The sequence below is a fragment of the Chelonoidis abingdonii genome, chromosome 2 (assembly GCF_003597395.2).
Source record: "Chelonoidis abingdonii isolate Lonesome George chromosome 2, CheloAbing_2.0, whole genome shotgun sequence".
NCBI lineage: Eukaryota > Metazoa > Chordata > Testudines > Testudinidae > Chelonoidis > Chelonoidis abingdonii.
The window spans coordinates 210,134,280-210,278,458 of record NC_133770.1 but is presented as its reverse complement, the minus strand read 5'-3'; the positions used below and the strand labels follow the sequence as shown (position 1 = coordinate 210,278,458).

The 144,179-nt window shown below is 41.2% G+C and overlaps 2 protein-coding genes across 5 annotated transcripts in view; both read left to right on the top strand.

Annotated features, from left to right (window-relative positions):
• Positions 1–53,569: 53,569 nt before the first annotated feature.
• RAB12 (RAB12, member RAS oncogene family) lies at positions 53,570–91,526 on the top strand. The gene is made up of 6 exons (XM_032777090.1): positions 53,570–53,798; positions 70,865–70,925; positions 84,330–84,468; positions 85,010–85,099; positions 87,839–87,943; positions 89,426–91,526. Exons 1-6 carry the CDS (start codon positions 53,570–53,572, stop codon positions 89,537–89,539), a joined length of 738 nt encoding a protein of 245 aa, XP_032632981.1. The 3' UTR covers positions 89,540–91,526.
• Positions 91,527–138,895: 47,369 nt separating this feature from the next.
• The window catches only part of MTCL1 (microtubule crosslinking factor 1), a 189,639-nt gene continuing 184,355 nt past the window's right edge, over positions 138,896–144,179 (top strand). For all 4 annotated transcript variants that reach the window (XM_032777094.2, XM_032777091.2, XM_032777095.2 and 1 more), the window contains exon 1: positions 138,896–138,943. The gene's annotated coding sequence lies outside the window, so the exon portion shown is untranslated. The remainder of the gene's footprint in view (positions 138,944–144,179) is intronic.

The following is a 144,179-nucleotide window of genomic DNA, read 5'->3' as shown; positions in this document are numbered from 1 at the left end:
GTCCCTGAGCAATCCTGATTTATAGTGTGTGGCAATCAATATAAAATTTACAGCCCACTGGGGCTGAGAAGTTTTGGGAGTGAATTATAGATACTGCCTTGTCTTGCCACATGAGAATGGAAATGAAATTTGATGTAGGTCCTTGAAGGCTTCATTATCTGCTACTCTTTCTTAGTATTCTTTATACTTTGCAATTCTGTGTGGACTCCTGTGAAATTCCTGAAAGCAAGACTTTAGGAGAATGACCTTTGCTGGTTATATACAGTAACTTTTCTAGTAGCACAAGCAACATAAGACTAAATGTATCCCTGTTGTAGCTCTGTTAACTTCAACAGAGTTACAAAAGGGATAGATTTGAATGCAGCCACTTCCATAGGTGTTTTGAGGTTTATTAGATTAAGTAAAACCATTAGAACTAAGAATATATAAGATAAATGGACTCTTTCATAGATAATTACATAGATCATTAACCATCATGTGTTCCTCTTATAAACTACTGAGTTAAAATGACTCATTCACCCTGTGTTAATAGTGAAATGTTTGCCTTGATGTCTGATGAGACCCAAGTCTTCAATCCTGTTCTAATCTATAATTGGTATTATAGTTATAAGATATTAAATAATCACAGGAATTCTGAGGTTGATGTCTTTATTTTGCAAGTTCAAAGTAATCACATAACAGTAAACAGTTCTGTCATACGTTAAACAGTCTGTTACCTATGAGCTTCAGGGCTGAATTTTCTCTTCTTTCCACTAAAATGGAGATTTCCCTCTTTTTGGATTCAAACTTGTCAGTAAATTTAAAGCCCTTCTCTGTTTCCCTATAAAATGCAAAAGAACAGCCTTCATTTTCTTTTCCAAGTCAGTGATACTCCTGTGCTGAAAACAATTAGCTCCCTAAATAACGCCAAATGTTAGCATTGCTAAAAACATTTGCTCTTTGCTTGTATCTCTTTTTATGCATTGTTATATATTTTTTTCATACAGTCTTGTCTCCACTGAATGGAAACTAACAAAAGCTATTCCATTCCACAAAATTGGAGATTCTTCAGACCCCAGCAATTATCATCCCCAGCTCTATCCCTCCAGCTGTGTCTGAAATCACTAAGATGATAGTACCTAGACAAATCTATAATCCTTTCAATAAAAATAAACAAATGAATCCATAAAAATCTGGCTTCTGACACCTTTATGCAACCAGTGTTGATCTCTGCTTTATTTCTACAGATAATACCCACTCAGTTCTTGAAAAAGGTCATTATGTAGAAGCAATCTTTATTGATTTGAAAAACAAAATTTTGATACACTAAACAGTACAGTCTTACTGTCAGCACTCAAAGCCTATTGTCCAGCTCATATTTCACTTTCATTTGTACCTTTTCTTCCTTACCATTACCAAGATGTTTTTTTGCAAAGTTGTTACTCTGAGTCTCTTTCTATATCACAATGATCACTTCTGGACCATCTTTTGTTTGTTCTTTAATAACAGTCTTGCCAAATGTTTGCACTCGGGCTAAGATTTTAATGTATGATGATTGCTTTGTTCTTATTCCTAAACTTCTTTCCTTTTGTCAGCAGTATCCTGGCCCAGATCTTCATCTGGGATAAGTGAGCATGGCATCAAAGGCATTTATCCTCTGCATTGTTATATCTAGCATACACCTTGAAATCTTTCTTGCCAATGCTATCTTTCAACATTCATATTGATTACGTGGGATTTCTGCTTAGCTGAATCTCTTGTGAAAAATTACACACTGGCTCATAACTGGTACTGCTAGTAGAATTGTAAATTAATTTGTTACACTTCATCTGGACTAGTGGGATATAATTTGGTCAAACCTTTCACATAAAACCATTAAGTGCTTTCTATAACCAAGCAGTCAAAACAATAGCACAATGCAATTTTCATGCTCAGCATTGTAAAATGCATTAAGGCGATGCTGGTTACCGCTGAGAGGCAGACAGGCAAGAGCAGCATCTTCCCATTACACTTTATAAATGTTGACACAATGTGGCACCAAATTATTCAACAGACAAATTAACTTGAAATATTCATACATACAACAGTAGGCCAAATAAACGGCATATTCTAATGCTCCCTGGTAAACACTGAAGGTTTGCTTTTGCTTTTAGGATACCTAGTCTTTAAACACCTTTCAGTATTTCCAAAAATCTGATAAACACGGTGCTGGCAGCATTTAAACAGGACCTTCATTCTTTGCACACAAAAAAAGGCATTGCCCCACCTCTAACATGGACCAGTGCCTACCAAGCACAATTGAGAGTTTTATTTTCAAATGAAACACATGCACTTATAGCAATGAGTAAATTGTAAGTATATTCATCATGATAAGGATAACTTTAACAACTAGGGACATTGATTTTTTTAAAATATTAAATTAAAAGTGCTCTTATCGATTAATGGGAATTAATTGATAATAGTTCTGCCTGGATAACTTTAACTTTTACCAGGTTTCCTAACCTTTGTCCAGTAAGTTTTTGAACAGGAATAATCTCTGAGAGCAGCTTTTTAAAGGGTGTTAGTAACTTAGCAAGTTTCATTCTTCCTGCAAAATGAATAGAGTTGGAATCAAATCTACAACTGCAGTGTTGCATGGGAGCCAGTAGGCTAAAAAAATGACATGAAATTATATTGCTTGGATAAGCTAATTTTAAGGCCCTTTGTTCTCACTCAGTTGTCTAGTAGTTATGGTTTAGATTTGAAAATCAGTCCTAGAAAGGAAATGTAACAAGGAAGAAAGCCTTTGGTGGTGCGAATGCAATCCCCAGCACCTCAGGACGATGGGAGTGGGGGCTTTGTCTTACTGGTGGGAAAAAGGGGTGGTGGCTCCTTTAAGGCAGTGGTTCTCAACCAGGGGGACACGTACCTTGGGGGTACACAGAGGTCTTCCAGGGAGGTGCATCCACACATCTAGATATTTGCCTAGTTTTACAACAGGCTACACAAAAAGCGCTAGCGAAGTCAGTACAACTAATCTAAACTAAAATTTCATATTGGCAATTACTTGTTTATACTGGTGTATATACTTAACATTGAAATGTAAGTATAATATTTATATTCCAATGGTTTTATTTTATAATTATATGGTAAAAATGAGAAAGTCAGCAATTCTTCAGTAATAGTGAGCTGTGACACTTGTATTTTTATGTCTGATTTTGTAAGCAAGTATTTTTTAATGGAGGTGAAACTTGGGGATATGCAAGACGAATCAGACTCCTGAAAGGGATACAGTAGTCTGGAAAGGTTGAGAGCCACTGCTTTAAGGGTCCAACCCCCCTTTCAGAACTTGGGAGAGAGGTGGTGAGCTGATGGGCTGGGTGCTGGTACTCAGGTAAGCCACTGGCCCTAGTGCATTTGGGGGAAGGTATATAAACTCTGTTCCCGCAGCCTAAGCCCCCTCTCACAGCTGATTATGAGCTCCCACCTCTCCAACCCTGGAATTAGCATAATAGTTGTTTTTTGCTCTTCTGTAGAAATTGCACTAGTTGTCTTTTGGGGGCTAGGAAGAAATTTTTCCTTCATCATTAGATTGATGAGGGTGGGGTGGAGTTTTTTGCCTTCAAAGTTCAAGTTATCACAATTTAGGAGGTGGCAAGCGTCCAGGGCAAGTATTTGTTCTGGGGAGGGCCCGGTTCCCTGAGAAACTGGAATTGAACATGACCTTAGGGGGAAGGCATCTCCTACAGAAGCTGGGGAATTGGGCTGGGGGCTCTTAATGTCTGTTACAGCAGAGATAATGCCCTTTCCCTGGTTCATTAACCCTTGTATGAGGGGAGAGTTGGTAGGGTCCTAGCAATGGGCTGTGGTCCAGTTGTGGAGGGATAGGGGGCTAACAACAACCCTCCCCCAGATGGAAATAATTAAGAAAGGAACCATGACCTGCACCATATGAGTTATTGCATATAACTTGAGGTACATTAATAAAGTTGCAGCCAAATTAAACCATGTCCCTTGCATCTTGTCTTTCTGTGTGTCCAGGACATGAGAAGCCAAGATGACTGAGTAACAACAACTGAGGTAAGATTGCTTCTATAAATTCTGTGTTCAACAGGTGGAAAGTGTGCTTGTAATTTCATCACTGTATTTGAGTCTTCCCTTCACTTGATAACCCAGCTGTATATAAATGCAACATAGGTACTAAATATAGCCAGGCAGGAAGTGCCATTTGTGCTCAGAGCATTGAAGTCATTTCATAATTATTATGCAATACATTTTGCCAGCAAATGTACATATATGAAGGGCACTTGCATCACAACTCACATCATACTACTATATATGTTATCATATGTTTATTTCACAGGTTTGGGCATATGAACAGATTTTTCTTGATAAGGGTGTATGTCTATTAAAATTCAATTCTGTTTGATTTAACTGCCAAAAAAGCAGTTAAGCCTTTCTCCACTGACATGCATTCCCAGTGATATCTTGGTTTTGGATTTCCTTGGACTGCAGTGACCTGATGCAGTGACCCGGATGTGACTTTCTGCACAGAGGTTACAAGGAAGTCATGGCCTTGATTAGGAGAAGTGAAATATCCTTCTATCCCTGACTCTTTACTTACGCATAACTTTTTGTAATTTACAGTACAAGAAAGAACACCAAGTAATCTGGCATAGTTGTTGCATGTGACCTGAGCTGCTCTGTATGCGTGATCTTTTAAGTGTGTTTACCAAATGCTGGCCTTGGGAGAAAGAGATAGAGACAGACCTGTAAAGGGTAAGTGACCCTGATGGAATTTCAATGGGCAGCCAGTGCAGAATTTGGCCCCAGGACACAGAGTGAATTTCCAAGCAATAAGGACACTTGTAAATCCTGATTTGCCTTTTGCCATCCAGTTTTGTGTCATATAAATACAGTTTGTAAAGGATGAAAATAAGTTTGTGGTGCAGACGACTTTGTAACTGTTATGATTTTGATTTCTATACTGCATCTTTTCATTTCTGTCTGCAAAGGCGGCTGCCATTTTGTGGGACAGGACTGATTCAGCATGATCCAGAGGAGACACTCTTTGTCCTCTCTCATTAACACTTCAGATTCTAGCTGCACCACTGACCCCTTCAGCAGTCTTCATCTGAGTGAACCGCTCCAGGTCTTAGGCCTCGAGCCCTTACCTCCTTGGGATGGAGACTAGTTCCACAATTCTTCTTCTCTATGCCCAACTGCTGGGCTACTGTACCCCAGGCATCAACTGTGACTACTCAGCAGGTCTGACTGATTTTGGCTACCTTCAGGAGCACTGTCCAGTGGTGAATACAGTGACCCTTCTTAAAACAAAGCATTGTTTAATTCCAGCAGTAGGAATAGCATAACAAGAGACAAGGTTTTTTTAAAACAACTAAAGGCCTACAGGAAGGTTTATCTTACCTAGAGGCTTCTGTTCTCTTGGCAGAGACGCTAGACAGGCTAAGCTTTCTTGACACCCGCCAAACTTCTGAGGTCTGGGGGACAGTTTCTCCCCCCATAACCCTCTGAATTCTTGAGAGAATGTGTCTGTGTCTTTAAACCCAAGTGAGTCCTTTAATCTCCCTCTCCTTCATGGCTCTTGGACATTCCAGGAGAAATGTGTTTAGCAAGCCCAGAGTGGACCTAGCTAGCATATCACAGCAAGTGACTCCAGCATTGTTCCGATGTTTTCCTGCATATGTGCATATCAGGAACCAAACTCTTTCCTGGGTACATTTCCTGACAAACCTGATAGCAAATTAACCAATATACACATACAGTAACCAACACAATAACCTGATCAAGACACCACATTCATAAATTATTACAGGCAACTCCAAATCCATCACACCCAAACTTTGCAGCTTCAATGGAGCCATGGGGTTCAATGTGCTCTCCTCTTAGGCTGTATGAGGTGGTGTTGGTGTTGGTGTGTGGAGTGGGCAGGCGCTGGCACCAATACAAAGTATAAACAGCAGCTGCAGGTAACCCTACCAGCCTTTGGTAGCTTTATGGCAGGACTGTAGCAGCCCCGTGCAGCCAAGGAAGCACATCAGAACCGGTAGCTTTGCCATTGCTTCACTGTCCCCACTGTGTTCTGTGACTCTTCACAAAGCATGGACTGGAGAGAGAATGCTGCCTTAGGCAGCACTAACTCAGCAAATTTTCTTTCACTTTGTGTGAGTTCATGCCACTTAATGCAGCTCTTCCTGATTCCTCCTCACCTTCGGTCCCACCTGCTTCTCTCACACAGCCCAGGAACCATGCAAATATTATGTGGAGAGCCAGGACATATTCCACTTAACCATTGCAAGGGACCATATAATTTCCTCCTAAAATTCCGCATAGCCGCACCATGCAAAATTATTCCTTATCTGCAGCTTCCATATAAGTGTACAGAGTCTATGCTGGCAATGTGAGATATGAATAGCTTAATTCTCTTCCATTGTTTGTTGTCAATAAAGGTACTGGTAGACCTGCTGAAAAAAATTCCCTCCAAATGTTTTTGTTTTTTTCCCAAGAAAAACCGATTTTCAACAAAGATAGACACTTTTGCCAAAAAGTCCATTTTTGTTGTAATATTTTTATTTTTCATTGAAAAACCAAAATCGTGAAAACTACAAAATGTTCAGCGTGCCGTTTTTCAATGAAAACTTGAAAAGTGTGAAAGAAAATTAATTTTCACTGAAATTTTGCACAGGAACTTTTTTTTTTGTGTGACCAGCTCTAACGACGCGGCCCCAGTACCAGGACTGAGAATCACATTTAGGTTTCTGATATAGTTTCCTATGAGCTGGTGCAGAATTCTTTGATACTGAAACAGAACCCGCAGCATCGGTCCCAAACGTGTTCACTGTATTAAAGAGATGTAGAGATCTGTCAAGCTTAAAAGTTCAGTCTTTATAGCTGAAAAGCATTTAAAGTGGTATCCTCATCTCACGCATTCCTGTTTGCGCAACTGAAGACGTTTTGGGTGCCCAAGGATGAGAAAGAGGCCAAACCGCTTCAGCCTTTTTCATAACATGACTTCTCCCAGATATTGTAAATGAAGCCACGCACCCCATTCCTCTGCTGAAACAGTGAATGTTATTAATTGAATGTTGTCTCTCATTTGTAAGCGCTTTTCAGTCTGCCAACAAAGCATCCCTGTCCATAGCCCCTCCAGAGTGCTTCCATAAAATGCTTTCACTTTTTGTGGCATGAATGCAAGCTGAGGAGCTCATTTTGTTTTATGACACTCCAAAGAGTAGGACTCACTCTTCCAAACTAAATCTATTGCAGCAGTTTTGTGACTCTATAAAAAAAAAAAAAAGTCACCAAAAAAGTGTCCTGGATTTTGATCACCTTAATAATAACTTCATTCAAGAGCTATTTCAAATTGCCTAAGGTCTATTCTTGTACTATATTTTCTGTGGCACCTGTGCTGATGATGTGTGTGCATCACCTTTACGATGTATCCATCCTATATTGGAGAGCAAAAGGCAGGGACTAGAAATTGAACCCATGTCTCTCACATATTAGTGTAGTACAGTACAAATGCTGTGTTGCCGGATGGTAGCACCAAATGCTGAACCCTTCTGAGCCAGAAAACAGTTGAGTTTAAAAGTTTAATATATGCTACTGCATAATTCTATCATCTCTGCTATGCAGGTGTGACATTACTTATTTATTTGAAAACCAAAGTGGTAATTAGAGGAAGTAGATTTTAATCAGAGAGGAGCCACTGGAATCTTAAGAGACCTCACGTTAGCATCATACTGACTATGCAATTGACACAGAACTCTCAGTCCCCTGAGCAAGATGGCTGCCCACAAAAAGCTGCATGTATTCTTGACTTTGACGCCAGCTCACAAGTTTTTAACAGCCCAACTTTCCCTTGGCAGGTCTTAAATCACACCCAGCCATCATTCCCTCTCAACGTACGAGCTGATCACTGATTCTCATCAGACACCGGCACAGCCTTGGCTTATTCAGCACCCTACAGATAGTTGCTGAGTAAAGCACTTGTAGTGAGAGAAAGTGAACAACAGTCTGGAGCATTTTCCTCCCAGTGTCATAGTAAATTCATCAGCCAAGGGAGTTCTTTTGTATCCAAAACGGAATCCCATTAATCTCTGTAACAGAAGAAAATTAGTCTCTTTGTATGGCAAGGTTCTACTTATCACTCATAGTTTGCCACTGTACTTGCACAGAGATCAGTAAACACCTGAAAAATGGGTAACAAAAGGTCCAAGGTCTGTGGAACACAAATTGCTATGACAGTTACACAAGAATAAAAGGCACTCTCCACATCTACAAATGGCTGTAATCTATAAAATTGCAGGTTAAATGCTAGCAAAGATCAGATTCTGTGTGAGAAAACTGTGTTTTTAAATAGACACGAAAAAACTTGGGTAGCTTCATAGTCCAGTGGCTGGAGACCAATAGGAAGAATCAGAAGACCTACCTCTTGTCCCCACCTCTGCAACTGCCTTACTGTGTGGCCTTGGGCAAATTGCCTAACCTCTCTGCACCCATTCTTCCACTTCCTGATTGGGGATAACAACACTTCCTCAGTTTGGTAAAGCACTTTCAGATCGCCTGTGAAAAGGCACTATATATGCTAGGAAGCATTATTTATTATTGAAACCAAAGGGAGAGTGTCAGAAGCTGTATTTGAAGTGAAGTCTCATCAGAGCTCAACAGAAAGAAGTTCTTACCTTCTGGTTCTATAATGTGGGTCCTCTATATGTGCAACCTAAAGTCACATTAATTTTTTGTACCACATGCATTGCATATTTCATTTGCTTTCCATAATTCCCACCTCTTCAAGTCTCTTCTGGCATCACAGCTTTCAAGTTGTTATTATTAGTGACTCCCTCTCATTAAATGCTGTTGACTTATTCTGAATTTTCTTTTCAACTGTATTCACTTGCATTTGTTGAGGTTGATTTTACTGATAACTCCTGCACATATTTCTAACCCCAATAAGTCTCTTTCTAGTATTTCTTTATTCCTATAAATGCTTATACCACCTCCTACTTCGATATTACCTTCACATTTCATTAACAGATCATTAAGATCAAAACAAACACCAATCTTTGCAGAACCCCACACTAATTTATTGCCAATTATCATTAGCCCTTGTTTATGGTCCTTTGTCCTGTCTTCATTCAACATGGCAGTCATCTCCAAACTAAACTGGTGGTATTTTTCAAATAAGACTTTGTGACTCATCATGTCAAATGCTTTGCTGAAAGCAAGATCTGTGTAATCTACTAAGTATCAGAGGGGTAGCTGTGTTAGTCTGGATCTGTAAAAGCAGCAAAGAGTCCTGTGGCACCTTATAGACTAACAGACATTTTGGAGCATTAATCAACTTTAATCAACTAAGTTCTTTTCATCCACTAATTTAGTAATTATATAAAAACAACCAATTTAGTGTGTGTCACATAATTTGTTCTTTATAACTCTGTGCTTTTTTTCTCATAGTTCTATTAACTTCCAGACATTTATAGATGCTTTTTTTCCTGTTAGTATTCCATTGTTTTACTAAGAATTTAAATTAGTCTTACCAGAGGGTATAATCCTACAGCCTCAAAAATCCACTGTTCCAGTGGGAAGATAGCATCTTTCTTACTGGAATGTAATGTTATTCGATGGAATTCAATCTTCAAGGCAGGCAATGTCCTGTGGGATTAGGACTGTAACTACCAGGATCATTCTTCCTACTTTTTAAAAAAATACTGGTATCACGTATACTTTTCTCCAATCTTCTTGTACTTCCCTAGTTCTTCCTAACTTTGCTAGTGCCTTCAAGAATCCCAGAGTGCAGTCCATTGTTGCCCACTGAGCTTTTTTTTGTCTTTTTAATTCTGAGGGTTAATATGTAATATTTCCAGAATGGTAATGTCTTCCAATAACATATTGTAAATGGACACTCATTGCAGAGCAGGTGTGTTTCCAGTGGGGTCCTAAGTTAACTTGGCCCTAAGTTATTTAAAATTGTTATCAATGATCTGGAAGAAAACATAAAATCATCACTGATAAAGTTTGTATATAAGAAAAAAATTGGGGGTGAGTGATAAATACTGAAGAGGATGGGTCACTGATATAGAATGATCTAGATTGCACGATCAGCTGGGCGTGAGCAAACAATATGTTTTAATATGGCTAAATGTACATGTATACATCTAGGAACAAAGAATATAGATCATGCTTACAGGATCCTGGGCAGCACCGGCTCTGAAAAAGATTTGCAGATTCAGTTGAACATAAGCTCCCAATGCGAGGCTGTGGCCAAAAGAGCTCATGTGATCCTGGGATGCATAAATAGGCAAATCTCCAGAAGGAGTAGAGAGGTTATTTTATCTCTATATTTGGCACAGGTGTGACCACTGCTGGAATACTGCGTCCACTTCTGGTGCCCACAATTCAAGAAGGATGTTGATAAATTGGAGAAAGTTCAGAGAAGAGCCACAAGAATGATTAGAAAACCTGCCTTATAGTGATAGACTCAAGGAGCTCAATCTATTTAGCTTAACACAGAGAAGGCTAAATGGTGACTTGATTACAGTCTGTAGGTATCATCATGGGGAACAAATATTTAATAATGGGCTCTTCGGTCTGGCAGGTATAATACAATTCACGGGTATTCCTTTCATGCCTTTTCTTTAATTAAAAGTCTTTTAAAACCTGATTGATTTTTCCTTGTTTTAAGATCCAAGGGTTTTTTGGATCTGAGCTCACCAGGAATTGGTGGGAGGTGAATCAGTTTCAGTCCTGCCAGGAAAAGGGGGATAAAGACTGGGGAAATATTTGGGGGGAAGACAGAGTTTCCAAATTACTCTCCCATAAATGGTTGTTTAAACTATTTGGTGGTGGCAGCTACTAGATCTAAGCTGGTAAATAACCTTAGGGGTTATCTCATGAAGGTCCCCACATCTGTACCCTAAAGTTCAAAGTGGGGGGGACACCTTGACAGTCTTTATCCCAATTTCAGCTAGGCACAGCCCCCTCCTCTCTCAGGATCCGTCTGTCAGATTCTCCCCTACTTCTTGGGCAGGGTCCCTCCCTACCCGGAGAGCTTTCTCCTGCTTGTTGTCCGGCTTAGCTAGTCTCTCAACCAGCCACCTCCAGCAGCTTTCTGCTGCCTTTTGTATTATGCCAGATGATGATTCAACCCTGGTTCTCCAGCTCTTGGGACAAGCCACCCTGTTACAAACTTTATTTGTGATATCACCTATAATTTTTTCCCCATATGGTGACTTGATTGCTTTAGTACAAGGTGGAGGAAAGATACAGGATTTAGCTCTTTAATAAGTGTTCTCAACCTGGAGATTGAGGCAGATTTCAGGGTTTTGTGATGACCCTCTCTTTCTATATGACTAGCTGGGAGTGGGGAGAGGGACAAAATGTTTGTTTGTTGTTACATAGGGTCACAATGTGGAAAAGGTAGAGAGAACCACCACTCTGTAACACTTTTGCCCCTTTTACTTCTTTGCCTCTCTTCCTACATGAGCTGGCTCACCATTCTCATTTAATCTCCTGAAATAGGTGACAGGCCCCGACCTGAATTACTTTTACCCCAGAGAACTACTTCCCTGAAATCTAGTCAGATCTAAGAGGTAGTCATGGCTACTGACTAGAGACTGATACAATTGGATGAACAAATGTAATAGCAAGAGGAAAGAGAAAGGACTTGGAATACAGAGATTTCTGTAGTCTTGTAGCTATAATAATTGGAATAAGATGAAAAGGGGATAGAAAGTTCCCTTGAAAAGATCTCTCAACAATTGTTTCTAGGTTAATTTTTCTCTAAATTTTATTGTGACAAGACCTGGGATATTTCATGTGAATTGCAGGATCTGCGATTAAAATTAGGATAATGTTCACGCGCAATACTGTTTTATTTCAACATACATCTTCTTATCTTCACACAGAGAGACTATCAACACCTGTGTACAGACCATAGGCCGTAGCACAGCTGGAATTCCAGAGATTTTAACAAATTTTTAACCTCCAATCCTTTGCCAGGAAATTGTGAGATTCAACGTGAATACCATAATGGCTTATGTACTCTGATGACAGTGATGCCATGTACCTGGTTGATGGCTGGATGTGATGTTCCCTGTGAGCTTCTATAGAAGTTCCTTGTTGGGTAAGACACAGAGAGCCTCTTCCCTGATCTCTTGACTGTTAACTAGGCTCTCGGTTCTTTGCTTTGCAAAGTTTTTGAATGGCATAAGTATGTTTCTGCATACTTATGTAGCATCACTGCAGCCATTTTGGGAAGCTAAATTTATTGTCTGCAATCCTGCTTCTCCTTGTATCTTTCCCAGTTAAAACATGCTCTTTGGGCTGTCAAGGTTTCTTTCCCCACTCTGAACTTTAGGGTACAGATGTGGGGACCTGCATGGACACTTCTAAGCCTAATTACTAGCTTAGCTCTGGTATACTGCCACCACCCAGAATTCCAGTGTCTGGGGCACTCTCTGTTCCCCCAAAACTTCGTCCCCTCCCTGGGTTGCCTTGAGGGACTTCACCAATTCCCTGGTGAACACAGATCCAAACCCCTTGGATCTTAAAACAAGGAGAAATTTACCATCCCCCTCCTTTCCCCCCACCAATCCCTGGTGAGTCCAGATCCAATCCCCTTGGATCTTAAAACAAGGAAAAATCAATCAGGTTCTTAAAAAGAAAGCTTTTAATTAAAGAAAGAAAAGGTAAAAATTATCTCTGTAAAATCAGGATGGAAAATGCTTTATAGGGTAATCAGATTCCTATAGACCAGAGGGGCGCCCCCTAGCCTTAGGTTCAAAGTTACAGCAAACAGAGGTAAAATCCTTCCAGCAAAAATAAACATTTACAAGTTGAGGAAACAAAAATAAGATTAACATGCCTTGCCTGGCTAATTACTTACAAGTTTGAAACATGAAAGACTGATTCAGAAAGATTTGGAGTCCCAAGAGCGAACAACAACACAAAGAGCACAAACAAAAGACTTTCCTCCACCAAGATTTGGAAGTATCTTGTCCCCCATTGGTCCTCTGGTCAGGTGTCAGCTGGATTTACTGAGCTTCTTAACACTTTACAGGTAAAAGAGACATTAACCCTTAACTATCTGTTTATGACAAGGGCAACAAAAGCCATCCTAGACTTGAGAGAGTCCTGGGAGTAACAAAGAGCATGCACTTTTCTTTCTCCACTGCTTGAATTCTGTTTCCCCTGAAGGCCCTGTGCCTCAATACATGGCTTTCATTAGTGCTGCCCACTGTGCTAAGAATTTTGCCCAGAATATACAAAAAGATGGAAGGTGCTCATTGCTCTTAGAGTTAAAGGCAACAAACCATCAATGTGTGGATTTTCCTTTCTTGTGCTGGAATGGCTAGAGTTGGTACTTGAAATGTTTAAAGATGATTAGTGTGTCCACTAAAGCATTTACTACAGGTTTTCCAACTGGATCCCATCTGATTTTTATTTAAGAAAAAATAAAATAAAATAAAAAATTCATAATTTGGATGGCTTAGAATGAGGTGCTGATTTATATTTATTTTAGTAGCAAAATCCAAGCCTTTATGAAGGGGATAAAATTCCACTGAGAATGAGTGACAGAGCCTCCTGTAAGAAGCTTTCACATTTTATTCATTTATAAGTATGTATTTGTATTCACTGTAATGCCAAACAATTCCAAATAACCATGGTGATTTAAAATATGCCATTAGTAAAATAGAGGGAATATGTTAAAAGAAGTCTGTGTAGAAATACAGTATTTGGAACATTATTTATGCAAATAACTGTCTTCCAGGGTTATTGTATAACTTGTCATTCTCTCAAAGGGCATGTTATAATGATTGTTGACTGGCTACCCACAGATAAAATACCTAATCTGAAACAAACTGGAAAGTTGAGGGTATTTGGGTACAATTCAGATATGAAAGCCAAGTTCAGATATAGCCTGGGTGTAACTGGGTGCAACTCCATTGACCTCCATGGACGTGCAACCAGTTACATTTTATTAGGTTAGAATTTGGCTCATAGTGCCATGAAAGTTTCCCCATGCAGCTCTACTAATGTTTCTGTATCCCAGCTTTCAATAGCTCTGCTATTACAATCCTGGGCTGCTTTTGTTCAGCAATTGCCATTTGTGCCGTTTGTTTTGTGATTAAATAAATATTAAGGACTAGGATAAGAAACCATAATCCTAATTGTAGGTCTGTAGGGATGAGAGACTAATGCACTAACCTGCTCTGCCTCCTAGTGTGGTGAGTAGGGTACATATGAAAAAATGAATGGGATAAAAGAGGATCAAACCAGCATTTTGACAAATCAACCATGTCTTCAAAAGTTCATGCACCGAACTTCTACATGCACAACTGATATGTGCTTGCAAGTCAATTGTCTATGCATATCCACATGCATGCATAGACACTGAGTTGTGTAAATGCATTGCCTGATCCAGTTCCTGGTGGCCAAAGGATGAGGCTTCAACCAACTCTAATGCTGCAGGACATGGGTAGATGGCAGGAGATTGGTCTATGGGTCCAACAAAAAGAAGAGTCTATGGAGCCAGGAAAGCTAGCTATTTACAGTGAATTGCTAGTGACAAGCAGAGAGAGGATGTGGATACTTAATAGCACCTTCTTTCCCAGTGACAGGATTTTTAAAAAGTGATCAGCACTGTCCTAACTCTGCTCCCATTGAAAATCCCCCCCCCCCAATTTATTTCTCTTCATATTTACATTCTTAACTATAATTTACATGTGGCTCTGGTACCTGATGACAACATGAGCTGGATACATCAAAGATAACAAGTAATTTTAAATAGTGAGTAAATGGAATTCTTATATACCTACTTTATAAAATGCAATCAGTAGAGTGGCAATTTGCTACTATTTTTCTATTTAGAAAACTAGCACTTTTGACCATTGAATTGTGGACTCATTAGCCACTGTACAGTTGTGTGCTTTTTATAAATGTGAAAAATTTAGTAATTATCGCTAAAACTGTTTGTTAAAGTTTGAAAGAAAATAAATGATTAATAGGAATGTCATTTATTCATTACAGTTAAAATATATATAACTGCTTGTCACCTTGATGAATTCAGTTCCTTGTCTTAGCTTATTGACATCACAGATGAAAAGAGCTTGCTTGCTACGTTCCTATTTGAGTTTTAAAACCTTTACGATGGTTTATTGATGAACTAAATATTTTAAAAATCAAGCATTTTGATGCTTAATACTATAGTGACAAAGGCATTTTGTTTTGTTGTTAAGCTAACAATTTGTATGGCATTGTTGATATCTCAACATTAAGCAAATCAAATATATTTTTACTATTATAATTCTATTCCATGAATGTACTAGCAGTGCTGTAGACTCCATTCTGTTCAAGGCAAAAAATATCCACTGAGGTCTCAGAAACCTGGCCTTTGCCACTGTGGTACAAATATAGGCCTCCCAGGGCTGAAAACACTAAGGCACGTGAGTTAATTAATCTATGTGAGTAATCCCACTGAGGACTGCGTACCTTCCTGAAGTTACTCATGTGCCTAAATGTCTGGGGGACTGGTGTTGTTGGACATGCTATACCTATATTTGGTAACATACACTATAAAATACTACTACAGTTGCTTGAAGAGATTTTTTTTCAGATGTTAAGACTGCTGCCTAAAATGCATCTTCACTGGAAAACAAATGCAAAGCTGATGAATATACTATATATATTGTGGTATCCCATTGCTTTCAGTGGAACATCTGAAAAATGTAGCAGAACAGCAGTGACCTAGCTAAACCACTCCTCCTGGAACACCGATATCAGTAGTTTAATAACATTGCATTGAAAGTAGGTCTAAAAAAATATGTAAACATGAAAGTCAGTCTATGGATTTGAAACCAGAGGAGCAATTATATTTGATGCACAAAACCTATTGTGTGTCCATGAGGTGCAATGGCTAAGAATTTTGTCCCTCTCCCAAAAAGTCAGTGAATTCAAAATTATAATGTCCCCAGCAAATATTACTTTGGGCTGCTGTAAAAATTTCAATCCCACTAAATGAATGTTGTATATGCAATTGGCAAGATGCACCAATATAGTTTTCTGCCCTGCATTTCCTTGGTTTTTAACAATATATATCACTCCTAAAGTGCCTCATACATATTTCGAGCTAATTTCAGCCTTTTCCTATGTGGGTATGTTAGGGAGAAAGATGGTGCAGTGATCCTTTCCACAGCCCATCCCAGTGAACTCGCTCAGGACCATTATTTCCTGAGCACTCAGGAAAGAGAGGCAGTTGAGGACATCTGATGATGAATCAAAATGGCATTTTGACCATGGTATTTTACACCCTGATCTGCACACCATCAAGATGGAGCTTGCCAAATCTCTTCTGGAAAGGAGTTACCGCAGTCCCAACGTCCAGTATGATTGGTTCCTTGTGCCTGATAGTCAGAACCTGGACCTGTCCTGCTGCTTCGTCTCTGTGAAGCTGAATTGTCCCTGTGGACTATCCCTGTGCCACTGAAATCATCACCAAGATAAATTGTGTGTTACATTCTTCAGTTACAATTTGACATGTCTTGGTGAAACTTCTCAGCTGTAAAAATATAAACCCTCATGGATAAAGCTGGGTCTTCAGTGCTACATCAGCTGCCTAGAAACATAACCTCACCATGTGGAAAAAAAAAACCACCTCTCCTAGCATTGATCAGTGGTGCAACATCATGCTAGAAACTGCTAGAAATATTTGCTTTGACAATCCAGGCATACATACATAATCAAGTATGCAGCCTTTTGTGAGGTGTATGTGGATTAATAACATTGCTCCACCGACATGAAATACATTGGCTATGGCTTTGATGCAACATTATTCACTACTCATATGTTGAATAGGGATTCAACTTTATGGGGACAGCTAGGAAAATTAATCTGAATTAACTAAAGCTGTAAATTTGAAGTGCATTTTTCAAACCACACTAAATCTCAGTGTGGGTGCTGTAATTCAGAATTAAAGTGGCCTTAATTTGGTTTAGCTTAATTCACTTTAGAGGTGAATTAAGCTAAACCAAATTAAGGCCACTTTACTTCTGAATGAGGATATTCCTGCAGGGTTTTAATGCAGTTTTACTAATCCCCTTCAAATTCACACCTTTAGATATTTAGGATTAAATTTCCTGGATGCCACCGTGAAGACAAGCCCTCAGTCATTAGAAAAGACCAAAAAAGTACATTTTTAATCAAACATATCATCTCTGTAAGCAATGGAATGTATATAGGGTGACCAGATAGCAAGTGTGAAAAATCGGAACAGGGAGTGGAGGGTGAGATTTGGCACCTGTGTAAGACAAAGCCCCAAATATCAGGACTGTCCCTATAAAATCAGGACATCTGGTCACCCTAAATGCATATATTGTTTTATTTCCTGCTCTCTCATCTTGTGATATTAAATGTTATATCTTTTTTGTGTCATTTCCATATAGGATAATGGCCACTCATTAGTGCTTTATAATCAAATGGAGTTAAGAATATCAATGATGAATCCATGCAAATTACAAATCTCATGATATGTTGATATGTCTGAATCCCTAAAAGGGCACTCCTATTGCTTTATTTTAATTCATGTGATATTATTATTATTATTTTAATTCACATTTTAATTCACTAAAATTACTAATTTTTGAGCACATCCAAATTGTACTATAATTGCTGTTCTTGGTGTATTATTATTTTCTGATTAATTCAATCACAAATCAATCTGTAAAAGATACCAGCCCTCTAATTTGACCTGAAAAGATTTGGGCAGCGTAACCTAGCATGGGATCATTACACCTGTACTATGCCCTAACCTCTTCCAACAGCCTCATTGACATACCGGATGTAATGAAAACTTGACAGTCCAGAAACATCTCTCCCTTAAGGGGCAATCAGTGGATTAATATGCTGACTGGACAATTCAGGCTAGAAGGATTTAAGTGTAAATATATGTTGTCCGATATTGTAGCAAATGTTATTTTATTTAGATAATGAAAGCTTTGTTACTCTGCTTGAAAATTAAATGCAGTCTTTACAGTCCAGTAGCAAGAACCTGTGCACCCTGAGATGTACAGTTTGTAGTTTGCTGAGCAGGGAGATGGGGTGGTATTTCTATAGAAATGTGTGTCTATTAGCTTTTGCCCTAGGGAAATTTTCCAACAACCTCCCACTCTTACTAACGCATTGGTTCAGCTCCATTGGCAGTTGCATTGTTGGGATCTTTAGTGTTGACAGGCCACCAGTGTTTAAGCACTATGTCAATCAGACCTGCTCTGAGCAGAATTCAATGACACACTAGCAGCAGTCCTTATACACTAGAGCTCCCCATTGGAGCTGACCAAGTATTAGCAGTAAAGCGAAAATCTTCTTTGAGATGTGTTGCTCATATCCATTCCAGTTAGGTGCGTGCGCGCTGCGTGCACGTTCGTCGGAGAAACTTTTACCCTAGCAACACTTGGCGGGTCGGCTGGGCGCCCCCTGGAGTGGCGCTGCTATACCCCAGCCGACCCGGCCACCCTTCAGTTCCTTCTTACCGCCTGTGTCGGTCGTTGGAACAGTGGAGTGTGGCTTAGCTGACCTCCACCTTCCCTAGCTACTCATAGTTCTTCTTGTTATCTTATACATAGTTGTTGTTCTTGTTCTTATATATAGTTAGATTTAGTTGTAGTTCATAATTTAATAGTCTGTTAGTTAATACTTGTTAGTGGGGTTCGGGGAGTAGCCCCTTCCCTGCACCCGGTGCTGAAGCTCATGCCTGGCTCACCGGGTTTCAAGCAGTGCTCGGCCTGTCACAGGCAGATGCCAACAGGAGACCCCCATGACTCCTGTTTGAAGTGCCTCGGGGAAACGCACTTATCTGCTAAATGCTCGATTTGCAAGGCTTTCAAGCCGCAAACTAAGAAGGAGCGGGACATCAGATTAAAACAGCTCCTCATGGAAGTGGCCTTAACACCTTCACCTTCGGCACCGAGCACGAGTCAGTCGGTGAGCAGAGGCACCCCCACGGCACCGGACCTAACCGGTATGCCTAAAGACTTCCGGCACTGGCCACCGCCGGCACCGAAATCGACTCCACGCCGCTCCCTCTCCCAGAGGTCGAAGAAGGCTAAGACTCATGCTGCTCCGGTAACACCCGCGTCACAGCCAGCCTAAATTGGACCGACCGGCACTGATACCTGCCGTGGCACCGCCTAAACCGGCACCGTCGACTCTGGCCTCGCGAGAGCCATCGAGTCCGGCGCCTGACAGCACCCGCCGTGGTAGAGCTCATTATGCCATCTACACCGGAGACGTTTTTGGCGGTGAGAGACTTGATCACCATCACTGATGTGGCACTGCCCCTACCCCTGGCACCACCAGTGCGGGTACTGTACTTCAATCTATGGGCAAGCCGAACCTGACCAGACCGCCGTCTGTCAGCTTAGCGGACTGGCACCGCTCAAGGTCACAATCCCGCAGGCACTCCCGGTCGAGGCAACGCTCCCGCTCTCGACGCCGCCTGCAGTCCTGGCACCGTTCCTCTCCACGGCACTGGTCAGACTCACAGCACTGGTCAGACTCGCAGCACTGGTCAGACTCTCGCTCTCCGACTCGCTACTCGTGGCACTGCTCTAGTTCCTGGCACCGACCCAGGCACCATACATCCCGGAGCTGATCACGCCACAGGGAATCGAGATCCCGGTCGACCTCCCGGCACCGTTCTGGTTGCAGGTCCTGGTCTCGATCTCAGTACCGCTCTGAGTACCGGCACTGGTCCCCGCTGAAGAGGGGAGCAAGGTCCATTGGGACTTCTGCTCCAGGTTTCTCTGCTCCCCCATGGCCGTCCAGGCAGGCGTCGGTATCCTCCCATGCTGACAGTTATTACGACCAGGACCGTGATACGGAGGTACCTACGGGGGTTTTCCAGGACGTCCGGTCTCAGGACATGGGACCTCAGCAGTGGTCCTTTTGGACACCCTGGGCATACCATCAAGCCCAAGTTGCTCCTCTAGTCCAGACCCGCTCTGCTGCCTCAGAACATCGGGCACCAGAGGCCACCTTTACCCGTCCCCCCCCAGCTGAGACGGAGGAGCAGATGACTCACCCTTTGGACTCTCCGGTACCGCTGGAGCAGGAACTGTCCCAGGAGCAAGAGGCCATCCAGGACCCTCTCTTCCCCAGAGTATCATCCTCCTCTTCCCCGGATGAGGCTGTGGAGGGACCTCGTCATCAGGGCCCCCGCCGATTGACCTCAGGGCCCATCAGGACCTCCTTCGCAGGGTGGTACTCAACATCAACCTCCCAGTGGAAGAAGTCCCGGAGGTCGAAGACCCCGTAGTGAGCATCCTGTCCGCGGATGCCCCCACCAGGGTGGCCCTGCCGTTTATTAAGACTATCCAGGCCACTGCCAACACCTTATGGCAGTCCCCAGCCTCCATTCCCCCGACAGCAAAGGGAGTCGAGAGAAAGTACATGGTACCTTCTCGGGGGTATGAGTACTTATATGTTCATCCTCCTCCCTCCTCATTAGTTGTCCAGTCGGTCAACGAAAGGGAACGCCATGGCCAGCAGGCGCCAGCCCCAAAATCCAAGGAGGCTAGGCGGATGGACCTCCTGGGTTGTAAGGTGTATTCAGCGAGGGCCCTGCAGCTCCGAGTGGCCAACCATCAGGCTCTCTTGAGCCTGTATAGCTATAACACCTGGGCGGAGGTGGGTAGGTTCACGGAAATACTGCCCCCAGACTCACGCCAGGAATTTGCCGCGTTCCTGGAGGAAGGGAAGAAAGTGGCCAGAACCTCCCTCCAAGCCTCCCTAGATGTGGCCGACTCGGCAGCCAGAACTTTGGCCTCTGTTATTACCATGAGCCGTATCTCCTGGCTCCAGGTCTCCAACCTGCCACCTGAGCTTCAATATGCCATCCAGAACTTACCCTTTGATGGCAAGGGTTTGTTTTCAGAAAAGACTGACCCCAGGTTGCAGAGTTTGAAGGACAATAGGGTCATCATGTGCTCATTGGGCATGCATACCCCTGTGACCCAACGTAGACCCTTCAGACCTCAACCTCATCGTCCGTACTTTACGCCTTGGCACAGGCAGGACTTCAGTAGGAGGCACGGGCGGGGTGGCCGTAGACACCAATCCGGACCCCAAGGTGGCCAAAACCATGGGCCCTCAAAGGCACCACCAGGGCCTAAGTCCAACTTTTGAAGGTGCGCCCGGGGACGGCGTACCAGTCTCAAGGCAGGATCCTTCCCCTCCTTTCTCCAACCGTCTCTCCTACTTCCTCCCTGCGTGGTCCCAACTGACTTCAGATCTCTGGGTTCTACACACGGTGAAGCAAGGATACCAACTCCAATTTGCTTCATCCCCGCCTTCCCACCCCCCAACCCAGTCCCTCTTCAAGGACCCCTCTCACGAGCAAGTCCTCTTACAAGAGGTGCAGTCTCTCCTCGCCGCGGGAGCCATAGAGGAGGTACCATTAGACGAGAGGGGGAAGGGGTTTTATTCCCGCTATTTTCTGATTCCCAAGTCCAAGGGAGGCCTCAGGCCTATCCTAGACCTGCGAGGCCTCAACAAATGGATGCTCAAGTTGAAGTTCCGTATGGTCTCCCTGGGAACTATTATCCCGTCCTTGGATCCTGGAGACTGGTATGCCGCCCTCGACATGAAGGATGCATACTTCCACATTGCCATCTTTCCTCCACACAGGAATATCTTTGCTTTATGGTCAACCACCAGCACTTCCAATTTACGGTCCTCCCCTTCGGCCTCTCTACGGCCCCAAGGTTATTCAGGAAGCGCATGGCTGTCATCGCCACCCACCTCCGCTGGCAACATATACATGTATTCCCGTATCTGGACGACTGGCTCATCAAGGGAACCTCCCAGACTCAGGTCCGACAGCATGTCGGCATAATCACGGACCTATTCTCCTGGTTGGGGCTGCTCCTCAATGCCGAGAAATCTACTCTGGTCCCCACACAAAGGCTGGACTTCATAGGGGCAATGCTGGACTTCACTCAAGCCAGGGCCTACCTCCCTCAGCCCCGCTTCCAGACGATCGTATCGAACATTCGAGGTCTGCAGACCTCCCCAAACACCTCGGCTCACACCTGCCTCGGCCTACTGGGACTTATGGCCGCATATACTTATGTGACCAAATATGCCAGGCTCCGCATGCGGCCCTTTCAAATGTGGCTCAATTCAGTCTTCTGCCCGGGCAGGGACCCTATAGACGTCCTGGTGACAGTTCCCCCGAACCCCCTACGCTCTCTCGATTGGTGGCTAACTCCATCCCTGGTATGCACAGGGATGCCGTTCCATCCACCGCCGCCTTTGCTGTCCTTAACGACGGATGCATCATCCCTCGGTTGGGGGGGCTTACCTAGGTCACCTTCGTACCCAGGGCCTTTGGTCATCGCAGGAGCTGACGCTCCACATAAATGTCCGGGAGTTGAGAGCAGTCCGCCTCGCGTGTCAGGCGTTCCAGCAACATCTTCACGGCCATTGTGTCTCTGTGTTTACAGACAACACAACGGCCATGTACTATATCAACAAATGGGGGGGACCCGCTCTTCTTCTCTGTGTCAAGAGGCCATTCGACTCTGGGACTTCTGTATGGCCCACTCGATAGACCTGGTGGAGTCCTTTCTCCCGGGGGTTCGGTACGCTCTGGCGGATCGGCTGAGCCGATCCTTCCTCTGTCACGAATGGTCAATAAGACCAGACATCATCCATTCGATCTTCCAGAGGTGGGGATTTCCCCTCACAGATCTTCGCCTCTGCTCGATAAGGAAGTTGCCAGGATCTCTTCCTTTCAGGGTCTCTCTTCTCGGGATCAATGCACGGACGTTCCTCCTGTCGTGGACACCACCTGCTAATACACCTTCCCACCGTTCATCTGTGACAAGTCCTGATAAAAACTTCCCGCAAGGGACAAAAGCGCATCTGACCCTGATTGCGCCTGCATGCCCAGCATCCAGGTCAATGACATGCAGCGTGCTGCACTAGGTGGGACCACCCTGCTCTGGCCACCTGGTACCCACTGGTTGCATCCATCCCTCTCCTTGTTAACACTAAAAACTGCCAGGATCTTATTATAAGGGGACCAAGACATTTGTCACATTTATTGTAAATACCATAATAAAATAAAAGATAACAGCAAACAACATTGTTTGGCTACTTATTCCTGTGATTACATATATATATATATATCTCCATTCACACAATCATTCAGACAAGTTCCTGTATAGATATCATAGTTAACCAGCCTAAAGTTGCTTGTGACAGAATACTGGCCAGGTACCCGTACACAAGAGTGGAGCCGAGTCTGGGTCAGTGCACCTGATGCCCTGGAGGCTGGCAACAGAACCATAGACTCAAAGTCCTCAGTCTTCAGAGTCCAATTTTATAGGGATTTTTCCCTATGTTCAGTCCATGGGAGTTGTGTTCACTCTGCTGTTGCAGATCAATCAGCAGGTGGCTGACTTTATTCTGTCAGATGTTTGTTAGGTGCTTGGGGTGGATCCATTCGCCCTCTGGGGCTCATCTGGTGATTCCACTTGAGCACATTCTCAGCCAACACTGAATAATTCATGGTTCACTCCCTAACCATTCATTCATTATTTAAACAGGCACTCATTCACATACATTCTCTATCTTAATCCCATCTATTTCCTGTCTCTTTACCTTTCGGGTGTTACCAATTTATGTGAGTCTCTTTGTCTTTTATTCATTTAAAAATAAAGTGAGATGAAAACTTGCAGAGGGTGGTGGGTCTCTATCTATGTACTATAAAAGCTACTGTTTTGGCTCACAGCGGCTGTTACAAAGTAAAGTAGCGACTACAAAGTGTCACTTAGAGAAGGGCACTTAGAGTTAATTACCTTTAACAAGTTTTATACAAAGTATTCTGTGAGCAGGCTTCACACCAGATACAGCTGTGGCTTTGCAGGTTAGAGGCTAAATCTGGAGAATCACATTTATTTCTAATATAAACCTTTAGTTATAAAGTATTAATAACATTAAATCATTTCTAACAATAAATCATTTTTAACAATAAATAATTTTCATATAAACCATGTCTAATATAAACCTTCTTTAGTATCCCTACATCCTTCCAGACCTTATCACTCAGGACCAAAGCAGGCTTCGCCACCCAGACCTCCAAGCCTTTCACCTCAGGCGTGGCTCCTGCATGGCTAAACATAGCGGAGTTAACGCTGTTCCGCTCCGGTAACAGCATATTCCCTCAGTAGCAGAAAGCCTTCCACTCGATCTACGTATCTGGCAAAGTGGAAATGCTTCTCTTGCTGGTATGAACGCAGGACGCCACTCCTCGGAGGCTCGATTCCCACGGTCCTAGACTACCTCTAGTACTTTAAGCAGCAGGCCTGGCGACATCCTCTCTGAGGGTGCACGCGGGCTATCTCCACTTTCCATCCAGGAGAAGGGTGGCACTCTGTGATCTCCACCCCCTGGTCACTAGATTCATTAGGGCCTAGACGCCTCTATCCCCCTGTACTTGGCCCGGCCCTACTGGGATCTCAATTTAGTCCTGAACAGACTAACGCACCCCCTTTTGAGCCTAGCAACTGCTTCGCTCCTGTACCTGTCGTGGAAAACAGTCTTCCTGGTGGCCATTACATCAGCCAGAAGGGTCTCCGAACTTCGAGTGCTCATGGCGGACCCGCCGTACACTGTCTTTCACAAGGACAAGGACAGTTGCGACTCAATCTGCGTTCCTCTCCTAAGGTAGTGTCAGCCTTCCATACAACACCAGGACATCTTCCTCCGGTCTTCTTTCCGAAGCCCCACTCTTCCGACGGGGCAGCAGTGCACTCCTTAGATGTGCGCAGGGCGCTCGCTTTCTATATTGAGCGGACGAAGTCCTTCTGGAAGTCTCCCCAGCTGTTCGTGGCAGTCGCGGAACGGATGAAAGTCTACCAGTCTCCTCCCAGAGGATCTCCTCTTGGGTAACAGCATGCATACGCACATGCTATGACCTAGCTCATGTCCCTTCGGGCCATCTCACGGCGCATTCAACCACAGCTCAAGCTTCATCAGCCGCTCTCCTGGGCCACGTGCCTATCCAGGAGATATGCCGCGCAGTGACCTGGTCATCGGTCCACACCTTTGCCTCGCACTATGCTCTGGTCCAACAGTCTAGAGATGATTCAGCCTTTGGCGCAGCGGTTCTGCATGCTGCCACATCTCACTCCGACCCCTCTGCCTAAGTAAGGCTTGGGAATCACCTAACTGGAATGGATATGAGCAATCACTCGAAGAAGAAAAGACGGTTACTCACCTTTGTAACTGTTGTTCTTCTATATGTGTTGCTCATATCCATTCCAAACCCACCCTCCTTCCCCACTGTCGGAGTAGCTGGCAAGAAGGAACTGAAGGGTGGCTGGGTTGGCTGGGGTATATATCCGGCGCCATAGCGGCGCCACTCCAAGAGGGCGCCCAGCCGACCCGCCGGCTGTTGCTAGGGTAAAAGTTTCTCCGACGAACGTGCACGCAGCGCGCACACACCTAACTGGAATGGATATGAGCAACACATCTCGAAGAACAACAGTTACAAAGGTGAGTAACCGTCTTTTTTTGTAAAATTAGACAAAGCTTTTGCACACATTGCTACTTAGGTTAGGAAGGAGCATTGTATTGAGCCCAATGCCGCAGTGCTTCCTTCTAGCATGCAGGTATTGTTGTTTCCTCTGCTAAGATTGCTGCTGCCAAGGAATGACCATAAGGAGGAGCTGGTGCCAGCGACATGAGGTGTGGGTGAAAGGAGAAACGGTCCCATCTCCTTATCTTCACAGTCAAAATGGGGTCTGATGGAAAGGAACTTTCACAGGCTAAAGAATCCCACTCATCTTCTGAATGTGTGATGAAACTATTTCAGCAGGCACAAGGTTCAATGTGCAGGGGTCACCCCAGTAAGAGATTGCACTGACAGCCATGGGACCTGTTGAGAAGGAAGTAGAGAGAGCCTATCACCTGATTCTTTACAGGCTACCAAACATGCAACAGGTAGTTACAAATATCAGGCATTACCTACCTGATGGCAAATGTCTATAACCTCAGTTTCATGATTCTATATCTTTAACATAAATAGTTTACAGTAATCAGAGATATGTCCAAACCAAAGCACCTGATCCAAACACTTTAAATTTTGGAGAAATCTAAGTCCAAACCTTTTGCAGCTGGGATCCATCACACAATAGAAGTGAGAAGACCAGTTATAAATCTGAGTCTAAGGCAATGATCCTCTTGTGTAGTCCATTACTAGTAATAAGAGCCATTAAGAGTGGTGTACATTAGATCAATGGCTCCCAAGAAATGACTGCACTGTTCTAATGATGAGGAACTAAAATCTGAAAACTGAAGTATGCTTTTAAACTTTGATACAGGTATTTCCATGGAAGTGCTGAGTCCTGTTGTCATGCTACTTGCTAATAAGGACAAAAGATGTTTTGGCAAGTTAAAAAGTTTGTGATTAATCACCAGCATGTCTCGTGAATAAATATGGAGATATACCTATTTCATAGAACTGGAAGGAACCTTGAAAGGTTGAGTCCAGTCTCCTGCCTTCACTAGGCAGGACCAAGTACTGTCCTTGACAGTTTTTTTGGTTTGTTCCCCCCATCCCTAAATGGGCCCCTCAACGATTGAGCTCACAACCCTGGGTTTAAGCAGGCCAATGCTCAAACCACTGAGCTATCCCTTCTGTTGTGAGAGACTACCTTTATTTATTTGGGGAAGCAGAAGCAGGGCCTATTGAACATATACCATGGACCATATTTTTATTGGGCTTATTTTGTGCACATGCAAATTCTATCCCTGCACTTATGCATGCATGCAAAACCTGCATTTGTGCATGTGAATCTGGAAGTTAAGCACAAATTAATAGATTTCTATGCATAAGTGTGGGTTTGGAACGTGCCTATATTTCTTCCAATCTGAAAATATAGAACAAGAAATATATAAACAAAATCTGGAAGTTAAGGACATAATTAACAGATTTCTGTGCACAAACATGGGTTTGGAACATGCCAAAGTTCCTTTCAAACTTGTAGTGGAGAGCAAGAAATGTATAAACAAGGAGCAATTACTCAATAGCTTCTTGCCATCTACTGGATACGGATTACTCCAGAATGCTAGTTTGGCTACAGATTTCAGAAGGAGTCACTTATAATATCACTCTGCAATTTAAACCAAATTAATATAACATATCCTGTAAAGTATAGGTAGCTGTGACTATTTAATGTTGCACCTTTATAAGGAACTCTTTTACATTCTAGTTTCTCCCTTAACTTGGGTGACCAGACAGCAAGTGTAAAAAATTGGGATGGGAGTGGTGGGGGGTAATAGGTGCCTATATAAGAAAAAGCCCCCCAAATCAGGACTGTCCCTCTAAAATCAGGACATCTGGTCACCCTACCCTTAACATAGTAACATTATCCAGTGATATATCTGGTACTATGAAGATATCTGAGATAAATCAAATTCTCTTCAGTTCCAACAGCACCACGTGCTGGTCTCTGTCTGAACTATATCCAACAACATTTTTCAGTGACTTATTTTATCAACTATAGAACTAACTGTACCAGTATATTTGTTGTCAGAGGGCCATCTTGTGGTACAGTATGTTCATACACATCATTAAAGTACAAAGCTGCTGCTCAATAATGCAGGTTTATGAATGGGGGCTCTGGTCTCTATATCCTATATATAGCTGTTCTTCACAAAGCCCCTTTTGAAATGGAAATGACCTGATCTCAAACTGCCTTTCTGAATGGCAGTAGTATTTGTTTAGGAGTGGGGAAGAGGACACATTTTTCTTTATCTTTATTATTATTATTGAATTGAAAGGGCTTGGAGTTCTAATAAATATCTATAGTGTACATTCAGCAGATTCACTTGTTCCTTGACAGTTAAGCTGTTGGTCAAGAGGGGGGCGCAGCTGGTTAGCTTTGTCTGCGGGATAAGTGTAATTTTTCCAGCAGCAATAAGACCCTTTAAAATTTTAGTAATCACTTAAATTCAACTAACATCTGCTGTCACTGGAGTTATATGAAAAATTGAGTTTTAAACATAACACCAAAACATATCTCGGAATTCAAGCTGATTATGGAGATCACTGGAGTTTCATGATAGCTGGAATTTTTAAAATGTGTTTAAAATAAGTCCATGAGTAACATGAGTTTTTTTGTCAGCAGAACAATTCAGGAAGTGGTATTATTTATCTGGGATAGGTTTCCCTTCCCAAAAAGCATGAATCCATATTGCAGTAAAAATACATAAATAACACACAGTGTAAAATCTTCACAGCCTTTGGAGGTCTGGTTTCTAGAGGAAAAACAAATCTTTTTCATAAACCAAGATGAATCTTCATCTTTAAAGAATTTTTTCCCTAAAGGTTAAAATAATCTTCTAATATTTTTTTCTTCACCATGCATAGTACCATTTTCCTGTCCTTCTCTAAGTTATAATTATCTATTGTCCTTTTATTGAAAAGAAAAAGAACAGCATGTAGCCAAAGGCTCATAATTGATCCATCCTCTGCCATCAGTTGAGTCAGAGAATATGAAAATGTAATTATAGGGGGCCCTAAGAGAAGCATATAATAATTAACATCTTTTCGTAAAAGTTCAATTTTATATTTAAAATCATTTTATTTTTCAGCACAGTATTATCCAAGTAAGTTCTGCTGGACTTGTGAGGTAAATCGCAGCTTAGCTTTCTTACCTGAGGTTTGCTCTATAGAATCATAGAATATCAGGGTTGGAAGGGACCTCGAGAGGTCATCTAGTCCAACCCCCTGCTCAAAGCAGGACTAATTCCCAACTAAATCATCCCAGCCAGGGCTTTGTCAAGCCTGACCTTAAAAACCTCTAAGGAAGGAGATTCCACCACCTCCCTAGGTAACCCATTCCAGTGCTTCACCACCCTCCTAGTGAAAAGTTTTCCTAAATCAACCCTATCTCCCATCTGCAGCTTGATGGCCATTACTCCTTTTCTGTCATCTGCTACCACTGAGGAGAGTCTAGATCCATGCTCTTTGGATCCCTTTTCAGGTAGTTGAAAGCAGCTATCAAATCCCTCCTCTTCTTCTCTTGCAGACTAAACAATCCAGTTCCTCAGCCTCTCATAAGTAATGTGCTCCAGCCCGCAAATCATTTTTGTTGCCCTCTGCTGGATGCTTTCCCATTTTCCACATCCTTCTTAGTGTGGGGCCCAAAACTGGACACAGTACTCCAGATGAGCCTCACCAATGTGAAAGAGGGAATGGTCACGTCCCTAGCGTGGCAATGCCCCTATTTACACGCCCAAATGCTGTTAGCCTTCTTGGCAACAAGGAACACTGTCGACTCATATCCAGCTTCCCGTTCCACTGTAACCTAGGTCCTTTCGACCATCGCTGCTTAGCATTTGGTCCCTGTCTGTAGCAGTGCATGGGTTTTCCGTCCTAAGTGCAAGAGTTGCACTTGTCCTTGTTGGCCTCATCAGATTCTTTTGGCCAATCCTCTAATTGTCTAGGTCCCTCTGATCCTATCCCTACCCCCAGCGTATCTACACTCTCCCAGTTTAGTGTCATCTTTAAACTTGCTGAGGGTCAGTCAACTCTATCCTAGATGGACAATAGGTTTTCATAACAGGAAAAGGAGGAGGATGAGCAGGTGGCAATATTGGGACCAGGTTTTAACCAGCTGGGCAATGTTAAGTGGAAAAAGACAAAGGAGGGGAAAGAGGGAACTGTTAGGAAGAGGAGAAAAACTGTAGCAAGTTAGAAAAACTAGGACACAATGTGGGAGAAATCAAATGATTTTGCCAAAAATCACAAACTCTGCACATATTTGGCTTAATAAACTACTGCTGAATATCTTTGCCTAGATTTGTCCTAACAGGTAATAATTGTCCATCTGAGGGGAGCCGGATCAGTAGTCAGTGCTCCTATTTTTGTGCTTCCTGGCTGAGCCATAACTAGTCAGGCATTAGTTCTCTTCCTCCATTCTCCAGGGAAACAATAAACCCAGGCTATGTCTTGTGGCCCTCCTCACCACCAGGGCTTTAAGGTGGTAATAGCACCCAAAACCCACATAGAGCTAGGGGAAAAAGCAGCTGGCTTTGGCCTGGGAAGGCTCTGAGCCTCTTATAATGGGAGACCCTGGAGGAAAAAGGGAGCTGGCTAGCTGTGGCAGTATCAAAACACTAGTGGATTTATCCTTTCCTCCTCTCTCTCAAGGGCACAACTAAAAAGGAGGAGGATAATCAAGGATCTGCTGAGGAAAGAGAGTCTTGTGGAGATGGGGTAGTCCTTCAGATGGATGATATTGTATTTGTGGTTTTATATAGCCAAATACAGTGATCCCCTATCATGGTATAAAACCCCACTTGACCTTAGAGTCCAAAGATGGGTACCAGCATGAATCCCCCTAAGCTTAATTACCAGTGCTTAGATATTGTAGTGCTGCCACCAACCAGGTGTCTGAGTGCCTGGTACACTCTGGTCCCCCAAAACCTTCCTGGACCCTCAAGACCCAAACCCTTGAGTCTCACAACAAAGGGAAATAAACCATTCCCCTCCCTTCTTTCTTCCTCCTCGATCCTCCCTCCTCTGGGTACACTAGAGATCACTGTGATATCAACTCCTTGAATCTTTAAACAGAGAGGAATGTTTCTTCCCCGCCTTCTCTTTTCCCTTCACCAGAGGCAATACAGATTCAAGCTCCGTGAATCTAAAACAAAGGGGAAATTCACCTTCCCCCCCAACCCTTCTCCCACCAATTTCCTGGTGAGTACAGACTCAGTTCCTTTGAGCCTTAAAAAGGGGAAAAAAATCAATCAAGTCTTTAAAAAAGAAAAGCTTTTAATAAAAGAAATAAAAAGTAGAAATTATCTCTGTAAATCAAGATGGCATATTACAGGGTCTTTCAGATTATAGACACTAGAGAGAATCCTCCTCCCAGCATATATACAAATTAAAAATCTTTCCAGCAAACTACACATTAAAAACCTTCCAGCCAAATACACATTTAAATTCTACCAGCCAGATACACATTTGCAAATAAAGAAAACAATCAAAAGACTAAACTTGCCTTTCTCCTGGTACTTACTAAAATTAGAACAGAAGAGATTTTTTCAGAAAGATTGGAGGAATCTGCTTACATGTCTGGTCCCTCTCAGAACCCAGAGAGAATAACAGACAAAGGAAACACACAAAACAAAGACTTCCCTCCACTGAGATCTGAAAGTATCTTGTCTCTTGATTCATCCTCTGGTCAGGTGTTCCAGGTTCACTGTTTATTAACCCCTTACAGGTAAAAGTGACATTAACCCTTAACTATCTGTTTATGACATCCCCAAATACAGACATTACCCCAATCTGAATGCTGAGATATTTGTCTAGCATTACAAAGGAACTATTTGGGCCAAGAAAGAAGCTGTGAGGAAGTGGAGAATGTATGAAAAAATCTATGTATGAGCTACCTTTCTGGACAGCTTAGCAATGGCACAGGGCTAAGACCCTTCAGTAAGGAGCCTTTCTTCAGAAACAGAAATGGTGAGACTCCTGAGACAACTACCTTTCATTTTAGCTCAGGCACCACCCAGGACCTGCCATCAGCACAAGGAATATCAGAGGAAACCAAATTCAAGCAGCTCCCTGCCTCAGACTTCTACCATTCATATAAGATCAGCTTAATGGTCAGTGGGTGGGGGTCTACTACATGAGCCATAAACAGGTATTTTGGTTTGGAAAAAATATCTGTTTCTTTGATTTGTTCAACTGTTCACACAGCCCCCTCTTTTTTTTTTTTTTTGTCTTAAGTGAAGCTCAGTGTATTAAAAACACCTTCACATGAAGGTACTCATAAACTCAGCACCACAGATGGTACTTTGATGCGGTAATATAATAGCACATACAGATTTTTCTCCACAAGGTGGTAGAAAAGAGCTTAACTCTTTCTCTTTGGCTAAGGGAACCATTACAGTTGCCTGCTCTCAGGGAAGGGATTAGTAGCATTGCATTGCTGGACAAAAGGAATCAATTCATTTTCAATAGCAAAGGAATAATGTTGAGAGGGATTTGGGGGTTGACTCTGGCAGACTGGAACCGGGGAAGAAGTCTGGAGCTGAGAGATGAATCAGGATGTTTTCTTCTTCCTCTGGAAATAGATTGAGTGAGTTTCAATTTAGAACACTGCTTGGTACTTGGCAGGAGCATGCCTCCTTTTAAGAGCCTCAGCTCTTCTCTGGACTCCATACAGTGGCAGGGAGGCTGGTCAGAGGTGGAATTAGAGCACATAGTACTGATCCTCAGCCAGTGGAAAGGCCTCTCCCGGGCTGCTGCAGCTGGCATAATTTAGAGCAGAAGTTACAGTAGCAGCCATTTTGGATCCTGACAGCCCAAGCATCAGGACGTAGAGTTCCTTCCTTTATCCTCATTCAGCTGTCCCAGCTATATGAAGTGTGACCAGCTAAATTCTATGAGCCTGCCAACTGTGGCTATCTGCTGCCCTCATTTTTATATCAAGGCAAAATACTTGAAGACTACAGCCCCACATACAATGTTCTATCTTCACTTCAGTAGAAGTGAGTCAGCTCAAGACAGAGCATTGCACATTAACATTTTGTCATCTCCTCAAACTGTGCCTTCAGTAAGAGATGGATGCTTACATTTTGCTCCATTTTAATGCAAATTATATGTAGCCAGTAGATTCCTGGGATGTTGTCAGTACAGTCCTCAGTTAGACAAAATCTGAGCACCCTTGACATTGTGAAGCCTGTGTCTGAAGCTTAAGAAAAGAATGAATCAATCACGGTATGAGTGGTTATTTGCAGTGTGTGTGTGACACATGGCTTGACAGCGTTAAACATCTTGCAAAACAAATAACCTTCATAAGATATGTGGGGAGATAATATTTGTGTATTTTGTGTATGAATAGGGTGGACAATGTAATCAACGGTCCCCGTCTATACTGTATTCTGTTAATTCAGAGGTCAAAAGAACATCCTAGCATTAAATGAATTGTAAACACAGAATATCCTTCAGAATAGGTAGAACCTTTTCTTTTATCTGATGAAACAAGATTTACAGACATTTTCATCAGATCTGATGTGGGTACCTGGATGGAGCCCTGAGGCTAGATCACTTTAAGGGAACTGTGTTGTTTGGACTTCTCAGTAACCAATAAGGTAATAAAGAAGCTGTTTTATGCTGGCTTGGTGAATTGAAGTATTGGAATAGCCACCAGCTTTATGGGGATTGTCTACCCCATGCTTTGCAGTTCACCCTAATTGAGTGACCATAGCTGGCTCCCCACTGGGACTCCAGTCACAGTGGCATAGTCATGCTTAGATACACGTTACCACAGATTAATCGGGCTTTTGGATCAGAACCACATGCTTGTTAAAAATTTAATTTTGATATTGGAGAGTTACGGTGAGTGATGCATGATCAAGATCCTGACAGAAAAAGCCTGGAAGAATTGTGTTCACAGAAGGGGTTGTCTTTTAAGAAAAAGGCCCCAGAACAGGAAGGGAAAAATCTGTTAATTGCCAGTGATAAGGAAGCAAAATGCTTGCAGTAAGAAATGTGCAGATGTCTGAACATGAACAGAAAATAGCTGACATGGAAAGAGAAGCTGCTGAAATAGAATGCCTATGTTTTGAACATGAACAAACAATGGCATATATTTGATTGCAGGAACTAGAAGCTAAGGCAAAAGTGGCTAGACTTATGCACCAACTCAAAAGAATAAAAGAACAGGAACTGTATCATCCTGAAAAGCCAGCTTCTCTGAACAACAAGGATGGGGATAAAATCTATCCAGTTTGTAACAATGTTGGTATGTTGTTTGACTATAAGCAGTTGTCTGTGTGTAACCAAATTTACCCCAACACTGCCACCTTTTATGTAAATGCTTTTACTATAAACTCATGTATGTGAAGGTAACCCCATAACTTGTGCAGAGAATGTAAAAGTCAATAGTGAAAGCTGTTTAGTGCAAATTACAGCTTCTAACATCACTCTTGTTAAAGCAGATCTTGTCAAAGAGGAAGATTATTTACCAGATAAGAATGTGAATATTGTAATCCTCTATGAGTTTACCATCACAGGGGTAGCTGTGTTAGTCTGGATCTGTAAAAGCAGCAAAGAGTCCTGTGGCACCTTATAGACTAACAGACATATTGGAGCATGAGCTTTCGTGGGTGAATACCCACTTCGTTGGATGACATGCATGTATTCACCCACGGAAGCTCATGCTCCAATATGTCTGTTAATCTATAAGGTGCCACAGGACTCTTTGCTGCTTTTATGAGTTTACTGTAGCTGTGCCTTTAGCCAGACTCCATCTTGAATGGAATGGTGTTAAACATGAAGTTATTGCTGGTGCAAGGAAGCTATTGCCTAAGTATCTTTTGACTGGGGATGATATTAAAGCTTTGTTCAATCAGATTGACATAAATCAGCCACAGGAAAGAAAATAATCCTGAACCTGTGTCTACTAGGGGCAAGGATTTGCCTGTGGAAGATTTCTCCAATTATTTGTCTGAGGAAGATAGCTGTTTATCTGTGCACAGAAGCAGTGCATATGTGTAAGAAATTTCTGAGTGTCTGTCTGGTATCTCAGAAGTGAATCTGGTATTAGATAGGGCTCAGAGAAATGTTTCTCTAGAAGAAATTAAAGTTGGTGATCAGGTTGAAGCCTTAATTGAGGAAGAAAAGGGTAGATTTTTTATGGGTGATTAATTGTTGGCAAGTAAAGTCTGTGAACGTAAGCCTGAAAAAGGTAGAAATGATTTTTTTAAAGCAGCTCAGTGTAGTGAGACACTATTTGTGGAAAGTAACAGTTTATCTGTTGAAGGAAAAACTGTTCCAATTGTTTGTCTGCTGCAAATAGCAGTGTGCCTAATGAAGGAGAATGTACCTCCAGTCTTTTGTCTGCGGAGCAGACAAAGTGTTTCTCAGTTTACGCTACTTAAAAATTTGTCAGTTGGCCCAGAGTTGGTTCTGGATAAACTAAGGCCCAGGAAAAGAATGTTCTTAAGTTTGTATCTGCTAGGAATTAAGACATTGTAACTAGGTTGCATCCAGTTGATGTCATAAATAACTACCAGAGACCAAGCAATTCTGGTGTTTCTATTTTGCCTGTTGCTATTGTGTTGCTGATTAAAGAAATGACAACCTTGTCTGATCAGGTTGACAAAGCCAGGGCACAAGGAAAGCATGAAGGTGATTTGCCTATGTTACCTGCTGACAGTGTGGAAACTAGAAGCATTTTCTTCCTTGTTACAAATCTTTTGACTATGCAGTCTAGCAGTTTACCTGTAAAAATTTTCCTGTTGGGCCAGAGATGATTCTGGACTGTAAGTGAAACCCAGAAGAAGTTTGGTGATTTGTCTGTTGTGTCAAAGTCAGTTCTGGACATAAATAAAGCTCAGAAAGAATCTGTTGCAGTGCAGGATTTTGCAAAGGGAAGGAATTTCTTGGTGAAGTCTTGAAAGTCTATGAGAAGGAACTGTTTCTATTGACTCTTAATGGGCCATCGTTGACAGTAAACAGTCTTTCTTCTGAGGAAAGCGTGTTGGTGCCTAATGGCCAAAGTCTTTCAAATGTGTATGAACCCACTGGCCTTGGTTTAGAAAGACCCAGTGTGAATAGGTTGGAAAAGATTTCATATGAAATAAAAATTGTTAGCGAGTTTAAACAGACCTATAAGCTTAACCAGCGTGTTGGGGAGACAAAGTTGTTGGAACATGAATGTCTCCATGTTGATTCTTTAAGTAAGCAATCTGTGACTCAGGTACTGCAGAAAGATCGGGTTACTGGTTTTTCAGAGCAGAACAACCTTATCACTGAACCCACAAGAATGCAGAGGAGAGCAGGCAAACTCTCATCTCTAGATGTTTTGGATATAACTTGCAGGCTTTTAGTGGACTTGGCATCTGATTCCATATGGAAGCAGAGGTTGGTAACAGAACGACTAAAGAACCTTGAGTCTAACATGTGAGTGAAAATGGATGGTATTTCTTTAAGACAGAGTCCAGCTTTGGAATTGGTAAAGCTTGAGGATCTGAAAACTGGCAAACAAGCTAGTGTCTGTGTTGATGCAAATTACCTGATTGGGGGGAAACAGACTTGCCTGTCGCTATTAGCAGAAAGGACACACCCAGCCAGTCAATGGATTCTGTTAAGCAAAAGAGCTTGGATTTTGACTCTCCAGAACAGAAAGGGAATAAATAAGTTTATTATGCTAATGGAAGCTACGGGTTAACCCTAAAATGCCAAAACACTAAGGAAGTGGTTAAACTAAAATCCTATGTTAAGGAAGACCCTAAGGTCAAGAAAATGCTACAAAGGTTCAAAAGGGATATTCAATGAATGTTTTATCTAAACCAAATACTTGGCATGACAAAAATGACATAAACATACACTTGTGATAAAACTGATGCTTTTGCTAATGATTGTAACTAACTTGTTGCTGATACCAAAAACTGTAAAAATGTACAATGTGGATGGTCTTTTGGAAAAGCCCTTGAACATATTAAGAGTGGTACATAATAGAAACCCTTCTGATTATGCTGTTTGGTTCAACAAGAACACACTTTGTGTTAATACGCATAATAATATTAGGTTTCACAGCTAATGCATAGACACATTTCTAAAACTTTCCATAGCAGAAAAACCACTACAAGCTTGAACTGCTGTGCAAAAGGGGAAACTGAGGAACAACACCTCACAGCCTTCATGTCTGAATGCCAGAATAAGTGCTCTTTGAAGAACATTAATGGCTACGTTAAGTCAACACATAGACCAAACCCTGGAATCATTAAAGTGTTTCACAAAGTATGGACTAAGCTTCTGGCTGGGACCAAAGCATGCATCAATAATTTGGCCTTACAAAGAATTCAATGTAAACATAGCTCAGATCAATGTTGGAAGGTCTTTAAGGTGTATCCAGGAGCTCTAATTTTGCCCTTCGATGCCAGTCTCACATTGGGGGTGGGATGCATGGCTTAAAAGGGTTAAACATCCTGCAAAATAAATAACTCTCATAAGACAAGTGGGGAGATAATGTTTATGTTGTTGTGTATTTACATACATATGAGTAGAGTGGACAATGTAATCAACAGTCCCTATCTATGCTATATTCTGATAATTCAGAGGTCCAAAGAATTTAAATCTAGCATTTAAATTAATTGTAAACATGGGATATCTCGGTATTCATCTCTCTTTGAAATGTACTGTGAATGGTGGAGGAACAAGCAAATTGCCTTCCATAGCTAAGCACCAGTGATGGACCTCCTTCAAAGTCATGCTAATTACCTTTTGAACTCCCAACTTGTCAAAAGACATGAAATTGTATAAAAAATCCTTGGGTCCTGATTCTGTCATCTCAGATCTGCTTAGGGTTCATCAGAGGAAGTTTGAGTCGCAAGACTGAGGTCCCAGTTATGCTGGTATGCCCTGAATATGAGATTTGGACATTGAACTATAACCCATGAACTATTTCTGAAGGAACTCTTTGCAACTACCAAGCTCACCAATCTGTACCTCAGTGAATTGAACTCTATCTCTGTCTGTCTGTATATTGATATTTTAACCATACTATCTCTCTTGTTTTTTAATAAATTTTAGTTTAGTTAATAAAAATTAACTCTACCATGTATTTGGGTGAGATCTGATATATGCATTAACCTGGGAGGTAATGTATCTGATCCTTTGGGATTGGTAGAACCTTTTCTTTTCTTTTCTTTTCTTTTCCAGAAATTTTCATCATATTTGATGTGGGTACCTGGAGGGAGGCCTGAGGCTGGATCACTTTAAGGGAACTGGACTTTTGAGTGACCAGTAAGTTAATAAGAAAGCTGTTTTATGCTGGCTTGGTGAATCTAAGTATTGGAATATCCACCAGCTTTATGAGCATTGTCTGCCCCATTCTTTGCTGTTCACCCTAACTGAGTGATCATAACTGGCTCCCCACTAGGACCCCAGTGAAATAAGGAATTGCAGAACTTCTGTTTTGCTCCAGTGACCTATCAGAGGCACAGATCGTAAGCTAGTGAGGCAGGCATAATTCAATGAAAAACTGGAAATGTGAAAGCAAGTAGAAAGTATAAACAATGTTTTTCAGCAAAAGTAAATTAAATAATTCACAGAGTTATCTAAATTATTAGATGGGTTGCTTGTCCTTTTGCATGCTAAATTGGACATTTTCTCCAGATCTGTAACCATTCTCACTTTCCTTCATCATGATAAATAGGTTTCATGCACCATTCGTTATCAGGCTTATTTTTCAGAGAATGAATATAGAATTAACATGGGCACAGTGATACCACACTGATATTTTAAATAATTAATTTTCTAAAATGCAACCAAACTGGAGAAGAAAATTTCATTTAGAAATGAGATAGTTTAAAAAAAACTGTAAGCATTTTCCTCAGCATACTAATCTCATGTGTGAGCTAACTGCACTGGAACAGGCCCCAACCCTTCTCCACTGAAAAGAATGGGAGCGGAGCCAAGCACAACATTTGAAAATAAATTGGTCATTTCTGAGCCTGCTGCCAATGCAGGCCACCTGGCACTTGGACACGCCCACCAAGCCCGCTGTCAAACAAACTCCAATGAGTAACTGAAAAAAATCATTCTACAGGTATAACCAAGATGATTTCAAGCATTTGGAATTCCAGGTTTCCCGTCTGGCAGAAGATTTTCACTGTTAGCCAAAACCAGATAATATCATTATTCAATGCATCCTCTGGGCAGCCTCTGTCACCAGAGCTCCTAGGTATGGTTTAAAGTTGTCTTTCCTGGTGTAACAGCTGGAGAGGGCAGTGGTACAGATAATTCTTGTGCTCCCGAAGCATGAATTCCTGTTAACAATAAGCTGTTCCCACTGGTGCTAGAGGGTGCAATTTGCACATCTCTATGTATTTGGGGCTGGGGTGAACAGACCATTGCCGCCTTGGTTACTACACATCCAACATATGCCATTATCTGTTAGTCCACATTTGTATAAATGTTGGAGGATCCAGTAGACCTGAGTGTTGGGATCCACTGCTCAAGTCTTGTCCTGCACAGGGTGGGTACATCTGCAATGAGACCACGATAGGTGTGTGGTCCCTAGCCTGCCCCTAAGTGTAGTTACCAAACCTAAGAAACCAAAAGTTTCAGAAACGCTAATATGAATGCTATGCTTGTTCCACACAACAGATACCTACCATTGTTAACAATTCAGCAATGAAACTGAAGGGACAGCTCACAGAGGCTGTGGTTAAATCCTGGCCCCATGGAAATCAATGTCAAAGCTCTCAATGGCTTTAATGGAGTCAAGAGTTCACACTGTAAGTGCCAACATGGCATGCTTTATTTTGAGTCAAGTGTCTTTCTCAGTTTGGATCATAGCCTCTTTTTTGGTATGTGTAAGCTCCATGGTTTCCATCTTCTTGCTAAAGATGAGGGAAGCTGAAAACTATATTGTATACTTCAGTGGGCTGCATATAGACTTTGGTAACTCTTGCTTAAGGGTTATACAAGAGCAGGTACTTACAATCAGTTTGAATCTTGAGAACACATCTCTTAAAGAGTTCCACCTTCCACACAGCCTTACTAGACTGATTTTTCCATGTTTGATTATCTCTATATGAAGACTACTGACCAACGAATTTTATCATTTGCCTCAACAGTTTTTAACATTTTAAGACAATATAGGGCCAGATTCTCCCCATATGCAACTCTCCATGACATAGAATTACCCTGGGGATGAATTTGGTCCATTTGTTTTATAAAGATGTTTGACTGTGGATCCAGTGGGCTTAATTCTTGGTCAAAGTAAAGGGGCTAAATTCTGTTGAAGGCAATGGAGTTGTGCCCATTTACACTAGCAGATAGTTTGATCCAGACTCCAGGAAGAGAGATCAGAATTATAAATGTCTAAACTTTACTGTACATCTTTTGACAAGGTCAGCCTCTCCTTCTGCATTGCAGTCTAATTTCTGTTTTTCCTGCAAATAGACGCAAAACATTCTTTCAGCGCCTCCTTTAGCAAAACATTCTGTTGGTATAATCATGAGCTATACCATTAAAACCAGATTTACAAATGTATATACGTGCCTAAAGATTCAAATAGGTGACTATTGGGATTTACAAAAGCTCCCGAGCAAGTTAGGCCGCCAACTCCCTTTAATTTTCGATGGAAGATAGATGCCTAAATCTGAAGTGCCTAGTAGGATTTTAATAAATGCCCAGCTGTATCTTCAGGTGTCTAAATATCTTTGTAAATGTGACCATTTGGTTCTCCATGTATAGAAGAGAGAGCTCAGCTGTTTGTCTAGCTAATACACATCGCATTGGGTATTTAACTAACCTGCAGATTGTTTTCAGAAAACGTTTTTGTCAGAATAACAAGTCAGTTCTTCCTTACAAATAGGGCAAAAAAGTGGCATCAGAACAATCTTCAAATGCACCTAACAGTGGGAACGTTGCTCTGCTCATGCCACATTTTATTTTAAAACAGTTTTATTTATATCATACTATTACTACCACGTTAGCTATATTCTGTGCTTCTAATATTGCCTGCCTGATTTCCATGCTTATCCTGCTCCATCTTTTAGGAAACAATACTGATTTGTCAATGGCATCACAATTACAAAAAATTTCAGCCCATTAAGAATAAGTTCTGCATTTCTGATGGTCTGTGGATAGCTTATTTGCATGCAACATTTACTATTGGCATCTCTCTGCTGGGCACATCTTACAACTGCTAAAGACAGTCTTGTTTAAATCCGCATTTTTAATTGCTTCTTTCTAGTGTAATCATGCAGAAGAATTTCTTCTTCCATTCCTGCCAGTCTTAATCTTTAGCTGCATGCACAGAATTAGCAGGTGATGAAATGTATTAAGAAGGGCTGAGTATTTAAGATCCCAACTTCACTTGTTATTCAAAAAGCAATGGATGGCACATTTAAGATACTGATGAATGGGAAATCTAAGATAGATTAAAAACTATCTTTTAAGTGACCCTTAACTTGATTTTTCAATTTTTGGTAATCACCAAACAATAATATCCCTTATATGACACTCAGACCAGGATATTATAAGTTATCTATGTTTTTCTCTCTTTAAAATTGGAAGGGCTATTTGCAGAAGTTTGATTGATACCGTTTTTATTCTTTGTGTGAGTTGTTAAGGGTTCAGCCAAGCTGATAGGGTGACTAGATAGCAAGTGTGAAAAATCGGGACAGGGGTAGGAGGTAATAGGACCCTTTGAAAGAAAAAGCCCCAAATATTGGACTGTCCCTATAAAATCAGGACATCTAGTCACCCTACAAGCTGATATAGGAAACATTTCACCCAGTCACACAACTAAGTCCTCTATAATACTTCTAACTTTACTCCAAGCTCCTCACATGTTACATAAGGAGGCAAAGACTCCAAAAGTTAGCCTAGGGGCTATGAATATTTTCAGTCAATCTACTGCACAAATTCTACATGAGGTAGCACCTATGTTTACCCTAGTGGCCATCCATTACCATTTTTTGGATCTTCACATAAAACAAAAAACTAAAAACACATACCAGATTTTATACTGCAATAGATATTAAGTTCTTCATTTCTTGTTTTCTTCATCTCTACATATTAATGGAGCATTTAGAGAACATGTCATTTAATATTTCTCACTTATCTGTACAAAGTGGTGGGAAAAAGCGTATGTTTTTAAAGGCTATTGATTACAATGGAGCAGAAAAATATAGCCATTCCAGATTTTATTAAAGGTCCATCACTTTTTGTTGGTGGAAAATAGTATGAATGCCAGCATCTAATTATGGTCCTAGATTTTTAAATTCAAGTTTTCAAAATCAATAATAATTGGTAATATGGCCTGTCAAAGCCTAGACCAGCTCTGGATATATTTGTTAAAACAAACTATTTGAATGGCTCTGACTGCTCGGTCTAGCCACGCATGACCCAGCCATGACAATGCATCTAGGAAAGTAGTGGTTCTGAAAAAGATTTGGAGGTTGTCATGGATAATCAGCTGAACATGAACTCCCAGTGCTATGCTGTAGCCAAAATGTCTAATGCAATGGTTCTCAAACTTTTTATCGGTGATCCCTTTCACATAGCAAGCCTCTGAGTACAACCCCCCTTATAAATTAAAACCACATTTTTTTATATTAAACACTATTATAAATGCTGAAGGCAAAGCAGGGTTTGGGGGTGGATGCTAAGAGCTCACCACCCCCACGTAATAACCTCACGACCCCCTAAGGAGTCACGACCCCCAGTTTGAGAACTCCTGGTCTAATGAGATCCTTGGATGCATGCACAAGGGAATCTCAAGTAGGAGTTGAGAGGTTATTTTACCTCTGTATACAGCACAGGCACAACTGCTGCTGGAATACATTGTTCAGTTCTGGTGTCAACAATTAAAGAAGGATGTTGTTAAATTGGAGAGAGTTCGGAAAAGAGCCACAAGACCAATTAAAAGATTAGAAAACACCTGAAAGTGATAGACTCAAGGAGTTCAATCTGTTTAGCTTAACAAAGAGAAGGCTAAGGGGTGACTTGATTGCAATATATAAATACGTACATGGGGAACTAATATTTGATAATGGGCTCTTCAGTCTAGAAAGGAAAGATATAACATAATCCAATAGCTGGAAAATGAGTCTAGACAAACTGAGACTGGAAATAAGGCATACATTTTTAACACTGAGGGTAATTAAACTTTAAACAATTTTCCAAGGGCTGTGGTGGATTCTCCACCACTGACAATTTTAAAATGAAGATTGGATGTTTTTCTAAAAGATAAACTCTAGGAATTATTTTGGGGAAGTTCTATGGCCTGTGCTGTACAGGAAGTCAGACTAGATAATTACAATGGTCCTTTCTGTTCTATCCTCACATAGGCTAGCATGAAAGGCCGTGATATGGATGGGCCAGGGAAAGAGCCAAAAGATTAACATTTAAAGCTTGTACTAGAGCTGTGGCAACTATTTCAGACATTCCTTGTCCCAGGTTGGAGGAAGGATTTCACCTCTCCAACTCTGCCTCAATCCAACTGCACAGAGCAAGATTAATCAAGCTTTAAGGACAGGGAAAAGGTGGGTGGTGAAGAAATTTCATTCAGTATCTCATATGCATGTGTTAAAAACCTTTAAACCCATCATTTTCTTAATGTATGACTGTCATATTACATTTAAACTAAATACAAAATTGGAAAGTTCAATTTAAAGCATGACTACAGAGTTAAGGCACCAGATCTAGCCCAATTCTGATCTCATTTACACCAGTGTAAATGTGAAACAATTCCCTTACATTAATGCAGTGTTTCCCAAACTTGGGACATCCCTTGTTTAGGGAAAGCCCCTGGTGGGCCTGGCCAGTTTGTTTACCTGCCATGTCTGCAGGTCTGGCTGATTGCAGCTTCCACTGGCTGTGGTTCGCTGCTCCAGGCCAATAGGAGCTGCTGGAAGTGGCGTGGGCCGAGGGATGTACTGGCCACCGCTTCCAGCAGCTCCCATTGGCCTGGAGCAGTGAACCCTGGCCAGTGGGAGCTGAGATCGGCCAGACTTGAGGACACAGCAGGTAAACAAACCGGCCCGGCCCGCCAGGGGCTTTCCTTAAACAAGCGATGTCATAAACAAATAGTAGGAGTTAATAGAACAGAAGTACTTTATATCTCTTTTGACTGTAAAGGGTTAACAAGTTCAGTAAGCCTGGCTGTCACCTGACCAGAGGACCAATCAGGGACAAGATACTTTCCAATCTGGGAGCGAATGTTGTATGTTGCTGTTATTTTGGTTTGTTCTCTCTGGTCTGAGAGTGGACCAGACATGCAACCAGGTTTCTCTCCAATCAGGGCTCTTATCAGTCAGAATAGTGTATACTAGGTAGATAAGGCGAGTTGGCTATGTTTGTTTCTTAATTTGCAAATATGCATTTGGCTGGAAGGAGTTCAAATTTGTATTTTGCTGAAAGGATTTTAATTTGTACTTGTATACCTAGGCTGGGAGGGTATTTCCAGCATCTATAGCTGAAAGACCCTGTACCTAATCCATCTTAAATTTACAAAGATAATTTTTACTGTTTTTCTCTCTTTAATTAAAAGATTTTCTTGTTTAAGACCCTATTGTTTTTTTTTTTATTCTGGTGAGACCCCAGGGGACTGGGTCTGGATCCACCAGGAAATTGGTGGGGAGAAAGGAGGGAAGGGGGAGAGAAAGGTGAATTTCTCTCTGTGTTAGAATTACTTTCTCTCTCAGGGAGAGTCTGGAAGGGGGAAAGAGGAGGGAGGAAGATGAATTTTCCTCTCTGTTTTATGATTCAAGGAGTTTGAATCACAGTAATCTTCCAGGGTAATCCAGGGAGGGGAAGCCTGGGAGAGGCAACGGTGGGGGAAAGGGTTTACTTTCCTTGTGTTAAGATCCAGAGGATCTGGCTCTTGGGGTTCCCGGGGCAAGGTTTTGGGGGGACCAGAGTGTACCAGGCATTTAAATTCCTGGTTGGTGGCAGCGCTACAAGTATTAAGCTGGTAATTGAGCTTTGAGGAATTCATGCTGGTACCCCATCTTTTGGACGGTTCAGAGTGGGGAATTATACCATGACAAGCGGCATCCCAAGTTTGGGAAACACTGGATTAATCGAAGGGTAAAGTGTGCTCCTACATACTAACATCTGCACAGAGGATACAGCAAAATCCCCTTCACAGAGTTTCCTCTTGGTCCATTCATTAAGAGGCACAGTTAGTGCCCCCACCAGAGCAAGTAGAGCTCCAGCACACAGCTCCTTTGAGCTCCAGGGATCTGTTGGGAGTATGGAGTTATCTGCATCTTTGGACCTCTTGTGGCTCTTCCCAGCCTCCCTGGAACAGTATCTCCAATGGAGCCAGCCTGCCACGGCTTGCTTGTAGGAAGAGAGCTAAGGCATTCTCCAGCATGCAGGCAGCTATTATGTTTGTGCTTGGATTGCAGGGGAAGGAGGTTTCCCTTCTTGCTGCAGCTTGGCCTACTCGGTCCCCTTCCCTAGCCCACCTCCTCTTTACTTGTGATCCCTGGATCCATGGAAATCCCTCCATGATCACAGGGAAGGTGTGGAATGCTGCCATGTTGGCTGCTGATCTCCCCCACCTTCTGCATAAGGAAAGTGTTTTATACACAAGGTCTGTTTTGCATACGGATCTGCAAGACATGATGTTGCCAGAGGTACAGATGTGACTGAGATCAGAATATGGCGAACTCCCTCACACACCAACAGCATTGATAAAGGGTCCCTACTCATTTCATTGTATTTGCACACTTTTTTAAAAAGTGCATTGAAGGAAGCACCTCTTGGAATCAATTTTTTAAGCAGAACACCCCACTGAAATCAATGAGGAGTTGTGCTTAAAAATCAATAGCCTATTTTAAAAAGTCTGTTTATAGTAGGACATTTTCTATTTTTTTGTTTTTTTTATTTAATCCTACTTGATCTGACATGTTACAATTGGATGATGAATGTTCCATATGTGTACAGAAATGTGAACATAATGTTAGTATTGGATCTGAAAAAGAAAAAAGATATTAAAAACAAATATGATGACTTGATATAATCCAAGATTATTATTCCTTCAGGTCTGGATATGGGAGCTGCTGATGCTGCTGGCTCAGGAAACTAGTTCTTTCTGATACAATAAGCAAAATATTCATGTCTGAAAACAAACCAATTAAAGTTATGGTTTTATTTCTCAGAATAAACACCAGTCAGGAAAAACAGTCTCAAATTTACAAGGGAACAGTATTTAATAACTGCAAAAGAAGAAAAAATATAGTGTTAATGACATTTCTCAGCAGATGAAACAGACATTTGTTTGTCCAGTGTATGTAGCCAGGTACAATTGTGAAGACGTCTAGTATTTCATTAAAAAAACAAGGAGTACTGGTGGCACCTTAGAGACTAACAAATTTATTTGGGCATAAGCTTTCATGGGCTAAAGCCCACTTCATCAGATGCATGCTACAATACAATACAATACAATACAATACAATATTTCATATTAAATGGGAGAAATCCAGTAAATGATACCCAAAGACTGTATTGCAGAAAATAAACAGTGAACTTCATTTACTTTTGGGGAGCAATTTTCAGCTATTCAGACTGTAGAGGTTTCAACTCATGCTGGAAACGGGTTACATGGTAGTCATGGCCATCCTCAAGTGTGAAAATATCTTAATCAAATCCAAACTCAAACTGCCACGTTGAGATGAAGCATATTTGAAAAATCTTATCAGTCAAACTGGACAATATACACTAAGCCAGCTCTGTAAGAAAGCACTAATTGCCTTATAAAAATAGTCCGCAAGGAAGATCCTTCTGCAGCTAGGGATTACCTGTACAGCATGTAGAAATGGGAAATTGAAATATCGTAACTGAAGAATATTGGCTTCAGAAGACATATCTGAAATACCATTTAAGTGATGGAAATATGTATCTAGTGGAAGAGATACCAAAAAGAAGGAAATACATATTAAAGATCATTTCCAATCCATTTACACAGTAATTATACTGATTTTAGACTTCAATGGCTAAATATTAATATTCTTAAAAGAATTTTTCCATGATGCACAGTATTTATAATACCAACCCTCTTATGAAAGAAACCTCCATCATCTCACACAGAAAAAGTAGAAATAATAATTTGAAACTTTTTAAATCATTGTAACATTATGCATTATCAAATATTTCTGGGCCAGCTCCTCCCATATGTAAAGCACTGATTGTGAAAGGTTAAACATGGCATGCAAGTGTTATATGCCAAACTGAGGGGAAATGTGTGGGTAATTTCCCTTCCCACTAAAGCTCATAAGAGCCCCATTTGTGGTTTTACAGTTCTGGAGAGGCATAATGGAGGTTGAAACCAATGGCTCGCCACCCTCCACAAAATCATCTCTCTCTGATAGTCTGGCTTACATCACAGAATGTCCTATGATGCCAACTTTTTGCTTAGTGGAGATCTAGAAAGGGGGCAGAGGGGTTCATTTAAGCAATAGTGAGTAATCAACCCAACTGGTATTTACCAGCAAGCAATTTATGTAGTAAACTCTGGGATGCACACTACTTTAGCTGTTCTACATCTTATTTTTCTGTTGTTATAGGTCTCAGACTGCAGGTGGAATTGGTATCATTGTGGTTAAAGCACTAAACTTGAGCTCAAGAGATTTATGTTTCATTCTCAGTTCCACCCCTGACTTCCTGCGTGACCTTGGGCAAGTTACTGTGCTGGAGTTTCCCATCTGTAAAATGGGGATAATAATGCTACTTTACTGTTTCACAGGGGTATTGAAAGAGAAATCCATTAATGTTTGTGAAGGGCTCAAATACCAGGGTGAGGAGAGTCACAGTAAAGTCTTAGCATATAAACCAAGTGCTATAATTGCCCTGATAAGGCGTGCGACTGAAAGGATGGTTGGGGAATTGAACCCTGACAGGATTTCTGCCTTAAGGAATGGTCTATAATAGGAAAATGTATGAAAGCTGTCGTATGTCTGTTCCTTTTCAAAAATTCTGTTGGCATTTTAAAAGTTCAGTAGTCCTTGTTCTGGTCTTGCAAGCTGCTGTGCAAATGCTGTCAACTCTGCCCCCAAGCTCTTATCTGCTGTCCAGTACTGATTTGATTTCTAATGACAATAGTGCTACTCACAGCGTAAGACACACTAATTTATTGATTTTTTCCCCCAGCAAATAATTACAAAGAAATCAAAATTCCATCCCTTCCTCTGCATTTATTTGGTTTTGGTCTCATATTTTTTCAGGGCCTGGTATTTTAATATATATTGTATATATGAAATGTTTTAGGATTTTAAAGTGTAAATTACTGTCCTTGTCTACACAAAAGTTCAATCACTTTAGCTATACTAGCATACTTAAAGTGGGACAATCTACCCTAGTATGGCTGCAGTTCTAGTAGTATAAAAGTGCCTATACCAGGTGCAGCTTGTTCCTCTACGGAAAGGAGGGAAAGCTATACTGGTATAAGTCACCTTTATACCAATTATCAGAGGGGTAGCTGTGTTAGTCTGGATCTGTAAAAGCAGCAAAGAGTCCTGTGGCACCTTATAGAGTAACAGACATATTGGAGCATGAGCTTTCGTGGGTGAATACCCACTTCGTTGGATGCATGCAACTAGGGGTTAAACTAGTATAACTATTTTGATTAAACAAATTACACCCGTAACTGAAATAGTTACAATAGTACAAAAACTGCATGCAGATCAGACCTCAGTCCTTCATTCTTCCCATCAAGATAAATTTTTAAATTCTTAAAAGACAGAGAAACTTGCCTGAGCTAAAATGAACTGATTTAAACTCTAACCAGAAATGAGTTCTAATCCAGATTAATCTATCTAGCTTCTGGAGACTAGTTTTATAGTTCCTTGACTCCATCTAAATTTGGATTGGACAACCTTTCCATGTCTTTTTGTAATCATTGTAACTCCCCTGCTACATTCCTAGTGACAGATGGTGCTCTGTGAGGATAAAAAAGTAGTAGCATGCAAAGCCCTCTGCTTCAAAACAGTACTGATAGCTTCTTCTAGTTTTTAAAAAAACCCAAACAAACAAAAAAACCTCACAACAGGGACATAAAGACAATTCCATTTCTGAGGTAAGAGTGTGTGTTCTGTTTTGTAGTATAAGGAAGGATGAAACCACATCTGCAGTGCACCTTCTCCAGATGCTTTCTCCTTCTGGCTTTACCTGGGCATTTGATGCTACTGATTTTAACATGAGTGGGATACCTTACTATGTTACTCCTTTAACTGCTTTGCCTATGGAGCTGGCTCACCTGCAGTGTTGAATTGTTCCATCACACATTAAACCACACATGTGGTCTTGACAGCTGTTTGCTGTTATCTTGCCATTGGGCAGCTCCATCCCTGACAATATTCAGCAGTGGAGATAATCAAAATTCAGAATTTTTTCATAATTATTTGTTAAACACTTTCACTAAAATATCATATAGTTGAAAGATTTCATCCACTGTATAACCTGGATGCAAAACAGCAATTTTTTTTTCTTTTTCGAGTTCCATTAATTTCCTTTGTTCACCTCAGCCTAGCCTGTCTAGCAGGACTATCACCATACTCTCCAAGAATGCTGGTTCTTGACTGTTCCCTTCTCTGTCAGCTATCTCATTATTGTATTCAGTGTTGTTGTACCTGTGTCAGGCACAGGACATTAGAGACATAAGGCAGGTGAGGTAATATCTTTTATTGGACCAACTTCTGCTGGTGAGAGAGACAAGCTTGCCAGCTACACAGAGCTCTTCTTAATGTTTTGGAAGCAGGGGCGGCTCTAGGTATTTTGCCGCCCCAAGCACGGCAGGCACCGGACCAGCGGACCCTCCGCAGGCAAGCTGCCGAAGGCAGCCTGCCTGCTGCTCTCACCGCGCCGACAGAGCGCCCCCCACGTCTTGCCGCCCCAAGCACACGCTTGGCGTGCTGGGGCCTGGAGCTCCCTCTGTTTGGAAGTTCTCGGAGCATCACAGTTAAATACAAGGTTGAACAGATAGTTTAGCATGTGTGCTAACTTCTTATGCTAAACTATCTGTTTGGCCTTGTATTTCGCTGTGACACTCTTGGGTACATTTCCCAGACATGAAGAAGAGCTCTGTGTATCTCGAAAGCTTGTCTTTCTCACCAACAAAAGTTGGTCCAATGAAATTACCTCACCCTCTCTTGTCTCTCTAATTATCTCATGATTCATTTTCATCTTCTCTTCTGAATATTATATGGTTTAAATGTGGGATTAGGAATCTGGAAACCTGGGACAAAATTCTTATATCTCTTCTCACTAATTTTGGGTGCCTTTTAGATTAATTTTCAGAGGTGCTGAAGTTATCTTCACATCCTCATGTTAACTCCATATGAAAAATGAGACTTCCATTGTGCTGGCTTCCAGTGCTCAGTCTACATATAAATCTAAGCAGACAAGTGAATCTACATCCCTTTGTCTGGCAAAACTTGTTTATCCACTCTACCTGGGACACAGATTTTAACACATCTTTTCAGTACATATACACAACTCCTTAAATATCATCCATATGCATATCTCACAAGGATTATGAGGATCAGGGTGACACAAGTTATTAGATACATCTCATTTGCCTCTCACTGGATAAATACTATGAAAGCAATATGCTGGCTGTAGTGAGTTTGTCACGCCCGTCAGAGAACAGGGAACACTTTACCAGTTGGCATTGAGGGTTTTTTAGGGCCACAGAAGGGCGGGGGGCAAAGGATGTGATCTAGGGACTAGGAGTGCTTTCTAAGGAGCAGAGACTTTCTCCAAAGGTCCTATTTTGTTCTGGGTTCCACACCTAAAGTTTCTGCACCTTGTGCTGCATCAACTGGTGGGATGATGCCAGAATGGACCAATGGTGGTGGCAGTGCAGAGACGGACTTTGCAGTGAGACCTGACCTGACCCAACTAGCAGCAATTCATAGCTAAATTGTGCACTGCCCTAAAAGAGAGCAGCAGCACTGAGCTAACTTTGCAGCATCAGACCAGTGTAAGCTGAGTTTGTATCACATCACTGAACCATGTAGCCCCTACATCAGCCTGGTACCTGGCACAGCAGTTCTCTCTGTACTGGAGTAGGCGAGTGGAGTAGAGCCAACCTTGATGCTTCTCTACCACTGAGTTTAATACGACTTATAAGTTGGGTTTTAGGTGGGTGGCATTTGTGGCGAACTGAGTCTGGATGCTATTAAGCCAGACAATTTGGAACCATGTGTTGACCAAACTCCTGATGCTTGGCTTTGGGTTGCTCATTTTTTTATATGTAACTATATAGACAAGTTTCTCACGTTTCTCTTGATTGTCTTTTCCTTTCCCGTAAATACTTGTGATTCCATGTTCCCAAAGTACTGAGTGCTTATAAGTGGGGAAGAACCATCTAAAAAACGTGACTGAGGAGGTTCATTTTAATTTCCCAGAGCATGACAGAGAAGTGTGGCACGGGGTGGGGGTGTGAGCGGTTGTTTTACTGATTTTTAGAAAAGAACCACTAGACAGATTGAACCCAACCCTTGCTGTTGCCATTGGTACCTGACAGAAGGGTTATACTTCTATTCCTGATTAGATCACAGGCAAACAGAATGAAGGAAAGCTTTGGAAGCTGCATTAGAGCTAGCTGACTGTGCTCTGATATCTTCAGAAGGCGGAACACCTTTTAAATCCTAATAATTGTAGATACATACTCTGTCCACTTGGCAAGCCTTTGAGCTGGGACAGACTGACCCCTAGTTTTGCCCCCATAGACTTTTTGTGGTGAATATACAAATTATGAGATGAATCAGCTAAGCTGCAATAGGTTCTCAGAGGGCAGGTGAATCCTCTATTGCTCTTGTCTTTCTCAGGAAGGATGCAGGTTACCATGATAAGAGATGGTCCATTGCACTTGGCTAGAAGTTGTCAGGGACTGGATCACAGAGGCAGAGCATTTGGGGCAGGGGGTGGGGTGCCCTAGGAAGAATGGGCTGGTTGCAGACTACTGGCAAAGTGCTCTTTGGGACCTAACAGCTGCTAGAAGGGGAAGTTTATGTAGTATTTGCCTGGCACATGATGAGACATCTGGCAAGCAACTAGGGACTGTTTCAAGATAAACTGTGGCAATCACAACGCTACAGAGACCCCATAAGGGCACTACAATTATCATGGCTTAAAACTGCAGACTGACATCTCTGGATGTGAATGAGGCTTGAGGACAGAAGAATTGCCTGATCAAGTTGGAATTTGGAATGAGGCTACAGGACCACCTTATCTTTATAAAACACAATGTAGGGAAGACTGGCCATCAGGAATGCTGTCTTCACAAGGAGAGGTATGAAGATCAATATGACAGAAACCCCCAGTAGCTTTGGGAAAACCAGTTTAAAATCGTGGAGATGCTTCATGCACCAGAGACAATACATAAACAAATTCTTTCATAAACTTGATCGCAGTGGGGTAAGTTCCAACTGCATCAGCCTGACAGAACTTTGAAACAGTTTTGAGTGCTCCAAGATAAAAGTGATGGAGGATCATCTCAGGTCTGTTTTCTTTCCAATTGCCTAGCTGGAGAATCTCTACCACTTTGCTGAGCAGGTTTTAGTGTCAATGACTGTGCACTGCAAGCTTAATGCCATCCCATTAGGAATGACATCCTTCCATTATCACCTTTAAAAAACTACGTTCTCCACCACAACAATATTCTGCAGCAAACAGCCACAACTGCTAGTATTGGAAGGGAAGGAGCTTGGTAAGTGTCGATGGACTGGACCAGAGTTAAGGTTGCAGTGTGCATGGGAAGTGGTGTACAATTGTTGTGAGAAGGTTAAGAAATGGAGGTATTTTAAAGTGGCTTTTCACTTGGTTGTTTTTGTGGGTTTGTGCCTCATATGTTGTGTGTAGCAATCCTAATTGATTCACAACCATAGGTTTAGTGTATTAATTGAATTAAGAACTATGATGGCACAATTAAGTACTTCTTCAGGGGGCTGGGAACACTGACCAGAGAAGATGAAGACAGGAAATGAGAGCTCAGAAGCCACACTGAGCACCCTGGTTAAAAAAAAAAAAAAATCTTTACAAAACAAAAACAAAAAAAAATACCCACCTCACCCTGGCCTTTTGAAATACAATTCTCCTGCTAGAAGAGAGTGTGGTGGATGTAGGAGGGGCAGATCCCAGGGGCTATATGCTGCAGCCTGTCTTACATATCAGGTCACACCTAATAATCATTGTGGTGTTAAAATCTGTGAATCAGCCAGGAACTCAGTGATATGATTTCCAAAGTTAGCCATGTGCAACCAGTTATGTGCCCTTAAAGAGACAAGGTCGGTGAGGTAATATCTTTTACTGGATCAGCTTCTGTTGGTGAAAGAGGCAAGCTGTCCAGCCACTCACAGCTCGTCTTCAGGTCTGAGGAAGGTGGAACAGACTGTTTACCACAAGTAAGGGCCCATTCGTGGTAGACTGACACCGCAATACTGCTGCAGTCACAGGACAAAAAGGGGGTTAGTGGTTATAGGCTGTTGTAATAAGCCATAAATCCAGTGGGTGGATTTAAGAGCTGTGTGGCTCCAAAGTTTGTATCTCTCCCCACCAGAACTTGTTGCCACAAAACCTCACCTACTTCCTTTCTCTAATATCCTGGGACCCACATAGCTAAAACTACATTGTAGGTGCACTTAGCCTACATGGGAAATGCTGATCCCCATCTCTGGCTGCTTCACTGCCAGGCAGGGACAAGGGCAAGCCCAGGACCCCTGGGGCTAGCTGCGCTCAGCACAGCCAGTACCAGAGGCTACATGCACGCCGGGCCCCAGGCGTGCCCCACACTGTTAGCTGCTACACACCTACACTGGCGTGTTTATTCCTTTCAGCCCCCGGGGGGTGTGTGTGTGAAGGCGGTTTCCCAGCTTGGCCCTCCCGCGCTCTAGGGGGCGCTGCTCCTCCGGCGGCGAGTCCCGCTTGCTGCGGCGCGGACCGCTCGTTGTCCGGGCGGCCGCGGAGTTGCCATTCCCCTCAGGCCCGGGGCAGCGGGGAGCCGGCGGGGCGGCGGTCGCGCAGCGAGCGCCCGCGGTCATGGACCGGGCTCGCGGCCTGCAGTCGCAGGGGCGGGCGGGGCGGGATTCGCCGGCGGGGGGCTCCCCGGCGCTCTCGGGGCCGCCGTCCCGCCGCAGGAAGCAGCCGCCGCGCCCGGCCGACTTCAAGCTGCAAGTCATCATCATCGGCTCGCGGGGCGTGGGCAAGACCAGCCTGATGGAGCGCTTCACCGACGACACCTTCTGCGAGGCCTGCAAGTCAACCGTGGGTAAGAGCCCCGGGCGGGCGGGCGCCGGGATCCCCCAGCCCCGCTTCCCGGGAGAGCGGCCTGGCCGGGCCGGAGCGAGCGCCGCGCCTCCCGCATTGCCCCCGTGCCCGCTGGGGCCGGGCTGGGACCCGCCCGCCCCTCGGCCCGGTGCCCGGAGCTGCAGCCCGACCCCGTAACTAAACAGCCGCCGCCAGCAACCTGTCGTGTCCCCTCGCTGCTCCTCTGTGAACAGCTCCGCCCGGGCCCTCTCCGCGCCCCTGCAGCGGCCGCTGCCCTCCTGAGCCCCTGCTGACCTGACATCGCGGGGGGGTGGATACTAGTTCCCCCCTCCTCCTGCTCCAAGCCTCACTCCTCTGACTCAAGCGCGTCACCCTCGGCCCCAACAGCCCCTGGAACCGTAACATGAGCCCTGAGCATAGGGGAAAGGCGAGTAACGCGTTAGAAAATTCCCAGAGAGCCTCTTCCCGGGCGGGCGTCACTGGTGTGGAGAGGAGTTTAGAGCCCTTGCTTCTCAGGATAAGTCTGGCACATATTGCGACCAATTCCAGCCCCTTCCATTGTGTTCTTAAAAAAGACACTCAAACCCTGAATGATGCTCTTGTAATAGGAGATGGATGTCAAGTCCTCCCATGCTGCATGTTAAAAATGCAGGTATTTTAAATGTCAAAAATAAAAAGGTGTCTGAGTACTTAGCAAACTGAATGTGCATTCAAGTATTGGTTCAGGGTTTTAAAGTATTTCCCTTGGAAAATGTAATAGGCGCTCAGCATAAGGTTCTAGATCTGTGGAAAGCTTTAGTTTGAGATTGACAATTAGTAACATCTCTTACATTGTGTATGTAGTTCACTGTCTTGGACAGCAACTAGCAGAGCAAACAATTTGTTTTATATCAAATCTTGCTATAGAGTTTAGAGTTTATTTTTTGGCACAGGAGGATGAAGGATTAAGGGGAAGAAGAAAGAATCAATCCTAGAGCCACCTGAAAAACAAATTTTAGTTTGCCTTGTTATTACAGGCCTAATTTTGGAGCTGAACTTTCAGTGTTGTGACAGGGTGGTTGTTATGCTAAGGCTATCTTTCTGTAAAATGTATGCTTAATTGCAGCTTGGAGCCTGAAGAGTTCTAAACATCTGATGGAAAGTAATAATGCTGCTTTTTAGAAATAGAGGTATCTTCCTCTGACAAATTAATTCTAAAATGGTTTTTATAATTTTAGTGTTTGTTTTGACAGCTTTAATGTTTATTTTGACAGTTTTTATTCCTTACTGCTTTCTTTGAAAAGCTAAACTTCGTAGTGCTCATGATTTTCTGTTAACAACTGTACATTGTTCTGAAGTTAGGAGCACAGGTTCTGCTTTTTGTTACAAAACCTTAAATGTGCAATATAAAAGTGCCAGAGCGGTGGGATCATCTAAAGAGATGTTACTATAGATTTGATTCTGGTGGTGTTGTGAAAAAACACTGATAGCTTCCATAACCCATGGCAAGATCATTTAAGGTTAAGGAAATGGAACTAGGATTAGAATTTATCCTCTGTAAGGGTGTGTCTACACTCCCACTTTCAATGCTAAAACTTTAGTCATTCAGGGGTATGAAAAAACACCCCCCTGAGCGATAAAAGTTTTAGAACTGAAAAGCGCCAGTATAGATGGCGCTTTATAAAGCGCTCACTGTTGTTTGGAGTGGGCTTTTTTTATCGCCGGGAGAGCTCTCCCATGGCGATAAAGCATGTCTACCCACTCATAATTTCCTCCGGTGATGAACAAAGTGTATGCAGGAAAACTTCTTGTTGACCTACATTAAGCACTCTTTCTGGGTGGGATTAGCAATAAAACCCGGTTGATTTTCCGTGGAAAAAGTACTGGAGGGAGGTGTGCTTTGGAAACTGGTCAGTTTTTATCTGAGTAGTGAACAAATCTGATTTTCTAGATAAACCAGTGATTCAAGCGCGAAAGGTTCCTATTTTTAGCAAAACAGGAAATAAATAATGATGTGGTTACAAAAGATTACCAAATATTTGATCTAAAAAGTATAGCAACGTCAAAGGAGCATAGGAATCTACTTGCACCAAATTACATGTAGAAATACTTGAAAATAAAAGCATTATTTTGAGCCTTCACGACTAAAGTTTTAAAGTTGAGAGCTCTAAAGTTAATAGAACACGAGCTTTTCATAGCCCCAAATTAACGTACTAAAGTTGCCTCTTAATTCTTCGTACCATATAGCACCGAGTCTTCAAGTTGGGAAGAAAATACAAGATAGAATAAACTCTGCTTTTATACTAATGGTGTAAATCCAAAATAACCCCATACTGAAGTTAAACTGAGATCAGAATTTGGTCTTCAATTGTAATCATCAAGCACCTCCCTATTTTTTCATGTTATCACCTTTCCAGGGAGAACGATTTTCTGGAATTACAAACAAAGAATGTGGTTGAAGCCGAAGTGGAAATCTTGTGACTGATCCAAGGACATGCTTCCCTGGTTTTTGGGGAGGTTGGGGGAGAAGTTCTGTAAATTGAATGTGCTTTGAGCTCAAATTTGGGAGGAGAAAGCTAGATGTAACTGAAGAAACAGATACACATGGGGAAGGGATTTAGTGATTATATTGTAAATCTGTATTTAAAATAGTTTGAACTCTAGAATAAAACTTCCTTCCTTAATATTGACAGTCCCAGCTCAGCTATACACTAATTTTTATATTTAGCTGTACCAGTGTAAGCCGAACAGACCAAAGTTCAAAATGTTTTCTTTATCTGCTTAATAATTTCTTAAGTGAAACTTGTAGGCTGTTCAAGGCACCAGGCTGACACACAGGATTTCAAATGTGATTGATAAAATGGTTGGGTGTCTCAGGTCTGTAGGAGCCAATGGCTGCTTTCTGCCCCTACTGATGTTATGGGCACACCAGGCTGGTGCATTTAGAGGGGAGGAAGTGATTCAATAGAAAAGATGAGGAATTTTAATACTTGTTTACGTATTCCACAACGCAAAATTAGTTGACTAAATTATAAATTTCTGTTGTATAAATTATACAACAAATCTCACCTCAAAAGCACACTACTTCTGTGAAGACTTTCAAAAATGACCTGTCAAATTTCAACAGCACATCCTTATAGCAGCACATGGTGTACTATATATCTATAGTGCTTCGCTGTTTTAAATAATAAACTCCTTGGTTAGAGCATTGTTTTCTTAATTTTATATTTACATAGCAGGAGCCTGCTGGATCTCAAATACTTACTGATTTTGGATACTGTTGCCAAATGAGTAACAAAATGTTGCTGTGTAGAGTTTTGTATGCCAGACCTTAAGATAGTGACTCTTAGTTGGTCTGTAGTCTTACTATTAGACCACAGCTTGTATTTGTACTTTTAGATATTTTGACAAAGATGCTATTTTGTTTAAAAAAGTCATTCTCTTTATATATGCACAAACGGATGATGTACTTCTTGTTATCCTTTTAGGGATAGCATCGCCACTTTCCACTGACACCAGAGATTACTATAACTGAAAGAAAATAGAGAATAAAAGTATTGATCTTTCATAATATTAGCACATTTGACAGCATTGTGTAATTCAGTTTTCATTGTTTCCCTGTGTAGTCAGTGACTTCTTTAGGAGTTCCTCACACAGCAACAAGAGAGTTTGGGGTTTTTTTAATAGGAAAATGTGGTTGGAAAACAACAAATTGTCAGGATTCAGGGGTCTTTTAGGTCTTCTCCATGAAACTACATTTAAGTTCGGTGTAGGTGGTTTTTAACTTAAAATCTAGTCAATTTTTTTTTTTTAACATTTGTTCCTTTTACTTATTAGAAATACTTGGTATTATCTTGAGCCGAAATCTTCAGGATCTGGATAATTATGATAAAATATATTGATACCAAAAATGTTTTAAATATTAGCATATACAAGATGTCTCTCTTCCCCTCCCGCCCCCAGCAATTTGAGGCAGCAGATGATGAAAGATTTGTTTTTAAATCTCACTCCTGCCATTTGTCACCTCTCTAAAACTCCATGCTTTCAGAGGCTTTCTGTCTGTCTAGCTCATGGATTGGGGTTTTTTGTATGTGTCTTAGGGGGGATGCAGAGATCTAGAACACTTGCTCTGAAATGGAAATTGGTTAGTGGATTAGGTACAGTCTTGTGTGACTTGTTGCCATCTGACAGGCAGAAATGCAAAGGACTCTTCAATAACTGATGTGATTGTAGTTGTGAGCTAAGAAAGAAGAGCTAAGAAAGAAGACAGTAATTCTGTGAGTTCAGAGAAGACTTGCTGTAGATGAGGAGTGCCTTTTTAATGAAAAATCAGCTCAGTTTACATTAATAAATTTATTCAGTTAAGCTTGATTATAGAAATGCTCTATATTTCTATAATGTGTTTAATATGTTAAGTAGTAAAATCAATCTGGGTGTGTACTAAACAAGTGGTGGACCTGATAGTATTTTCAGGTAATAGTTAAAGAAGCCACTTATATTTACAGGAGGTCAGTTTAATGCCAGAAGAAACAGTGTTCTCAACTTTTCTTTTGGTAAAATCCAATTGTTCACACACAGAGCTGTTGGCATGCTTGCTGCAGAAAGTTTAATCAATACTAGCTGTTGTAACACTTTGTGATGCAAGTAATCTACAGACGTTGTCATGGTATTTAGGAATGTATAGTGTGTGGGTTAAGTGTGCCCCCCCTCAAGTAAACACACAATAATTTGTTCTCTTTAAAAACCTTTCTTGTGTTGGTTATGTTGGCACGATGGGACAGTCTGAACAGCTAGTAGCCCATAATTGGTACTAGTTTAGTGCTCACTCTAATGACAGTAAATATAGGGGCTCTAAGTTAGCAAGGAGTGTGGAGTGCAGCTGTCAAACTCAGTCCAGGCTGTGAACAGCTGAGATAGTGTCAGAAGCAACAAAACATGCAGATGATACTCAATTATGGATTTGTATTTTTATCTCTGGAAACTGAGAATTATATACAGTGAAATTTTTTTACCCGTGACAGAAGTATAATAATCTCTGAGGTGGAACCTAGCTGCTGCTTTACATGGCAACAGTTGACATTTTAGGACAAGGAGTGAATAAGTATATGATAACCAGTTGAAAGGAAAAATAAGGTACCTCCATCTGAATTTGGCCAGTGTTGGGGCAAGTCCCCTCCCCCGTATTCTTGCACAAAGTACCATGAGATCATTTATGACAAGTTTTACTACCCAGTTAAAAGAAAAGGTGTATTTTAAATGTTAGATTTCAGATTCAAAGGACTGAGTTCATGCCATGAATAGTTTCCAGTTTTTTAAAAGCTGGGCAATGCAGGTGGCTTAAAAGTGTCTTAACAAGTTTTCTGTTTGGTCTGTGTATTGGGAACCCAGTAATTTATCACAGATGCAGCTTCCTCCATCACAAGTCTTAAAAATACAAATATTTGTTCAAGTTAACCCATAAATCTAGTTAATACAGGAAGTCTGCAACTCATCTTTTCCTATTCCCATTGCCAAAATGTTGGTACACTTCTTAACCTAAAGTACTGTAAATCTACTTCTGCCCACTCTTCTGCCATTTTAAGTTAAAAATGTATTTGAAGATTTACTTTATAAAAAGCTGTTCAATGATTAAAACATTTTGGAAATCAATTACAACTTTCTGTTTAGTGTGTAATATCCTAGTGAATATATTTACAAGGATGTTGTCCTAAATTTTCAAAAGTGACTAATGATTTTGGGCATCTCAATTTTTGGGTGCTCTAACATCTTCTATTACTTTAAAGAATAAAGGCCCTGACCTGGATTGAATCCTCATTGTGCTAGGCACTGCTCAAACTTTTAAGGGCAGTTGATTATACCTGCCTCTAAACTGGTACAGGTATAGTTAATACATTCGTTTTCATCCATGAATCATTCTTGATCTTTAACCTGTTCTGTGCTCTTTGAAATGGGTGGTTTCACTTAAATTTATTTTAAAAATAACTTATTAAAAGAACCTTGATAGAGCATGATGGGCATACCATTTTACATTTCTTTTAAAAAGGTTTCCATATAAGTTTTCTTCTCCTTTGTTGATTACATGAGTCATTTCAGTCAGGAAAAAGGTAAGGGCCTGTTTCAATGCTCATTTAAATCAATGGGAGTCTTTCTATTGACCTCACTGCACATTAGATCAAAGCTTTAGTGTGGTTAGTTTATAGGCTTTAAATTTAACATGTTAAAATAATTTTGAATTCATCTGCTCTGTTTGTCTGTATTTGTTGCTGCTTTCCTCTCCTTCTCAAAGTCACTTGTGTGCTGAAATGACTCCAACTGCCTCTTTCCTTCACTACACTTGTTACCTGCCCTTTTTAAAATTGTAAACCTTAATAAATGTTTAACCAGAGGAGCTTCCCTTAATCCTTTTAAAAAACTAAACAAATTGTTGTACGTTAACTAGGAGAACTATCCCAACTATATTTTTTCAACTGTATTTTTCAGTTTGTGCCTTGCTTGAGAACCCTCTTGCCCCAAAGCCAGAATAATGCATTTTAATCTGCCCTGGGCCAGGCTTTGCCTCTAATCAATCTGTGATATACGCAATAGTATCAAATGATTTTTCAATAACAAGATGCATCATACTTACCATACTCACCAATTTACCCTTATTTTGACTGTCACTAATGCACACAATGTTTTTCAGCAAATTTCACATGCATGCTATTACTTTTTTTGACCTATTCCGTCACTTTTTAAAAGGATACTATCAGTTTTAGTTCCACATATAACATGCCCATTAGAAGTTGTATATTGAGGTATCCTAAAGCCTGATTAGTAGTTCTTAGAAATGTGATCATTCCAAAAGGTTGTATGACTCTTGTAACAAAAGTATGCTTTTAAAAATGCACATGTTGATCATTTATAGGAATCACTTTAATACAGAGTTCACATGTTTATTCTATCAATATTAACCAGTACATTCTTTGTTAGGTTTTGAAGGTTTTACAGCATGGCTTAATGCATAATCTTGTATTTGTTATATATTTTAATAAGGGTTTGCTCAAGCTTTTAATCATATTTTGACAAACACATTCAATTTGCAGGAAAAATCACTTGATTAATAGAATTATTCAGGACAGCACGTTAGGCAAGTTTTGAGAAAGAAATACATTGAATCAGTACAACGTGAGAACACTTAAATGTAAATTAGAGGCTCAAATCTGCACTCCTTACTCATGCAAATCTCCCTTTTGAAGATCCTGGGAGTCTTGAATGTGTAGGCAATACAGATTTGGACCCCAATTGGAGGCTTTCAGATGACAAACATGGTGTTGGTGTTTGTAAAATAAGAGCATCCAAAACACACAGCCCTCAATTCCAACATGCACACAAGGAAAAGACATTTTGGGATTCTTCATTTTAATTTTCACATTGAGTAGCATGATTTTATATTAAACATATTTATTGCTTGTGGTACACTGAAGACTTGGTGTGGGAGGAGGGATTTTTTTAAAAAAGGGAGGGGAATTATAAAAGCCTATTGGCTCTTCCCAAAACATCACATGCTGGCACAAAGTTCATGCCTCATTTCAAAGTAAGCGTAAGCAGGTGCACGTGCCATCTCCTAACATAGCTTGCTTACATTTGACCACTGGTTTATGGAGATGAGCATGTTAGGCTTTTAAAATACGGATTGGGTAGAGTTAGGATCCTGACTCCATATCGGGGCACCTTCTTAGCATATGCACAAAGTGCCTCAGGTGTTATGTGACCAGGATTCCTCATTGAATTTGGTCTGCTGGTTGGATCATTAGCTTTGCAGAGCCAGATACTGACAGGGAGTGCAACGTGAACACTGATCCATGCTCCTCTTTGGGGACCTACATAAGTATAAGTGGCCTCATTTTCAGTATTGTGCCAAACAGCTCCCTCAATGAAATTTAGATGAGTTTGATTAGTGGCATAGAGAACTTACATGAACTTTTTTTTTAAAAAAGATTTTGTTTAGATTTAATACGCTTTTTACTACTAACAGTTATCAAGTGTTCTGTTTTGTTAGATTATATCCTGTGCAGTTCAGTTTTTGCAGTGTGTTTGCATAATTAAGCACCCAAATGCCAAGGTGGCAGACTAAAGTTTTTGTTAATGTCTTTTGATGCGGGTCATGTTCTGATCCGTTGCTGCTATTTCCTCAGGTTTGGCTGCTTTTGTCTCCTGTCTCTACTCCTCCTTCTTTAGTAATATTTTGATACTTTGGCTATAATTAAAAAAAATGTTGGGTATATCATGCACCTTTTCACATGTCTATTATTTTATTTAAGGTTTGAAGAATTTTCTACCAAACTCAAAATCTATGGTTAATTCTGCTCTCCTAAAAGTCAGTGATGGGGACATTAGAAGGAGCCTGTAGAAATCAGAAGTGTATATTTAAATTTTAATCACTGCAATATTAAATCAATTAGCAAAGATAATTTGACTGATCTTTGAGGAGACTAGGAATGATTTATGTTGTATGCTATCCTTGTTCTCTTACTGTCAAAATGAGGTACACATACACTGACAAAAGATATTTTTAAACATTCTTGTAACAGTATTATTAATGTGGAAAGCAACCAAGAAATTACAAATCTGAATAGTTTTTCCCTTTTTTTTTTAAGTTTGCTTATTCAGAAATTTTGTCTTTGTTAATTAAATTAAAAGTTGCTGTAGTCAGTGATTTAAGTTATGCAAAATTTGGTCAACAAAAGGGATTCCTGAGGTTTTAATACAATTACATGTAGTTTTAAGATAGTGTTCAAATTAAGTGACAAGCACTGGAGTTGGTTAGAAATGCCAGAAGTTCTGTGTGGGACAGCTAGATGTGTTGTTAGTAATACTGATGTTGCATTTCTGTGCTGTATAAAAAAAATCAAGCTGACCAAAACAAGATATTTCACTGAACATGCTTCTCCCTTTAGGGAAAGAGAGTGAGACAGTAGACACATGATAAATTTGTAGTCACTTTGCTTATTGCACTGCAGGATTGTGCTCATATACAACAGTAATGAGCGCAATATAAAAACCTGTTCAGAATAGAGCAGAAATTGTGAATTAAGCTGATTCCAAATAGTTTCCTAAGGCCAAAATTATCTCACCCTAATTTACATTGGCATACAGCCACCACAGTTATTAAAACATTTGTGTGTGTGCGCACACATACTTGAGTCCTTGTGTCGGGGTTGTACATCCTCACCAAGAGCGCTTCTATCAATTGTATTCTCAGTGTGGGGCATTGTGGGATGGCTTCTGAAATCCGGTAACAGTTGACATAAGCAATGCAGTGTCTGCTCTGACACTCAACCTAATTACATCGACCTTGAATCCATACTGCCTGGGCAGGTGATGTTACTAAATCGATGTAGAGAGGCACTTATGTTAGGGGGAGCCAAATTTAAGTGAAGGAACTTCTACTGCTAGGTTGATGCAAGGCAGCTTATGTTGACCTAACCACGTAGTGTAGACCAGGCTTAAGGATAGCCACACAGGCTAAAATAAATGGCACATTTCAAGGGCTAAAATATTATGTATAGAAGGGATAATAAGAAAATGATGGAAGGTTTAATGTTGTTCAGCAGTTTTGATTGACTTCTTTAAAAATTAAACTGTCATGAAACCAAGCAGTGAAATAAATTTGATACTGAAATTAGTGTTTTACTCTTCTTTGGAATGTTTATAAACAGTTTTAATCTTAAGTATATAATGTATGCTTTTAAGGTTTTTAAGACCCATTGGTATGTTTGAATATACTTCATATTATAAAGTGTTCTCTTATATTAGACTCTTTGATCTTTACGTCACTGTTATTGTAATGATCACTTCATCAATCCAGGGAGCCAAATACTGAATATTTGAGAACTAGCTAAAACAATGTCCTCTGATTTAAAGGTAACCTGCACAGGAAAATAAAATTGTGCCTCCCTTTGCAGCAGTGTTATAAATGGAAGGGGTGGAAGTTTTACCTCAGATACCAGAACTATCAAGTCTTTTCTTTCCATATTTGCTGGAGGACGCCTTGGAGGATTAGAGAAATGTTGGGAGCTTTCTCAGCATTCAGTTAAAAGGGTGAGGATTGTTTGTTTAAACTGAACAGAGCGTTAACTTAAAATTTCTTTTCCTCTCAGTTGGTTTTCACTGGGGATCTCATCTTACTAAAGTTTCCAATTTGAAGAGCCTTTGAGCAAAAACTGCTAGACAGTATCTAATATTTCTAATGTAAAAAACAACTCTTGCGTGGGTATGGACAGGACGTGTTAGGTTGTCTTTATACATCATGAAGAATTAAAGCACTTTTTCTCTTTTGCAACGCACCTTTTAAATTAATATTAAGAGAAGTATTTTGAATAGTTCATGTTCCATGTGAGAGGAATTGTTTTACTCCTGCTTCAGTCAAATTTTTACCATTAAGGAATTTTAATTAAATGTTCCTTGCTCTTTTTTATTAAAAACAGTTAACCATATTTATAATGAACTCAGTCGACATACTGTTGTCTTATCAACTTCATTTTTCACAAACTGTATTTTCTTAATATATCAGTGGCAAAACATTAAGGGTATAGAACCCCGCCAAGTGTTAAGGTATGTCTACATAGCAAACGAAGGTGATGGTGTAGTGTGGGTAGGCATAGCTGCACTAGCATTAATTTAGCTAGCACCGGTAATAGTAGTAGTGAAGATCTGATGGCATAGACTTCAGTGCATGTTAGCAACCCAAGTTCTTAAAGTGAGTCCTTGGTGGACTTAGTATTCAGATGGCTACAATGACATGTTCATTTGCTGTGTAGCTTTACCCTTTGATGAATAAACTGAGCAAACTCAGGCTTTGTCTACACTGGAACTTCGATGGCAAAACTTCGGTCATTTTGGGGTGTTAAACGCACACACCATAGAGAATGACAAAAGTTTTACCAATGAAAAGCACTGGTGTGAAGGGCGTTTTGGTGGCAGGAGCACTCTCCTGCCAGGCTGCTCATTGGGGGTGGAAGTTTTTTGTTGTCAAGAGAGCTGTCTCCTGCTGACAAATGGCAGCTACACTGCACCCCTTTTAGCAGCACAGCGGTAGTGGCACAGACGTGTCGCTAAAAGCTGCGCAGTGTAGACAAAGCCTCAGAATTAAAAGGCAGAAGAGATGCAATATTCCTACTCTGCAAAAAAGCTAATTTTAAATCCTCACCAATGACTTTTGGAAGGTACACAATTTTGGAGCAAAGCTCTGTTAGGTTTATTGCATTTTTCTCATGGGAAATAACCATAGAGGGACACTTTTTTTTTTTAAATTTTTGCGTGAAATGCATTTCTTAAACTCTACCTAAAATGAGTAGTCATGTTTTTATAGCACTGATCCATTTTAGGACCAACCACTGCATGAATGACTAAGAATTAGTCTAACTGTACCACCAGCCAGTGTTCAAATAGGCTAATCTAGGTTGTTTTGTAATGACCAGAGGCAAACTGACAATTTGTAAATTGGCACAATGTCAAGAATACTAAACCAATTGACACTTGGAAGTTTCAATTACTGCTTTTTAGATTTCAGAAGTGTAATGTGTTTTGCAAGTCATATTTTCGAGAGCTGATTACGCAAAGTAAATGTTATTTGTATATGGCTTAGTTAGTACTTGAAACAGATGGTTAGATTTTTTTTTCCTTTTACTTTGAAGGTCCTGTTTGATAGAAAATCATTTCTAGTGTCTGCTATAACATGCTGTACAGTTGGTTCAGATTTTTATGGTACCATATTTTGAGCAAATTTTTTATAAATAGCTAGGTCGTCAAGTGCAGTTAATTCACACAATTAGCTTAAAGTAATCACAATTAATAGGAGTTTTAGTCACACTCTTAAACAATAAAATCTGAATTGAATTTTATTAAATATTTTGGATGTCTTGCTACATTTTCATATATATAGTATTCTGTGTTGTAATTTAACTCTGTGTATATTATTTTTATTACAAATATTTACACTGTAAAAATGATAAAAGAAATAGTATTTTTCCGTTCAGCTCATACAAGTACTGTAGTGCAATCTCTTGGTCGTGAAAGTGCAACTTACAAATGTAGAATTTTAATTTTTTTTTATTACATAACTGCACTCAAAAACAAAATAATGTAAAACTTCAGCGCCTACAAGTCCACTCACTCCTACTTCTTGTTCAGCCAACTGCTAAGACAAACAAGTTTGTTTCCATTTACGGGAGATAATGCTGCCTGCTTCTTATTTACAATATCACCAAAAAGTGAAAACAGGCGTTTGCATTGCACTTTTGTAACTGGATTGCAAGGTATTTACGTTCCAGGTATACTAAACATTCGTGTGCCCTTTCACACTTAGGCCCCCATTCCATTGGACGTGCTTCCATGCTGATGGCACTCGTTAAAAAAAAAAAAAAAAAAAAGTGTTAATTAAACTTGTGACTGAACTCCTTGAGGGAGAGTTATGTGTCCCCTGCTCTGTTTTACCCACATTCTGTATATGTTTCATGTTATAGCAGTCTCGGATGATGACCCAGCACGTGTTGGGCATTTTAAGAACACTTTCACTGCAGATTTCACAAAACGCAAAGAAGTTACTAATGCGAGATTTCTAAAGGTGGCTACAGCACTTGAAACAAGGTTTAAGAATCTGAAGTGCCTTCCAAGATCTGAGCAACATTTTGATGCGGAAACTATAGAATCTGAACCACCAAAAAAGAAAATCAACCTTCTGCTGGTGGCCTCTGACTCAGATAATGAAAATGAACATGCATTGGTCTACATGGCTTTGGATTGTTATCGAGCAGAGCCTGTCATCAGCATGTATGCATGTCTCCTGGAATGGTGGTTGAAGCATGAAGAGACTTATGAATCTTTAGCGCATCTGGCACGTAAATATCTTGTGAAGCCAGCTACAGCAGTGCCATGAGAACGCCTGTTCTCACTTTCAGGTGACGTTGTAAACAAGAAGGGGGCAGCATTATCTCCTGCAAATGTGAACAGACTTGTTTGTCTGAGCAATTGGCTGAACAAGTTGTATGACTGAGTGGACTTACAGGCTCTAAAATTTTTTACATGGTTTTGTTTTTTGTATATAATTCTACATTTGTAAGTTCAACTTTTATGATAAAGAGATGGCACTACAGTACTTATATTAGGTGTACTGAAAAAAACTACTTTTGTTTTTTACAGTGCAAATACTTGTAATCAAAAATAAAGTGAGTATTGTACACTTTGTATTCTGTGTTGTAATTGAAATCAGTATATTTGAAAGTGTAGAAAAAATCCAAAAAATATTTAAATATTCTTTTAACAGTGCAATTAATCTCGATTAATTTTTAATCACTTGACAGCCCTATAAATAACACTTTCTTACTGTAAAAACACTTGTAATAAGTATCAAATTAACTTTTGAATTTGAGAAACAGATGAGATTGCAAAAATTAAAACTGGAATCAGATGATTCAGAATCTTCCATTGGCTTTCAGAATGTTCATTTTTATTTAGAAGTAAATTCCACTTTGTAGAGAAGCAGCAGCATAATCTGGTGGTGATAGGGTTTTGCATGTTTATGGCCTTGCATGTACCTTTAGAGTTTGTCTACATAGCATTTTGTAGACTGCAGGAGTGAGCTTGCTAGCCCAAGTTGTGTGAACAAACCTGGGGGCTAGCAGAGCTCCCTTTGGCTCTCTAAAAACAGCTGCAGAGATAATGCGTGGAAGTTGCAACTCAGGCTGGAGCTTTAGCTCTGAAGCCTATTGAGGGGGCCCAACTAACTTTTTTTTAAATGTTAAATCACTGGAATAATTCTGTAGAAGAATGCACTCTTCCACTCTGCACTTCTGCATCCTATCAGTTGTTTCCTTCAAGACATCAACTTACAAAGCTTCAGTTTGGAACATATGATGCATTTCAGCAGACCAGCAGCATGGTATTCTTTCTGCTGCCTTTGTGATTTAATCTAGCATTTGGCCCCTCACTCTGAGCTTTCTGCTCTCCTTCTCTGCTCAAGCAAATGGGTAGATTCTTGTAGTGTTAGGCAAAAAAGTTGATGTACTGTTCCATTTCTCAGGGTTGGGAAATACTGAATGTTGAAATTAAGAACTCAATTTAAAGAAAATTCACTAGATGGTAAGTCATGAATGGAATGTTACATACTAGACATAATAGTTTGATTGGGAGTTGTTCTAGATACATTTAAGCCAAATTTCCTTGTTTCTTGAGTTATATCTTTGTATGTTGATGTAATATTTTAAAATGGTGATGATTTCTGTAGCACCTTAAAATTATCATCTACAGACAAAATAATGATACTTTGGATGCTTACATTTTGCAGATTAAAGAGGACTGTCAAGAAATTATATTTTAAAAAACAACTTCTAGCTGTGTTACTAACTCTTTTTAAAAAAAAAAAAATTTTTATGTTGTCCTTTTGTACTTCACATACTTTGGACAGCATATTCTGACTGATCAGTTTCATTTTCTTTTACTTAACTCTAGCATAATGTTATAATTAGGCTTTCAAGAATGCAGAAAAAAATTGATTAGTTTTTAATCAGTTTCATTAAAATATTCTGAATTTTATAGACTCTTTAAAAAACACAAACACACACATCCTAAAGTAAGGGAGTTATAAAGTATTTGACAATGTCTGCTGAAATTTCAGGCTGCATATTATAATTCGTTTTATTCCTTACTGCTTCTATTGCAGTAGGGTCCTGAACCCCCAAAGAAGATTTGGGGTCCATTTTGTTAGATGTAAACATAAGTCACATTCTTTGCTTTGAAGAACTTTACAATATATCTTAAGATGCAGTGAGTGTGCTAAATATTTGGAAGGAGATGGGAGGAAATACAAGGGTAATACTTGGAAAACTTTGTTCTGTAGTTTAGCTGTGTGTACAGTTTGATATGAATATTTTTTTTAAATGTACGTGTTCTTTGTTTAAGCAAATAGATATTGTCTATCCCCCTGGTTCTCAGCCTAGCCAAACTAAAGTAGGGTAGACTAAAATAGAGTTGAGGGGATCCTTCTTGTTTCTTAAAATTTAACCTTGTGTATTAAAATTTGGTCAAATATTTATATTTGGCATCCCTATTCTGCAGCAATATAGCTAAATCAGCTAAGGTTGACAGAACAGTCTTTAAACAAAGCTCCTTACTTTTAGACTATACCTCTACCCTGATATAACGCTGTCCTTGGGAGCCAAAAAATCTTACTGCATTAGATTGAACTTGCTTTGATCCACCGGAGTGCGCCGCACCCCCTCCCCCCACCCGGAGTGCTGCTTTACCACGTTATACCCAAATTCATGTTATATCCAGTCACGTTATATCGGGGTAGAGGTGTATTCCAGATTTGCCATATAACAGGTTTTAGACCATTAGTCATGAAAAACAATGTTAAAATATTTTGGTGTGTGTAGAAGTCAAGTGTTGTAAAACCAAAGGGCCAAATTCAGCTTTTTTTAATAAAAGTTTTATAGTCCACTCCTCTACTGAGCACTATTAGCTGGACACTAGGCAATTGGCCAATGCAATCTTTAGAAAAACAACTTTCCGAAATATTTTATCTCCTCTGTTTCTGTTGTTTTACCATACTGGTTTACATTGTTATGTGAAATAATTGGAGTGGCTGGGAGAGTTTCCAACACAGTATACTTCTGCGTTTCTGTGTAAGTTTAATGGTATTAGTCTGAACCAGCCCCTCCTGCTTTTCTTTCTCTTAAATATAGTAGTATTTTATGGGGGTGTGGGTTTCAAGAATAAGATTTAAAGAAAAAGATCTTCATACAAAATCACACTAAGAGAATGGGACTGAAACTGACAAACAAGAAAATGTATGTAAAATATCCTGGAACACTAAGCATATTGGCACTTCACGTAGTTGAGGAGCTATTCTTGTGTGCTTGGGTTTTATGGATTTATGCAGCATTTTTATGTTGTCAATTGTCTGTGATTTTTCTATCAACTTAAATTTTATTTTGAAATGTTACTTTTCATATGAATCTTGTATGAATTTATCATTAATATTTAGTGTGCACTCTATAACTTCGCAAATCTTTTGGATAATACTTGACCACAAGGCCATATAACAGGGGTTCTCAAACTGGGGGTCAGGACCCTTCATGGAGTCATGAGGTTATTACATGGGGAGTCATGAGCTGTCAGCCCCCACCCCAAACCCCATTTTGCATCCACCATTTATAAAGGTGTTGAATATATTTAAGTGTTTTTAATTTATAAGGGAGGGTCGCACTCAGAGGCTTGCTATGTGAAAGGGGTCACCAGTACAAAAGTTTGAGAATCACTGCCATGTAACCACTATAATATCGAAGTACTGTTCTTTCTAGTTAATTTGTGAGAGATCACCCATAGAAATTGCTAATTAACCCTTCACAGTATAACAAAAAAATTGAAACTGGAGTATTTTCACTCATAAGAAACAATATTTTTTATATTTCACCCTCAGATATGTTCCTGCACAAAGTATGGGAAGCCATATTTCAGAGTTTAGCAACGTATACAGAATACACAGCTGTCAAATTTATAACAGAAACACTGATGTAAAAGCCATTGATAATATTTTAAACCAGGTACAACTCCAGGATAAAAACATAGAGCACTGTCATCTTCAGAGTGCTTTACAAAAACTAAACATCAACACCTAGAAATATTATTCCCATTTTACAGATAGCAAAATTGAGGCAGAGAGGTTGACTCTGTTCATGACATGGAAGGAGTCTGTGACAATCATAATTAGAGCTTGGTTGTTCCTGGCAATCACTATAAAACATGAATAGAGGGAAGGAAGTGATCATACCCTATTTCTTCCTATTGTGTCATTAGAGCTGCTAGTGACAATACTGCATAGCTTGAAAAACATTTTCAACAGTGGTTGGGCTGAATAGCTCAGATTATATGAAATAACTCTCTTCCCTCCCCCTGCTGGCCCACAGTGGTGTAAATCCCTGTTTGTTCAAAGTGTTGTGAGTGTATTAGTATAACACATGCACAGGTACAAAAAAATTCATTTTAAATTACGCCCTCATTGCTTTTGCTTCTTATTCCTCCTTTTTGTTTACTGTATTTTATTTATAGGTGTTGATTTTAAAATCAAAACAGTAGAGCTAAGAGGAAAGAAAATTAGATTACAAATCTGGTAAGTAAAACAAGAATGCAACTAGCAGTATGTTTTAATTTTTGTGTTTCTGGCATGGATCAATATGCTTGTTTAATATGATTAATTGTTATAAGCTGGTTTAGCTCTTATCCTTCTGCTCCTTCCCTTACAAATCTGTTAGCCATTTATTTTTTTTCAAGAGCAAGAGGGGGAATGATGGATGATGTAATAAATGTGATATTACTGTGCTGACACAAATATGCTTGTGTTACAGAGGTGTCAAAGCCTTTCTTTAGACAAACAATATCAGCTATGTAAGAAAACAGCATAGGAGTAAACAAGCACAAACCAACCAACCCCCAAATCCAAAATTTATTAAGATGATCATCCTCTTTCTTCATAGTAAACATGAGGAAGCTACTACAAGGGAAGGAGGGGAAAATACCTCTAGTTTCAATTTCATTCACTCATATGGAAATCACCTCAGTTATAACTGCCATCCTAGAGTAAATGAATCTCTTTAGCCTTTTCTGAACTTTTTATCAGAAATTTCATATTGTAGATGCTCTTTCTGTGACATTACATGTAACAATGTAATTACAAGTAAAACACTCATTTACAAACAAAAAAAAGTATGTGTTAACAGCTATGGTATTAATGTTCTCCTGTGCAGTTCTGTTCAGGGGAAGGTTACATACTTCTTGGTAAGAATTGCTCAAGTGATATTATTTATCAATAATGATAGTACAGTGCATTCAGTTAGAAATTGTTAGTCCTGAGAGGTCCCTTACGATGCACAATAGCATGATACAAATCACAGTTAGGAGAGAGTAAACCAGCTATGTTAATGTAGATTCTAATCCTATAAATTATCTAATAGCTTTGGTGTATTAACAGTGCTTGATGCATAATTGGCATTAGAGATCAATTGTTATAGATGCTAACAACTGATAGAAAAAGCAAATCAAAGCACATGGGTTGTTGAAATGACACCAATGGGATGTTCTGGTAGTATTTCATTTTTAATTACATAGATGTAGTGAGTTTAGCTTACTAACGCCTCTTGGCAGGTCACCATCAACTCTGTTTGTTGCACCACGTGTTTGTCTTGCTTCCCTTTGAGTTAACTGCTGCTGCATCTTTGGTATCATCAGTCATCTAACACTTGAATATTACTGGCATGTCTTCATCCCTCATCTGCGTCCCTGTTTGGAAACCTATGACTACAGAGCTGGTGGTTGAGCCACCATTGTTAGCCAGGGTCTACTGAAGCTGGCAGAGGTAATGCTCATTTTTTATGTCAAGATGTTATTGTAGCACTGAATGTGAAATGTATATAGCTTGTCAGACGTTCTTAATGTTGAATAAATGTTTTATAGCATCAATTTTTTTTGTCAGAAAAGATACCCTTAAACTCCTTATCTTTCCCACTTATTAAGAATATCTTTGTAGACCTTTGTTTGAAAATATAATTTAAAAAACAAATGTAGAGGGATATTAAAGTGTGGCCCTTACTCAGTTGCTGAGGCATGCCTAAAATAGTCATGTAGCATGTAAATTAATGCAAAAATGAAATACATAAAAATTGTCTAAGTATCTGAATTTATACCAATATACGTCAGTTATTACAAGGAAGCATCAATACACGTAGTCCCAAAGTGCCTTTCTCCTTGATTCTCACTATTAAAATGTCTTTGCTGTAATTAACCCTTACTTAAAAAAATAAATAAATCTCTGGACATACATATAAAATCATGTTGGAAAACACTTGTTATATTAGCAAAAAGAGAAGATAAATCAACAGTTGTTTCCTACAACACATTCTCGAGTGCTTTGCCTGTCTGTTCATAAATTACATTTTAAAAAAAGTACATTGCGAGAACATTAAGGTTATGAAATCAAGCCCCCTTGACTGTATCATAATGCATACACACTCTTACTGTGTGATCACGTACTATTTTTTTTCCTATAGGACCCCAGCCTTATTCAATGAATTGGTAGCAGAGGCAACACATAACTATTGATTGGAGAGGTGGCACAATTTAATGGTTGGGAGGGGCACTGGATATAGAACCTTGTCTTTTCATCTAGAACAGAGGTTTTCAAACTGGGGGCGCGCTCACAAGGGGACCGTGGAGGAATATTCGAGGGAGCGAGCAATACTTCCAGGTGGCTCAGGCCAGCCCCGTGTGGTGGGGCTCAGGAAGGGATTGCCACCTGCCACCTCCGCCCCCTCACTCATCTTAGAAACTGTAGCTGTAGAAGACATGGCAACTCCCACTGTAGTGCGAGGGGGGCAATTTTCCCTGTGTAGAGCCCCTGCACTGCTATATGAGTGGGAGAGTGGCTCCTGCCCTGGGAACAGCTATGGGGCATTTGCCTCAGGGTAGTCTGCAAAGTAGGCAGTGGGAGGCACTGGGACTCCAGCAGCAGGGAGGGAGAAGCAGTCCCATGTAGCAGGGGGTGGGAAGGGTCAGCCCACAGCCAGCTGTATGGATACATGGTGAGGGGGAGCTGCTGCCTTCTCACTGCTGGGCCTCCTGGCAAGAGGTAACCCAAGGCCTTGCCCATTCCCCACCCCACTCTGTGGGGCAGAGCGTGAAGTGGCCTCGCTAGATGGGTCCCCCTTGTAACATTTAGTTGTTGCTAAATGGAAGGCAGAAATCTGGGGGAGAGCATGGGACCTTGCGTGCCCCCACGTGTATTGTCTCTGGTAGTTTGTTGTGTTTTTTTTATCCTCCTTGTATTGTGTGTCCATCAGCTTTGTTAATGCACAGTTTCCAAACCCTGCACTGACTAAAGAATTATTAATTTTGTGCTGGCTGTTTCTGTGGTACTCTTAAGTGTCTTAAATGCTTCACAAATATTAATACATTTTTCTTCACAATACCAGCAACCTAATTCTACTAGTTCCCAGCTTTTGAATGATTGACTTTGTAACCTTAATGTTCTTTCAGCATAGGATTTTTTAATACCATTTCCTATATTTAAAAAAAAACTGAAAAAACAAAAGTTGTATCATGTGGAATCATATTGACCTCCAACTAGGGTTATCAGTGGATTCAGACCTTCGGATCTACAGCATAGACCTCTGCACTCGGCCTTATGGAGTAAGGTTGAGTATATGGATCAGGAATTAGAGGCAAATGACATACACCCTTTGCCAGTGGGTTTCACAGCTATTTGCTGACAGCAGAGGACTGTGGAGACTGAGAACTTCTTTATTTCTCCCTTCCTCTCATTTCTCACCCCCTGCATCCCACTCTGACTGCATCCTCCTTCTCTTCCTTCCTGCCTGGGCATGAACAGAGTGCAGGAAAGGTCTCAATTCTGGTGCCTGAAACTATAGTTGTCCCCTCAGCTACAGAGAAGAACAGTTGCAGGGAAAATACTGCTCTATCCATACAATCCTGAACTAGGACATGCTCAGTCTATAGAAATGGTGTTATATGTAGTCCACTCAGTGCACAGACGCAAATGGAATCTTCTGGGAATTTAGCTATGAGTATCTACTGAGCATGTGCAAACTGTGATTTTTCAGATTTGGGCAGATTTTCACCCAGTCAGCAAAAGGCACATCTCTGACATCAGTGCAACCCCTCAGTCAAATTTCAAGTTTCTGCTCCAGTGGATTCTAGACTTGCTCAGTAAAATAGCTGTATGATTTTTTTTTAACATGGGCAAACATTTTCCCCTAACCTTTTTCTTCTAAATGACTGAACCATATTAGCTGAAATGTCCTGCTAAAAAGTTCAGTGTTGGGTTCAGCAGGTGAATGTGTGGAATAAACAGTAAAAGAAGTACAGCTGGCTGGAAGATGAAAATAAGAAATTCCTTCCCATGAAAATTTTTTTTCATTCCAAATCAGAACAAAAACCTCAAATGTGTTTTGGGTCTTTTTTTGGTGGGGTGGGGGAGGAGGGAGAGGGAATTTCAGAAAAACTCCTTTCAGGAGAACTGAAATGTAATTTTTCAGCTTTCTGATGCCCAAATGGAGGGTGAGTTGTGGGCTGCCTGGGAACCAGCCAAGCAGGTTACCAGGCAGCCCAAGAAGCAGGAAAGCCTGAGAGCTGGCCAGGGGTGGAGCAGGGTACTTAGGCAGCTGGCAATCCAGGTAGGTGAGCGAGCAAGCTGTCAGGAAACCAAGCAGTTTTCTGACAGATCAGATTCCATAAGTTTTTGATTGAATTGACATGGTCAGTGTTGTTTCTGTTGAATCAGCTTTTTTTATTAGAAAACTGTTTCATCAGAAAACTTATGGCGAGCCCTAAAGAGAAATCATGGGCTGAAAATATTTCAAGATGCTCGTAGGTAGGTAGGTATGAAAATAAACAAGCTATGATTTAACATAATTAAAGCTTATCAGCCTGTTCTGGGTTTTGGGGAGGAGGAGGAGATGCTCATTGGAAAAAATTTTTTTCTTTGTTTTCATATGAACCCAATACATCACTTCAAAAATCTTCTCTAGCTAAAGATTTTTATTTTTCACTATCAAAAAATCATGATGGAGCCCATTTTTACTTTGGTTTAAATTACTTCCTCTTTCCACTGCCATCCCATGCCACCCTCCAAAAAAAGTTTAGTTGGCTTCTGTATGTGTGTGCGCGTGCGCGTACTTATAGATGGAGTGCATTTGTATTAAAACAAAAATAGTTGTCTGACCTAAGCCATTAAATCCAAATTAAGACTTTCAGGGGTTTTCTAACAATATCTGATTTACACTTCTAAATCACTGTGTATGTTATAGTAATGAATATAGAGGGGAAAAAAGTCAGAATCTTAACAGCATTTGGACATTGCTTTTATGTTTTTTAAATTTTCCCTTGTATGACATCTTTTACATGATGTCCTTCATTTTTATGTCATTAAGCAGAAAGACAATGGTGAGTGGATTCTTTATTTGCAAAATCATAGTTAAGGAATAATATCACAATACTTGTTTGTGGTTGCACATTGGAAAAGAAAGAAAAACATTTTTCCCATTCTCACAACTTTAGTTTGGGATGAGGAGTTCGAAGTGGAGAAATAGCATTATATAGACAAAACACAACATTTTAAAGTGAATTCCTTTGGGGGAGAAAAAAAGACACCAAAAATTTTACTTAGCTACCTACGGTAGCAATACGTGCTAGGTATAAAAGTACCATAGATGTAAAAGCAATATTTGACATCCCAGAATGTCTCAGCATGTTCAACATATTAGACTTAATTCAAGACAAAGTTCACCTCTATCCCGATATAACGTGGTCTTCGGAAGACAAAAAATCTCACCACATTATAGGTGAGACCGTGTTATATCGAACTTGCTTTGCCCCCCCTCTCGTTTCTTGTTCCCTGACCGTCCCTTCCAGAGACCCCCGTCCCTAATCACCTCCAGGACCCCACCTCCTACCCAACTCCCCTGCTCCCCGCCTCCTGACAGGCACTCACCGGCAGCGGCGGGAAGCGGAACAGCCCAGCCTCAGTCCGCTCCACTCCGCCACCTCCCAGCCGCAGCACTCAGCTTCCTTCACCGGTGAGTGCGGGGAAGTTGGGGAAAGAACGCCCCCCGCGCTCACTGGCAGCGGGAAGCAGAGCGCTGCGGCTGGGAGGTGGTGGAGTGGAGTGGGCTGGGGCCTGGCTGCTCTGCTTCCGCCGCTGCTGGTGAGTGCAAAGGGATCCCTTCCCCTCAATCCCCCTCCCCAAAGCGACACAGTTGAGGCCAGGGCAAGGGAAGCAGAGGGGGCTGCTCCCAGTCCCCCCCCCCCGCCCCGCCCTGCTAAACCCCTTGGCCTCTCTGGGACTGAGGGGCCCCCCAAAATGCCCCCTCACAGCTCCTCCCTCTTGGACCCTGGGGTGGAAACCCCTGACCGTCCCCAAGACCCTCTGCCTCTTATCCAACCCCTTGGCCCCGGCCTGTCACCCTTAACATGCTGCTCAGAGCAGCGTATCACAGCTTTACCGCATTGTGTGCGAACCCATGTTATATGGGGGTAGAGGTGTTCTTCGTAGTGTAAAAACTTTTGAATGCTGCCTCCAACATTCAAACTTATTACTTTAGATTATACATATGTGGCTGTTTGGACTTTTATTTAACTTTAATGCCTGAACCTTGGACCTATGTTCAGAATTTTAAGAGGAAACTGTAATCGAGGACTGGCAGTTCTTATTATTGTTTATTACATTGCATAATACACCTCTACCCTGATATAACGTGACCCGATAAACATGAATTCAGATATATAATGTGGTAAAGCAGTGCTCCAGGGAGGCGGGGCTGCGCACTCCAGTGGATCAAAGCAAGTTTGATATAACACAGTTTCACTTATAATGCAGTAAGATTTTTTGGCTCCCGAGGACAGCGTTATATTGAGGTAGAGGTGTATTACTAGATCAGTAATCTCATGAAGTGGAGATTGATCATGCTGTTGCCTTATTGCCACTGCCTATGGATGGTTTGATAGGTCTTCAGACTAAAATAATAAATGTCTTACTAATTATACCATGTGTTAATACTTCTTATGATTGGAGTATAATATGGATGAGAGCAGCAAAACAAAACTGAATTGCTCCAACACAACATAACTGACTTATCATAAAAGGTTTCTTGATGGTAGAGACTGTGGGTTTTTTAATCACACTTGCAGAATTTGTACACCCCGAACTTTTGGGTATACCGCGTATCCCTGATAGGTAGGGCCCTACCAAATTCACGGTCAATTTTGGTCAATTTCACGGTCATAGGATTTTAAAAATAGCTGAAATCATGACATTTACTATTTAAATCTGAAATTTCATGGTGTTGTAATTGTAGGGGTCTGACCCAAAAAGGAGTTGTGGGGGGGTTGGTGGGGGGGTGGGTTGCAGTACTGCAGTACTTACTTCTGCGCTGCTAATGGCGGTGGCGTTGCCTTCAGAGCTGGGCAGTTGGAGAGTGGTGGCTGCTGGTCAGGGGCCCATCTCTGAAGGCAGAGCAGCAGCAGCACAGAAGTAAGGATGGCATCGTATGGTATTGCCACCTTACTTCTGCATTGCTGCTGTCAGGGCACTGCGTTCAGAGTTGGACACCTGGCCAGCAGCCGCCACTCAGCTCTGAAAGTAGTGCAAAAGTAAGAGTGGCAATACTGCAACCCCCCTAAAATAACCTTGCCACCCTCCTGCAGCTCCTCTTTGGGTCAGGACCCTTAACTTGAGAAATGCTGGTTTCCCTGTGAAGTCCTGTATAGTTGTAGCATGGCAGTTACTCATCACTGCGGCGCCTCCTGCTTGTCATTCGGAAATTAGCTTTTTCCAGTCTCAGAGCAGCTCCTGCTGGCCTATTTCTCCCTACCAGTACCTGCTTCCTCATCTCCACCACCTCTGGCCCCATGTCCCTCCCAGACCCCGGTGCCCCTTACCTGGGGTTGCTGCCCCACAGTAGTGCCACCATACTCTGGGTCTCCTCTCCCAGGAAAACCCCCTCCCCCTATGCCCACCTTGCCTCAGTGGGTGTCAGTCGTCATCTAGCCCCCTTTCTCTGGGCAAACTGCAGTCTGTAATGGCCACTCATATTGACAAGGGGGTTGGACCTGTTGCCTTTCTAGCCCAGCTGTCTCCTTGCAGCCCCAGTACCCCCTTAGGCCTTCCTGCCAGGCCTCAGTCTGGGAGGTAGCTAGGCCTGAGCTCCCCAGCTCAGCCTGCCCCTTCCTCAGCACTGCCGAAGATACCCTGTCTCTCCCAGGAAGCTGGGCCCTTCTCACTCAGCTCTTTGCTCACAGCCCTCTTATCAGGGCCAGCCAGCCTCGCTCAGCTGCTCTCACTCCTTTTATCACAGAAGCGGGGTAACAGCCCTGCTACGATAGTGTAGAGCAAAAGCACAGAAAAGACCAGATTTCACGGTCTGTGATGCGTTTTTCGTGGCTGTGAATTTGGTAGAGCCCTACTGATAGAACATTACAACATACAGAAAATAATCTCCTCACCTGGCATTTGGGATCCCTCAGCATTTTGAAATAAATTCTTCTGAATTTGAGAGGCAGGGGACGATATTCTAAACTTATTGCTTCTTGAGGTTACGTGAATTCTATTTTTATACAATCTCACTGTAGTAAGGGGAGAGCCCTGTTAATGGAAACTTAAGTTGATTTTTTTCATTAAGGGAACTGCAGAAATCCAGCACACTTTTGAAATCTGAATATCACTTAGATAGCTCCATCATTTGCATGTAAACTTATTCAAAATGTAATTGTGTAACTGTCTTTCTCTTCCACTGTACATGTTTTTCCTGCATGTGAATGGGTTCCCACCAATACTTCAGAAGCATGCCTGACTTACTGATTTGGTGAAACTTCTCTTTCTTTGTGCTCAAATTATTAAACCTCTTTAGTGCTGTACATTATTAGACAGTCAAGTGAGTACATTAGTTCACTACTTTCTGTGCAGGGATGAGGGACACTGAAGGAAAAGGAGGAAAGAATTCTTTTGCAGCATGCTTTAGAGACCTATGGATATGTTACAAATGAACATTCCACTTAAGCATAGTTTTGCTATACAGAGAAATAATGATAGTTTCAAGTGTAATTCCCTGCAAAATTAATAGACATAGACATGGTTAGTTTCCTTTTCCTTTGTTTAATATTGGCATCAAATTTTGGCACTTGCATTCTTGCTAATTCATGCTACAGTAACTGAAAATAGGACCAAAATTCGACAAATAATTAAATCACAGAACTTTTTAGTTTTATTTTTTTAAGCTTTATTCAGCAAGGGACTTACTTACATGGCTAACTTTAAACATAGGGAACTATTTATGTGTTTAAAGTTGGATGTGTGTAAATACCTTGTTGATTCTGGGCGTTGGCACAGAATTGTGTTTGTGTTCCATCAGAGTGCTAATTTTTAGAATAACTGTTTCTCAGGGCTTTAGGGTTTTAATATTTCCACACTATATAACCTCCTTCCTTCCTTTTCCCATCGTTGTAGCTCTTTGGAGCTGCTTTTTTTTTTTTTTCCTTTAGGAGGAGGAGCTTATATTTATACGGTTGATCTGGATCACCTTTTATTTAACTCTTGAATTTATAGAATTGAAGGATTGATAGAGCAGGAACTCAGTGTTCAATTAAGTGAACAAATGCCTTTTGAGATAGCTAGAAGAGAAGATGCAACTACTTGGGTTAAGTGATTCAGTGTAGTTGTTCTACAGGGTATGATTTTAAAGAAATCCAGAATGTGTATTTTTAAAACCACTCAAGTCCAGCAGGATAGTGTTCTGCCACAAATAACATATCTTAAAAGATAAGATTTTCTGATCAGTTGACAGTTACTATCGGCCACCGGCTCTAACCATATAGTAACAATAATATTTCTCTATAGCATTCCTGCCCTCCCACCTCTATCATGTCTGGCATTCAATGTGATGGAACTAAAGTGATTCCTGTGACAGGCTGGATCACAGAAACCCCCTCGGGGCTGCCAGCTGATGTGCCAAGACTACTTCTGCCCCTGCTTTCCCTGCCAGCTTGGGACTTCAGCACGCTGTCTTGTTGAGCCAGACATGCCAGTCTGCTCCAACACAGACCCAGGGTCTGAACCACGTGCCCCAAAGCTGCAGACTTAACTGAAAGCAACTTAAGAAGTGTTCCTGTCTTTAATTCAGATGCCCATCTCCCAATGGGGTCCAAACCCCAAATATATCCGTTTTACCTTGTATAAAGCTTATATAGGGTAAACTCATAAATTGCTCACCCTCTATAACACTGATAGAGAGATATGCACAGCTGTTTGCCACACCCACCCCACATTTATTAATACATACTCTGGTTCAATTAATAAGTAAAAAGTGATTTTATTAAATACAGAAAGTAGGATTTAAGTGGTTCCAAGTAGTAACAGACAGAACAAAGTGAATTACCAAGCAAAATAAAATAAAACACGCAAGGCTATGTCTAATACAGTAATAAAACTGAATACAGATAAAAATCTCACCCTCAGAGATATTTCAATAAGTTTCTTTCACAGATTGGACACCTTCCTAGTCTGGGCACAATTCTTTCCCGTGGAATAGCCCTTGTTCCAGCTCAGGTGGTAGCTAGGGGATTTCTCATGACTGCAGCCCCCTTTGTTCTGTTCCACCCACTTATATAGCTTTGACACAAGGCAGGAATTGCGTCTCTCTGGGTCCCCCACCCTCCTTCTAAATGGAAAAGCACCAGGTTAAAGATGGATTCCAGTTCAGGTGACATGATCACACATCTCTCTGTAAGACTTTATTATCCCCTTGCCAGCACACACCTATACAGGAAAACTTACAAGTAAAACAGAGCCATCTATAGACAATTGTCCTGGTTAATGGGAGCCATCAAGATTCCAAACCACCATTAATGACACACACTTTGCATAATTACAGTAGGCCCTCAGAGTTGTATTTCATATTTCTAGTGTCAGATACAAGAGTGATACACTTATACAAATAAGATGACCACACTCAGTAGATCATAATCTTTGTAATGATACCTTACAAGAGACCTTTTGCATGAAACATATTTTAGTTACATTATATTCACACTCATCAGCGTACTTTCATAAAATCATACAGAGTGCAATGTCACCATTCCCTTGTTTATTGACATGAAATGACAGATGCAATTCTACAAGAGAGTTATTTGGAGAAGTCTCTTCATAAGCATTGAGACAATGTTTTCCATATGTGGAGATTCAGCAGTCTTGACTGGTATTTGAAAGTGTTTCCCATATTGAAATGTCACAGGGGCTTTGCAAAAAATAAATTTGACCCTGGTATGAAGATAGGTGAACTTAAAATAGGAGAAAATAAACTGTTGTAATGGTGAGTAATAGCAGTATGTAATTTCAGCTGTAAAATATAGAGCACTTGCATTGCTGTAATTAAAATTAGTGTCATTAGTAAAAAGAAAGCAACCAATTAAATACATAGAGGTAGTCTCATGTATCATTGGAACCAAACAGGTATCAAAGTTTAGTGTGGGTAAATTTAGGTGTGGATTTTTATTTTAAATCAGAAGATAGAAATAGTAGAAGACAGAACTGATTTTTTTCCCTTCACCGCTGTATGATTGTGCCATCCTCCAGCTGCAAAATACTGGTCATAATGATCTAGCAGTTTTATTTTTTCACAATTCTTGGTGTAGCCTATCTGAAGCTGAGGCTTCAGTGAACAGTCATCTGCATCATGAAACTATCTGTACAAAGTAGATGCTAACTGATGGTATTGTGGCAGTTACAGAAGAAAGGCCAAGGATTGATTTGACTGAGCATTAATGCTGAATTACCTGTCAGCCATAGGTGTGATCCATGGAGGTTTTGGTTGAGACTGGGCAGGGGAAAGGCAGTTTTCTCTACAAATGTATGTCCTGTGAATATGCTGTGGATAAATAAAAATTACTTTCTCCGAGACAGTGAGTTTGATCTTGTGAACCTGACACTTTTTGAAATACTCCAAAAAAAAAAATCCATCCATGTTATTAAAAATGTTTTGCTCCCTAAGGCTTCTCATAATGAAGTCATACAATGCCTGAGTACTAAATAGAGTTGGTTAAAGATTTTCATGCTGGAAGTCGCCCTCTCCCTCCTTGAAAAATACAATTTCATCAAAATTTAAATTTTTTACAGGGGAAAACATACGTTGCTTTCCCATGGGAAATTTCTAAATAAAGTGACATTTTATAAATTAATTTCTATATTTCAAATTGGTTAGAAACTTCTCATGGGAAAACTAAAATCTTTCTACAAAATAATTCAAATAAATGTTTTTAATTGTGAAACTTCTCACAAGAAGAGTTTCTGGTTTTGACCAGCTCTCATACTAAACTTTAAAAAATATCCACTAATTTTGGAGACCCCTGTTGAAACTCCTAAACCTTGAATCCATTAGAGCATTTTGTAACCTACTTTCTAGCAACAGCACTAACAACAATGAAAGTTCTAGGGTAAACAAGCTTCAGGCATTTTTATCAACTTGTCATGAAAAATCTGCTCTAAGCAGGCTTTTTGGTGATATGGTTGAAAATGGCTCAGAGCAGGTTTTCATGTTACGGTGAAAACACCTTGGGTCTTGACTACGCAAGGACATAAACTTGCTAAAAGAAGTACAGCTGCTGGTAAATGCACCCTAACTGAAGCCCCCATCACTTTTGAGAGCCAGGCCATAGGTGTGTCCACTTGGGCATCCTGTGGTGAGGTATTTAAATGCCACACTGGAGAACAGGGGGTTAAGGACCAGCTTTGGGCCCAGGCAGCCCCGCCCAGACACATGTGCGCAATCTGGAGGCAGGGCTTTAAAAAGAGGAGTGGAGCAGCTCGGAGGCAGGCAGTGGAAGGGAGCAGGCAGCTGCTCTGAAGGGAAAGTACTGCCCAGGAGCCCCCTGCCCTGACCTGACAACACAGACCTGTGCATATCTACAAAGAAGAGTCAGGTGACTGAGTGTGCAAGTCAGAGACTAGATTGAAATGATTTATTCTGTGAAGCTAAAGATGACTGGGGGTAGGAAGTGGTCCCAAAGGGGTGGGGCAGGGCTGTTTAGTACCCCAAGGTGGCGAGTGGAGCTGCCCACCATTTGGCCCTGGACTGAAGCCTAATGAGAAGGGTGGACCCAAGAGGACATTAAAACAAGAGCTTTCATGTACAGTGAGAGGCCAGCTGGAAAAGATGTTGACTGTTCAAGAGCCGAGTCCCCAAGTTCCCCGTGCTAAAGGAGAGGACTGGAAACCCTTGGGGTGGAAGTGCTGAAAGATGTGACTGTGTTTCAATGGGGAGATGACCTGCCAACCTCGTCCTGACCACTCGGCAGCGCTGTTTGTGAATGTGCACCATCTCCACACTCAAAATAAGTGGACACTTCAGAATTTAGAACTTGGTCTTCAGGCTCACACTGTACTCAGCCGTATGTGTGCCTCAGAAAGTCCTACCATACATCCTCATGTTATTGGCTTACTTTTATCAATAATATCTGCAGTTATTTTCTGCACTGGTTTTAAAAACATGGCTTAATTTTTTGTTGTTGATATGAAAACTCTTAAATCTTGTTAATCTGTGAATTGCTGCTTCTATAGTACAAAGTCCAACAGTGTTAGCTTGATGAGCATGCATCCTTTTCTTTTTTCACTCTTCCAGGAAATATTATTTTTAATTTTTTTTCCATCTGTTGATCTGTTTTCATTGGACAACTCCATTCTCAAGGACATGTAAAACTGATTTGTGGCCTTGCGTTTTCAGTGAAGTTAGTGTGGGACAAAAAGGTCTGATATAGAATTGCTTACTACTTCTGATCCAGTTGTTAAAAACCCGGCTTACCTGGTGATGTCTGAAATTAGTATTTATAGAAGGAAACTTAAAATATGGAATATGTCTGTAGAATGCATGATGTGTTTTTTATTAAAATCCAGATTAGCTTAGTCTATGCTTTGTGAACTGGTAAAATACTTCCACCAATGTTTGCTGCTACTCTTTAGGGACACAGCAGGTCAGGAGAGATTCAACAGCATTACCTCAGCTTATTACAGAAGTGCCAAGGGAATCATATTGGTATATGATATCACCAAGAAGGAGACATTTGAGGATTTACCAAAATGGATGAAAATGATTGATAAGGTAGGCTCCAACTTTTCCGAAAATAGACAATACAATATATGTACTGCTTTATGTAAGAGACACTATTAAATTACATTTTTGCAATGCGGTTTTGTAATAAACCCTTAGAAGATAAAAAACGTAAATTCTTTTGCTATAGATTTCCACTTCATTCTTTTAGCAAGCATTTAATTTTTGTGTGCTTATTCTTATTCTTCTGCTGACTTCGATGAACTAAAATTGCTGTCATCAGTGTTGTCAGAAATGTGCATAGATTTGGGCACCCAGTGGTGCACTGGAAAACCATGCATTCTGTTTACCTTCTTTGCACTAAGGTCGCAAAAGTCCCTCTATGGGAAACTCAGTTGTATTTCTCATGCAGTATTATGGAATGTGTTTGGAAGCAGAAAGAAATAAGGATATATATCCTTGAGATAATGTTTGTGTAGAGCTTTGATACAGAACTCATGCAGGTACGTAAGTATTAGTTTTTACCAACAGTGTAAAAACCTTACATTTGTGGATGTAGTTAACTAGAAGTATGGTATTTTTCTATATTCAGTATGCCTCAGAAGATGCAGAGCTTCTACTGGTTGGAAATAAGTTGGACTGTGAAGTTGACAGAGAGATTACTCGACAACAGGGAGAAAAGGTAAGAGCAGATGGAATCAAATCATTAACATCCATTAGTGGTGGTGAAAGAAGGTGGTTGTGGGCTCATATTGGAATTATGAAGAATGTACAGCTGTAGGTTTGGGCTGTGCTGAATGTCTTGCACGTTTGAGATAAATCTAATGATAGTTGGAATTCCAAGCCAGGCAAGCATTGAGTGGAATCACATTGCCCCTTGAAAGATACCTCTCTCTTTGAGGGGAGAGAAGGAGAAATTACTTAGGTAAAGAGGAGAAATCTTTTTTTCTAACCTAGTGTTTGATTAAAAACAGTTGTACTGCCTTTGCTATAAACAAGTACCTACAGCAGGCACGATGCTTTGATGTTGCATCTATGATACTACTCTCCTTCATACCCTTAGAGTTATAGAAGACATAGTGTTTTAAGCATACATTATTCTACCAAAATCTGTTTTAAGCTTATGCCAAGTATTACAGAACATGCCCAGATATGTTTCTTTAATGTAAGGAATATCATCTTGCCCTAAAGAAGCAGAAGAAATTAGAAGGTACTAACTTGGACTGGATTCTCAGACCCCCAAAGTAGCATGAAGTGTTGGAGAAATCAGCTGAAGATTCCCCTCATATCCTCAGCTGGTGTAGAACTGACTATGGGCTGCCCTTTCCATTCCCTCACAGAAGGGGAGGGAGGGAGACTGTGGCACCTTGTGCTCAGGGCCAGCAAATGACCTCTGAGGGCTTGTTACAGTTGGTGTAGGTTAAAGCATCCATTAAACTTCTCTAACATATGAGGGACCAGAGTAGCTCCTGACTGTCCCGAGATTAGTGAAGCACAAAATTGGCTTTAAGTGACTTCTGTACTGAGCACAGCTTGGCTAGACTCGAGAATTGGCTCCTTGTCTGGATCATTACATACCTATTATTGAGTCAAAGTGATCATGATCCATTTCTTCCTCACTGGCATGACTTTTTCAGGAATCTTAAACTCCAGAAAGGAAGAGCATTTTCTGTAAAAAGTATAATACGTGAATTCACCTCATTTCCACTGTAATAATTTTCCAAGGGGGACTTATCCATTGCTGGACTTCTGCTTAGGTTCAATCTGCTATTTCATCCTCTTCCAAATTGCTTCTGATCACTTCAAGCTGTGAGAAAACCAGACTATGAAATCAACCCTTGGCATCTCTTCCAGTAGGTTACTATCCAGGAGACTAATCATATGTACCCACAATGCTCGGGGTGTGTAAGGTTGGTTTTCTGTGGAAGAGAATCATTTGAATGTCTCCTGAAATTCTAGAGACATCAGACCAGCCTGGGAAGATTTTGGAATATGAAGACAGCTTTTCAAAATCGAGGCTTTGACAGTGCATAAAATAAAGATTATGTAACCTGTCATGCTATCCATGTGTTGGAAATGAGCACAGAGGTGCTGCTGAAAGCTAATGCACTGTTGACATTGGTTCTCCATATTTGTTAATGGGGTGCGGGGGGGCGGGAAGAGTTCTTGTTATAGTATGTAAAGTATTGTCATGGCATGACTTCTGGAGGATACTGTGGACAGAGCACTGGAGGGGGAGAGATTTCTAAAACAGACTGCAGTAACCTTAGGGAAACCCAGATACATACTAGCTGATAGCTGTTTGATTTAAAAAACAAACAAACAAAAAAATAGTTTCGACTTGTGTTTTACTTGAAAAACTCCTCTTCTGGTATTCTGGAATTGTTTAGCGGCTAAGTATGTAAGTGCATGATGTGAAGGCATAAAGGGACATGTGAGTAATTTGTCCTTTGGAAGAAGCTAAATATGTACTCAAACGTTGTCTGAAAATTTGGTGTGTTAATGCAGCAGCTCATAAGCGCTGCTTGGCTCAAGGCACTAAGATTGAAAACCTCTTTGTAGTTCATTACCAACTTATATAAAAACAAAGTAAAAAGGATACTCTTAACTGAGCATCTTCTAACTGCAATTTTGAAAATGCTTTTTCTCATGTGTTTGTGTGTGTATTTTTCTACATGGATGTGTCATAGAATAAGAATTGGTGAGATATTAAAGTTCTGGTGCATGGAGTCCCTGAGAGCTTTCCATTTTTCCTTTTGAGTTACTTAGAGTTGAGTGGAGGTATTCCACTTCAAGGATAATTTTGCTATTTCAAAATCTGATTTAATTCCAGTTCAGAACAAATTCTCACAATTTTGAAATCCTCCATGGAATGAGATGGAACCATAGCCCAGGGTTAAGTCTGGCTGGCAAGCTGTTCTAAAGCCATGGAGCATATATGCTTGCATTAATCCTGGCATTTTCTAGTGCTGCTAGTTACTCATTTTCAAGAGCATCAACTCCATCTAAAAGCAAATGAAAAGAAATAAAACAAAACAAACAAATATATGAATTGAAATGTTCTCTGTGACCTGTGTATTCAGCACACTGTCACATTTTTGTATGTCTGGTTTCATGGTTGAGCTAACATTTATCTTTTTCATTAATGACATTTCATTATTTGGTTTTCCATTATTTCCTGATTTCATCTTGACATGGTAAACTAACGGAATGTATTAAAGACAACTTAAATTTTTACACACTGATCCCATTCTGTGTTGAAGAGTGTAAGGAGAAAAAAATATCTTGCAGAACTGAAGTTGACTCAAAAGGATCTAATGTGACACTAGATTCAGTTTTGCTCATATTTTGTAGAGTAGTTTTTCTTTTAATCTCTTAAAAAAATCCAGCTTCATGTAGTTACTTTATTTATTTCCATCAGTTTGCACAGCAGATAACTGGGATGCGGTTCTGTGAAGCAAGTGCCAAGGATAATTTTAATGTGGATGAAATATTTCTGAAACTTGTAGATGACATCCTGAAAAAGGTAATATATATGTACTGTGGAGATGGGGACTATATTTAACTACTGGTGGTACCAGTATTTGTTCATAGCACATAATGGCAAGTAAAATTTTGACTTAGTTTGGAGGTGCCAGCATGTAGCTTGAGGACCATTTGCTATCCTTCAGCTCTTCAATAGCAGCTAAACACTGCACGGCGGTTGAAATTTTTGTGTGTGCTTTTCATAGTAACGTCATTTTAGACCAAAGTTCAGTAGCTGACTGCATTTGCCTGCTTCCATTTGTTGCTATATGTTAATTGAGACTGATTTGGGGAATTGACTTAGGACAAAGCAGAAATAAATGTTCATCCTTTAATTGAAATGAGAGATAAGAACTACAAAGGGCTGGGAAAACAAGTAGTCGGCAACTTACATGTCAGCTAGCAAGAGAGAATCGTCCCTGGTATGTTTGCAGACCAGAGCTTCTATCTGCAGCATAGTCCAGAGGCTCGAGCATCAGAGCGGACAATAGAGACCCCTGTCTTCTGTTTCCTGCTGGCTTCAATATAGGAGAGTCTTTTCCTATCTATACAATGGCTATAACTGTTATCCAGCTTCGGAAAGGGCTGTGCAATCCTAGTTGAGCAGTGTTATGTAAGTGAGTATTATTAGTATAAGTGTAAATCATGGTGAGCTATATTTCAAAAAATTATGGTCTCCTGATAGAAATGTTACCTTTTGTATTTTCAGACACTGTAAAACAATGCAAGTGTTTAGTCTTTCTTTGTGAAAATAGCCTCATTTGTGTTAAACTATTCTTAAAGTCTAAACCACTACATTAACACTAGAAGGCAACAACTTCATTTTATGTATATTACTTATTAGTGTACGTCTTTAAACCACAGGATTATTTGTGATCTTGAATCTTATCCATGCAATCTGCCATACACAATTCCTTATAGGTGGTCAACAATACTACTTAGCACTTCTGAATGAGCTATAGAAAAATTAATCCATACCCCAAGAGAGAGGCAAGTATTATCCCCATTTTACAGATATGGAAGCCGGGACACAGAGAAGACTGAATGATTTGTCCAAGATCACCTAAATTTGAGGCAAAGTTAGGAATTCTGCACATTTCATTTGATCTCCCAGCATTGTTTAATTCATTAAATAGCACATGCTTTACATAGATAAAGCTTCTGGAATATTAAAAACTTTAAAATACATTCTCTATTATTGACAAACTGGCTACATGGAAACTTCTCAAATTAAGTATATTTCCTTCATAACATACAATTTGTTCCATGCTTCTGTTTGTCAACAGAGCAATACTGTATTTTTAACACTGATTTGTAACTTTTTCCTTTCTCTTTGAAAGTGATTATTGAAATATTTTGATGTTGATGTCCTTATGTTAATATTTTAGCTGAGCATTAGTTCTGCAGCTTTTCTTTTCAAGTGAAATAAACTAAAAAGTTCAGTGCAGGTAATCCATTTATAGACTTTTATTTTTTTTTAAAGATGCCTCTGGATATTATGAGGAACGAGTTGTCTAACAGTATACTGTCCCTGCAACCAGAGCCAGAAATCCCCCCTGAGCTGCCTCCGCCGAGACCACATGTCCGTTGCTGTTGACTTGTTGCTTCATACAGAGTGGGAGAGAGAAGAAAGTATCTGCACTACAATCATTTGGCAGTTCCGTGTTACACTTTGTTTTTCAAGTCAGAACTACACACTTATTTGTAAATATGCAATCCTGTGTAAGATTCAGTTACAGCCGTTAAATATTGCCCCTCTTCCCCAAAATAGTATATTTTCATTCATCATGTAGTGTTATAAATATTGTACAGTTTATGGGGAACTGCCACACTCCCAGTCTAGGAGGAGGAGAAATTAAATCTATACTTATTCTTGACATAAATATTGTAGTAGTCCTTGTTATTATAAACAGGCAAGCAGAAGCTCTTCTTGTATGAAGATAAGTATATGGTGCTTTGCTAACTATTTTAAAGATGAATTTTTTTAAAACTGAAAACTTTATGTACAAAGCTTCCATAACCTTCATTGTTTCCTTTAATATATTCAGATGATTTTTTTTTTTTTTTTTTTTTTTAGGGAGTGGGCTGTAGCTGTAGCATCTTCAGCTGACTAGATCTACAGCAAAGCTACATGTAATTTCCAGCAATCTGTCTTATTTATTATGTTTAATAGTAGACCATTACTTTGTGTATTAAGACATCACATTTGGTGCAATTCTAAGGGTGCAGTGTCAACTTACACAGTTAATTTTCTGCTTAAACAAGCTAAGTTGCAAGAAAAGTGGAGATGTATTTTGAATTCTAAAAGATGGTATGAAAAGCAATGCTGCTGTCCTAGACAAATTCTTTTTAAAAGGAATTTAATACATTTTCCTGTGTTGAGGGAATATATATATGTATTTATCTGAACATCTAGGTGGGTGGGAGGGGTTTATGGAAAACCATTTTTTTCCCCTAATGGTGGAAATTATTCCCATCAATCATATACTGTGTTAGGTTTTTGTCTGATAATGACTTTGTGAACTATATCTTTGGTATATCTTTTATTACAATGCACTGTTTAGTTTAGTCGTGGTAAATCAGTAGTTACATATTCGAATAACTTGGTGTGTCCTGAATGTTGTGGTACTGAAAAGCATTGTGGTCTTTCTAAACTAATGAAATGCAAATAAAATTTTGTATTTATGAATGACAGTGGAGCTGCACCTGTTATTAGAATGGCAAATATACCTGATGGTGAATAAAAGGTAAAATCAGTGATATAGAACAATTTTTTAAAAAAAATTCCTTGTAAAGAGCTGATTCTTAGCCTTTACATTTATTTTTCAAGATAGGAAAAACAAGGCACATTAATAGCTTGCTTGCTTTGAATACTGCACTGTTGGGATGATCTAGCCAAATTGGTATCCTGTCATGGCATGTGATTGCTTTTCGTGACATCTTGGGAGGCAGTAGCAAACCTATTTATGACCCATGGGGACACAAATGAAAACCAGTCTTTTGCAAAATATAGTTCATCACTACTTTTTTCTCGGTGAAATATCTTACCAGTTTTGCCATTGTTCCACCGTAAACATTTACACAGACATAATAATGTATACTCCGGACTTCTCCAGTTTCTCATGAGTTTTCTGGAAGGAACAAAGCATTCAAAATAATTGGTGGTAATTTATTCTTTGCCCAAAGGATCTTAGAGCTGTAGGGCTGCTGAACAAGTTATTACATTCTGTACACAGTACTATGCAGGGAACACATCTTTGGCACATACAGTTTCAACTAACAACAAAAGGAAGCCTAGTTGAAAATTGTACTCATGTCTTCTGCCACCTTGTGCCTAAATGGTTAGCTATTTTTACATAGTGAACTTGTGGTTTACTCTAATGCTAACAGATGAAATCCACCATTTTCTATAGCATTTGTAGAATTTCTGAAGGTACTGTGGGCAATAGTAAGGAAGGGAAAGTTATGGAAAAATAAGATTTAACTTGACGATTATTTCAGCTGACTTGTTTTTACCTGTATTTAGAAATTTGTTGTGAATTTTTTCTGCAATTTTTGAATTTAATAAAAATTAAGAAAACGGACTTAGATAAACTATTTTTTTTTCTTGTAATTATGTGCTATTGTTTCTTTATGTAATGGAGGCATTTTAATACAGGGCAGTCCCAACTGTGACCTTTGAAGGTAACTGTAATAACTCATTTATTAATTGAAAATGTTTCCTGAGCCTTTGACTGTGATTTTTAAACAATCTGCATTAACCTGATTGTTACAGGGAGGACAGAAAGGACACTGCCTCCTACCACTTCCTCTGCAGCTTTAGGAACAGCTCTGTGAGTCAGGAGCCCTCTAAGCCAGTATTTTTCGAAGATTGGGTTGCGACCCAGTGCTGGGTTGCGGCATGTCAGGCACTGGGTCGCTCTGGTCAGCACCGCCAGCCAGGACATTAAAAGTCCCATTGGCGGTGCTGCCAAGTTAAGGCAGGCTAGTGCCTACCTGTTCTGACACCGTGCTGTGCCCAGGAAGCAGCCAGCAGGGGGGCCATGGGGCTCCATGTGCTGACCCTGCTCTCAGCACCGGCTCTGCACTGGGAGGGGAGAGAGAATGTAGTGCCTACAGGTGAGAGTCGCGCGAAGCTGTTTGTGTGCCTCCACCTCAGAGACAAGAGCTGCTGCTGGCCACTATCCTCAGTGCCAAGACAGGTGGAAAGCCTGCCACTGTACCGCTGACTTGGAGCTGCTGTAGGTAAGTCCGTGGGCCCAGTCCTGAGCCCACCCCAAACTTGGTGCCCCTCCCACATCCCAAACCCCTCATCCCCAGCTCCATTGGGTTGTGGGCATCAACAGTTTTCTTCAGCTGGGTCCCCAGAAAAAAAGGTTGAAAACCCCACTACTCTAAGCAGCTGCTGTCCCTTCCCTGCTCTAGCTTTTCAGTAGATTCTCTGCTGGCTGGCTGTTGCACTGGACAGAAGGGAGAACAGAATTGATGGGAGCTTAACTGGTTCTGCCTAAGCCTAGCTGAGGTCCTAAGAAAGGACTGCTCCTCTCTGCTACACAACTACCTGGGTATCCTGAGTGGAGGAGGGGGAAGAGAAGCTGGGAATCTGTTACATGTCCCTGATTCTCTCAGATCCCTCACTGGTTAGAGCAGCTTTAATTTGCATCAGCTGATTCATTTCTCAAGGAACACATAGCCATTTCTGCTCCCCACAGGCATCTCTCCGCCCCAGTATGTTTTCTGCACTATGTGCTGCAGGGAGGGAGGCAAGACAGCCAATTATGCTAGCTCTTGTGGCCACTGGGGATCCCTCCATGCTGGAGGAATCAACTAGTGCAAAGGCAGCAGAACCCCACCCACGAGTGCCACAAAAGAGTGGAACAGGGCAGAGAATCTGCCCCAAAATAATTATGGCCCCTTGACCTCTTTGCAATAATGGGTTAAATCTTGGGTCCATTGAAATAAATGGGTATTTTGCTACCAACTTCAGTAGAGCTAGGATTTTGCCCAACGTGTTCTATCTTCAGACTGAATCAAATGCTGCTGTTCTAATAGCATTGTAAATCTCACATCTATGATAACTGAAAAGCATGTTCTGAGATAGATGCAACATTTCATTGCATTTACTATAATGGACTTAGAAATTAGTTGCCTAGTAGGTGGTACTCAGCCTCTGCTTTATGAATACATAATTTCTTTATATATAGATGGGAGGAGAGTCCTGAAGCTGGAAAGGCGGTCCTGAAATTTCTTTGTTGCAACAAGGGTCATGGTATGGAAAAGGTTCTGAATCACTGGTCTATCAGATCTCTAGTGACAATCACAGCTATGCTGTCTAGGCACAGACTCTGTTCTATTAAGAACATAAGAGCCTCCATACTGGGTCGGACCAAAGGTCCATCTAGCCCAGTATCCTGTCTTCTGACTGGCCAATGCCAGGTGCCCCAGAGGGAATGAACAGAACAGGTAATCATCAAGTGATCCATCTCCTGTCACCCATTCCCAGCTTCTGGCACAGAGACTAGGGACACCATCCCTGCCCATTCTGGCTAATAGCATGTGATGGACCTATCCTCCATGAATGTATCTAGTTCTATTTTGCATCCTGTTATAGTCTTGGCCTTCACAACATTGGTTAATCTATTGGAGATCTGCTGGAGGACCAGAGATAACAATTGCTCCAGTAAGACTTCACTAACAGTTAACATGGCAATATGCACTGTAGATATAGTTGTGTCAGTTCCAGGATATTAGAGACAGAAGGTGGTTGAGGTAATACCTTTTATTGGACCAACTTCTGTTGGTGAGAGAGACAAACTTTTGAGCCACACAGAGCTCTTTTTCAGGTCTGGGAAAGGAACTGTCTAGCATCACAGTAAAATGCAAGTTGGAATAGATTGTTTATCAAAGTGGTTTTCAACCTTTTTTCATTTTTGGACCCCTAAAATTTTTTGAAAGAAGGTGCAGACCCCTTTGGAAATCTTGGACACAGCCTGTGGACCCCCAAAGGTCCATGGACTACAGGTTGAAAACCACTGTTCTATGGTAATAGCCTTTCATGGACCCCTTAGACCAGTGATATCCAAATTACAAATATCAGGAGCCAAATTAGCGATCAACATTACCCAAAAGAGCCACAGTAGGTGAATTCACTGTTTAATATATTCTCCCAGCAGAATGACTGACCAAATATTAATATTTTATCAACTACAATTGGTTAATCTAGTAAAAGCATCCTGATGGTTTAATAACTTAGATTGGTTAATAATTAAATTGCACAGTGTTTTAATGGCATGTGCTGCAAAGAGGCACAGAAGACATGTTAAAGAGCCACTTGCCGCTCACAAGCCTCAGTCTGAGTATCACTGCCTTAAGCCATGCCTACACTACCACTTATGTCGCTCATGGGTGTGAAAAACCCCCCCCATAATGGGTAGTGTGCTCAGTGCTATATTGGTGGCAGAGTTTCTCCTGCCAACAGTTACTGTCGCTCATTGGGGGTTGTTTAATTGTTGATGGGAGAGCCCTCTCCTGTCAGCATAGAGCAGCTATATAGGAGATCTTTCAGCGGCACATCTGCATCAGTACAGGTGTGCCACTGTAAGCTCTCTAGACCTAGACTTTGAGTCTGCGGACCACCGGTTTAGTGTAAGTAGTTAGCACATATTGTAAGGCAGTGGTCTCCAAAGTGGGGGTGCGCGCTTTCTTTCTTTTTTTTGCTTTGTCAGTTTGGACAGGAGCAGGCACAGCAGGGGGTGCATGCTCAAAAATTTTTTACTGATGGGGGTGTACAATCAAAAAAGTTTGGAGATCACTGTTGTAAGGGACCAGTCCAGGTAGACCTGTTAACACCTCTGCAGTCACAGGACAAAAAGAATGGGTTGTTAGTGGGTTACAAATTGTTGTAAAAAACCATAAAACCAGTGTGTCTGTTCAGTCCATGGATTTTTGGTGTATAGCAGAGTAATGAATTTAAGCTCCTCTTCAGTCACAGGGCAAAATGAGGTGTTAACAGGCTACTCTACCTTGAATGGTCCCTTACAATGTGTGCTAACTACTTACGCTAAACAGTCTGTTCCACCTTGCATTTTGCTGTGACACTGGGAATTCCTTCCCCAGACCTGAAGAAGAGCTGTGTGTGTCTGGAAAGCTTCTCTCTCGCCAACAGACGTTGGTCCAGTAGAAGAGATAATGTGTCACCCACTTTGTCTCCCTAACATGGCAATAAGCAGTTCCCCAGTGGTAGGCAAAGAGTTTGATCTTTACCTTCAGTAAATCAATTCCCAGGCTCACCTAATCAAACATGAAAGGGGGATGAGTTATCTTAAGGGGTGGTATTTCCTCCCTCAAATACACAGATGTGAGGGTAGGGAAGTGGGAAGTTAATGTGGAGTGTATCTGCACTTCCTCTCTCTTTCCCTGACCTGCCTGCCCTCCTTCCCTGCCCAAATGTACCAACCAGAGTTCAGGAAGGAAATCAACTCATTTGGAGGAGTGCAGAGAATACTGAGGGCAAGTCTACACTACAAAACTAAAGCAACCTAAGTTACAGTGACATGCTACCACTGCAGTAATTTAATCGGTTTTACACATACACGCTACGTTCCTTGTGTCGGCAGTTTATGTTCTGACCAGGAGTGCTTGCACTCATTTAACTGCCAGTGTAGCACATTGTGGGACTGTTTCTGAAAAGCACCAACAGTCAATGTAAGCAATGGAGTGTTTACCGTGACACTACATCAACTTAACTACTTATGGAGGTGGCATTATTAAGTCGGTGTAGTGGGCAAGTTGTATCGGTGGGAGCTACATTTTAGTGTAGACACTTAGAGTTAGGTCAACATAAGCTGCCATACATCAATCTAACTGTAATGTAGATAAGGTCTGAGTTTAGACTGGGAACAGGAATCTGTTTAGATGTTCCCTGCACTCCAGCCTCCTCCCTCTGGAAAAAGACCATTGGAGATCCTCCTGCTCTAGCAGATCTTGTGGCATATGGAAAGGCAGAGGTACTAGCTGAAAAGACTGTGATTCTGGCATCAAGTGCTAGCAGCACTGTCCCACCAGACAACAGATACAGCTTTTGTTAGCTGGGTTAATCTCCGGTTTCCAGAACATTTGGTCGGTCTGACTAAAACTCCTTGCCCAAATCAAGGTTGCAAATTGGAGGATGGGCCTAAGTATAGGAATCATTCAAAAAGGAATAAAGAATAAGACAGAATATCTTATTACCCTTACATAAATCCATGGCATACCCACATCTTGAATACTGCATACAGATGTGGTCTCACCTCAAAAACGATATATTGACATTAGAAAAGTTCAGAGAAGGTCAACTAAAATGATTAGGGGTTGGGAACGAGTCCCATATGAGGAAAGATTAAAGAGGCTAGCACTTTTCAGCTTGGAAAAGAGGAGACTAAGGGTATCAGGTTTAAAACAAGAGGAAGTTCTTCACACACCGCACAGTCAACCTTTGGAACTCCTTGCCTGAGGAGGTTGTGAAGGCTGGGAGAACCAGATAAATTCATGGAGGTTAAGTCCATTAATGGCTATTAGTCAGGATGAATAAGGAATGGTGTCCCTAGACTCTGTTTGTCAGATAGTGGAGATGTATGGCAGGAGAGAGATCACTTGGTCATTATCTGTTAGGTTCACTCCCTCTGAGACACCTGACATTGGTCACTGTCGGTAAACAGGATACTGGGCTAGGTGGACTTTTGGTCTGACCCAATATGGCCGTTCCTATGGGCTTCACTGTCTCTTTCAAACTAATATTTTCCATTTAGTAGTACATGTATGTCTAAAATCAAAATATTGCATATACAGCATGGACCCTAACAGACCAAGTTTCTCATTGTTACTATGGCATAGACATGGCCATATACTATATACTATTGCATAAACATAGGCCTTGTTCAAGAACACGTTTATTCTTTCCTTGTGTCTATATTTCCTAAAATATATGTATGCTCAAATGACAAGTGTGTCGTCGGTCTTTGGAAGGTTGCTATCTTTAATCAATTGTACTTATGTCTTGAATATGAGCTGCTTTTCAGTGGCACTCACACTACCCTGATCCTGGCCACTGGTCCGGGGCCTCTGCATTTTAATTTAATTTTAAATGAAGCTGCTTAAACATTTTTAAAAACCTTATTTACTTTACATACAACAATAGTTTAGTTCTATATTATAGACATAGAAAGAGACCTTCTAAAAACATTAAAATGTATTACCGACACACAAAACTTTAAATCAGAGTGAATAAATGAAGACTCGGCACACCACTTCTGAAAGGTTGCTGACCCCTGGTGTACAGCTTTAAATAAATTTAATAGGACCATGTAACATAATAGGATAAAACATAAAGCTTTTAACCATACCCGGATAACAAGTTAACATTTTGATTCCAGAAGGGAAATAAGCTTTGAATGTCATGTGCACTAATGCAGGATGTCCATTAGGGGTCACTGGAGTTCTACATATAAAAGAAGCATGTACAATGCACCCTGTTAAACCAGGAGCTGGTTTGTACTTTTTTACTACATTGAAAGCAGAAGCTCAGATGCTTTGAAAGAAGAAGAATATTTCACAGTGGTTTTTGTTTTTCAAATGTCAAAGTAGTGAACATCTGTAAACTCTGAAGATACTGTGGTGACAACAATGCAAGTATTGTAATGATACAAGGAAACTTTTTTTTTTTTTTTTGAGGAACTGAAAGTGAAAAGATCCTTTCTATAAACAATGAATTGTGTATGCTCCTTAATATATCTCCTGCTGAATAGATGTTACCTAGTTTCCAGTGAGCTGTTTCCTATTATTTTAATACTAAATTCATGAGTATAATTGCTGAAGAGTAATTTTTGAACTTTTCTAAAATCTACATTCATCGATCCTTTGCGTTTTCTAGTGCATGAATCTACCAAAAGTGAACAATCCTGCAAGTGACTTAAGACTCGTGATAACAAAATAATAGGGCACAACTTGTAATTGGTGATGTTTGTTGCTTGCTAAAGTCTCACCACTACATTTTTAAGATTGAAGTATCAGAGGGGTAGCCATGTTAGTCTGGATCTGTAAAAGCGGCAATGACATGCATCCGACAAAGTGGGTATTCACCCACGAAAGCTCATGCTCCAATACGTTTGTTAGTCTATAAGGTGCCACAGAACTTGTTGCCATTTTTTAGGGTTGCTACTCAATGTGAGTTATTGGTGGCTTTTTGAAACAATGTTTTTTCTTTTGGCTATCAACAAAACATGAATAATGTGCTGAGGGTGAAGGATGCCATTCCATAAGAACACAGAATTTAAATTTGAGCTTTGCATGAATTATAGGTACAGAAAAAACCCTGCTTATCCAGTCTAATTGGGACTAGGGCCGGATCAGAAGATCAAAAATTCAGATTATTGTGAGAATGAGCAAAGTTTTCTATCCGTTATTTTAAGATGTGGAGTTGCTTTTAAACTAGCTGACCCCTCCCGGAAAAACATTAAAACATACCCCCCCCCATCTACTTAACACAATATATAAATGATTAATTGTTGTAAACAATGTTTTGGTCACTTATTACCAGGAAAACTAATCTGAGTTTTTAAAAAGTTGTGTTGATCAATTTTACACTATCTAACCCTGAATGTGATAGGGACCATCTACAAAGTCTGTTTAATGTTGCACAAGTCACCATCTCTATTTAGCTTGTTTACACATAACATCAAACAGTACAATTTTTTAAAAATGTAAACATGATAATCCTTACAAAGTATTAAAACATAGCCTCCTTTATTCACAGTGTACATGAACCATCACTTCCAGTAATGTTTTTAAAAATGCACTAATGATCTTTTTAAATTGGAACAACAGCAATACTAATGGTAGCAACTACCAACACTAATACTATGTAATCTGCATAAAGTATCCAATTAAAATATAGTACAGTGTACAGCATAGTGGTAGGTACATCAGCACTCATCTTTATAACGGCTGGAAAAAATCTGACAGTTTGCGTTGTTTTATTTGAGCACTTCTTTTCTTCATTGCTCGATCATGGATTGGTATCGGGCTGTTGTTCCAAGTACCGAAGGAAGAGGTTTCCTGCTATTGCAGCATCACAGTGAGAATTTTTTCCCATCAATTCTTCCTCTGCAGAATCTTCAGCTTCAGCATCACTGTCAGCATGTAGTACAGTCTGCATGATTTAAACACCATTCAGTAACTGAGGGCCAGGGTCATTAGCATAACTTTCAAACCAATTTGCAACATCATCTTCATCAACTTCCGTGTAGCCAGTAGTCTGGAGGAGGTCAACAAATGCACTGGTCTCTTCTTCAGCTGCTAATGCTGCTGTTGCAGCTGCAAGTTCACTGTCCTGAGCATCAGCAATAACTTCAGGCCACAGATTTTTCCAAGATTGGCCTGGGGATGTCTTCCCATGCTTCTGCAACCCTGTATATAGCATCCTTTGATACTGATATTTTTCTTGTGCTGCAACATGTTGCCTTCATTCTCAGATGCTTCATTAGACATCAATAGTCAAGTAAGCAGATGCTGTTTATAGCACTGTTTTAGACTCTCCAGCACGTCTTGGTCCACAGACTGTGCAAGAAATGTTGTGTTTGGAGGGAGAAAAGAAATTCAGAAGATCAGGTCATCTTGGGAGGTAAGCCCTCTGTCACAAGAGTGAGCGGGTGTGGTGTTCAGTACTTAAGTTTTCGGTGAGGTGTCGTTCAGATGAGCCTGTACGTTTTGGTACAAAAATTTTAAATACCAATCACAAAACAAAGCACTGTCCACCCATGCTTTTCCCTGTGATTGGTAGATGATGGGCAAAGCATTCATGTTTGCATTTTTAAGCACATGAGGATTCATTGCTTTACCAATGACAGTTAACAGGAGCTTGTGTGTACCACTAGCTTTAGCACAGGCCAGGATTGTTAAACCTTCTTGGCTCAGTTTTAGCCAGATGCAGATCTTTTTTTGATGGCAATATCTTCCAATACAAACCAGTCTCATCATCATTTCAGTTGCAAACTTGTTTCAGTGACAAGTTGTGTTCGACTAAGATATCTTGCAACTTTTTTTTTTTTTTTTAGAAATAACTCCCGAATTGGCAGACAGCTTTTCCCTGGTGACTGTTAGTTGTCAGATGTTGTAACACTTTTTAAACCAACTAAGCCATCCCTGACTAGCAGTGAAACATCCATCCCCTCCTAAAGTTTGATTAAAGCTCTTAACCTTCTTGCATAGTAAAGGACCGTGAATAGGAATGCCGTCCTCTCTCACCTGTATAACCATCAGTAAAGGGCTTCACCTAGATCAGTGTCCTTCAGTTGCTTTGTGGTCTTACAGGATGCAGAGTTATTAGGGCTATGTTTAAGAATTTGCTTGGCATTGTGTTTGATGTCCAATACTGTGCTTTCTCCAATGTTGTAATCTAGGGCTATTTTTGCCAGTAACTCTCCCTTTTTTATTTTATTAATCATTTCTATTTTAGCATCCAATGACAGTACTACCAGTTTTCATGTAGTAGTTGTGGTCATTTTACAAGGCTGAAAAGATGCGATAATGGAGGCTCAGCTAAACAGGGTTCCGCTGTATTTGGAGATGTCCCTTTCTGTACCTTCTTTTGTTGTTCAGCATTGTACTAAGAGACAGAGTATTATATTATTAGAAGTTAGAAATGAACATTTTGTCACCAGGGCTGGTTTGGATAGAAAAATATAAATATGTTATGCCAACCCCTTTAAGATGATCAGTTCCGGCTGAGGAATCCAGTGCCCTCTAGTCCCCATCAGGTAGAATAACTATGAAATATTTAACTAATTCTTTCTGAATGCTAATTTTATATTTTCTCATTTAAGATTTTAGTTTCTTTCAGAAGAGTTGGCTTGTTCACTGTATCTCCATTGTCTGTGTCACTAGGGAGAGGCGAATCTATTTCTTTCTGGCATGAAAGTTGCTATCTATTCTGCTCATGAGGAGTTTCTCCTGCCAACATTGAAAGCAGTATTTAATCAGGACATTGTCTCTCACTCTAAAGCTCTCTCACTTGGTTCCTACAGTAAGGGTAACATCAGCCATGGGTCCCTCTTGACATGTCGCTATGGACAATACTTACTACACGTCACAGCCCTCTTCAAGCTCCTCATCTGGGTATTCACCAGGCTGGTGCGTTTAGGTCCCCCTACATTGGAACCGTGTGCTCTTAAGATCTGTTCTTAAGCTTAGTGCCTCAGTACTGTTTCGTTCTTTGTTGTCTCTCGCACACAATTACCCATCCACAGAAGTGGGAACTTGCAATCCAACTACGTTAGGCCCTCAGGACCAGTGTAGTCCCACCACCAAAAGATACCCTGGTTGCTTCTGAACAGCCTTTCCCAGAGCTACAACCTTGTGGGCACTATGATCTACAAGGATAAGTGATAGTTAAAACACCTAAATAACACACAGATGTTGCAAGGGGTTCCAAAAACAATCACACTTTACTTTAGACAGCATAAGAAATACATGAACCTAGACAAGACAATAAAACCCCTATATGCCATTCCAGGTATCCATTTCTTCACCACTCTTTGGGATTTGGGACAGTGTCCTTTTAGTATTCCAGGTCCCCTCTATTGGACCTCTCTCCTCATGTCTTCTCAACTGGAACATAGACTCTTCCCTCTCAGTTTTCAGCCAGCTTCATCTGATCTTGGCTGGTCCCACAATAAAAGTTCTCCACCTCCCAAAGTCTGTGCCTTTGTCATTTTAAACCTGTGCTCTGACCTCTGTCCCTTTCTTCTCTTCCTTTGGGGATTTCCCACATTCCACTCCCTGAAGATAAACATGGAAAAACTGTTTTTTCTCCCCGCTCAGGCAGCATCCTTAGTTTTAATCCCAGAGCCCTGGCAGGGTGATGGGTACAACTTCTTTTTTTGGTTTCATGGCTTCTTTGAGGCAGGGTGTGTGATATGTGTCAGGGACCTTTTCAGCCCATGGATGACTCAATACACATTGGACATTCAATGATGAAGTCATTTCATAAAATTAACCAGAATTCATAAATTATGCATAGATTCCACAAATTGTCACACTACACATGCCATCGTCCGTTGGTAGGAAGTCCCAAAGGTGGCATAGGATCATGGATCCTAATAAACTGCCTGGAACCCAAAATCTGTCAGGTTCTACTGCATTGGGTCCCCGCTTCAGAGAAAGTGGTATGCAATATTGCAAACACAAGGAAATCAGTAATTCAGCAGGACAATCATAGTGCTGGGGGCTGCCAGAGTAGAAAGAAACCTGGTCTTTGACAACATTGAGATAACCAGGAATCTAAAATACAAAACAGACATCTGCTCCAGGCGGTCTGGGAACTGCTCCCATAGGTGTTTCTAGTTATACACCAGAAGCAGGACATATTCCAAGTGGAACCGTTAGCCATCTAGGGAAACTAAAATGTCCAAAGCTGCAGATCCATAGACTTGCTGGCCCTCAGAGAACAGTGGCTTTGTTGCTTCTATAACATTTTGGATGACATCCTGTCCTTAGTTATCCTGTTGGTCTTAAACTGATCAGGAGACCCTGCTATCTAGAACTGCTAGACTTGTATAATTCAGGTGCTTTTAAAATTCCAGCTATCCTGCAGAAAGCTGTTTTCCCTTGCCTCCAGGAGCTCTGAGTTCAGTGCAATTTATGCTAGAGGACAGGAAATCTTTAGTGGTAGGCAGAACTTTATAGCTCCTGCACTATACGTAGTCTAGGCTTATAGGAAAAAACAGAAGTTGCACTGGCTTAATTTAAATCAACTTAAAACACTATTAGTTTAGTTAGTTAGGTGCAAATCTCTGTATGGCCATGCTTATTGGTTTGAAACTGGTTATATCTGTTTAGTTTGTATCAGTAAGATTAGGTCTCGTCTACGCAAATGTGTACCAAAATAACGACAGTGGTTGTAATTCATGCTTTCGGCAAGTCTGTGTGTGGACACTTATTTTGGTTTGAGTGTTATTGATTTTATCCTGTCCATTTTACTGACTTTTAAGCTAAATCAACATAGTACACTTTTACTCTGAAATAAGTGTCCGCATACAGAAGTGCACTGAAATTACAAATGGTGTGAATTACTACCAATTTAGTTATTTCTCTGAAAGTTTATGTGCAGACCAGCAAGCTTAACAAGATTAAAATGGCCAAAAATGGGGGGAGAAGGGCTTCCACCACTTTAACAGAATTGCTTTATAATCAAACCTTTATTTAAATTAGTGCAACTTTGTGTAAACCAGATCTAAGGGTGAGGAAAAAGCAATGTGAGTCAATGCTAACCAAAAAGGTTAAAAGGAACAAGGACTCTATACGCTATAGAGAAAATGAGTTCATTAATAAATGAGAAAATTAATCAAAAAGGGCAGTGATGGTTTCTTTTTTCTCTCTTTTTTTACAATGTCTTCACCTAGGAAAAATGAACCATGAAAGTGAGATAGAAGTAAATTTTTATTTATAAGAGATACTTGGAAAAATGGAACACACATGAATTGTCCTATGTGGATGGCAGCAGTAAGGAAGTTAGCAAGCAAACTTACTCTAGCTCTGAAAAATATTTTAGAAAAGTCATAAAGAATTGTACAGGTCAAAAAGAGAAGACAAGTGCACAATTACCCTCTAGTAAGTCAAGCTTCAAACAAATAATCTGAGAAAACAAAACACTAGCAAAAGCAACATTGTTTTATAAAGAATAATACTTTTTATAATTACAAAATGGCACAGTAGACATACCTGGATTTTAAAGGATAGAAAGATCTTGTCAAAAGATGGTTTAATGGAATGAAATACTCTATAAAGGACAATAAACAAAAGGTTCCCAAGTATTTACCCAGGTATAGCCCATGTCTGTTGTGCAGGCATATGCGGTGAGATCCAAAGTAAGTAATTATGCTTTATGATAAATGATGAATATCAAGGAGGGAGATGATCCTGAGATGCCATAGACCCTTATCCTGCAAAGACTTAAGTGCGTGTCTAACTTCATTGAAATCAGTGGAACTACTCACAGAGCATAAAGTTACGTGCATGCTTTAAGTCTTTGCAGCATCTGGATCATTTTGATCAGCTGTAGGTTCAGTCTAATGGAATATAAGAGTCAAAAGCACACCAACAAACTGGTAGGTGTTACTGTGAGGATTGATGAGATGCGACAGCGCTACCTTGAAAGGTGAGAAATCCAGGCAGTCCACAACAAACTGAGATACAAACTTGAGCAAATGCAAAGAAACTTTGCCAAATAAGATTTTCCAAAACACTATAAAAATACATGCCATTGATTCAGTGGGAGGGATAAACTTGGAAAGCTGCAATGCTGAGAGAGACACTGGGATGAATTTCAAATTGAATCTCACTTTGTTAGTTCCGGTCCTTATTTGTAACCTCCCTTGATCCCTTCCTAACATTTCAATCGTCACATCTCCCATGTTGGAATGATGTGCTAATATGTGTAAAATGAACATCATCATTGATGATCCAAAAATCAGGGGAAAAGAAAATGACCTAAGTCTGTGGCACCCTGCTCAAAATGTCCTATCCACACAATGTATTTTAATGCAACGATGATAATTCACAATTAACTACAACTGTGGACTTTAATTTCTAAATTATAAAATATTGTGCTCATATTCTATGAGCTAGTCTACGTAACTTCTTGTTCCTATCACTCTGATTTTGTCCTCCCTTTCCTCTACCTCTTATACATACACTCTTTCTCTATTGGTTTGGTCAACCCGCTTTTTGCATCTTGTCTCCATTCTGGTTGTAAGCTTTGGGGGAATGAATTGTCTCTTGTGTTTTCATAATGTCTAGCACAATGGGGGCCCTTCTCCTCGTGACTGGGGCTGTTGAGTGCTACTCTGATACAAATAATTTTATCCAGGTGATTGGCAACAGGGCAGTAATTGCCATTTAAGAGGCTGAGATTAATGAGTGAATTTAACTGTATTCTCTTTTCGGCCATGGGAGGCTGAAGGGCAGCACATGTTTGGAAAGGGAAGAATTCAGTTACTCCACAGTTGTGCTAGTCCCTGTTGATGCATAACATAGCTGCCAGATAACGTTCATGCTGGCACAGGTAATAAAAACCCAAAAGTGGGAAAGAGGTAGGAGAGCTTCTGTGACTAATTACATTTCCCACTTCCTGGGAAGTGGGAACCCCACAACGCTAGGCTAATAAACCAAAGAAAAGACCCACACTTCTTTGCAAAAACTTTCAATGTCTTATATAAAACTAATTTTGAGACTTATAATTTCGTCTTTACCACTATTCGGGAAAGAAAGGGCTGATCAAGTGTCTCCTTGAGTTGTCCAATCATTTGGAAGGAATAAACAATTTTTTTAACTCTTGTACTGTATTTAATTTTTACCATAAGCCTTGCAGACATGGGAGTATGCATAAGTTACTGAGGTCTCTTGACCGAAACATTTTTCTCCTAGGAGGGGTGTAGGAACTTCTTGTGAATCCCAGTAATGGTTAGTGGGACGATGATGACAGTCCCCTGTACTAGCTGCCAGCTGCTTGGAGTGCTGCTGCTCCTAGTATGCTCAGATGAACTATCAATGTAGCATCCAACCACCCAAGAGTGAGGCAACTGGGCAGAGCAAGAGTTGCAACAAGGGGCTCACTATGAGGTCCAGCAAAGTGAGCTGGGCCAAGGGTTTCTTTGTAGCTGTGGCCCTTGAAAGCACACATCCTCGCGTGGAGAAGCAAAAGGCAGGAGTAGCAATCTAAAAGTCCTGCACAGTGGTAACAGCAGCTTCCAGAGACCCCAGCAGAGCACCAGAGGAGGTGGAGTGAAGGGCAGCAGGCCTGTGGGAGCAAAGGTTTCCTGGCGTGGAGACAGAGATTTGTGGGGAGATCTGGGGAATAGTGGCCGAGATGTGTGTGAGAGTAGGGTTTCTGTAGGATATGGGGAGAGAAAGGTGGTGTGAGGGGCTTCCTGAGGAGTATGCGGGGAGGGGCAATCCTGAGGAATGAAAGGATAGGCATATATACTTGAATGGGGAGAAAATTATTGAAGTGGGGGCAAAGAAACTGGAGAGAGGGAAGGGGCAGAGGCAATGAAGGTGGGAAAATAAGAGAGTGTTGCGGGGCAGGCATATTGAGGAAGAAAGGTGAGAACACAGAGAAAATGAAGAGTGAATGATCTTAAGTTTGTTAGCAGATGTAGTGGACAGATTCTTCCAGGCATTTGCTATTTCAGTCGAGCCATTCTTGTTCTGTTGTTGCTAAACTATAAATGCAAAATAAATTTTGGGAAGAGGAGCAAGAATCTTTACTTTTAATAAACTTTGTCTGCCCAGGACAGCTGCAGGGTTTTCCATCCCTACATTAAAATATATAACTTAGCAACCTGTCATGAAGTGCCAGACAACAGATTCAGAAGAAAGAACTAGCTTAATGTAGATCGTATTTTCCGCATGAGAGAAACCTGGTAATGCCATTACATCTCACCATCTTATTCCTCCCCCATGGATACACAACTATCTGAAGATATGCCAGATACTTGAGAAATGTGACCTGCAGTCAGAAGGAAACGGTCCTGGTGCAATCACCTCTGGTATGTAGTTATTATTAAGGAATTCCTCTGGATCATAATAGCCAGAATGGGATCATAAAGGTTTATGCTTTTCCCAACTTATTTATACACTATGGAGACACCACAACACAATTATGAACTATCCTGGAGAGGCTTCTTTTGTTATTTCTTGTTTTACTTAATTACTATCCACATTAGCCACCTCTGGTCTCAGTGTGTGATCAGTGTTCTAACCTGATGTCCAATAGTCATTTCCCTATTATACCGACATTTCTAAAGTCTAGATAGGCTCTTTCTGTGACCCTGACTAAACTAGTGCTTGTAATAGTATCTGAAACAGTTCTTTCTAACAAAGTGACAGCCAAGCAGTTTGTACACACACAGAATGCAGTTTCAAACAGTGTTGCCACTATGTTTAGAAACTGTGCCATAGTCTTGCTAGCTTGCAGGCTGTGGTATGATTGTCTTTAAAATTTACCTGTCCACAGTAGACACTGAAACTTAAGCCATATAAAACTGAAGTCTTACTGATAATAATTTTCATTCTTCAAGTATTTAGAGACTCTAAATGAACTGTCACTTGAGATACTAAGCTAGGGGATTATTCCAATTTTACATAAACTGGTTTTGTAAAACAGATTGTATAAAGTCGACTGCACGCGGCCACACAAAGCACAATAATTCAGTGGTGTGCGTCCATGGTCAGAGGCTAGTATCAATTTCTGGAGCATTGCACTGTGGGTAGCTATCCCATAGTTCCTGCAGTCTCCCCCGCCCATTGGAATTCTGGGTTGAAACCCCAATGCATGATGGTGCAAAAACAGTGTCGCGGGTGATTCTGGGTAAATGTCGTCACTCAATCCTTCCTCCGTAAAAGCAACGGCAGACAATCATTTTGTGCCCTTTTTCCCTGGATTGCCCTGGCAGACGCCATAGCACGGCAACCATGGAGCCCATTCAGCGTTTTTTTACTATCACCGTATGTCTACTGGATGTTGCTAACAGAGGCGGTACTGCAGCGCTACACAGCAGCATTCCTTTGCCTTTGCAAGATAGCAGAGATGGTTATCAGTTGTTCTGTACTGGCTGCCATGCCATTGTAAATTGGTGATGAGATGACGGTTATCAGTCATTCTGTACCATCTGCTGCTGTCATGGGTGCCCCTGGCTGAGGTCAGCCGGGGGTGCAAAGACAAAAATGGGAATGACTCCCCGAGTCAATCCCTCCTTTACGGTATCTAAAAATAGTCAGTCCTGGGCTACTGTTGCAGTGTCCCCCCATTTGTGTGATAAAGTAATAAAGAATGCAGGAATAAGAAACACTGACTATTTAGTGAGAGAAAATGAGGGGAAGGAAGCCTCCAGCTGCTATGATAGTCCAGGCAGTACAGAATCTTCTTACACCCTGAAAGGCAACGGCTGATAGAGCCAGCCCCAGTTGCTATAAGAACGTTGACCAGCCATTCTGTAACCATCTACATGGGAATGACCAGAATCAATCCTATTTTCCAATGCGCCCGCGACCTCACTGACCAGCCATGAGTACTCACGGCCGATAGATCCATCTATAGATCAGTCAACTGTACAATCTGCCACAGGGAAGGAAAGGATCGCTGTTCACGCGCAGCATCGCGCTACCAACAGCATCATAGACATGGTGGACAATTATAAAAAGTCAAGAACAATTTTTTCCCTTTCTTTCTTCACGGGAGAGGGGAAAATTACGAGCGTACCCGAACACCCGGACGAATGTTTGACCCACAGCATTGGGCTCAGCCAAGAATGCAAATACGTCGAGACTGCGGCACTGTGGATAGCGAGTCCTCTACCCCTTCCTCCTCTCCACAGAGCGTCCATTTATTCTTTGCTTGTTCAACACTGTCATCAGTACGTCGCTGTGGACGCTGTATCATAGCCTAGGAGTTTTTAAATGCTTTGTCATTTTCATCTTCTGTAACGGAGCTCTGATAGAACAGATTTCTCTCCTCATACAGCGATCAGATCCAGTATCTCCTGTACGGTCCATGCTGGAGCTCTTTTTGGATTTGGGACTGCATGGCCACCCGTGCTGATCAGAGCTCCACGCTGGGCAAACAGGAAATGAAATTCAAAAGTTTGCTGGGCTTTTCCTGTTTACCTGGCCACTGCATCCGAGTTCAGATTTCTGTCCAGAGCGGTCACAATGGTGCACTGTGGGATACCACCCGGAGGCCAATACTGTCGATTTGCGGCCACACTAACCCTAATCCGATATGGTAATACCGATTTCAGCACTACTCCTCTCTTTGGGGAGGAGTACAGAAACCGGTTTAAAGAGCCCTTTACACAACGAGGCCCTTTATATTAATATAGACGGGTGCAGTGTTAAATTGGTTTAACGCTGCTAAAATTGGTTTAAATGCGTAGTGTAGACCAGGCCCTAGACTAATCACTCACCCATAAGAACTGGCAATAAGCCATTGCTACTATATAAAAAGTGTAGTTTGTTAGAGACCAAGACAAACATTTTCTTACACAGGGGTTCTCAAATTGGGGGTCAGGACCTGTCAGGGGGTTGTGAGATTATTACATCAGGGGTCACAAGCTGTCTGCTTCCACCCCAAGCTCCGCTTTGCCTCCAGCATTTATAATAGTATTACATATATAAAAATGTGTTTTTAATTTATAAGGGAGGTCACACTCAGAGGTTTGATATGTGAAAGAGGTCACCAATACAAAAGTTTGAGAACCACTGTTCTTACATAAAGCAACAATATTCTCCATATGATATACTCCAAATGACTGGTGCCAGACATCACTTCAACAAGCCCCGAATGGATTGGTTGTTGTTTTTTCACATTCTAGGAGCGTGGATTCTTTATCATGGTGTTTGATCAGTGAATTTTTGATCAGAAATTGAGGCTGAGATAATTGAGGTGGTGGATCACAGAGGTGGAAGTCAAACTCAAACAACTTAGTCTTAATGGGATTAATATTCTTGGATAATCTCCATCCAAGAATATTAAAGGATCTGGCACATGAAATTGCAAGCCCACTAACAAGGATTTTTAATGAATCTGTACACTTGGTGGTTATATCGTCTGACTGTAGAATTGCTAATATAGTACCTATTTTGAAGAAAGGGGAAAAACGTGATCCAGGAAACTAGAGGCCTGTTACTTTGATCTCAGTTGTGTGCAAAGTCTTGGAACAAATTTTGAAAGAGAAAGTAGTTAAGGACGTAGAGGTAAATGGTAATTGGGATAAAATACAACATGGTTTTACAAAAGGTAGCTCATGCCAGACCAGCTCCTTCTTTGAGCTGATAACTGAGTTTTTAGACAAAGGAAATGCAGTAGGTCTAATCTACCTGGATGTCAGTAAGGCATTAGATACAGTTCCACATGGAACATTATTAGTTAAATTGGAGAACATGGGGACTAATATGTGATTGATAGGTGGATAAGGAACTGGTCAAAGGGGAGACTACAATGGTTCCTATTGAAAGGTCCTATTGAACTGTCAGAATGAAGGGAGGTTACTAGTGGAGTTCCTCAGGGATCGGTTTGGGGACCAATCTTATTGAACATATTTATTACTGACCTTAGCACAAAAATTGGTAGTGTGCTAATAAAATTTGTGGATGACACAAAGTTGGGCGGTATTGCCAATACAGAGAAGGACTGAATATCATAAAAGAAGATCTGCATGATCATGAAAACTGGAGTAATAGAAATGGGATTAAATTTAATACTGGAAAGTGCAAGGTCATGCACTTAAGGACTAATAACAAGAATTTTTGCTATAAACTGAAGAATTATCAGTTGGAATTTACAGAGGAGGAGAAAAACCTGGGTATATTGGTTGATCATAGGATGACCAGGAGCCACCAATCTGATGTGGCCTTGTCGTAGCTTCCTACTCAGATTTGAACTTTAGCATTCATAAACTGAGAAGCTAGCATGAACCCTCTAAGCTTAATTACCAGCTTAGATCTGATATCGCTGCCACCAGCCAGGAATTTCCAGGGCCTGACTCCCTCGGGTCTCCCAAAACGTTCCTGGGGAACCCAAGACTCAGAAGCCTGGTCTTACCACAAAGGGAAATAACCTCCCCTTGTCGCCTCTTTACCCCCCTCCCAGGCTTCCTGAAATACAGCAAGTCCTTGAAATCAAGCACCGAGAATTTAAGTATCTCTCCCCCCTCCTCTTCCCCGGAGGCTGTTCAGATCCACCTTCGTAGATCTAAACAAAGAGCATTCCCTTTCCTTTGTTCTTAGCCTAACCAGAGAAACTCAAAAGTCTTAAAGAAAGCTTATATAAAAAAGAAGAAACCACATAACATGTCTCTGTATCAGTTGACAAACAGAGTCAATTGCTAAAGAAAAATGAATAAACAACCTTATTCAAAAAAAACAATTAAACATTCCAGCAACTACACCATGTAAATACAAAAAAACAATAACAGCCTATTGTTTTTCTACCTTTGTACTCACAACTTTGAAACTGAAGATTAGAAGCTTGAAGATAGAAAGACCCCTCTCATAGCTGAGAGCCAGACAAAAGACACAGACCCAAACATTCCCTCCCTGCGCTTTGAAAAATCCGGTTTCCTGATTGGTCCTCTGGTCAGGTGTTTGGTTCCCTTTGTTAACCCTTTACAGATAAAAGAAACATTAACCCTTAGCTATCTGTTTATGACAGGCCATGAAAAAGACTAATTTGGTTTAGTCTTGAAATCAGATGAAGGTTTCTAACCATCAGAGGAGTGCCTTCCAAGGGGAGTAGTGGGAGGAAAAAAATCTAACTGGCTTCAAGACAGAGTTTGAAAAATTTGTGGAGGGAATGGTATGAGGAGACTGTCTACAATGGCATGTAGCCAGTCTGTGACTGCTATCAGCAAATAGCTGATGGGACACTAGATGGGGACAGCTCCAGATTATTGCAGAGAGTTCTTTCCGAGGTGTCTGGCTGGTGGGTCTTGCCCACATGTTCAGTGTCTAACTGATCACCATATTTGGGGTTGGGAAGGAATTTTCCCCCAGTCAGATTGGGTATGGGTTTTTTTTGCCTTCCTCTGCAGCATGGTGCAGGGTCACTTGCTGGCTTAAACTAATGTAAATGGTGGATTCTTCTAACCTGAAGTCTTTAAATCATGATTTGAGGACTTCGGTAACTCAGACAGCGGTTCTGAGTCTATTACAGGAGTGTGTGGGTGAGGATTCATGGCCTGTAATGTGCAGGAAGCCAGATTAGATTGATGATGGTCCCTTCTGGCCTTAATGTCTGTGAGCAAGATCTTGGACACCCCCATGAAAATAAAAATGCTCATTTTTTGCTGTTGGTGAAACTAGTTGATGCCAAAACTTAGCTAGAGGATCAAACCCTGGATATAGCTCAATGATATAGAACAATGATTCTGAACCCTTCTCCAACCCCTAAGCAAACTTTCAGAGCATGAGTCCATTCAGATATATGCAGTTGGGCTTTCCCAATTAAAAAAGTATGAAGTTCATATCCTGCTGTGTGCCCATCTCTTCTCCAGACTATTTGAACATACCAGCTTTTTGTGCTAATCCTATATAGAAGCTAATTTCACCACCTTCTCCTCAGAAGGTTAATAGACTCTCATAAAAATTGAGGGAGTCACATGGTCTGGCTGATAGAACAGCAATGTGCATCTCAAGCTCCCACTGACCTGGGTTTAGGAAACTATAATTAAGGATAATTTAGCCTTTTCAAAAGGGCACCATAATGTCTCAGCCTGATCTGTGGCACACTGCTGAAGAACAAAAAAAACCTAAAGAATGCAGAAAAGAAAACGCCTCAGGAAACATCTGATACCAAAAGGGAGGAACTGCAGATGAAACCAGCAACCAAGACAGTAATGGCTGAAATCACAATCAACATGTCGCTGTGGCAGGATGCACACATTGAAGAACTAGAAAGCAAAACTCAGAACATGGGTTACAGAATAAATAAAATAGACAAAGCAGTTAAAGAGAAGGACCTACCAATTTCAAATTTGGAAGACCTAACAGCAGACAATGGGATGCAGAAGACTAAACTAGAGGATCCTGGGAACCAAGGTCAATATGAGATTATAAGAATTATAGATCTCCCTATTGGGACAGAGGAGAAAAACCTCATTGTTGTATTTTTTTTCCAAACATGGTAAGCAGTTATATTGGGAATAAAAACCAAAAATGATTCTGTTAGAAATGAATGGACCCCACCACCACAAGCAAACAGCAGCAGGTCAAGGGCTACCATGATCCATTTTCATAATAGATTGGTCAGCAATGGATACAAGTATCTTTAAGGAAGGAAATATATCAGGAATGCAGGATTTGGTCACCACTTCTTTGTCTTGCAAGTGAGTATCTCCAAAAAACAAAATTAAGTTTCTAGCTACAAAATATGATTCCAGTTTGGTCACGGAGATTTAAAATTAGCAAAATTCTTTTGTAATTTATTACAGTTCCTCTCAGCTGCGCTCATGTACAAATATGGCCTTACAAATTCTCAGTTTCTTTTTAAAGGGATTGCCTCCTGCTTCTTCCCCAGGCACCCAGGAGACACTGCTTTCCTAAGTTCCCCTCCCAGGGATCGGCATGCTGCCCCTCACAAACCCAAGGGGGGCTAGGGATGAGGGCATAGCCTCTAATAAAAATACAGGGTGATTAACGCAATCTACCACTTTTCAGTCAATGTCGGGAGTCCTGGTTCAATTCCAACCATGTTCCTGATCCTTTGACCCTCTCTCAGTGGGCCTGATTTTGATTTTACATTCCCCATGTTTTTTAAACCAGTACAAAATTCTTGACATCAGTGGAGTTATCCCTGATTTTATCCCAGTATAAGTGAAGTCAAAATCAGGCCTAGTGGGATTACTCACAGCAGTATTGACTACCTACATACATAAGAGTTGTTGTCTTGGGTCCTGCAGCTCACCCTTAAGAGTTCATACTTGCTTTAAAGAAAGGAAATATATAAACAGAACCCATCTTTCTCCTTCTATAGACATTGTCCAAAACCAATGCAGGTTCGAGTAAGGATTTGATTGAGAGAGGAAAATCAAAATGAAAACAGATTGTAATTCAAAACCAAGTGGTTGTTTATTAATGGGGAATGAGTTGCAACTTGGGCTAGGGAGGAGCACTTTTACCAACTAACAACACTATCAGAACAAGAATATACACACAATTTGAAACAATCTATTTACATTCAACAACAAGAAACTAAACAATCTATGATCAACTGCTTACTAAAATCCAGAACAGATACACAAAACTAAGTAAACTGTGCGCACATTAACCGAATATTGTAAAATACAACAATTAACCAAAATAGCAATTAATGCAACAATTTAACTTTCATATACTATATACACAGCTTAGTATCAAGTAAGGGAGGGAAAAAAGGAAAGAGGCTAAACAAACAGAGTATTTACAGCACACTCCAGGTGCAGCTGACCAGCAATACAGACACCAAGGGCATGACGAATTGGAGGGAAAATAATCCAAAAAAGAAAGCAAATCGACGAAAACCCGAGCCGGCTAAATCTGGAGGAGACCCTGGCTGAAAGGGTGATCAGGCCTTTGAGCTAGCCCGCGGACAGGAGCGGTGCCAGGGTTTCTGACGCCCTAGGCGGACGGCCATTTTGCCGCCCCCCGTGGGTTCGGTGGACCTACCGCAGTCATGCCAGCAGACAGTCCGCTGCTGGAAAGGCTCCAGTGGAGCTGCTGCCGTCATGCCGGCAGGCGGATCGCTGTTCTAAAGGCTCCGGTGGACCTGCCACTGGCATGACTGCGGTAGGTCCACCGGACCCGAGTGCTGCGCCCCCCCCAAAAATTCTGGCGCCCTAGGCCATTCCCTAGGTCTCCTAAATGGTAGCACTGGCCCTGCTTGTGGATACCCCTGCAGATTTTGGCATGAGACATAGTTTTATTCGAAGGCTCTTACTCGTGTCAGCGTCTGATGGGTCCCTAGCTCCTTCGCCTTCCAGGTTCCGAGCTGGTGCCCTTCATGAAAACAGGATCTGCACACGGCACACTAGCCCTATGCACACGGCATGCTGGTATTTTGCACACGGCACTAGCCTGACCCTTAGGTGACCAGGGAAAGAGCAAGAAAATGCACACGTCACTATAATGTAGCACACCGCACTATGGTTTTGCACACGGTACCAATGCGACCTTTTGATCGACAATTGGCCAAACAGATGCCATGTTTGAGCATAGGCTTTAGGGCTGCGACAGACGTCTTCTCTTTAGTAACAATGCCACACATCTCCTATGTCATGGGACAAATTATTAGCAAAACTGCAGGAAATGTTACCAACTGTTTTATCCATGAGCTCTTTTATATACACACTTTGAATTCTAGTACAATTTCAGTACATACAGAGATCTGAGAAGTGGCTCAGTCAGCAGTTGTGTGAAAACATAAATTCCAGTCAACCTCTTTCAACTCCAGCGCTAGCATGAATAACAAATAGAGGGTAATCTGCTTATCTGGTGGAGTGGATTACAAGAGACACTCCCCCCGCCTGCTGCCTCATTATACAGGGAAATAAAAAAAAAGATTAAAATTATAGAAGATAGATTAGAGATTGAGGAAAATACTATATGAAGAAGGGGAGAAACATTTTCCCTTTCACTTGAAAGTAATGCCTAGTAGAGGGTGTAGAAGTATAGCTTTGTATTTATCTAGCTGTTACAATTTAATATCCTTTATCACAGCCTGAGTCTCTTTGCCCCCATCACCCTTCCACTGGCATCAACTAGAAGAGACAGGGATTCAAATAAGGGTAATTTCCCCACGGTCTTTGCTTGGCAGTGTTTTTGCCTTAGTCAACAGCAAGTTGAAGTTTGAAGGATGCACTGTCACTCCAACTAATTACCCCATACACCTTTTCTTACCAGGGTTAACCACTCAGTCAGTCAGCTAAGAAACTAGCATCCCCCTCTCCCTTGCTTGTGCCACCAGGCAGGCTCAGACTGAGAACATCACCGTAATCTCATTAGGACTTTGAATTTGCAGCTGGGGCTTGAATTCCCGTCACAGAAGGGTGGTGGGCTAATGCAATCAACCAGAAATTAGCATTATGAGCCATTGCATGCTGTCTGCCTAATAGTCTGAAAACAAACTAGACAGCTTCCCTTCCTCCTGATCTTCATTATTTAAACACTTACAAAATGTGCACAGATGGGGAAGTGATTCAGATAGAACAATACTACAGTTCTTCCTCAACTATGAAGATGTTTTTTTTCAAATGGGGAAATAATTGTTTATCTGGCTGAAACTTGATATTTCGGGGGTTTTCTCTCAATTTGCCAACCTTGCCCATTTTTTTTCAATATTCTCATCACAGATTGTTTTTGATATATGATTATTTTATTTGTATAGCAGCAAGAGTATTCTAAGGGTTTGACAGACAAGTGTGAAGCAAAGAGCTTCAAAGAGTTTATAATCTATAAACTCTACAAATAAAATAGATCTGCTATTTTTCATTCACTCTGTTGTACACATGCAGATCTTACCTATGCCATATGTTATCATGCATTTATGATTAGAAGAAGGCACACAGAAGGACTCAGAATGTGTCCTCTGTTTTAAGTTCAGAGATTTGGAGCATAGAGAGCCAACTGTGTGACTAAACATGTTGCACCAGGCAGGCAAGTTCAAAGATGCAGCTGTGTAGAATTTTCTGAGTAGTACACTGAATCAGCGCTTGTGTCTGTTCAGTAACTGTGGTGATGGCCTTCCGCGTCTTGCTTACAGGTTGTGTTGCAGACTCTCTGTGGAAGCTGGAAGACTCGAGGATCAAAGGGGAGTGTGCTTGAATAAAACCAGACTCAAATACTAACTGTAAGTAAAAGACAAATAGTAGGTGTATGAGATGAGGGTGAGCTATTGCTACAATCAGAAGCTGTATTGAAATGAAATAATTTACAGAGAAGGGGACAAAACCCATCTCTCACTATAAAACCTAGGGAATTAGGAATAACTTCCTGCAAGATTTGTTGCAGTTACAAGCTATTTAAAACAAAATGCTGCACTTTGGAGACAAAAAAATTCCGTTTCATTGTCATTAGGGTCCAGGGATGAAAGTCAGCTTTGGAAAGGATGGTTTATCAATATTATTATTACAGTATTGACAATCCATTCAAAAATCATGAGTTTAAAAAAATGCTGAACTGGGCCTTCTATTTATTAGCCTTCTGGTTTTTTAGTCTTTGGGGTACACTTGGATCTTGTTTTCAAGTGTCTTTCAGCAGCCATAAAGGCTGGGATTATTATTGTTAAAATTAAGGCCAAGATATTCACCTACTAACAGACCTACAGGAAGCAGAGCTGCAAAAGGAAGGCCAAATGTCATGAAACTTGCAATAAAGTCAGAGAAGTTGGCAACAGTTGTCATAAACAGATAGTTAAGGGTTAATGTCTCTTTTACCTGTAAAGGGTTAGCAAACAGTGACCTGCAACATCTGACCAGAGGACCAACCAGGAAACAAGATACTTTCAAATCTCGGTGGAGGGAAGCCTTTGTTTGTGGGTTTTGGGGTTTGCTTTGTTCTCTCTGAGTCCTGGAAGGGACTAGATGTGCTGTCATAAACAGATAGCTAAGGGTTAATGTCTCTTTCACCTGTAAAGGGTTAACAAACAACACCTGACCAGAGGACCAATCAGGAAACAAGATACTTTCAAATCTCAAGGGAGGGAAGTTTTGGGTGTGGATCCTTGTCTGTGTAGTGTGCTCTCTAGGCTCTGAGGGTGATCACACTATCTCCAGGTCTCTAATCTTCTGTTTCCAAATTTGTAGATACAGTAGAAAGACTATATAGGCTTTTACATTGTTTTTTGGTATTGCAAGTGTGTGTATTTGCTGGAGATGTTAACATTGTATTTTTTCTGAATAGAGCTGTTTATTCATTTTTTATAAGTTACAGTCCCTGTAATATTTTCATCTTGATTACAGAGACGATCTTTATGTCTTTTCTTTCTCTTTATTAAAAGCTTTTTTTTAAAGACCTGTTTGATTTCTTTTCTAGTTGAGGCTCAAGGGATAGGATCTCTGTGCCAGATTACTGTTGTCTCTAGGAAAACTGGGAGGGGAAAAAAAGGAGGGGGATAAGGTGATGTCCTCTTTGTTTTGTAATTCAAGGAGTTTAAGTACAGTAATCTTCCAGGTACCCAGGGAGGGGAAGGCCTGGCGAGGAGGTAAAGATGGAGAGAAGTGGGTTATTTCCCTTTGTAATATGAGACTCAAGGCATCTGAGTCTTGGGTCCCAGGGAAGGTTTTGGGGGACCAGAGTGACCAGGCACTGAATTCCTGGTTGGTGGCAGCGCTGCAGGCATCTAAGCTGGTAATTAAAGCTTAGGCGATTCATGCAGGTACCCAAATTTTGGACGCTAAGGTTCAGATTTGGGAATTAATACCTATGACACGTGCAACCAGTTTCTTGCCAATACTCCCTGCTACAGTCTCTTATATATTCAGAATAGTGAATATTAGTACAAAGGAAGTTATAGTCTTTAAGATTGTTTTCTTCTTTATTGCAGATGTGTAATTTGCTGGAAGAGTGCTAAATTGTATTTTGCTGGGGGGAGGCTTTTCTCTCTTGTGGTGTTAAGCTGAAGAATCAATAGTAATTTAATCTTGTATTTACAGAGATTTCTTATTTTTCTTTCTTTTATTAAAACGTCCTTTTAAAGACCTGTTTGATTTTTTCCCAGTTGAGCTCAAGGGAATTGAGTCTGATACTTACCAGGAAGGTGGCGGGAGAAAGAAAGAAGGAAGGGGGAAGGGAACCCCTTTGTTTAGATTCATGAAGCCTGACATGTATTGCACTCTGTGGTGAGGTGAAAGCCTCGTTTTAAGATTCAAGGGTCTGATCCCAGTATCTTCCAGGGTATACCCAGGAGGAAAGCTAGAAGAGGCATTAGTGAGAGAAAAAGTACCTTTCCTTGTAATTACAGAATCCAGAAGAAGGTCTGGGTAACTTAGGGGTCACCCAGGGCAAGGTTTTGGGGAGACCAGAGTTTATCAGGCACTCAGAGTCCTGATTGGTGGCAGTGTATCAGATCTAAGCTGGTAATTAAGCTTAGAGGAATTCATGTTAGTACCTCATTTTTGGACTCTAAGGTTCAGATTGAGGAAAGAATACTATGACAACAGTACACTAGGATGCCAGTAGCTTACCACATTTACTGCAGCTTGGAGGCAAGCACTGTAGGTGCTTCAGCTGCTAGGCTTTGTAGATGTTAGCCCTAGTGGGACCCAATAACCACTCAGGCACATGGCTACGAGAAGGGGTATTTTTACTAGGGCTGGCAGGAAAGGGAAAGTTTAGATACCCTAGATACAGAAGCTTAAACAGAGACAGTTCAAAGTGAGCAGTAGCAGTTCTTGTTTGGGTCTCGGGGGAAGTCCAGTTGAGAGTCAGGAATCTTCATGTCTAGTGCCTGGGGCTCCGTCTCCAGTCTTGTCACTAGTCTAGCAAACAGGCATTTGCTGGTTTCCAGCCTAATGTCTCTCATTGGGACCCCTCTGCCCTGGCTCCCTGCCTAGCTGCTGCTGCTCCCCCATAAGTCCCACAGAGACCTGCACATAGCTGTAACATCCAGCAGTCATAGCCTGTTCTACAGGTGGCTCTATCCACAATTCCTGGGGCTTCGCTCCAGCTTCCTGATGCCATGTGGCACCTGTTACTAAACAGAGCTTGAATACTTCCTGGTTCAGGACCTTTCCCCTTACCTGGCCTGGGCCATGGGAAAGTGAAGTGCGGTCGGGAGGGAGCTGAAGGGAGTTGTAGTAGTTCCCTCCTTTGCAGATGCATCACATGAGGTAACTTCACTTTCTGAAGAGCTGTTTTTATGGTGGTTTACTTCTACAAGAAGAGACAAATATGGTTAGTAAGTCTAACCCCTTTGGTCACATTGGAGGCTTGCACAGTTTGGAACTCCTGTTAGCCAGATTCTCTTATTTTTGTAGTAAATATGTGCCTTGATTTAAAAATGTTCCAAACTTTCTGAAAATAATTCAGGCCTATTCAGTGATTCCATGCAAATGTAAGTCAATGGTAATACTTTGGTAGACTTGGATGGGGCAGGATTTCACCCCTTGACTCTGTCGTCTGGTGACGCTGTAAGGGGAAAACTATGAAAAATATTTATCTTGTTTTATAAAAATCAGTTTAAGCTAGACCACAAATACTAAAATGCCCAACTATAATCATACAGTTCGTTTATGATATTCCTACAGGGCAGAGTTAAGGTTGTTTGAGTACCTTAACTGTGCATGTTTCACTTGAACATGTTTGGATTTTAAGTGTAACCTAAATCCCGAATATCCTGGTTTCTAATAATAATAATTATAACATCTCTAATATATTCTATCCTTAAGTCACAGATATATAACTCCATTTTAATGCAGTTTTATCTGAGAATATCCTTAGTTTTTAAAAATTGTTTAATAGTTCATGTATGAACACTAAACAAGAAGCCCAAAGACAATATGACCATTTGGTATTTCTAATTATATGAAGATATACAATATCAACCCTGAATCATTTTTTGTTAACTTTTAAGGACAAATTTTCCAGTATATCAGAGCAGCATAAAGCAGCCAGAGGAAGCCAGTATGAGGCTGAAAGGTGAGACGAAATTCATTGCTGATTGAAGGAAGTAGTAAGAAATGAGAGCCGGTATTAGGAGTGGGAGTTGATCTACTCCCTCTTCTCGGTGCTTAGAATCCTTGGCAGCACCAAGCCTCATAATACAGCTGCTGCCAACCACCTGGGAGCAGGTGGAGTTAGAGCCAGCTGAGGGAAGAAGCTATCATGCAGGGATTGAGAGCAAAATTAGAAAGAAGTGCTGCAGGAGGTTCCCTAGCTCCCTGTTTTGCCACTTGCCCAGTCTCCATGGCAGAGCCAGTCCTTCTGGATCCAAATTGTATTGGCTGATGAGCACTTTCCCAGCCCAGAGCCAAGATCTAGGAAACCTGCTTAATTCACTTTTGGTGGGTATAGAAGTAGGAAGGGCAGAAAGTGAGGAGGATGCGAAGCTTCAGTTTCATAGGAGTAGGATGGGGAGAGCTAGTATAAGGATTCTGAAGATGGTAGTAACATGGTCCAAGTGGTACATGGGGAAGATGATTTTTTTTTGATGCAATGTTCTGAGTGGACTGGAGTTGAACAAGATGGAGATCAGGGATGCAAGGGAGGAGCCGGAAGAGGAAGAGATTGCAGTAGTAGCAATGAAAGGATAATCAAGGAGTTGGCCAATGTTTGAGCTATAGAGGCAGAGTACCAGAGTAACACAAACCTTGCACCAGAATAGCTGCCAGTGATGCTTTTGTTTCTTTTCGTAGTTCTGAAGGTTGAGAAGAGAATTTAATTTCCCTGATGTAATCACACAAGAAAGATGGCTATTAGGCTAGAATGCAGGATACATTTCATATATTTTTAATACGTCTCTGTTTCTTGAAATTAAAAGCTCTATTTTTGTTGTTAAAAAGGTCTGACGTGCAGAATCTACAATAAAGGGGTTTGAAGTTACAAATGATAGGCTTAAAAACATTACTGACAAACTGCAATTTTAATACACGCTACAGATTTTTCTTGCCCTTCAAAGTCAAGAAGAAGCAGTTACAAAAAACTGATGCTCTTCTCTGGAGTGTGGGGATATGGAAGTTCGCTGCTTATCATGATTGCCATTCTTGGGCAGAAGAAAGGAGAATTCACCTCTCCCATGGTATCCAGGAGCAGTACAAGACCACTGACAATGTATAGTTGACAGATAGTAATAACAAGTCAGGTATGCACTGTTCTTTGTTCCTACAATTGTTGTCATAAAAAATGATTCATATTGTTGCATTTTCAATTCTTGTGCAGAGTTTGTCACTACAAGGAAGCATCTGAATTTTAATATCAGCGCTTTGGATGGTCTCATTCTCCTCTGTTGACAGCACCAGTAATAATTCATGTGAAAGTAGAAATGACTAGTACTCAAAATAGAAAATATATAAGGTCAGTGTTGGACCACTACTGTTTCATGTGCATAAAAATATTATGCATGAAAATCAGAATCGGTACAAAATCAATCCATTTGCAATAGTGAATTAAAAATGAGAAACAGTACAAATGCAACTTGTTCTTGGAATCAGACTGTAATACTATGGTCCTCCTCATATACCACATTATGCTTCCACACTCAGGAACAGTGCTACTCACCATATTAAAGCTGTAGAGCCACTTTTTTAACTAATGGGAAACAGAGAAGCACAAAATTATAGTGCCACAAAAGCCTGTATTGTGATGTGTGCATCTGTGTATTTTGAGGATGTGTTGTTCCTACAAATTACAACGGGTATTGATGCAGTGTCACAATGTAACATTCTCATATTTTCTTGCTCTCTTCACCCCTTCTCCCTCCCTAGAGCTTAATTTCTAGCCCTGGCTCCTCTGGGTTTGCTGCATCAGTTATGAATGTAAAAAAATTCCTTGAGCCCTGGCATCTAATTGCTTGGTCCCCAGTCCTTCTTTCATTACAAATTAAGCACTGACCCTCTCCTGCTTAAAAGGGGCATGTGTGGGGGGCGGGGGCAGAGAAAGAGGTTGAAGTGTCTCTGGTTAGTAAGGCTGCAAAGCAAGAACTTCCCAGGCATGCTATTATGCAAGAGGCATCGTGGGCATGAAGGTGTTTGTTTTAGAGGCATGCATAACCCAAATAGGCTTTGCTTCACTTTGTCTCCATCCAGCTACTGTTTGTGTCTCACCCACCAGAATGTCAGATGTTACTTAGTTTTACTTATACTGTTCTGTGAATTTTGCCTAATTTTACCTTGACAAAATTGTATCCATACTTATTATACAAGACCAGTTGGTTGCAATGGCTCCCAAAACTGTCATTTCCCATCCAGATATTTGTAGAAAGACAAAACCTGAGCCTAGGTCTTCACTACCAGCATGTGTCTGGAAGCAGTGCCTTTGGGATAGGGTAACCAGATAGGATGTGAAAAATCAGGATGGATAATTGGTTGCCTATACAAGACAAAGCCCCTACTATCAGGATGGTCCCAATAATATTGGGACATCTGGTCACTCTACCTTGGGATGTCTAGAACACCAAATGTTAGTTTTCCACACTTTGTTGTGCAAAGTGTTCTTGGCTTCTAACCCACAGGAAGCTTTCTTTTTAAATGAGGCCAAAAGTTGTGTCCATAACCAATGATAACTTCCTGCCAGAACTGCTGACAAATTACTGCAAGAAGTTACTGCTGTATTCCCACGTTTCATTTTGGACCTTACAAACCATTCAACTTTCTTTCTTTGAATGTCCCTATGTTTTCTGTTTCATTTTTTTCCTGAGAATTTGATTTGTATTATGAACCACATTTTTTTTTACTTTTCCTGTATGCTATTCTTATTCACATCATTTTTAATGATTTTTACATCTTAATTAACTATGTCTCAATAATAGCCAGTTTAATTATATGATGGATAAATATTTCATTTTTATATTTGTAACATAGTTTTGTTGCCTTTTGTAAAATACTTTGTTTCCTCTTGCATAATAGGGGAAGGAAACAGAAAGGCTCATTAATATTGTTATCTTTTATTGTTCCCTATACTTCTATCATATCTCCTCTTACATGTTCTCAAACTTGACTAGACCTAACCTTTTACAATTTCTCTGAGTATGCAACTCTGTGATTGGAAAGCAAGTGTGGTTTTGTAGTTGGAGCTTGGGAATCAGTCCTTATTTTTATTCTCGTGCTTGCAACTTTACCAATTTGGGATTAGAAACAATGCCATGTGATTTATGTGTCTATCAAAACCAAGCGCAGCTTGAATTTCAGATATGGGGTATTTGCCACAAACAATCGCTAAAACTAGAATGGTTTGGATAAGTTATTTGGTGAATAGTTTTGAATAGAAAACCATAAGCTGCTCTTTGACAATTTGCAAACATATATAAAGAAGCTAAATGTACTGAATACATAATAAATTATTCACGCTGCTCTACTGCATTATCTTCCATGAGTCAACAATGAATTTCATCTACTCCAGTATTGCCTATTACCTAATTTCATTAGGGTCATTGTAGGGTTTGTCACAATCATCTTGAGCAATCTAAATAGTTTTGCATCATTATCTAATTTGCTGCTTCATTATTTACCCCTTCTTCTAAGTTGTTAATAAATACATTGAACAGCAGCAGCCCTACTACAGTTCCATGGGGGCATCCCAATACTAAACTATTCCCATGCTGAGACCTAGAATCATGGAACCATTCAGTTAGAAGGGACCACAAGGGTCATCTAATTGAACCCCCTGCCAAGATACAGGATTTGTTGAGTCTAAACCATCCAAGGCAGGTGTCAAACCAGTGTCCTTTTGAAAACCTCCAGTGAAGGAGCTTCCACTAGGCAGTCTGTTCCATTGTCCTATTGTTCTTAGGAAGTTTATCTTGAGATTTAATCTAAATCTGCTATGCGGTAGTTTGAACCCATTGTCTCTTGTCCTGCCCACTGTGGCAAGAAAGAACAACTTTTCTCCATCTTTCTGATGGCAGCCTTTCAAGTATTTGACGGGCACTAATTCCTACACATTTCCTATCTGCCCGTTTTTAATTTATTACAGCAGTGGTTCTCTAGCAGGGGTCCAAGGCCCCTTGGGGGTGTGGACATGAGCAGGTTTCAGGGGGACTGCCAAACTGGGCCAGCATTAGACTCACTGGGGCCCAGGGCAGAAAACCAGGGACTCTGAGCCCTGTAACGTGGGGCTGAAGCTGAAGCCTGAGCAATATAGGTTTGTGGGGGCCCCGTGGCATGAGGCTCCAGGCAATTGCCTTGCTTTATACCTCCTAACACTGGCCTTGGCTTTTCTGTGCAGAAAACCAGTTATTGTGGCACTGGTAGGCAGTGAAGTTTTTATAACATGTTGAGGGCAGGGGGGCTCAGAAAGAAAAAGGCTGAGAAGCCCCTGCATTACAGGACTTTACTGCTCACCCTTTGTTTATCAGAATTCATTTACAGCCTCTTGTGAAGGATTTTATCTAAACCCTTTTGAAAATCTAAAAACAAATTATATCCATTGGTGTTTCTTGCTACAGTATTTTGTTAACTCATACATGTTAGCAGCTTAGCAAGGCATTCATCATGCCTAAAGAAGTTATACTGGTTTAGTTTTTTTTTAATATCTTCTTAGTATCTACAATTCTATAATTAAATACATTCTGAAAGAGCTAGTGATCAGCATGCTACTCAAGTCATAATGGGTGTGTGATTTCATCTCTAAGTAGAAGTCCCCATTGATAGGCTGGCCCAGAACCTCACTTCCACCCTGGCACAACCTCTGGTCTTATTCAAACACTCACCAACCCTGCCCATTCAGTTAGTATTACAATGGATCTGATCTTCTGCAGTGGAATAGACATCAAGGCAATTGCACCCTCCTCCATCTACCACTGTCTCCAGATAGAAGTCAGAACATAACTCCTCTCTTTTTATGGGAGGAGTGGAGTCCACCAGCTGCAATCATGGGGGTGATAGGTTGGATCACAGAAACTCTCTTGGGAGCTGCCACATGTTGTGCCCAGACTACCTCTGCCCCTGCTTTCCCTGCCAGCTCGGGACCCCGGCACCCTGTCTTGCTGAGCCAGACATTTCCGTCTGCTCCAGCAAAGACCCAGGGCCTGAATTACTTGCCCCAAAGCTGTAGGTTTACCTGAAAGCAGCTAACAGAAGTGTTCCTGTCTTTAACACTCAGATGCCCAACTCACAATGGGGTCTAAACCCAAATAAATCCATTTTACCCTGTATAAAGCTTGTGCAGGGTAAACTTATAAATTGTTCACTCTCTATAACACTGATAGAGAGAGATGCACAGTCATTTGCTTCCCCAGGTATTAATACATACTCTGAATTAATTAATAAGTAAAAAGTGATTTTATTAAATACAGAAAGTAGGATTTAAGTGGTTCCAAGTAGTAACAGACAGAACAAAGTAAGTCACCAAGGAAATAGAATAAAATATGCACATCTATGTCTAATCAAACTGAATACAGATAATCCCACTCTCAGAGATGCTTCAGTAAGTTTTTTCCTCACCTTCCAGGCCTGGGCACAATTCTTTCCCCTGGTACAGCTCTTATTCCCGCTCAGATGGTAGGGGATTCTTCATGATGGCTCCTCCTCCTTTGTTCTGTTCCACCCCTTTATATATCTTTTGCATAAGGCAGGAATCCTTTGTCCCTCTCTGGGATCCCAACCCCTCCTTCTCAATGGAAAGACACCAGGTTAAAGATGGATTCCAGTTAAGGTGACATGATCACATGTCACTGCAAGATTTCATTGCCCACTTGCCAGCACACAGGAATACAGGAAGACTTACAGGTAAAACACAGCCATCTGCAGACAATTGTCCTGGTTAATGGGAGTCATCAGGATTCCAAATCACAATTAATGGCCCACACTTTGCAAAATTACAATAGGCCCTCAGAGTTATATTTCATATTTCTAGTTTCAGATACGAGAGTGGTACATTTATACAAATAGGATGATCGTACTCAGTAGATCATAAGCTTTGTAATGATACCTTACAAGAGACCTTTTGCATGAAGCATATTCCAGTTACATTATATTCAGTCATGAGCATATTTTTATAAAACCATATAGACTGCAATGTCACAATGGGATCACAGTCTTGATCTATTTTTTCTTTGGAGATGAGAGAGCATCATGTCCTTATTAGTGCTAAAAGCCTTACACACACAGCTAAAATCCACCTGTCACTTATGCTTTTGTAACTTCATTGATTCCAGTGGAGCTCCACCTGTGTTACTGAGAGATGCATTTGACCTAAGAAACACAGCCAGGGATAAGTGTCTGATGGTAGCACTTCTAGTATCTCATGTGAGTAACTTGTTGCTACTAACGTAACTTGCTGCTAGTAACTAGCCTAAGAGGCTAGAATTGCTACCAATGTAAGCAGAGTCTACCCTGACATCTGGTGGTGAATTGTGGCGAGTTGTGGAAAAGAACTTCAGGGGCTGATCTTGTTTGCATAGGCACACCTACTCTGCCTAGCATGAGTCCAAATGGTCACTTTGGCTGCTGTGGGATCCCCAGTTTCTCTGTTATTGGGGCAGGAAGAATAAAGTGTTGTTACCCTGATTATGTGAATCAAGGACAATTAGACTGTTTTATGACAGAGGGACTCACCATCAACTTAGTAGCACTCGCTATACAAGGGACATGGGTTCCAAAACCCAATAAATTGAGAGAGATAGAGTCTGGAGACAGGTATTTGTACCTGAGGGCATGGGTCCCTTTTGAGGGCCTGAAATACTAATTGCACCTCCTTGCTATACTGTGCAATATCAGAGCTAATTTTAATTCTATTAGCAGTTTAGTTATAGGCTGCAGAGCTGAATTCATTTTGGGCCAATTGTGTACCAGCACTGGGGTTTCCTTACTACAAGCTGAAATCACTAGAGAATTAAAATTACTAAGAGCTGAAATCAGTAAGTGCTGGGGTAGGGGGGCTGAAGATGTGTTGCTCAGTGGCTGGAAGAGCCATTTGTGGGATGACTGGAGCAGCTCATGGGACAGCTGGTGGAGCAGAGTGGTGAGTGGAGCAGTTCCTGGAATGGCTAGAGCAGCTCACGGGACGGCTGGTGAAGTGGCTGGCAGAGTGGCTCGCGGTTAAGGCAGCAGCAGAACCTCATGGAGAGGTGGAGCAGTTGGCTTCGGACCATGCAAGGTGCCCCTTAACACCGCTGCACCGCCCTCCCCCCCTCCCCTCCCGCAGGCTGGAAGGTAAAACTCTGCAGATAAATTTTTGAACTCTGGGGCTGCACTGACCAGGGACAGAGACTTTTGGGTTGTTGGAATTTTGAGACTTTAGGTGATTTTTGGGTTGCTGGACTTAAGACCCTGAGGGGAAAAGGATACTGCCAAACTTACTTGGGGGGGGGGGGTCCTTATTAGTAAATGCTTTCTGTAATTATTTCCACCTATTGGAATTTAGATTGAATAACTGCCCTTGACTTATCCATTATCAAATGTTGACAAAAAAAATAGGATTAACATTGTAAATCAGAAAAAAAATCCATTAAGTCCTTCTGTCCAGGATCATATGAAAAAAACAATCCACTTAAAACTCTAACAAGATCTGAAGGAGCAAACTTTTTTTTTTTTTTGCTCTCCACTAAAAATATTGGGAATGAGAAAAGGACACACACTGAAGGAAAGCCACAGTTTTTCCATGGGGGAAAAAGCCAAACACGATGCCTGAGCAAACTTCACACTCATCTAAATTCCACTTGAGGATTTAGACCTACCCTTTTTCCAAGAACCTGTGTGTGGCAAAAGGCATGGCAAGAACCACCAAGTTCCCTTAACTCAGTAACCAGTAATATGTGGAGAGAGGCCTAAGCTACAAGTTTTAGAATCCATATCTAAGCTACCCGCAAATCCAGGAAGTGTTTCAGGTCTAAGGGGGGTTTTGTTTTTGGGCTGATCATTAATAATATGTTAGTTCATGTTTATTTGCTTTTAGGTATGAAATTGTGAAAACAAACACTGCAGCCATGAGGGAAAAACTACATAAAGGGATGACAAATTCCCCAGCGAAGCATTGACAGAAAACAGGATAACAGTTTCTAGCCCAGCAATTCAGCCAGTCCCTCCTATTTAGTTTCAACAGCAGTCCTAAAGATAAGGGACTACATACCACACGTGGTTAGATTAGAGCACAGTCTCCTCCATTATATAGAAGGTCCAGACTTCACCTCTCATAACTGCCAGGGGCCCAATCCCAAATCATCTCTGTGGGCATGATGAAGGCTCAAAGAATCTCAAAAAGCTGTTGTGGTGGCTGCACTTGAGAAGCAAGGGAAAAGGGTAAAGCATTAAGTGGATGCCCATACAAATGTTGTGAGATCTCTGAACTCCCAGATGTGTCTGCAAAGGAGATTGCTACAACTACCTGTTTCAGCTCTCACTGTGGAAGGTGAAGGGGTTGGAGGGTGCGGCCAATGGATCCAACACAAGCACACATCCAATGGTGACACAGAACCCACACAGGAGGGAAAGCATCAGATTATGTCTAATGTTTTCAACCCCCCGTCATCTCCATGGCAAAGCCTAGTGCAGTGGACTTTGCTCCCAATTTGAGAGCTTAGAATTCTATTTCTCTAGATCTGTGAGGAAGATGTTCACCCCACAGCTCCGAGGAGGTTAAGGGACCCAGAAGAAACCAATTAACCTTCACAGTTAAACACCTGAAGGGAACCCCAGGGATTTATAGGCCTGGTCCCACACTACGTATTTAGCAGCGTTAAACCGATTTAACCCTGCACCGTCCCACAACGAAGGCCCTTTATATCGATATAAAGGGCTCTTTAAACCGATTTCTGTACTCCTCCCTGACGAGGGAGTAGCGCTGAAATCGGTATTGCCATGTCGGATTAGGTTAGTGTGGCCGCAAATCGACGGTATTGGCCTCCGGGGGTATCCCACAGTGCACCATTGTGACTGCTCTGGAAAGCAATCTGAACTCGGATGCACTGGCCAGGTAGACAGGAAAAGCCCCGCGAACTTTTGAATTTCATTTCCTGTTTGCCCAGCGTGGAGCTCTGATCAGCACGGGTGGCGATGCAGTCCCAAATCCAAAAAGAGCTCCAGCATGGACGTACGGGAGATACTGGATCTGATCGCTGTATGGGGAGACAAATCTGTTCTATCAGAGCTCCGTACAGAAGACGAAATGCCAAAGCATTTGAAAAAATCTCCAGGCTATGATAGAGGCCACAGCACAGTGCTGTGTGACAAGCGTAACGGAAAGCCAAAGAATCAAATGGATGCTCATGGAGGGAGGGAGGGGGTACTGAGGACTCCAGCTATCCCACAGTCCCCGCAGTCTCTGAAAAGCATTTGCATTCTTGGCTGAGCTCCCAATGCCTGAAGGGTCAAAAACATTTTCCGGGTGTTTCAGGGTATATGTCGTCAATTTTACCCCCTTCCCCCCGAAAGAAAAAAGGGAAAAAAAACGTTTTTCGCCTTTTTTCAATGTCACCCTATGTCTACTGCATGCTGCTGGTAGACGGGGTGCTGCAGCGCTGAACACCAGCATCCCCTTCCCTGGTGGCAGATGGTACAAAATGACTGTAGCGTCCATCATCATCAGCCCGTGAGTGCTCCTGGCTGGCCTCGGTGAGGTCGGCCGGGGCGCCTGGGTAAAAATGGGAATGACTCCCGGTCATTCCCGGCAGATGGTACAGAAGGCTGGTAACCGTCCTCATCATAGCAACTGGAGGCTGAGCTCCATCAGCCCCCCCCCCTTTCATGTCTAAAGAAAGATTCTGTACTGCCTGGACTATCATAGCAGTGGGAGGCTGTGCTCCTCTCCCCCACCCTTTAATGTCCTGCCTGGACTATCATAGCAGCTGGAGGCTGCCTCCCCCTCATTTTATCTCACTAAAAAGTCAGTGTTTCTTATTCCTGCATTCTTTATTACTTCATCACACAAATGGGGGGACACTGCCACGGTAGCCCAGGAGGGTTGGGGGAGGAGGGAAGCAATGGGTGGGGTTGTTGCAGGGGCACCCCCTAGAATGGCATGCAGCTCATCATTTCTGCGGGATCTCTGGGCTCTGACCCGGAGCGCGTGCTTTCTGGTTCTCTAGTACACTTGCCCCATATTCTAGGCAGGACTGACTCTATTTTTAGACAAAACATAAAGAATGGAATGACCCAGGGAGTCATTCCCATTTTTGTCCATGCGCCCCCGGCCGACCTCAGCAAGGCCAGCCAGGAGCACCCATGACAGCAGCAGATGGTACAGAACGACTGATAACCATCATCTCATCGCCAATTTACAATGACATCGCAGATAGTGCAATAGGGATAGTAACTGTCTCTGCTACTTTGCAAAGGCAAATGAATGCTGCTGTGTAGCACTGCAGTACCTCATCTGTCAGCAGCATCCAGTACACATATGATGACAGTGACAAAAAGCAAAACGGGCTCCATGGTTGCCATGCCATGGCATCTGCCAGGGCAATCTAGGGAAAAAGGGTGCGAAATGATTGTCTGCCGTTGCTTTCACAGAGGAGGGATTGAGTGACAACATTTACCTAGAATCACCTGCGACACTGTTTTTGCATTGGGATCTCAACCTAGAATTCCAATGGGCGGGGGAGACTGTGGGATAGCTATGGGATAGCTACCCACAGTGCAATGCTCCAAAAACGACACTAGCCTCGGTACATGGACGCACACCGCCGACTTAATGTGCTTAATGTGGCCGTGTGTGCTCGACTTTATACAATCTGTTTTACAAAACCGGTTTATGTAAAATTGGAATAATCCTGTAGTGTAGACATACCCCTAGTGTAAAACAGATTGGAACTCCCCAAGGTTTTAGATTTATGGTACTGAGAGGCACTTACAACTTGGCACGAGCTCCCATGTTCCAGTCTAACCTCCTCAGCTCCTTCTAGAACGGTCCCAGTCAGTTTTAGAATGACCAAGAAGCAAGAGCTCCCCTGAAAATGCCAACTGCACAAATCACAAGTGTGAAATCTCCAGAAGTCACTCTGTGAGAATCATCTCAAGGATGGGAATAATCCAGGCCTTGGCAGTAACACACCATTGTAGTACAGAACCCTAAACTTTGAGGGGAGGTGTGGGAGTGGGAACTGCATGTAAGGATACCATAAAAGAAGAGAAATTACATAAGCAACTTTCCTCAGCCCTGACAGAACAACAGATGCATTGAGGACTAAGCCACTTTCCTAAGATGTCACAGTCAGGATACTTGGAAGAAGCAATTGTTCTGGACTTTCACAAACTAGGGATCAGCTGCCTCTAAACCCAGACTTAACTCAAATATCCTCCCCTCCCTCCCAAAACTAAGGCTTTGAAGGAAACAGCCACTAAAGCCTCAGACCAAAGGATTAATTGGAACTCCTGAAGAGGGAGAGACCAAAGTTTCCTGAAGTATGACTGCATCCTAGAAGGAGCTGAAGCAGGAATGAAAAAAAATCCAGGGTGCAGTCTGTGGGGAGCTCCTTCCCAAATGTTGGTCAAAGAGGAACTGATTGAAAAGATTTTAGGGTGAGATGAGGCAGTGAAAGCAGGAACAAAACAATGAGGGAGATGCTGATATGTTTGCTGTCAAAAAATAGCTCAAATTTAACCAGGGAGTTGATCATATTGAATGTTTGTTCTAAAACTTTTATTTGGACATATATTTTCTGCACCAGCAACTTTCTTCAGTCCAACTGCACACCAGCAGTGAATAATTTATTATGATGTCCTAAGAATATTTTGTTCACTGAGAACTGACACTTATCCCTGTTGATTATCCAAACTAATAACAAAGTCTACCTATGCTCCTCTGCAGGTAGGATTTTAAACATATCTGTTCCATAGATCTGTGAAAAATTTCAGGTGCTGATTACCAAATTGTAATATTCAAAAAAAACCTTTCCAAACTGTATTCAATATCCATATCTTTGCATCCTCATTGTGAAGCTTCAGCTGCCAGACTCTTCGGTAAGTAACAACCATTAATCTTTCTCCTCCTTTAAGTATCTAATAAATTAACTCTGTCTCTGTATGTGAGCATTCAGCTCCTTAGCATCTATGAATACATAAAGTGCACCATTTTTCTTTTTGACATGCCAGATTTAGCCCAGTCTGTGATTGTCACAGTGATTCTTAAATTGCATTCAGTCTCTCCATTTAAATGTAGCCAAAACCACCACTCAGTATTTGGGGTTGTGCACTTCCTCACATGCTGCTTACTATTTGTTGCAGAACTGAAGGCTTGAATGCATCTGTTGTAGTATGGATTTATTTTATTTTATTTTATTTTGCATTGCACATTTACTGTGGCATTTTAAAAACTGTAACATTATTTTGCAGGGTAACAGAGTCACGAGATGACCAGCTCAGATTCAACACAGGCTAGTAGACCAATTACCTGTTTCTTGAATGAGCTGCATGGAATGTAGTTTGTGTTGTCACCCTGGTTCCCAGTGAATACTATTTATTTGAAATTAGATGACAATTTTTTTATTTGTGATTTTTTTTTACACTAAGGCTTGATTGTGAACAGTAGGGATTGAGCATTCAGATATCTGAGAACTGAACTGTTGGTTGGTTTTGACAGGTCATATGACTTTTGTTCCCTTACTGAATGACCATTGTTTGTTTGCATTATTATATCTCCCAGGAGTCCTAATCAAAGAGCGGGGCCTTTTTGTGATTGGTCTTGTACAAACAAGTAATAAGACACACCCTGCCCCCGTGAAGTCATGATATCGGTATACCTCTTTTAATCCAGAGTAAGGCTTAAAGTCACTGGGCCTATGAATCTCTCAGGAACAGGGAGCAGTTTAGGGAGAGATTGTACAAAAATTGGATTAGAGAACTTTAGAAAATGTTAAACTTTCCTTTCTGGGCTACATACACATTATTAGTATTATTTATTTAATTTTATATTATTTAGCACTCAGAGATCTTTGTTGGGACTGGTAGTCTTTTGTGCTAGACAATACAATTGACCCTTGTCATGAAGAGTTTACAATCCATAAAGAACAGCAACATATATAAGGGGGGTGATAGATTGTCTATTGATCTAAATTATCTATCTATACATCCACATCCATTTATTATTTTGTAAATATCAATGTTCTTCAACTAACTCTCAGCCTCGCCGATTTCTTGTGTTATGGCAGAAGTGGATCCTCAGTAGAGATTTGAAATAGGAGAGGGTAGTAGCCTTGGTTTATATTACTGTAAGATGTACTGGCCGGGGGCAGAGTTTACATTTAGCTTTGTCTGATTATATCCATATAAAATAACTGTAAACTTTTGTGCAAGGGCTCCTGCAAAGGGATTAGGGAACTTGTAGCCCTGTGGTATCAAACAATATCTGGTGTGAATGGTCAGGTGTAAAAGTCACTTTCCATGATCACTTTTGCGAGTAAAACTGAAATCAAGTGTCTGCATAAGCCAAGCATGCAAAGGGTTCCAACACAGCTAAAACAAATTCATGGTTAAATTTTTATGATTGTGTATTTGTATAACAGTACCACCCAAAGGACCCAGTCAGGATCAAGGCCCCATTATGCTAGGTGCTGTACAAGCATATAGTAAGAAAGTCGCAATCCCAAAGAGTTTATAACCTAATTTAAGACAAGAGGAAACAAATGGAGGCGCTGGGGGGAAAAGAATGAGGGTGAACCTCATAGGAACACACACTTTCACAGATCTGCTATGTGTATTATTAGCAAGTTTCAAATAAAAAAAATAGTTTAATATAAAAAACCTCAGATATAGGATATCTATAATCCTTACGGGACATCTACCTAGCCATGGACAAATTTGTGTGGTATGTACCTAGCTCTAATATTAGGATCTTACTCTTATTCACCCTAAGGGCCATTTACACCATGCTGGCAATGTAAAGCCTTAAAGTGGGCACTGCATACACAGCAGGGGAATCGGGGGATTAGGCGCTAATACGGGGGAGTAGGCCCTAATACTAGAGCTAGCCACACACCACAAAAATCTGCCAAATGTATTTAGCTAGGCAGGTGCTCAGTAAGGATTACGGATATTGTATTTCTTGTTTATTTATGTAATAGACACCCACATCTTGTTTATTTATGTAATGACACCCACTGCCAGAACACTTTAAACAGGTCTTGGTGTAAATGAAAATTAGGCCTTTATTGTAATGTATGTTTTGCTGTCTCTTGCTTTGTTTCATTTATATACGCTTTCTGCTCCTTCCTTATTTTGTTTGAATAGTGATGTAAACAAATCTCATTTTGCCACCCAGCTGATTTTCTGCTGCCTGTAAATAGAGGGGATAACTAGTCCAATTTTACCCTTCTGTGACAGATGTTACAAGGCAAGCTGCACCTCTGCTCCCTTTCCAAGTGTACCCTTCAGATATCAGGCCTCATGTCTTTACCTCTCCTGGGCTGGAATTCTACAAGTCTCACATTTTTAGAGTGGGCCCTGAACTATAGTACTGTATTCTGGCACTTGCAGTTCTTCTCTTCAGGAGTCTGTGACAGTAGTGAATACAGTGACAAAACAGCCTTCTGAAACCAAAGTATTGTTTATTTCCACAGTAGAAACTAAGCATTACAGGTAAAGGGATTTGAAAAGAATAGTCTAGATATGTCTGTCTTACCTAAAGACTTACCAGCCCCTAATGGTAACCTAGGCAGGCCTAACTTCTTCAGAGACCCCAACAAGTCCTTTTCCTGTCCTGGGTTTCTCTTAACCATAAGAGTTTGCAGAGAAGTGGCTTATCTTGAGCCATTCTTTTTCCTTCATGCTTGTTTTACCTTACCCTTCATGCTTGTTTTACCTTACATCACCCTATTACACTAAACTAATATATTCATACAGTAAACAGTGCAATAACTAGGTCAACATATAGTATTCTTCAATTAGTGCAGAGCAGCTCCACTTCTGTCATGAGACACTTAATTAAAAACAGAGGAAGTGGAGAGATATCATGGAGCTCCATTCTGTGCTTAAAAAATAACAAAAAGCTGAGTGGTGGTGGCAACCTGTACAGAGCAAAGGAAATCCTCTGAGTTATGGGCAGATGTATCACTAGCAGCAGTTTTCATGATAATTAACATTACTTAGAGTGAGAGAGAACAATGCTATCTACATAACACTAAAATGTTAGAAAAAGAGAATAGGCGCATTGTGTACATGTACAACTCAAGTCATCCAACTGATAAGTAATTATGTTAACAAGAAAGCAACACTGCAGCTGCCTGTTAGAAAAGATTGATATATGTAATGATATGTTACAAAGGCTACTGCAGTAAAGTACTGCTATAAGCTGTTCTGCTAAATAGAGGTCAAGCAGAGTCACTTCATGTTGCTCCTGCTGACATATAGCTATCCTGTGTGATTAGTAATCACTGAATACTGATTTTATGTGCTAGAATAGAAGGACTGGCTTAAATCTAAAAACATGTTTGTTTTTTTTTAAATATGTTGTGTGAATTGTAATGCTTGCAAAAGAAGCTGGCCTGATGTCTCTAGAGACCAGACTTCTCTTTTTGTCACACTGCTCAAAAATGCCTCCTAGGATGACTTAGAAGAAGTTCCTATAGATGCAAAAGCAGTTCATTTTTCTATAGCTGAACCTCCAGTGGTGATCCCAACTGAGGAAACTGTAAGCAGAAAGAGAAGCTAAGTTCTCAAGTAAAAAATAATTATCTACCTCGTATTAAGGATCTGATCTAATTCCCATTGAAATAATTTAAAATACTCCCATTCACTTCAGTAGGTATTGGACCTGGCCCTACCAGCAGAAGAGAGAAATTCACCCATGGACTTTCCATGATTTCCTCAGACCTTTAAATCAGGCCTTCCCCAAAGTGCTGCCCCTTAGAGAGACTCTTCAGGCCCCTTTTTTTAGATCTGAGCAAAAGCAACAACACAACAACAACTGAGCCAGAAACAAAGCACAAATTGCTTTGGCTGCAGCTAACCTCCAGTGGAATGGTAACAGTTTCAGACTGTCACTAAGCAAGCTTTCTATTCTAGAACTTAGCCACCCAAACATATATAAGATACCTTTGTGGGGATTTACTGCAGTGATGCCTGCAAACGGTTGCCAAGACCGGTTTTATTATATACAGCAAGGTTCTGTTTTATATAGTCTTTTATAATCACATGCTTTACAAAATGGTGCAATGTATAGGCACAGGCAACTGTTATATACTCAGCAATAACTCATACATACCCTCGGCCATAAAAACCTCTTCTACTGAAAGAGTAAACTTTCCTCAGGATACCAGTTATCACAATTATATTATTATAATTTTTTAATAAATAGAAGTGCCAAGTCATTAAAGCCATAAATAATCCCAGTTTCTTGAATCTCTCATCCACAGAATGGTACCAATACTGTAACACCTTCTCTACTGCACTGCAGCAGCAGGTATAGATATAAATCTAAATTCCAGTGTGGCACTTGAACTCAGAGGCAGGCGCTATCCATTGGTCACTTGGTTAGTGTACATTGACTTTGCAAGGGAGGAGTGGTTATCTGGCTTTCTTACATTCAGCAATGCTTGGTGGCTTCCACCTTTCGCAGTAATACATTGTATTTCTAATAATATAGAGTGGGAGTTTCAAGAGTGCCAAAGAATGTTAGGCACCCACCTTCCAGTGACGAGAGCTGGGCCACTAACTTCCATAGGCACTTTTGAAAGCACCTGCTATTCAGAGCTTTACACATGAATGAATGAAGCCTCACAACACCTTTATGAGATAAGTATTTATTATCCTCTTTTGACAGATGAGGACACTGAGCTACCCTGACTCAGCAGAAGAGGCAACTGCTGTGCTATAACCACTAGATTGGGTGGTCCCCTTCTGTGCTTTAATCCCTCCTTCCTTTCATTTACTATGCAGGTGCCTTTCAAATTTAACTACTACAGTTTTATGCCAATGTATCCAGCAGGCATCAGAGGGACTGTTCCATGCCTTTTTGATTTCAGCACATAGCCAGCTACTTGCTTATCCTCTGGATAACTAGACTTGCTTGGGGATTACTGTGTCTTCAGCAAAGATATAATGTAGGTGGCAGATTGGTGTTGTTTTGTTGTGGCAAACCTATGGGGAAAGATTTTTTGCAAAGCAGTGAACGCTACAGAAAAGTATTTAACGTGAAATAGTACATAGCCAATGGCTGAAAAATTACATTCCCTCAAATCTGGGTTTATTATAAGTAGTGACTGGTCCAGCAACCCTTATAAAAACGCGTACAGGGAGCTTTAGGAAAAGGTGGCTTTCACAGAGCAGTTTGGCTCGGTGACAGAGGGGGGAGGATCATGCGCACAGACCGGGAAGCGTCAGGACTGGAGAGACAGACAGCAGCGTTTGCAGTTTCCCTATTTCAGCAGGAGGAGGAAGGACCCGGAGAAGATTAGAGGGTGCAGGCGAGAAACAAGGAGGGGATGGGAATGAGATGGGGGTCGCCGTTGGAGTCTGATGAATGATGGTTTGTGAGCGAAGGAAAAGGAAGAGAAGGAACCCTGGAAAATAGTCATTTGCATCGGACCAAAGGAAAAGCGAGTCGATTTTTCGGGCTGCAAAATAACTTGAGCTGCATCAAGCTGATCCAGAGGGACTGGAGAGCGGCAGGTGAAGGAGGAGGAGGCTGCCACTAAGGGATTTGCCTTCATTTTACTGAAACAAGCCAGTGCTTAAGAGACAGACGAGGGTGGGAGCTGAGGAGGGGCAAGCGCGAGGGTGTGGGGGGGAGGGTCTAAGGAAGAAAAGTGTGAGGCTGGTGGTTGGGGAGAAGCAGAAGTGATGAGAAAACGAACGGGGAGGCTGGGGGAGGCTGCTCGTGCTGCTGCGCTCTGCCGGGAGGCTCGCTGCCGCTATTCCTGTGGGTGGACAGGATTAAAGAGCTTCAAGTGCCCGACACCCCCAGGGCTGCGGCTGCTTCTTCCTCTGCCTGGAGCATGGAGACTCTAAATGGCACCAGCCCAAGTGAGAACCTCAAGCAGCAGGGCCACCCCCACGCTGAGAAGAAGAGACTGAACCGAGCACCCTCCCCGGCCAGACCGTTCCTCAAGGATCTCCACGGCCGGGCATCGTCTGCCAAGCCGCCGCCGGTGCCGCCCAAAGCCCCCAGCCTGTCGGGCAAGCCGCAGCAGCCGGGCGCCCCGCCTCAATCCGCCGGGCTCCTGGCCACCCAGAGCCGCCTCTCCAGGCGCAGCGGTTCCCAGGGCGCAAAGGCAGCGGCAGGGACGGGCGGCCGAGCGGGCAGCGCCAAAGCCGCCCTGTGGAGCAAGAAGGCAGCCCGAGCCCAGGAGCAGGGGAGCGGCAAGGCCGGGGCCAGGCAGGGCGGGGGGCAGCCGGGCCACCAGCCCGGCAAAGGCAGGAAGGGGAAGAGAGGCGGCGCCCCGCAGCAGGGGGGCTCTCTGGCCTCGGCCGGCGGGCCCTGGCTGGGCAGCGGCCATGCGGCCGAGGCGGCTCCGGCCAGGCTCAGCCACACGGACAGCAGCTCTGACCTGTCCGACTGCCCCTCCGAGCCGCTCTCCGACGAGCAGCGACCTGCCCAGGCCGCCAGCAGCGACGCCGAGTCCGGCACCGGCTCCAGCGACCGGGAACAGCCGCCTGCCCCGGGCCGAGCGGGCACCCCGGTGCCTGGGTCCAGCCGGCTGGCCAGCGTGCCGGAGAGCCCGCCGGCCAGGGGCGGCGCAGCCAGTCCGCCTGGCCCCGCAGCCCGCCTCGCCCGCGCCCGGGGGAGAAGAGCCGAGCTGGAGACAGCCGCGGAGAACATCGGCTGGACAGCAAAGCGCCCGCTCCCTGCCCGCCGGCGGCGGGGAGGAGCTGCTGCGGGAGATCGAGGAGCTGCGCTCGGAAATGACTATCTCAAGGTAAACAGCTCGAGGGCGGGCCAGCGGGTGGGCTCCTCGGGCGCAGGGTGGGGGACCTGGGGCTGAACACGTGAGGGTGGTTGGATGGGAACATAAGAAGGGAGGTAGGGATCAGACCAAGGTCCATCTAGCCAGTATCTGACTACCGACAGTGGTCATGCCAGGTGCCCAGAGGAGTGAAGCTAACAGGCAATGATCAAGTGATCTCTCTCCTGCCATCCTCTCCATCCTCTGAAAACAGAGGCCAGGGACACCATTTCTACCCATGCTGGTAATAGCCATTTATGGACTTAAACACAATGATTATCCAGTTCCTTTTAAACAGTGAATAGTCCCAGCTTCACAACCTCATCAGGCAAGGAGTTCCACAAGTTAATTGTGCGCTGTGTGAAGAAGATCCTTTTATTTATTTTAAACCTGCTACCTATTAATTTCATTTGGTGACCCCTAGTTCTGTATTATGGAGTAAGTAAATAACTTTTCCTTATCCGCTTTCTCCACATCACTCATGATTTTATATACCGTTATCATGTTCTCACTTAGTCTCCTCTTTTCCAAGCTGAAGAGGTCTAGCCTCTTAATCTTTCCTCGTATGGGACCATCTCCAAACCCCTAATCATTTAGTTGCCTTCTGACCTTTTCTAGTGCTAGAATATCATTTTTGAGGTGAGGAGACCACATCTGTACACAGTATTCAAGATGTGGGCGTACCAGGGATTTATATAAGGGCAATAATATATTCTCAGTCTTGTTCTCTATCCCCTTTTTAATGATTCCGAACATCCTGTTTGCTTTTTTGACCGCCTCTGCGCACTGCATGGACATCTTCAGAGAACTATCCACGAGGACACCAAGATCTTTTTCCTGACTCGTTTTAGCTAAATTAGCTCCCATCATATTGTATGTGTAGTTGGGGTTATTTTTTCCAATGTGCTGGAGCTGGAGTGGTTGGCGAGGAGAGGGTATGTGCGTGCACCGGGGGTAGGTGGCAATTGCTGGGTTCTTTTCCTCTCCAGGTGAATGGGATGGGGGTTGTGCTCGTAGTGTAGCGGGATCATGGGGGATGCGTGGATGGGCGAAGGGCTGTGTTCATTGAGTATGGATGTGCCTCAGCTGCTGGGCACTTCACTGCCTGCTATTTAACAGTGCAGTAAAACTGGCACTTAGGGCTTTCCAGTGGCTGTAACGGTTGTGATCTTTGGTCTCCAGTACAAGGCATTGTAGTAGGCCGGATGAAACTTTTGGAAGAAGAGGTGGGGGTTGACGGCTCTGTTTTGATTCTTGAAAAAGATAGTCTTCCATAAAAGGTCTGCTGTACTGGGATATCTGCTGAAAGGAGTCTGGTACATTTCTCCAAGCCAGTGTGCTGCAATAGAAACAATCAGGGTTGGATTCTTTAATTAAAATGCTGTAATTGTGTCAGTCTAAATTCAGAAGCTGTTGTTCTGAAACCCTACTAAAGTGAGCATCTCTTGGGAGTAAATCACCCACCAAAATCAGTGTTCCAGTTTTAAATGTTACAGTATATTCACCAAAGCTGTGTAAAAGAAATATGAACACACAGTATAAGTACATGACCATTTGACCTTTTGACAGCAGTGTGAAGATCTCCCAGGAAGTAGTGCCATGGCAAAACTGAAAAGGGCAGATAAGGAACTAATGCATGTGATCCTGTTTCTCTATAAAAGCCTGATTTGTGAAGTCTCTGAATGCATATAAATCCAGTGCAGTGTGCACTGTAAGGCTATTATAGTTAGCCGGTGTGTGATATTTCAACAATCCCTAAATTTTCTTTCTATCCAAAACATTATGCCTTCTCTTTTGAATACACACAAAATATCTTCCACAGTTTAGCTTTTCTTAAACTTTTTTTCTCACTTGAATTGGAAACAATGACTTAGTGTTATACTGTCCATTGTTATATTACTTTATTATAGCAAACCCAAGTCATTGATTGTGAAGTACTAACAGGTTCTGGCTGAGATCAAGATCAACAACTAAAGGAACATTTGCACTATTATCCTAGTGTAAAAATACACTTTTCTGTATTAATTCTGCCCCCTCTCACTTATGTATTAATTCTGCCCCCTTTGATTGGGAATGCTACTGGCTGAACTGATTCGCTGGAACCTTTAACTGGACATGTACATATGTATGATCTTTTGGTATAGTAAAGAGATTACATTCATAAAGATCTATAAATAAAATAAACTGAGCTAACTGGGTAACCACATTTACTGTACACTGCTATTAGTGGATACAATCTTTGTTCTCTGGTTTTGCAAAAGCATCATCCTGCAGGCTTTACTCAAACAAAACTCCCATTGAAGCCAGTAGGATTTTTATCAGAGTAACACCAGTAATCACCAGAACAGGTGATTTGGGTAACCGTGAAGGAGAGAAGGATGATACAGTGGCAGAAAGAGGGACAGGGATTATGAAACTCTAGTGATTTGAGTAAGGACAAACCTACACTTAAAACACTGCATTGGTAGAAATGCACTGATGTAGTTGCGCTGCTGTAGTGCTTTAATGAAGACACTCTATGCCGACAGGAGAGCTCTCTCTTGTTGGCATAGTTAATCCACCTCGCCGAATGGTGGTAGCTATATCAATGGGAGAAGTCCTCCCGCCAACATAGCACTGTCTACATGGGGGGTTAGGTTGGTATAACGACATCGCTCAGAGGTATGGATTTTTTGCACTACTGAGTGACATAGTTATACTGATATAGGTCTGTAGTGTAGACCAGATCTAAGAGATAGGAAACAATTTTCATCATAGCAAAGAATTAACAACAAGATGCCTCAACATTCTGTAGGTTCAGTGTTGCGCATGATTTGGAAAGGGGAGAGAGCAGGGACATAGGAAAGCTTGCAGTTGATACATATTTGTTTAGGTTACTCAAGTCCAAAGAGGATTGGGAGGAATTCCAGAGGAATTTAACCAAGCTAGGGGGAATGGGTAACACAAAGACAGTGAAGTTCAATATTGAAAAGGATATTGGAGAGGAAAAATGAGATACCCATACCACTTACTGGGTTCTAAATTAACTATGTTAACTCAGGAAAGACATCTGAGCATCACTGTAGACAACTCAATGAAAACCTCTGACCTACATGCAGCTGAAAAAGCAAACAAAATGTTACATTGCTTAGGAATAACATGGAAAATATAATGGTGCACCTGCATCTGGAATACTGTGTGCAGTACTGCTCACCCATCTCAAAAAGAATATTGCAGAATTGGGGTTGAGGCAAGAGCAAAGAGACAAACGATTAGGGGAATGGAAAAACTTTCCTATGAAGAGAGGTGGAACAGTGTGGGATTCTTTATTTTAGAAAGGAGGTAAGGGGGCATGATCAAAGTATATAAATAATGAATAGTATAGAGAACAAATGTTGGATTTCTGGGCTCCTTGTCTCATAACACAAGAATTGGGGGTGGGGATATTCAATTAAATTGAAAGGTGGAAAATTCAGAACCAATAAAAGGAAATACTTTTTCATGTAACAAATAATTAACCTGGAATTCATTGCCACGGGATGTCTTTGAAGCCAAAATCCTAGCAATGAAAAAAAGGGAATTGGACAATTATATGGATAACAAGGATATTCAAAGTTAATACTAAGAAATTTTGGAAAATATATTAATCTTCATGCTTCAGAGTTTAAGACAATCTGTAACTATTAAGGATTAGGAGGAGATTGAATATGGGAGGGCAGATTATCACACAACTTCTTACTGTGAAGTTTTTTTGCACCTTTCTCTGAAGCATCTGATGCTGGTCATTGTCAGAGACAGGAGACTGGATGAGCTGGACCATCGATCTGATCCAGTGAGGCAATTCCTATGTTAAAAAAATCAGTTCAACATCATTTCAAACTACTTCCTCTGTGTTATAGTTCTAGTCTTGTGTCCTTCATTTTCAATTATCACTTGCAGCAGTTGGGGCCCTATAGCTGTGTACTCTGCTTGTCTTGAACATTGACTTTATTAATGTGTATTCATGATAACATTTTTCCATTCTAAAAATCAGAACCACAACATTGTACATGTGGTGAGCTAGGTGGTTTTTTAAATCATTTTTATCTATCTATCTATCTATCTATCTATCTATCTATCTTAAAATTCTACTTTTCTCTCTGATAAGGAGGCTAGCTTTTTTTTTTGCTTTAATTGAAGGTGATTTAAAGAATAATGGGTAAACTGTCAGTCATAGGTGGACAAATGATGAGATAAATCCCAAAAGATACATTATTTTGTTGAGCATGTTCATTTGCTGAATTCTCTTGTGTGTAGTCCAGAAAGCAAGGCCAGCCATCACTATCCACTCACCCGTTTCCCTCCTACCAGCTAGGACATGGCAGTTGGTGCAAATAATTTGAAGGAACGTTTTGGGTGCTAATTTGATGTGCAGTATATTTTCTTACAAAAAAGTTTCAGATCATGGTACTGTTTCAGTCAGCTTTATTATAGTGCTAAATATTAATAGAAATTTAAAAAGAATTGAATCAACAAACAGAATTATTTACTTCTATTTATATTTTTAAAATGCCGTCATTTTTTTTCCCTCCAGTATGCTATGCAGAAGCCTTTTCTGAATAAGGTGCTGGTCCTGCAAAGAGGAAAGCATGTGCTTAACTGGACACGCAGTGGGCCAGATCTTCAGTTTAGCTATGCCAGTTTACTCCAGCTGAGGATCTGGCCCCTGGAGTGCCCTCCTACAGCATGTAAAGTTAAATCTGTGTGTAAATCTTTGCAGGATGAAGATCTAGCTGCATAATCTCACTGCTGTAACCCCCATCTTTTACCTTTTTCCTCATCCTTTGAACTGTGTCTAAAAGTTCTTGAGATCGTCTTTATTGTATTCTTAAAGCTTGTCTACATGGCAGGCTTATGTGCTTAAGAAGTACGCGATTTCTAAAACGTGCTAACATGTTGCTCATTAATTGGTGCATGTAGATCCTGCTGTTGTGCACTAAAAGTTCCCTGAGTGCACATTAACATACTGCTGTTTCAAACAGCACTGCATTGAAGCACACTAGGGACCCTTTAGTGCGCACCAGTGGGGTTTACATGGACTAATTAATGCACAACGTATTAGTGCACTTTAGAAATCACCCACCTCACCCTCCAGGAGAGTACCTTACTTCTCCATGTAGACAAGCCCTAAGTTATCTATCACACTTCTGGGTATTATAAACCAGTAAATAATAATAATTAGAAAAATTGT

Bases quoted from the DNA above. Each gene is read 5' to 3' on its own strand.
- RAB12 (XM_032777090.1), top strand. From the start codon at position 53,570: ATGGACCGGGCTCGCGGCCTGCAGTCGCAGGGGCGGGCGGGGCGGGAT. The intron at 84,469-85,009 runs GTAGGCTCCAAC...TTCTATATTCAG, and splicing joins GGATGAAAATGATTGATAAG to TATGCCTCAGAAGATGCAGA. The intron at 85,100-87,838 runs GTAAGAGCAGAT...TATTTCCATCAG, and splicing joins CTCGACAACAGGGAGAAAAG to TTTGCACAGCAGATAACTGG.